Source organism: Echiichthys vipera (genome assembly GCF_963691815.1).
Source record: "Echiichthys vipera genome assembly, chromosome: 9".
In the NCBI taxonomy this organism is placed as follows: domain Eukaryota; kingdom Metazoa; phylum Chordata; class Actinopteri; order Perciformes; family Trachinidae; genus Echiichthys; species Echiichthys vipera.
Genome location: NC_139834.1, coordinates 6,107,609 through 6,251,064, shown reverse-complemented (window position 1 = coordinate 6,251,064; position 143,456 = coordinate 6,107,609). Strand labels below are relative to the sequence as shown.

Genomic DNA, 143,456 nt, shown 5'->3' with positions numbered 1-143,456 from the left:
GATGAGGCAAACATGGATGGCAACACTTTTGGCTTTTATTCCTCTCAAATGTCTTTTTAAGAAGTCAACCCAGAGACATTTGGACACATGATTATACGCAATCTTTGTGCATGACAACCACAATCTTTTATGAACATATATAGTGAATTCTAGAACCTTCAGGTGAGATGTCTCTGTATTTATTATTGGTTTGAAGTCTATTCAACCAGAGAGTCTAACAAATCAATAGAGTATGACATCACCAGAGTATTGAGTGAGATATTGACACTGTGGATCCACAGCTTGACTCTGCCTCTGAAGACTCTGACCAAGGCACTTTACGGACTGTAAAGACATTTCAGTCACTGTCAAGACCTTCTTCTGAAATATTAGTGGAAAAACTCATTAGGTTCTTTGGAGTGTTTTTTAACTCAACCACATTTGTACCTCATCTGCATTGGAAGTGGGATGGTGATTAGATGTCTGTGGGAAACAAATAGAGGGTAAAGATGGCTCCAACTGAACGGTAGCACGACACCCTTTAGCGCTGTTAATGCAGTGCTGTCAGTAAGAGTTAAAGTGGAAATACAGCTGATGGAGACAGTTGGCTTCCAAGGGATCTGACCATAACATGCATAGCTAAACAACAAAACATCCATAAAACTTGAGTTAAAAGAATAGCTAAACATTTGTGGAAAATACACTTCTCTTTGTTGCTAAGAATCAGACGAGATGATTTAACTCTCTGCAAGAAAGTGAATAAGCTTATTTGACGTAATAAAAAGAAATTAACTACTAGCCTTTTCCTGGTCCGAGGTTATGTAACGTCCGCCCTGACCTCCCTGAGGGCCCTGCAGACTACAGATGCTTTAAAAAAAAGGACTTTAACCTTCCTGTTCACCAAAGCATTATTCTAAATGTCTTTCAGATGTTGTTTTTTTTTAACTTATTACTTATTTTTCATTTTACCTTCTATTTTTTATCTTGTTTCTATTCTGCTCCGTACCACTTTGAGATTGTTGAATGTAAAGTGCAATACAAATAAAATGTATTATTATTATTACTATTATTATTATTATTATTTACAAGATTTAAAAATACAAACAGCTGACTTGTCTAGGAATATATGAATACTACGTAGATACATTTTATCATACTGCATCAAGAAAACATCAGTGACCCAATACTTGAGCCCTGTGGCCCCCCATTATATTCGGGTCCATGTAATACCCCGGTTTTTCAAACGCCATGTTAAGTTCTCCTACACCTGTTAACAGACTAAGATAACTTGTTTAGTAGCTGGGGTACTCATGCATGTAAACATCTTAACCTGGATAAGAGAGATAGATCAGGAAGCAACAGCGCCAAAACAACAGCAAGAACACCATCTTTACATTTAAACCGACTCTGCCGTAGCTAGTAATGTTACTACCAAGAAAACCCATTTCTGGACGGACGAGGATGTACAGCGCTGAAAAGTCATCCATGTTTTTCACACTTTTCAAGTTGTTCTGATTTTTGACATCGGCCAGCTTAAGAAAAAGCCCATGAGTTCGTCCACTTGTATTTTGGCAAAGCGTCACCTACTGTGTCGGAGGTAGAATGGACTCCCGTCACTCTTCCCCCCTCTTGTATACCAGGAGAACTGGGGTAATCCAGTTAACCAGGGAAAGACCCTACCCCGGTTACTGCTGTGCATGTAAATGCACTAAGTGAGGCAAAAATAAGATTTGGCATGTTTGTTTTGTTAAGATTCAGATCGAGTTCAAAACGTTTCAATAGAAACCCTTGAAAATGGTATTGGATTTTTAAGCTAATTCAATTCTCCACAAGCCAGATGATCACAGGGGTAGGCTGAACATTTGGCCTCTTTAAACAGTAAGAAGCCGTGGAAAGAAACAATTCACCACTGAGAAATCTGTCAAAGAAAATTATCAGAGAGAGCATCAATCCTTAGAACCAAATGTGTTAAAATTATCAGCAATTAGCAATCAACAGTCAGCAGGTGAACACCTGTGCAGTGCAATCACTGCGGGTGCTGTCTATTTCTGGATGATGTTCTATTCCAGGTACTGTTCAATGTACTGTGTTTAATCGGTATGAAATGCAAATACAGCAACATTGGATTTGTTTCTGATGTGATTTTCTGAATATATTTAGACTCCCTGTATGTGCCATGCAATCTAACTGAAGCTCAGTTAACACACATAAACCGGCCCACTCAAGTGTCAAGCCACAATTAGCATATTATTCAGACTTAGTCATGAACAACAAGTCATCTTTAATCTAAAATTAAAAATGCACAATTTCACCACCAATTGTACCATGGTGAAGAAGGGGAGGGGAACAGCCATGCGCCGAATGTCAGGCTTTATAGTGTACATCCTGTGAGCCAGACTAGATGTCTACAGACTGAAATATCTCAACCACTTAATAATAGATTGATGGTACTTTGTACAGACATTCAGGATGAACCCTTTTGTTTTTGATGACAGAACTGTGAAAAAATGAAGTGGGGCAGAAAAAGGGGACGGTTGTGTTATGTATTTTCCTCAAAGGAAGAACGAGGAGGGGAGGTTGTTTCAGCAATCCCAATTTTGATGATGTCTTAATTTTTCATCTAGAATTTTAATTTGTCCAATACTGTTAGAGGGCTGCAGGGATGATTTCTTTTGGTAGGCTGACCCGGAAGTAAGCATTGTCCTGGTTCCCTCAACAAAAAGTAAATTTTTTTCCTCTGTGGCGAACAAAAGTTTATGATACATTCGTGTTTTGTTCTGCAAGATAATCCTCACAAATGAACATCACTTATATGATATTGAAAGCGTAAATGCAATCGGCAGAAGTTAAAAGCTAATGTTAAGCTATGAACAAACTACACCACCCACTGGCTTCTAACTGATTTCGTTTTGTAATCTAATTTAGCAACTTCTTAGCAATGGTCCAGTTTTAAGATGCGGAAGTTGAACTTTTTTGGCTTCATGCTCCACTGAGCAGCTTTCATTCTATTTTGGGCCCTATCCTGTTTTACTGTCCTTGCTGCCCCTGGGATCCATCTTAGCAAAAACACAACATTTCTTTCCACTGTTTTGCTGACAATGTTCAAATCTATATCCCTTATTTATATATATATATATATATATATATATATATATAAATATATATCCCTAATGAAAACAAAACTGAGATTATTATGTTTAGGCAAAATGTTCATGATTTTTCTGCTGGTTCTCTGGGCTCACTTTCTCCTAACTCCCGCACTCATGTCCAGAACCTTGGAGTAACACTAGATAGTGCTTTTAAATTTAACAGGCAGGTTAGTTCTGTCGTCAAAACAAGTTTCTTCCAGCTTCGACTCTTAGCAAAGATTAAGGCCTATCTTCCTCCCAAAGACCCAGAGAGAGTGATCCATGCCTTTATTTCTTCACGGCTGGATTAGTGTAACTCTCTGTATGTTGGTGTCGACCAATTGTTGTTTCCCCGCCTGCAGCTCATGCAAAACGCGACCACCCGTCTCCTGACTGGTAAAAGAAAGCGCCACCACACTACACCAGTCTTTGCCTCGCTACACTGGCTCCCTGTCCGCTGCAGCATTGATTTTAAACTTTTGTTATTTGTTTTTAAAGCTCTAAATGGACTGGCACCACTGTACTTATCTGAACTTTTACACTGTCAAACTCCAGCCAAAGTGCTGAGGTCAGCAGATCAAATGCTGCTGGAAGTCTCCAGGACCAGACTGAAAACCAGAGGGGACCGAGCCTTTGCGGCGGCTGCCCCTCGGCTCTGGAATTGCTTGCCGTGTCATATTAGATCAGCTCAGACCCTGGAGGGTTTTAAGTCCTTATTGAAGACCCCCCTATTCTCCGTGGCTTTTAATTCAGTGAGCATGAGCATGACACCTGTCTACTGTATTTTATGTGTATTTGTATTTTCATTCTATTGTATTGTACTGTTAACCAAACTGTACAGCACTTTGGTCGACCGTTGGTCGTTTAAAATGTGCTCTATAAATAAAGTCTGAGTTGAGTTGAGTTGAGATAAATGTAGTGTAGAGTAAAAAGTGAAATATTTCTCAATGAATTGTAGGGGAGTAAATGTACAAAGTAGCATGAAAAGAAAAAAACTCAAGTAAAGTACAAGAGCCTCAAAGTTGTACTACAGTAATTGAGTGAATTTAGTTAGTTACATTTCACCTCTGGTTTACAGGTTTGCTAGTTAAATAAGGATTGTTTTTTATAAAAGGTTGTTGCACTTTGAGTAGGCATTTTACTACTTTCTACACTGATGCACTCTCATGAGGTTGTAGTGTTTAACCGTATATGTAGCTATTAATGTGATGCTCATATTTTTCAAGCCATATTTTTCCGGCCCCTCAATTTGGATCATTTTCATCAACCGGCCCTCATTCCAAACTAGTTGAATGGCCCTGTTATATACCTAATAAACTACTGGCATTCTCACAATTGTGTATTTAGGGCTAATTAGCAAATGTCAGCATGCTTACTGTAAACTAAGAAGGTGAACATGATACATTACACCTGCTAAACATTGGCATGTTAGCATTATCATTGTGGGCATGTTAGCATTTAGCTCAAAGTACACTGTAGAATCCCAGCCCTTCCATTTGTTGTTATTGACCTTTGCATTACTTTTGTTGCAATTATGAAGGATGTCTGGGATAAAGTGGTGCTTGTTAGTCTTGATATCATGGGACATTATCATGTATCACACAGTACTATGGCTTGTCAGGCTATGGGCTGTGTAAGCTCAGTCATAAACAAATCGACATGCAGCCTGGTGGATGCATCAGTGCATGTAGATGATATCATGATCATTTAACTTTGTTTGTTTTGACAAAGGCGACGTCTCTCATCGCTCAATATCAAATCAATCTTTAAACTCCAGTGCAGCAAGGTCATTATAAGGAATTATTACCGCAGAGATTTCCTTTTCTCTTTCTCTCCTTCTGCCAATGAAATGTTGCAATTGTTTTATTGTTAGTCTGTTGATCGCCCATCTGGAAAACAGCTCCGCTCTGGAGACATGATAGCTCACATGAATTACATACTTCTCTTCTGTTACAATATATGGCTTTATAAAACACATACTCGTGGCTTGGCTTGCAAAATCATAGGCTTTTTTAAAATACACACAGCGGTCTGGGGAAGAAAATGGACCTGAAAATAATACGCTGAGCTTGCCTTGTCATGTGTTTGTGTTGGGGGAATTTTGGATATTTGTAATTCATAATCATAGTTTTGTCAGGTCAGACACAGTTCAGTGTCTCCTCTGTCTCACCTTCTTAATGGATAATGCAAATAACTAACTCATGATGGTATAATGGCATATTTGTGCATCTGCACCCTTGTGATGACAGAGGTTCAGAATGACTAAAGACGTCACCCAACCAAGCTTTATCGCGTCCTGTCTCTTCCCCTAAAAGAGTGGGCACGATTTGGCCCGTTATCATTCCTGCTAGACTCTTTGTGAGGATGCAGGGATGAAAGTATTTTTTTTCTGCAGAAGAAAATGCTTTGGCAAAATAAACCACAGAGAAAAAGCTGATCCTGTTTGTTGATCTTTATTGAAGAATCCATTTCCACAACATTTGCTACTGCAGTTTCCATTCAGTTTAAGACAGGTAGATCAATAAAGGAATAGTAGAACATAACATAGTTTTGAGGTAATGCTCAGTGGACAAAATGCAGACGTGCAATGCGTACTAAAATGTGTGTGTGTGTGTGTGTGTGTGTGTGTGTGTGTGTGTGCGTGTGCGTGTGTGTGTGCGTGTGTGTGTGCGCGCACGCGTCTAGTTTATAGCTGTTCTCATTCACTTTGTACATATAACAATGAAATGTAGTGCACTGTTCACAGAATTTGTGTGTAACCCACATATTAGTAAGGGTTCAGTGTTTTGCTCAGGACACTTCAACATGTAAACAGAGGATTGAAGCTCCAACCTTGTGGTTTTAAGCACAATCATTCTACCTCTTGCACCACAGTTGCCCCTATATACAAAACTGTTTCATGGCGTTAAGAGAACGTCACTTTCCGTAACATTTTATACTAAACTGTTGATGAGAACATGTATGCACACATCAAATGTATTTTTTAATATTTTCTCTTTTACTCATTGGGGGAAAATGATGAGAAGCATAAGAAAAACATAAGGTCAGCCTTGGCTCTGGTTGTGATAAACAGTATGAGCCATTCCTTCTTCCTTATCATCAAACCTTATGATAGCATTTCCCACCACTTGTCTAAAATTGGACACCCTGGTTAGTGTGAGCCAGCCTACAGCGGCCCTCCTCCCTCCCTCAGCTGGGTAACCCAACGGACGAATATAAACCTCAGCGTGAATATTTATCAAAGGAGGTGGATTATTCTCATTTAAAGGTGGAAGGGAAGCAAGGCTCTCGAGATGGTGGTTGCCATGGATTTCTCTCAAAAGCTTTTGGTATAACGGCACACCCACTTCTGATGTCAGCGCTCTGGGAAGGGGGGAGGAAGGAGTTGGAGAGGGAGGGAGTGAGAGGGAGAGGGAGAGGGGAGGGGAGGCAGCCTGTTGCTCATGATCATCAAATAATCTCCTACTCCACAAACCCAGCGCCTGTGCATGGATGGAGCAGAGTTAGACGATGCAGCAGCAGACGCTGAAAACACATTTCATATTTTCCTCCATGTGCATTATTCCCAGCGCCTTCTGAGCTGCTGAGGAACAGATTCTGGAGCACAGTGAGTATTTTTCATTTCTGTTATATATATATATATATATATAGTATTCATGTATTCAAACTCAGTGGACAATAAGTCACACTTTGAGAGTTTATCACATGCAGCACTGCGTTTGTTTTCACAGTACAAAGTTGGAAACGACAGGGCTGACTGACCTTTTTACACAGCTGATTTCCCAAGGGTTGATATCAGGATCATTGTTTGTGTAACATATTTACTTAGGGATGTTACTATAGATCTCAGCACATGTTTTGTTCCCTTAGATCTATGCAAATATGCAGTGCACTCTTTTTAAAAAACACTCAGTTTACTATTGTTTAATGCATCAGTACAGTAAGACTGAGCTGATTAAATGTCCCTCCAGAAGTGTTATTGTTTTTTTGGGGATCTTTTGACCCGTCTACAATACGTCTTCAACAGATGACAGTGATTTGCATACTGGATTAAGTGCACTACGCCATGGTTACAAAGCTGCAGCTACCTTACATCATGTTAAGATCTGTCAACATTCACTGATATCTCATCAGAGACAAGGTTCACTGTCATAGAGACATTTCTTTTCTTGCTCTTCACTATTTTTGCACGAGGCTTTTAAAAATCGAATTTTAAAATGAAAACTGATGCAAGAGAAACTTTTGAATCTGAGAGCCACTTCAAGTCCTCAAACAGTGATTCAAAGCTGACGTTACGTTTCAGCAAACGCATAAGAGATTATTTTAAATACAGTGCATGGTCTCACTCTGAAGATTATGTTGGATTATGAGTCCACAATGCAAATGCCTCTTTGAGACTATGGTGATATATGATACAAATACAATCCTCCTCCTCCTCCAGGTAATTGTGATTTTAATGGTGTGAGCTAATGACTTTTTCCCGCTCTAACAGCTAATAGTCTGATTATCCCCCACAAAGTATTAATGTATAATTAATTATATATATGTATAATTAATTGTAATCTGCCATTCACATGTGGCTTTATATGTAAGGCATCTAAGATACATATCCTGAAGTTTCATTTTAGCAGATCGAAGAGTCGCAGTCCAACCTGCAACACTATTTCCCAGGAGAGCCAGTGGGTACACAAAGATATCTTCAGTCAAGGCTCAGAGTCAACACAAATCGAGTGACGGATGCACGTTGAAAGTGTGAGTAGGACGAAGGTCTTTTCTCTCCTTCCGTAATCACACTTTTTTCCAAAGACAGTGGCCCATGTTGTCATGAAATTGCTTCTATCATATCCTGTCTATTCTGAGCTTTTCAACTGAATTTTTTTTTCACTCGACAGCAAACGTTTTAGAAACTGCCCATCAACACCTTATTTCTTCATGTAGGCTCACTCTCCATCCATCAGCCAGAAAGAAAGCCCTGTGTGGTAGTTTGTCTGGTCCATTTATTCCATCACATCAATTGAGGCACTTCTTCACTCACAGTGTAATAGTGTTAAGAGTTTTCCATCACCTATCTTTGATCAGTCATTGCTTGTACCTTCTGTCCCCTCATCCCGCAGAGACCTGCGCTGAGTCCGGGTGTAGAGATCCTTTCAAACACTCAGTCTTGAGTCAGTGTGAGGTCATGCCTGCCTGCACACATGTTCCGGCCTCAGCACCACTTTTATCTGTGAAAAATAAATTTGTTTACATAGCCCTGAGCAATCATTAGGTGGTCGGAGGATTGCAGCTCAGAAGGAAAAGGGCATCGAAAGATGAGAAGTGAGAATTTAATGCACACAGACAATGCAGAGAAACTAATGTTATGCAATCTTTATATAATAATGTTAGTTGAGCACTTGCATATGGTGAGTGCACAATCATCCACTCAGGCAAGAAAATGGATGAAAAAATCATATTTTCTATAAACAGTGAATATGATAGGTGTAAAGTGAAGGTTATGGTGAGACGTTTTGTGGACTGATTACATTTTGTATGTCACAGTTTGTTAGAGCGGAGAGGATGAAGAGTGCAGAGGCATAATGTAGAGCAGTGATGCAGAAATGTGGGGATTTGGTGGGTCAGCGACCCCGTCTGGGGGATAGAGTGCTCTAAAGAGGAAGGACAGACAGACTGGGGAGTAAACTGTGGACAGAAAATGACAGAGGTGTGATATTTCTCATTTGCTCTTTGTTACGGCGACATTTCCCCCCAAAGACGGAGATAACTTGAATGTCATATCTAAAGGTTGCTTTCTTTTTATCATTTCAAATATGATCATGAAGCTGAATCCAAAAGAGGATAGTTCTGCTGCCCTTTTTAAACACGTGCTGGTTGCAGAACACAATATAAACGATGCTTACAGAGCTCATTATTGAAGGGTATTACTTCTCTGTACCTCAGCACATTGGAGCTATAGCTTCTTCCAGGGTTTTCAGTATGCATTAATGCCGCCCACTTACAACAAAAAGAAGGTATTTATGTTTACAACTATTCCTGCTGGAATTACTGTAAGGCTTCCGGGGTAGAGCTGCTTCTGGCATGCCTGACTGTTTCAGCCTTTAACCAGATTCCAGAGGGAGACAGAGAGACTGAGAGACAAAGAGAGAGCGAAAGTTGGGTCTCAGTGGTTTCAAGTCCATTTCTGTAAAAACCACTCTCTTAAAGTCCATTAGAGAGCAGTGAGCTGTTAAGGGAATAGGAGAAGAATGGGCTGTTGGGGCGAACAACGGGACGTCGATGCGATCTGAATGGTCATTCAGCCTGAGACAAAGAGTGCAGGAGGAGGGCTACCGTTCTTTTATGATCATACATTATTACTATGCCAATAGAAAAATGTGGCTGTTAGGAGAAAATAAGACAGCACTCTGAACAGCTGTCACCGAGAAGCCAACAGCTGTTAAATATGTTTTGCTTTAATTGTAAGTCTCCGAGGTTCAGATTTCCATCAGAAATACTCATCAACCATTTAATTACCATGTGTTTGTATTTCACAGACTCAGTTGAGTTGAAGTGCAAATCCTCAATTCAGAGACAGATTGAAAAAAAATCTGCCCGATTCTGACTCAAATCACGCCGCTCTGCCACCAATATGCAGATAATAAATGAGCTACGGGTGTCTCTTTGTAGGATACACACTCTGCACATGTTCATTTTAATCTTGATCACTCAGAAGCATCCATATTTAACAAGCTTGCACACATTTCTTTGCGGACTAAACTTCAACTTCAACAGAACCGTTTGAAGATTTGCTCTGCTTCGACCTCGCAGTGATCGTTATCATTATTATGCTCGTTAAAATACTCTCAATGAATATTGGCAGTAGTGAAGCTCTCCAGAGACTTGAGGAGGCCACTGTGGGGTAATGCATGCTCAACACAGTCAGGCAACAGAGCCTCACAACCCAGTGAGTCACCAGGCAATCTGGAGAACATGCCCTGTGGCTTAGCTGTGATAACGCTGGCACACAGAGAGGCCAGACCTCAGCCGATCTGGTGGGGAGAACAGCCTTAGTTGTCTTTGCAGTGTTTCATCTCTCCTTCCCAGATAGACTTTGTCCCCCCAGAGGAGACATCTGAGGCACAACAGAGCAGAGAAGAGAAAAACACAAGAGTTTAAAAAAATGCTCCTGTGACTGTAGAGAGGCAAAAGCACAGTCAGTTTAAAAGACAAGCGGAGAAATCGAACAGCCTCAAGGGGTTAAGTAGGATTTAATCCAGTAGGAGAGTGGCCTGTGCACGTCCACACTGGTGATGCATTGTAGGCGTATCGATAACCTCTTCTGCATGCGTGGGGGGTTACAGATTTGTAGCAGCAAAAAGGAGGGAATTTACACTGTTCTGAGAAATTATTTTCATTCTCGTTTTGTTTTTTCTAAACGGCACTATAGTGTTGACCTTTTCACACTAATAATGCCCTAAAATGAAAGTGTAGGTTACTCCAACCGAGCAGAGTGTTTGAGAGCAGAGCTCAGGGTCTTTTACTGTAATTTCATGGGTGGAAGATGATGCTGTCTGTAATCAGCGGCTCACAGAGGCTGACAGTGCAGGTGCCTAATAACCAGTCAGTGACATATTCACATCCCCGTTTTAGAAGCGGGACCCTCCTTCCTGACCCAGCGTTGGTGACGTAGCAAATCCAGCCACTGACATTTTAACTCCTGTCTGGTTAACCTGCCTCCCCCTAAATGACTGTAATTGATTCAATTAGTCTGGACACAGGCCACGAGGTCCTCGATGCACTGGTGTCTCTTTCCTTCTCTCTCCTATTTTTAGATTGTTCTTTCTCATCCTCCGCGTTGATCTTTCCATCTAGTTTTGCTTGAAAAAACAACTCAAATGCCAAGTCTGCGGAAATATAGAGTCGTAACAGACACCTCAGCTAACACCTGACTGAAATCAGTGTGTTTGAAATCCACCCAATAGCTGTTGAGATATGGGACACACACGCGGACAGATTTTTTAAATATAGCTCCTTCAGTAGCTGCACAAAGCAGTTACATCAGTGAATTATCTAACAACAGCCAGTATAACATCAGGCCATTAGTGATAATTCCCAGGCTGCAGTGGGGTAACAGATGTTCATGTGCACAGTTGGGAGTCAAATTGTTATCCCTCGTTGCCTGATGTATCTGGATCAGTGATCATGTTTAATGATGCCTAGCTGACACATTCATACAATAATGGCACAGACATGTTTTTGTAATGCAATTTGTAGATAAAGGTTGTAGCTTAATTTACTTCACGTCGGAGCTCTCATGAGGGTGATATGTTTACATAACAGATAATAGTGATCTCTTAATCACAAGAAACACGTTTTCTATTGCATTTCCTTTGCCTTTAATTAGCAGTCTTAACTCATGTCAGTCTGCATGTGGTCCTCTTGGTCAGGTTTGTCCGAGAGTCAACAAGTAGTTCCACATTTTGGGAAATACCCTTAATTGATTTCCTACCACAAGTGAAATGAGAAGATCGATACCTCTCTCATGTCCATATGCTAATTATGGCGCTATGCTGGAGTTCATTAGCTTAGCTTAGCATAAAGACTGAAAGTAGAGGGAGACGGCAAGCCTGGTTCTCCCATGTGATCTCATGGAAAGGGGTATATATAGTACACCACTTTTAAGGACACTTTGCATGTCATGTGAATGCATTTTAAGCTATTGGCGCATCACATTAGTGTCAGAAATTTGGCTTGATCCATGCTTATCCATTGCAAAGTCAACCTCATAAAGAACTGTAATTAAACAAGCTTACTAAAGAACTGTACACCCGTTTAAATCAAGTTATCATAATGCTTCAGTACTCATATTAATATGAGCAAACAACAATATAAAATGTTCTTGTGATGGAATATTTCAAGCATGTTTCATGTTTTCATGACATTACGTGTGGGTTGCTCTGTAGGCAGGAATTGTTTACCCGTGCTTTGCCTTATAATAACCATGGCCATTATAATTAAAATGCCAGTAGTCTAAGTGCCTCCTGCTGCAATAGTGCTGCTGCATTGTGGTATCCTCCTTGGGCGGGGGGTAACTACTGTAGATGTTTTTGGTTTAATGTAACTCACAGTTTAAGTAGGCTTAATGCAAGCTCCTATTATAAACCAAAGTCATAAAACGTAAATTTGTAAAATGCAACATGACAAATCTGATTCATTCCACTAAATTATAATGAATAAATGTTTTTTTCTATAAATAAAACCCTTTATGTCGGATGTGTAAAATCTGTTCTCTTCTGAAGGTGACAGTGTGATGGTGGCTGATTGAGCCCAGGGATGTGAGTGGACCAGTAAAGATGACCCTGTTGGCGGGTGATGGCTCTGACTATGACTACAGTGCTCTGAGCTGTGCCTCTGATTCCTCCTTCAACCCGCCTCCACTACACGAGGAGGAGGCTCAAAAGGGGGCCTTCTACAAGAGGGCGCAGCGTGCCCCTGAGCTCAGCTCCATCCATGAAAACACCTTACTGTCCAGCGCCCGTAAACTCCACGCCATCATCAATGTGGGTGGCCTGCGTTACCAGCTGCCCTGGACCACCTTAGAGGACTTCCCCCTGTCTCGTCTGGGCCAGCTGCACCTCTGCAGCAGCTTTGACGAGATTATGCGCATCTGTGATGACTACGACGTCGTGCACAATGAGTTCTTCTTCGACCGCAGCCCCTGTGCCTTCCGCACCATCCTGACCTTCCTGCGGGCTGGGAAGCTGCGGTCCCTCAGGGAGATGTGCGCCCTCTCCTTCAGGGAGGAGCTGCTCTACTGGGGGGTCCCAGAGGAGAGCCTGGAGTGGTGCTGTCGCCGGCGTCTGCTGCAGCGCGTGGAGGAGTTTGAGGCGATGGAGAGAGCGGAGGAGGAGGAGGACCTCCTGGAGGATCTGTTGGACTCAGACAGTGGACACAAGGAGCACGCAGCAGAGTCCAGACTCAATCGGTGCATGGGCAAGCTCAGAGACATGGTAGAGAGGCCTCACTCAGGCCTGCCGGGGAAGATCTTTGCTTGCTTGTCGGTGCTGTTTGTCACCATCACTGCCGTCAACCTGTCCATCAGCACCATGCCCGCCATGAGGGAGGAGGAGGAGGCGGTGAGTAGATGTTTAGCAGAAAAGTTACTGTGTACAACATCATGCTGATGTCAGTGCACAAGTGTTTTCATGTCAGTGAGGATAAAGCAAAATTGAAGACTTTACCCAACACAACTCCACTGTCTGTTGGGAGTTTGTCACATCACATAAAGAGACACTGGCACTGACAATGAACATTTGAACCCAACACTGCTTTGTCTGAGGTAAAATTATAATTATTATTCTTTTGAAAAGCAGTCATTAGAAAACTCTAATGATGGCATGTCTCACTCGTCATGTCATTTAAAACCCCCTTGGAGTGAGAAAAACAGGAGAGTGCTGAGAGAACAGATTAGAAAAAAAGAAATATTTGAAGACGTCTCAGTCTGCTCTCATTATCATGTCTGACTTCAGTCACAACCATAATTAGCACACTGACCTTTTTAGTCAAATCAAAGGAAAATGCAATATTTAAGCCACACACATTATTATTATTATTATTATTTTATTATTAGTAAAGTGCAAACTGGTTTTTAATCAATGTATCCAGTTAGATACTTCTGTAGAAATGGATGTGAAGTGAAGAGTAATAGTTACCACTTTACTTTCCATTTAAAAAAAAGGTTTTAGTAGTTTTCAAATGTTCTGCTTTCACATTTTATACTCATCAGCTACACGTACTGTATGTGTGGTACTGTCAGTGGGTGGAAGGCAAGGCCAAAATCTCAACGTTTTGTTTTTTTATATGAGAGTAACTGCAGACCACATTTCATGCTGCTGACTCAACTCTCAGATCCAGTAGGCTTACTTTAATCTCGTACTGTTACTCTGTATGCGTCGTTTATCATGTGATTTTTATTTTGCTTCCTTAAAATGTCTTCTTTCAGACTAATGGAAAGAAATCATCCAAAATACACATTGAGGTGTTTCTTTGACTACACTTTGTCTGTTTGTTTTGTAGATTTCTCTGAAATTCACCAAGTTAACATTAGATAATACCTCTTTTGCATATTTAAACTTAAAATTTCAGAAAACTCATAATACAAAAAATAGTTGTCTTAATGTTAATAATTAACTGGGGAAGTTTCATGATGATATCTATTAGTTAAAATGTTAACCCCATTCACATTAAGTGTCTCCCCTTCATCGATTAAACATGGGATGAGTTAAACAATCACGACTGGTGTTCTGGGAAAATATAAAAGTTATATTGAAAACAAAAAGAAAGAAAATAGATGATGGCACTTGATCTGATGAAGTTACAGCATTATATTTGAGCTGGCACTCTCACTTTTGTATTCACACTTCAGTATTCTCAGTATGTTTCAATTAAAAGTGCCAGTAATCACATCCTAACAGCTCTGCAGCCAGATAACAAAGTGTTGCATTAAAAGTGTGTAAATGTTCCTCTCTCTGAGTCAGAGCAGCTTCACTGGAGGTTTCAGGTGCTTGTATGAGTCTACTCAAACATCTCCTCCTCTGTGGGAGTGTGTTTCATAAGGATAGTTTGCTTTAATATGGACTGCATTTTAAACCTGCGCTCCATTTGTGCTTTGAAAGGTTTTGTTTTCAGCTACAGATTGAATTGGCATCTTTAATGTTTCTAAGATAAAAAACGGGATTCCAAAAAAGCGTAAAACATGCATGCATATTTCGCTAAATACATTCAATCAAGACTTAGATTTCTGTCCAAATCATTCCTGAAGGCACATGTTGCATGTGAGCTTGACCTATGATTAGCAGATATGTGTCATTTCCTTATGTCTTTGGTGAGAGAAACATTTTGCACGTTGTGTTTAGTGGTGCAGCATCTCTCGGTGCTCAGCTCCTGGATTTCACATAGAAGGGGTTCCCTCTAGTGACTGTAGCCTCCACTCACACATGCTGATGATGACCGTGCTCACTCAAAGTGTCTTTCTTCACCAGGGCACATGTTCGCAGATGTGCTACAACATCTTCATAGTGGAGACGGTGTGTGTGGCCTGGTTCTCCCTGGAGTTCACGCTGCGCTTCATTCAAGACCGCAGCAAGCTGGCCTTCCTCAGGCAGCCCCTGAACATGATAGATGTGGTGGCCATCCTGCCGTACTACATCACCCTGGTGGTGGACAGCACCTCCAAAGGGGAGAAGCGTCCGGGCTCCGGCAGCAGCTACTTGGACAAAGTTGGCTTGGTGCTGCGCGTCCTGAGAGCCCTGCGTATCCTCTACGTGATGCGACTGGCTCGCCACTCCCTGGGCCTGCAGACTCTGGGCCTGACGGCGCGCCGCTGCACACGGGAGTTTGGACTGCTCCTCCTCTTCCTGTGTGTGGCCATCGCACTGTATTCCCCCTTGCTGTACTTGATTGAGAATGAAATGGCCGCCACGCAGGAGTTCACCAGCATCCCTGCCACCTACTGGTGGGCTGTCATCACCATGACGACAGTAGGCTACGGGGACATGGTGCCGAGAAGCATCCCGGGCCAGGTGGTGGCTCTGAGCAGCATCCTGAGCGGGATCCTCCTCATGGCCTTCCCCGTCACCTCCATCTTCCACACCTTCTCGCGGTCCTACGTGGAGCTGAAGCAGGAGCAGCAGAGACTGCTGCAGAGGAGGACACACTTTCTGCTGCGGAGCCGCATGGCCGGCCTGGGCAGCGACCTCTCATTGGACAGTGATATGCTCTTCCCTATAGGAGCGTCTGACCCCAGAGACATGGACGACTGAGATGGATGCACTGGGAAGGACATAAAGGACTTCAATTCTGTGAGAAAGGCCGAAAGAGGAGAAGAGGGAGGCTACAAAAGAGACTGAAGGTGTGATGAGGAGAAGGAGAGAGGGTGCTTTTCATCATGCTAATGTGTTCTCACTCCCCGAGGACAGTGGAGCCCAAGCTACCAAATGAGAAATCCTTGGTTCCATAGCGTCAGTTAATCATGACGTGTTGCACAGCTGTATCTGTCATGTTGAGGTGTGACGTGTATACATGACGTAGGATACACCTGTGTGTCCTCCTCTCTCCTTGCGTCCATTTGATGGATGGAAAATGATCCATGATGGCAGAGAGGACACGAGGAAGCATAATAGCTTAAGGAAAAGCACCCAGAGAGCCTGAGAAATAAAGGGCAGGAAGGAATACAGATAGAAGGGTGGAGAGAAAAGCCTCTATAAACGTGATACAGAGGAGAAAAAAAAGTTTCTTTCTTCACAGAAATGCAGCCGTGCTGTGTAGCAGTGTACTTTTGGATAAACATGAAGAATACAGAGATGATGGGAGGATTAGTAAAAGTATTAAATACAATTTCCAATAACTTATGAATTATCTTTGGATAATAGAATAAAAGTCCAATTTAAAGAAGAAAACACAATAAAGCATTCAAGCAATGGTCTATAACAGTCTTATTCTGAAATATGTTGTATTTCAGACATGTGAAATATGTATTTGACAGAAGAATTATCCTCCAACAACACAGTGAGGTTTTCTCTGACATTTGAAGGGATCTGTTGATGTAACCAGTGTCACTTAATGGAGGGTGCTCTCTGCTTTTGTTAAGTCCCAAAGGTTAAATGTTAAAACGTGACCCTCAGTCCACTCAATATTCTCTGAATGACTCTTTCTGGCACCGCCCACATCCACACATATTAATTATGATGTATTTATTGTTCTTCTTCAACTCCTTGAGGTTCCATTATGCAATTTTTGAATACTTTTGGACACTGAAGATGGCATTATCGTGCTTGTAATTACTGCAGTTGCTGTCCATAGCTGTTTATAATTATCATTTCTCTCCTTAAAGTGGATTAAATGGAAATCTGTCTGTTTCATTGTTGCTTCTCTGTTGAACTTTTAAACTTTAAAGCCCCATAGGCGAAGTTGTTTTGCAGTGTTAGGACTAAATTGAATACATTTACAACAGCCATATTCAAGACATAGTCCACATTAGGAAGACACCCATTACCAGTGACAGAAAGTAACTACAATTGTGAGGTATTTTTACTTTTTTAACCAAACCACCCAGCAGTATATGAAAGATAATCAAATCAAATTAAATGAAAGACATTAAAGAAAAGAAAACTCAGGCGTTAAGTGCATTTTGTTCCTAACACTTTTACTTAAGTACATTCAGAATAGGTAAAGCTCTTTACAAAACGGATGTTACAAAGTGTTTCACAGGACAATAGAAGTAGATAAATGAAGCAAAAGTAAGACATTATTAAAACAGAACATCTCAGAACACATCAATAAAATAGTAAGACAGTAAAAATACTGGGGTGCACGCTCTACCTCTGAGCCACTGAGCGCCCCCACAAACAGAGACATACAGAGGCTACCTCACCGCAGCAGCCCTGGTTCAAGTGGATACAGATGATTATCATTCCTCTACAGCAGAGGTGTCAAACTCAGGCCGGTGGGCCAGATTTGGTGTAATTATATTTGGCCTGCAAGATCATATCAAGGTTCTATGAGAGCTGGCCCGCGTGTATAAAGCACATACACGTCTACTTTTCTGTTGACAAACATGAGCATCCATGCTACCAGTCTCTGCAGACAAACTTAATCCACTCCTCCCCAAAAACGTCCAAAAGAAAGATGGAAAACAGGAGCTTTCAGCCTCGGTGGGAGGCAGATTATCTGTTTATAAATGTAAAGAGCTGTTTGTCTCGTCTGCAGAGCCACCGTGGCTGTAACCAAAGAATAAAACATAAGAAACACCACAACAAGTACAAGGACCTGCACTGAAAAGGTTCAACATTACATATCTGGAGAGAAGGGAAAACATGCACATTTGCAGTCTTTTCTTTTCTTTTTTTTTTTTTCAGTAAATATTGAGTTTGGCCCGCAACTTTGTCCCAGTTTTTAAATTTGTCCCACTGTGAATTGGAGTTTGACAATCTCTGGAAGGGCATTCCAGAGATTGGGAGCCTTGACAGCAAAAACCTGATCCCCTCTAGTCAAGAAACCGAACCTGCAAATTTAATAATACAATATTGTTTGACTCGGATGATCTCACACCATGTTCAGTTGATAAAGCGACTGACTTTATACTCTGGGGCCAGTCCATGTTGTGCTGTAAAAGAGAGTCATTTTGATTCTTAACTGTTGTGTAATGATATCGGGAGAAGTAAAAGATATTCTACAACCAACCTGTAGTGCTGATAAGAAACAAATGTGTGCGTGATTGCAAAAAAAGCAACACTGCAGAGAACAGTCACAATACCTTCTGTTGATATGATGGCTTTATATGAAAAAAAAACAATGTTGGCAAATGTTTGTTGGTCCCTTAAACCTGAAGCAGGTCACTTTTATAGACATGAGACAGTCTTTGAAAACATCATGTTCCTCTACCTCCACTTGGTGCTCCTAGTGGCATCTGCAAGATTCCACCGCGTCCAGCCTAAAACGACCAATCAGAGCCGACCGGTTTCAGTGTGGTGTCAGTGAACTGGGATCAGACTGTGCAACCAGGTAGACGCTGTTTTAAACACATGGTATCGTTGTGAATGCAAACAAAAACTATTTATGTTACCGGGCTGCTAAAATATGTTTCAGTAACACTGTCAGCAAAAAAAAGTATACACAACACGCCCAAAGATGACCACAGAATGACAAAAAAATGACTATAGGGATGCAAAATGACACGAAGAAATGCTTAATGACTGAAAACTTTAGAACATAGACATAAAACTAACACATACAGACAAAAACGATAACAAAGACACGCAGAAAAATTTAGAAATAGATGTGAAATTACCACAGGGAGAAAAAAAAACGACAAGATAGAAACTTAAATTCTCTAAAAATAGATGTAAAAAAAAAACACAAGCCCCATGTAAAGAGGCTGAAGGTCCTCGAGGCAGCGGCCGTGGGTTCGACTCAGTTGCATTCACACACAGTCGCATTGAATCTGACATTTTCCCATCAGAACCAGGCCACGTTTAAAGGTACTGCTGAATCGAATCTGACCAGCGCTGCACTGTTTTGTAAATGAATGACCAATAAAGTTGATTGAAAAAAAGTGTGCCACAGGCTATACAGGAACAGAATCAAAACAAACATAGAGGACAGCAGTGAAGCAGAAGAAGAAGAAGAAGAAGAAGAAGAGGAAGAAGAAGAAGAAGAAGAAGAATTCCTTTTATTTATTCTGCAAGAGAAATCACATTTTTTCACTCTGTTATTATTATTATACAGGTTACACACACACAGGCCCGAAATACACACACATATATATATACATGCAATTAATGGAGAGATGTCAGAGCGAGGGGGCTGCCAATGGCTCAGCCCCCTGAGCAGTTGGGGGTTTGGTACCTTGCTCAACAGCACCTCGGCAGTGCCCAGGAGATGAACTGGCACCTCTCCAGCCACCTGTCCATGGTCCATTCATGGTCCACACAGGGACTCGGACCGGCGACCCTCCGCCTCCCAGCTGAGTCACCTATGGACTGAGCTACTGCCGCCCAAGCAGGCGGTCAGTGGAGGGAGAGTGAAGTGAAGTTAAAAGTGAAGTCGCCACACACTGTCTTTAGCTTTAAGTCCTACAATTCCGGTTTCCGTTGCCATGTTCACTTCCGTTAACACGGTTGTGGCGTGATTTCATCAACAATCAACTGTACATGCGGGTCACTTCAGGAGTGTGAGCTGTTCACACAGCAACTGTAGACAGGCCACATTTAAAGACGTAGTGTGAACAGACAAACAAAAAAAATCGGATTGAGCAATAAATCGGACTTGTGCATTGAGACCTGCAGTGTGAACGCAGTGAAAAGGACTACAAAACTGCTAAAAGTAGACTCTTTGAATTGGGGTGTCTTGTTCCTACGTAGACAGAGTGGGGGGCCTCTGACATGTCTGTGCCCAGGGGCCCGTTGTCTCATTATCCGTCCATGCAAGAACCCAGGAGGAGGATGAAGCAGCAAACCATCAGGGCGTACCCCCCACCCTGAGCCGTGTCATCCCTGCCATGACCCAGTTGGCCCCCCGTTCTTTATCCCTCCCCTCGACCCTTATCATCCCATCTAACTCGACCCTCACCCCTTCTTTCCTTCATCCCCTGGTTATTCAAAGTTAGACGTCTCTTATACCGTACAATGGTGCGGTCTCGTTGGTGAAACATGACAAAAAGGGATTTTTTTTATAAAAGTTACTTTCTTCAGCTTTAATCCTGCAATTTGTGCTTGTGTTATTGAAATTCTACCTCGTTTGAACAGTAGGTGGCAGCATCGTGTCACAAAGCTTATCATATGTGACTTGTGATTTCACCACAAAATAATAAGAATAATAAAAAACATGTTTATTTCATGCAGTCTTTGTCTTAATTAGCTTACACCCCGGCTACAGTCACAGTAGCTCGCTTGAAGTCAACACTTCTTATGCAGGAATCAAAGAGTAAGCTTCGCCTTTCACTTCAAAAACATGATGCAGACCTTAGTTTAGTTTAGTTCAGTATTTCAAACATGTGAAAGAAATAACAACATTAATAGAAATAGAAACAAACACTAATAATAATAATAATAACATTTTCTGTTGTGTTTTTTCCAGTAATAACTCTCTATTTTGAGATACGGAGTCATTATTTTGAGAGTTTTCTTTACTTAAGAAAGTTTTAGTTCATTTTTTTAGTTCAGTATTTTATTTTGAACATGTAAAAGGAAGAACAAGATAAATAAAAAATAATGTAAAGAAAAGGAAAAAACAAACACTAATAATAACAAACTCAAGCTCAACTTTTGTTCCTCGTTTTTTTGTTTTTTGCCAGTAATAAAACACAAAATAACCAACAAAATATTGAAACAGTTTAACGTGTAGTAAGAGGAATGACTTCTTTAATACTTGATCAAATATTGTAATCCTTTTTGAATCTAATTCATAATATACAGTTTAGACATTTTGCCTAGTGCATCTTTATACTCTGTGATTATGGCTTCCTCCTTCCTCTCTGTACTTTATGAAAATCCCTTCTTTATTCATCTTTTTAAACTGAGTCACACTTGCCTCAACTCCACGCACATACTGTGCCACAGTATCACCCCCAGGATTGAAATACAGAAACTTGTCATGTGGTACGCACAATAACAGTTTTCAGATCTATCTGTCATGTTGAGGTGTGATGTGTATACATGACGTAGGATACACCGGTGTGTCCTCCTCTCTCCTTGCGTCCATTTGATGGATGGAAAATGATCCATGATGGCAGAGAGGACACGAGGAAGCATAATAGCTTAAGGAAAAGCACCCAGAGAGCCTGAGAAATAAAGGGCAGGGGTGAGGAGGAAGGAATACAGATAGAAGGGTGGAGAGAAAAGCCTCTATAAACGTGATACAGAGGAGAAAAAAAAGTTTCTTTCTTCACAGAAATGCAGCCGTGCTGTGTAGCAGTGTACTTTTGGATAAACATGAAGAATACAGAGATGATGGGAGGATTAGTAAAAGTATTAAATACAATTTCCAATAACTTATGAATTATCTTTGGATAATAGAATAAAAGTCCAATTTAAAGAAGAAAACACAATAAAGCATCCAAGCAATGGTCTATAACTGAATTCAATGGTGTATTCTGAAATACGTATTTCAGACATGTGAAATATGTACCCCCCCTCAGGTTATAACACCTTTCTCTATTGAAGGATACTCTCTGTAAATGACCAGGTATGTGGATGCATGTGGCGGAGCTGAACTTAAATAGTAGGCCTGAGCAAAATCAGAGCCTGCATTAAAAAAAAAGAACTCCACCCTGGTTTGAACCTGCACCCTCAGGTGAGCAGGGACTCCCATGAAACCTCATTCACCTAACTCAGGGGGGCTGAAAACCATCCCACCAATCAGAGCTTTACGATCCGCTGGAGCGCCCGCCCCCTCCCCGCCTCCCGTATCCTCCCAGTGTTTTGGTCATGATCTGGTGTTCCCGCACGCAGGCTGTCTGTCGGGGGAGTCTCGGCCGATCGGGCGCTGCGCTCTTTGTGCTTTACCCAAACGCGTTCACATGTGAATGAAAGATGTTTTGTTATTCTCGGAGTCGTCCCCCCGTCATGACCTCGCCGCCGGGCCGTGCCTCCACTTGACTGGGATTCCTCATCGCCTCCCTGTCGCTAGTTTTCTGGGCACCGAGTGTCTCTGCTGCCGCTGTTCCAAAGATTTTTTAAGGATCTGGGAGCTTCTTGTTTTGTTTTTTTCACCATTCAGTTCATTGACGGTTTGATGCGACAGCCGCGTGTCTGATCGGCAGAAGAGCGACGACGCCAGATCTCCGGTGTCCTGCGCGTCACGGTGAGTAGTCCGGTCCCTGAACTTGTTATTTTAGTGCCGGGGCACTTCAGCGATGACAGGCGGCACAGACAGGACAGACAGGGGCTGATTGAACGAGGGCTGCAGATAACATTGACCATACTTTGCCCTCTTTTTTAGTCCTCAGTGACCCGAGTGATCACTGATGGATTTCTCTGTGTGGAAGAGATTTGCACGTTTTGTTTCTCTAATATGATCGGTGAATGGAGGTCATTGTCATTTTCCCAATTCCCATAAATCAGGTTCGTTCCATCAACTACAGCAGTCTGAGAGTTACAGTGACTCATCACAGCTTCTTTTTTTTTAAAGATACAAGCTGCACCCTTTGATTTAGGCCACAAACTGTAACCGCACACTGTACTCCTGTATGGAAGCCCATTTCTGCCAAAATGATTCAAATAAAGGTGAAAGTCATTATATGAAGAGAATCTTTCTCAAAACTATGATTTATAATTTCAAAATAGCAAGCAACTTTCTCCATATGACTAGTACTTTAACGTCATTTTTGACATGAGTCATTATTTTCATATACAAAGTATTTATTCGGAGAAAGTGTATCATTATTTTGAGATACAGTTACTTTTTTTGAGGGGGGGGGGGGTCTTTATTTTGATACTGACTCACTATTTTAAGATACTATGTCTTTATTTTTGGGAGTTTTTCTTTTTTTTGAGACACTACCTCATTATTTTGAGAAAGTGAGTCATTATTTTGAGAGTTTTCTTTATTTCAGAAAGTTTTAGTTCATTATTTAGTTTAGTTTTTTATTTTGAACATGTAAAAGGAAGAACAACATCAATAGAAATAATGTAAAGAAAAGGAAAAAACAAACACTAATAATAACAAACTCAAACTCAACTTTTGCTGTTTGTTTTTTGTGAGTAATAAAACACAAAACAACCAACAAAGTATTTAAACAGTTTAACATAACACAACAACACAACAACCAAAAAGAAGTAGTAATTAGAATGACTTACTGTATTTAATACTGCCCCTTCTCCATTTTCAAACTCTATCGCATATTGAAATCCTTTGTCATTATAAGGACTTGCATGATCTTTTCATCATATTGGCATACATGGGCTTCCTTACTCTGCTCTGCAGCACTGTGGGGGGAACATATAGAGCTCGAACACACAGCACTCTACACTGTGCATATCCTCAGTTTTAAGAGGAAAAAGAAATGGCTCCCTGGGGTGCGAGCCTGCACAAGACAATCTGAAACTTGGCAGCTGCAGTCACTCTGAAGGGAGAGTTTTTATGGGCTACCTGCTGTACTTGTTGCAGTTTTATTGTGTGAGTGCGAAGATCAGAGGGGATGAAAAAGTTGTACCTTTTGAACAGGGCTTGCTTTAAATAATATGCTTCTGCTTGCTCCTTCAGAATGCCACGCATCTTTTTTCCCCACAGGCTTAAAAAACATGGCTGTCGTCGTAAGCTTAGGAGTAGTCTCTCCCACTCACCATGACTCAAAGGACCAAGCATTGACTCTAATGTGGTGGCGACTAATAAAGGAAAATAAGCTTAGAACTCAAAGTAATCGTAGTCTGTCATTGATGTCCTTGAACTAACTTATAGATATCCTACCATGTTGTTTTTGACATTGGGTTGTGTATATACTGTACACATGAGTCCTGACGGCTGATCCAGGATCGCCACACAGATCAGCCAACTTAGTCTGTTGTCTTCAATCTAGAAAATGAAACCTGGTTTAGCGTCTAGACCAGATTTACTCTGAGACGTCTGTCCGAGACATCACCGTGACCCGTTTGCCATCGTGACTGTTGAGATGCAACACTTTTCACAGCTCTTGACACACACACACACACACACACACACACACACACACACACACACACACACACACACACATGAACCTGCTGTGCCTCTATCGCAGTGTGTTGTCGCAGCTTTATGATCTGCCTAAAACCCAAATATTGTGTCTAAAACCCGCAGTGGATTCCAGCTTGTTTGTACTGTCTCTGTAATCCTTTCTGATATCTGCAACATGTCACCAGAGACACATTTCAGAGAGGCACCAATATATATATATATATATTTTTTTTTTATATATATAAAAACAAAATTGTCATAGCATTTTATTATCAGTTGTGCATTAGGTTAATCCTCCACAGATTTTGCTTGTATTTTCCTGAAGGAATTAGGATGTTTGGCAGCAGGAAGGCAAAAACATATTATCCCCATGGATTCGATATCCTTAAATTGTATATCAGGCCAATGACGTGCAAAGTGATGCTGAAGCCCTCTTTGCGTGTAAACACCCCTGGGCTTGCGTGAGGCATGTTTTTGTCGCACATTCTGCTAAATGCACAATTCTAACATGCCCACAAAGGACTACTTCCACCTACTGTAAAGCCAAGACAAAGTGTTGCCAGTCAGCATTCATCCTGCACTGGGTAACGCAGCCAACCGGTGAGTGAGAGGTGTTTTCTCAAAGTGGTACGAGATGGTCCATTGTATTCTCTGACTGCCAGATTTCAGGCTCCACAGAGGGGGACCTAATGCTCCTTGGAATCCCATGAATGCTCTCCAGTGAAAGCTGTAGATGTTTATGTCAGCTCCAGTGCGATTGGTGGAAAGTGGCTCTTGAGGGCGAAATTCCTGCTAATTGGCAACGTGGCTGTGGACTGGCCCCTTTGTATTCCCCCTTATACTGGAGTGGTCTGTCTGTCAGGGTGATACACTGGGCCTGGCATCAATGAAGCGCTTGTTTCCGCAGCGTTCCGGCTTCCCGGGAGGATCGGCGGCTTTAAGACAAGTCGCTTCCACTTTCAAAATTGCCTTTGTGTACCTTTCAGAAAGATGGAAGGGAAGCATTTAAGGGCGGCCTATAGAGAGAGAGACTGTTTCTCAAACGTCCCCATCCAAGCATTTTGGTAGTGATGTGTGTATTTGCCTCTGCGCTGAAGTGAACTGAGCAGTCGCATTAAACAGACTCCACTCTAGCTGGCAGTTTGCTAAGTTCATCATTTGATCTAGTGAGTGGCCCTCTTTCCTGTAGGTCAGATGAGGATTAATTGGCACTGAGCCCTGAGAACATTTTGTAATTGTTTGTGATACTATGAGGGAGGAAGATAAAAATAACAAGGGCTCTCAATTTGCAGGACAGTACATGAGTTGGGACTGTAATAGCAGTCGTAGTGGAGTGCCTCTTCTTTGTTGAAACAACACATTATTCCCCTTTGGCTTTGGAGTACTTAACAAACAAAACACTTGTTTAATGCCAGTGACAACCCCTCTTCAGTTTGCCAACGAGATGTGCGATAGACTCCGAGGGAAGGAAAGAGAGGGAGAGGGGATTGTTTACACGAAAAGGGGGGCATGAGATTTGTGATGGCTTCCTGCTGACAAAGCCTTTGCATTTTTCATGCGGCAGATACTAAACTTCTGTCGCTCTGGCCCAGATTTGGTGCTAATTAGTGCCCAGCCACATTCAAGGGCATATGATTGAGCATGGGAATGCCAGTGCCACCTGTTCTCTCACTCCTTCTCTCCCGTCCTGTCAGGCTTTATCTGCCTGTCTCTCTCCCTTTAAGCTCTATGTTTCAGTGGCCTACTTTTGTGTCAGTCGTTGTTGTCTTCTTTACAGCGTACACTTTGTCGGCCGTTAAGCTGAATGTTTCACGTTGTACTAGGGTAGGGCAATATGGAGAAAATCAAATCTCAATCCTATCAATTGACAGACAGAGCTTTTATTGTGAAAGGTAAGAAGGAAGGAAGTGGAGCTGTCTGCGTTGCTGGTGTGGAGTTCGAACCCAGGGCGCCACAGTGAGGACTTGATGGGACGCACTCACCTGGTTATCACAATATTTTACCTTAAACCACGATATGGATATTGTGATTGTTGGGTTGACTTTAACAAAATATGTACTCCAATTAATCATCATTAATGTCAGCCCATGCTCATTCCCAGGGCCGCTGTTTTGTCGCGGGCCTAAGTTGGCACCATTGAACATGGGACTGAAACGCGAGAGATCTTGCTCAGAGCGATAGTGCCATAATGTCCGTGTAGAGAGGAGGATAGGGTGGTGGACGGGTCAAACAAACGCATGACTTTCACCCTGGCGATCTTTTCCCAACCAAGTGGTTTTGCTGCCTGAACCTCACCATGTAGTTTCATAGTTTCATATTACCATATCTAAAATCTAAGACGATATCTAGTGTCATATCACGATATTGATGCATTAAATGAATGGATGATGTGGTTATGCATATCGAAAGAACAATACCATGACAATGTTTATGAATATGCAACAGACAAAAGCATTATCATAAATGTTGTTATGTCCATTTTACACAATATAATCGACACAATCTATAACCAAAAAGGAACGGGTTGACCGATACTTTTTTTTTGCCAAAACTATACAATCCATAAAAATATCAGCAATATGAAAAAGACACAAAACAAAATAAGAAAGAAGACAAAAAAACAAAACAAATACTTTTGTTGAGTAATATCGATGTATTGCCCTACTTTTTACCTGTAGCACACGCTGTATTGTATTACTGCTTGAATTAGTGACGTTAGTAGAGGAGTAGATGTGTGCGCTGTTCAAACATGAAGCCACAAAGCCGCTCCACTGCGGCCAGTAAAGGCGGTTGAATAATGAGGATGCAGAACTGAAGCGCTCTGACATATCCCTCGGAGCTCTCTGTCAGAGGTGCCTGTGCTTGCTGTGCCATTTGAATGAAGGATCTGATAGTGGTTTGATACAGACAAACAGAGGAGGGCTTGTTTCCTCCCAGGATCCCTCGCCACTTCCTGTCCCTCTGCTCTGGGAACGGGCCAGGGTGACACAGGCCACGCATCTTTCACTCAATCCACCCACTGTTGCCTGTTGTGGAAAAAGCGATCACTCTCACACCCTCATTCCCATCGCTCCGTGCACGTTTCTTGTGACAGGAAAAGAGTCTTTGGCATTTAGAAAGATGCCTCTGTGTGGCTTTGTGTCGGTGCAGCTGTGCGAGCCTGGTTCAGGATGATGAGACGCTGGGAAGAGCACATGCTGCCCCCCTGCCCTTAAATGAGAGTCTCTCTCCGTCCTCTGAGAATCACTGCAGTATATGTTGACATGGGAGTCTTTATTCAGACCATGTACTTGCAGAGATGATTGACCCATCCTCTGTCCCGGTCTTATAATCTGTCCCAAACCGGATGGCAGGAACACGTGTCACGTAAAATCAAATACGTGAAAGTTTCTTCAATTTTTGCAATAATAATAAACTATTTTTTCAAGCACAATTGCAAAACACTACCTACAGCTTCATAGTTGCAAAGATTTCTTCCTTTTTCTTTGTCTTACATGAGAGTAAACTGAATATCTTTGGGTTTGGGACTGACAAAACAAGCAATGTGAAAAGACTATAGACATTATTTCTGATAGTCGAGAAAATAATTGGTAGAACAATGCATGTAATAATGGAACTAATCATGAACATGCTTGGTGATTGCAAGCAGTTGGAATTCATGGTGTTGAATCAATATTAAAGTTACAAAAAGTAGTATTTTGACTCTCTCATATCAGACATTGACCATATTATAATTGTAGGAATAATTATAAATGACTGAATAATTCGCCAAACTGTTTTCTGGTTTTCAAATTTAGCTTTACAGCTGATGGCCTGTTTAGTTTGCTGCACTCATTGGTGTTTTAAAATATGCAGGGGTGGATATCTGGAATCTTATTGGCCACTCCTGAAGGAGACTCCATCTATTTTGGCCGACATCATGATTCTGTAGCTCTGCCGAGTGAAGATATTGGCATCATTCATGCCATGAACGCAACATTTTGGCAAGGGAAAAGCTGACGTGGTCCCTTGACCTCTGACCTCCAGATATCTGACTGAAGTTTATGGGCAGCACAAGTCTTCCCTTTCGCAGACATGTCCACTTTATCATAATCTCAGACAGATAATCTCTGCTGCAGTAAGAATGTGTTATTTTGGCATACTCTAAAATGGTGGGTTTGAATATTTCTATAGACTGGGGTCCCTTGGGGTCTTGACTGGAAAGCTGAGACCCTTGTGGATTCAATGAGCCCACTTGTATTCATGTGTGATTAGGCCTGTCACAATAACACATTTTGCTGGGGGATAAATTGTCCCAGAAATTATTGCGAGAAGCGACAATTTTGCCGTTTTGAGACCATTTTCCACTGATATAATGATAATGGCATAATAATGCAAGTAGACCCCTCTTAAAGACCCATAAATGTTTATTTTCTAAATAATATTTAACACTAGAACTAGAAGACATTTACATATCCAAAGAATCAAAACAACCAAAACAATAAATAAAAGGGATTCTCTTTAACCTGTAACACATTGGTGTGAAGTTGCTACTGTTTTAAACAAATGCGACACAGCGGCTCAGGTGGAGTGGTTCACCACGGTCATTCGGCAGCTGTAGTGTTCAGCTTTGAAACCAACTCCATCTTTGTTTTTATACCTCCAGATCCCCACTATCCTGTCCTCTAACTTACTCCTCTCAGGGCTCTCCTGCTGCACTCTGGGTAACTTTTTCACACTCAGGGGTCCGCCCCGCCCCCACACACAGAGGCAGTGTGGCTGAAAAGTGACTGACACGACATGAGACGAGGGTTAACTCCTCATTACGCTTAGGAAGAGAGAGGCTCAGTGGAAACAGATGCACCGCAGTGAAAACTCTTGTCCTCCAGTCTCAGGAAAAGAGGAAAATGGAAATGACAGCGGCCTGCAAAGTTATCGAGCTCATTAAAAGTTATCATGCAATTAATTAAATGTATTGCTTATTGCGACAGGCCTATGTGTGATCATGTTAGTCCCCATAATAGTCATGTCAGTGTAGTTAGAGCATTTTTTTAAGCTTGAGCTCACTGTAAAAAATGAGCAGTTGTGACCTCTAGGATAATCACAGTCTCATGAAACTTTACAACCACAAACTACAGAACTTGAGCATTCAGAGGACGGCTAGCACATGGCTAGCCATCCTCTGAATGCCCAAGTTCTGTAGTTCGTCATCAAAAAATGCAGTTCTTACAGAAATGTCCAAATGTCAAAAGTTTTTGATCCCAAATCACAGCATGGCTTTTTCTATGGTGTTCCTCAAGGTCTGGGTGTATAATGTGGTATTTTGGAGGGGTTTTGACCATTTTTTTTACAAAGTACTTTTGCACCCTCTCAAAGATACAATTTGGTCTACCGTGGGTGTGTAAGGGTTAAAAGTAAACATGGGGAGTATTACTGAGCGGTGTTATTACTCCAGTCTTTTTCATTATCACCTCCTCCCTGCACCTTTGTATATTGGAACCTAGCTGTATTAAATGTGACAAGAACAGGACCTGTTTCCTCTCAGCCCTGACCCCTGACGTGAGTCTGGATCAGATACAGAGCAGGAGCGTCTTCCTCCTTCTCAGCGGGGCTGGTTTAGTGAACCCTTCTGTATCTTATAGTAAGCTCCAACCACACCACCTACTCCCTGCTCGCTACTGATTGCCTCGCAGTCAGCGTCTCGTTCGCCGCTTTGCCGCCCTGCTGAGTTGCATTTGAATATTGAAATCAGCGCCTTCTGAACAAAGGGGTGGTTTAAAAGAGATGGAGGAAATCACTTCAGTGTTGGGGGGAGGGGGAGGGTGGGGTCTCGCCCTCCAATCTGTTATGGAAATGTCATGGCTGGGAGCAGTTATGTTTTGATGATGAAGCGTGACACGGGCACATTTTAAAATTTTATTGCCAAGCCCTGGTGGGTGTTTCAGATTGTTTCTGCTGCTCTTATTTGTCTATCTCCAAGGAAGCAGGGCTTGGATCCTTGTGTCTTGGTTTCAGTTTGAATTTAGCCAAAGCAGCTATAGAAATGTTCATACAGCATGCTTTATTTATACTTCTGCATCTGCACATAAGCACAGAGGTTGTGCTGCTCTTAAAATGTTTTGCGGGGTTTGCACTTACTCTTTTTTTTCTCCACGCTTAAGTATTATGTTTTGTCAGTGAAATGTTATTTGTTTAAGAATATATACATTTTAAAAAAAAGATGCTCTTGGAGACACAGAAATGCTCGACATAGCGTATCACACCCTCGGCATGCATTTAATTTCGTGTTGACGCTAAGAACAATCTGGTCCAGAGCTTTTTTTCTTTCATAACAGCATGAACAACCGGTGTGTTTTGCGACCTTGACTCTCGTTCTTGTTCTTATGTGGCTGCTGGATGCTGCGTTCCCTGACAGACGGTAAAGGGAATGTGTTGGGGTGGGTGGCATGTGTGGCTCGGGGGCGGCCCGGGCATCTGCCGGTGTCTCTACCTGCTCCCCTGAAACATTCCTGCTTTGGGCTGTGCGAACAGGAGAGGAGTTACGACTCGCCTTTTTCCTCCACTCTGCATTCCTCAACCATGACTGGGCTCAGTCGCACTGCTACAACAAACTTGGGAATGTCACAATGCACGCTCACACGCACACCTGGCTCACTTTCTCATATTTGAACATGTTTGGATGGTTATGTTACTGTTTGTGCTGCAGCGGTGCGACCGATCAGCTAACACAGTATTTTTCTGGCGGTTTTGCAGTATATCACAGTAGTTTTATTTGACTGGACCTTACTATAGGTTTAGAGGTGCTTATTCTACTGTCAGGAGAATATAAAACAATGTTGTTCTGCGGTGTAATTTTGAAAATATACAGTTATTACTGTTACAAATTGTTGTGTGCCATGTGGCTTTGTTATAGTTATAATCCGTAAGATTTTCATGTAGTTAATTGTCTGTTAAGTTACTACATGTCTATCTATTTTTACGCATTATTAACAGTTAACTATGCATTTTGTGGCTTAATAAATACTTTAAAGTATAAGATAAATATCTCATAATCCAACAATGAACTGGTTTAGGATGCCCTTGTATAGTGTTGTTAATGCATAATAAGACAGCAGCAGGTTTGGAGCAGGTCGTCCTCCGTTCAGAAGATTTGCGGCTCGATCCCTGGCTCCTACGGTCTGCATGTTGAAGCCCAGATTGCTTGGGTGTGAGAATGTGTTTTGGATGATAAGATGATGAGACTAAAAGGTAATTAAGGCTTGTTACAAGGACTTTTAATATAAAGTGTTACTGTTATAACCATTAGTGGAGACTCACAGCTTGCCTTGATCGTAGCGTTCTTTGTGGCAAACAATATTATATATTTTGCTGCCTGTTGAAGAGTCAAGGGCCTGTCGGGCACAGCATGGTTTGAGCTGCACTCGTGCTGGGTTCAGACACATCTACGGCATGCTACGTGAGCTCACGTGCCACTGCGTCCACGCTTTGTTTGAAGCAGCAAAATACATATGTGTAGGGAATAAAAGCCTGCCTCTTCTGTTTTATTTGATAAGCAGAACTGCTCTTCTTTAAATATACATACATACATTTTCTTCTGGGTTGGGCCTTAGATATCTGCAGGGATTTCTGGTAACCGCCTGGCTGTGTAGATGAGAAGTTAAACGGTGAAAGCCCTAGGTCGCTGAAGCACGAGGCACTTGGGATTCTCCGTGGATTCGGGCAGATCAAATGCTGCTGCCTCTTTGAAATGTGATGGGGGGGGGGGGGGGGGTTTAAGGGGTTTGCTATCACAGAGCTCGAGTTCACTGTGGGCGACATATCTGAAGCTTTAAGCCCACATGATATTGCGGACAGTCTACAGTGCATTTTCCGATGCTGCGTCTCTCTATTATCTTTGTCAAGCAGCATTACCACCTGAGGACTTCCTGAAAGCTTCCCCACCTCTTTGAGTTGACTATCACTTCACGAATATTTGGGGATGTTCTCCACATGTGACTTATGGCTGACACATCAGAGGAATGGAAATACTTTATTTCCACCTTTTTCCTTGTGGAAATCTCCTGAAAGGATTGGATAAATTATGTGGGGAAAGAGTGCTAGAGAGGGGGGGTGGTTAGGGTGAGGGAGGGGTAGCCGTAGCCCTTGAGGATTATCTTTTTCTTCTCTTTCATCCCCCCCCCCCCCTTTCTTCGCTGCTTCTTGTTTGAACACATGACCACAGCTCATCAGTCTCAGTTCACTTAATGACCATATTTAGATGAGAGCAGAGTGAGGGGTGCAGAGAGTGAAAGGGATGTGAAGCATCACACACGACCTGGGTGTTTGTTCACCAATACAGCACAGTAGTAATGTATTCTGTCTTTTATTGGGGTTTTAATGTGCCACGGCGGAACAATGCGCAGCTTTTTACTCTATCAACACAATACAGTGAACACCCGCGGGTCCCTGCACGGCAGTCACGGTACCGTGCATACCACAGATGCCTTTGGATCTCCTAGTTTCCCAGGAGGAGAGATAGCTGTCGCTGGATGTGTGTATGTGTTCATCACAAGTGATAAGGGAACAGCTGAGAGACCTTAGGCTGTAAAACAAGGCTTGTGTTGGTTAATGTTCCACTTGACATTATGCGTTCTTATAGACGTGAAACTATAAAATGTGAAATTGTGCAACTGTTGGTTCACGTGCTGGAATGTGTTTGCTGTTTTGAAACAAACCTGATGAGCTAAGCGGAGGAAATTACAGTAATGTCCTCCGTCTGTCTCATCTAAGCCGTTCCTGTCACACCCAGTCTAGGAGGGTTACATCTACTTTTTGTAAGAAGGCAGTTTTTCTATTCTAGGTCCACACCAGAAGGGCAACATCAGTCCATCACAGCTGACAGTAGTGTAAAGTCACATAAGGTGTAACTAGACTCTTCTTCTGTACTGTGTGACTTGGTGTGCGTCATGAGACTGGACCGGTCTGGTCATCTCTGAGGCGGGAGAAAATGATATATGACATGTCTAGATGTGTCCCTCAATGTGACGTGGCTTCTTCTTCCATATTTAATCACAGTGCTGCCTGTGGAACTGGGAAGTGTTGGGCTCGAGTGTCAGTGTGAGAGATTTGGCGTAATGTTGAGGGACGGAGAGTGGGTGGAGCCGAATCCAGATGAGCTCTGAGGGACAGGACGGAAGATGGAATGAGAAGAGGAAATTACTGGAGATGAATTATAATCAGAGGGAAAAGGTCTCGCTCGAGTCCACGTCTCTTCCTGTTCTGCTAAAGAAGCATTTTTGGAAAGTAAATGCATGTGAACACAGAATTTAGGAGGGAACCTAGTTTTTCAAAATAAAAACTCCAGAAGGTAACTGCATCTTAAAGTGAAATTCTGGGGTCTTCTTCGTCAAATACACTCATCAAATAAGACATTGAGACATATTGGGTTTTTTTCCAAAATAAAAGCCCCAGTAAGCTCAGCATGTGTGTATATTTACAATGAACTCAAGACATGGTTTTTTCTTTTGTTTTTTCAAAATCAGGAAGCTCCGGATGAGGCTTGTTTTCCAAGAAGAAGATAAAGCCCAGAATAGTCACTGTATGTTAAGAGAAAACTGGGAATGAGCTTAGTTTTTCAAAATAAAAGGGCTTATAGTTCAACTCTTGTCAGGCCTTAGACCTTGGCTGATGTTTTATCTTTATTCCAACAAAGTCAAAGGACGCCACAACTCATTTTCTGTATACTCAAGCTCATTTAAGCATCATTCATCTTTTGTCCTCTGCTTGTAGGACATGTCCAACAGCAGCTTTAAGGTAGCTCAGCACAGGTTTTATTAATGATATTAACAATGCCTTGTTGTGAGGACCGCCTTTGTTCAACCTTTGTACTTTCTCTCTTACACGCTCATGTGAACGTCAATGATGCATATTAATACGTACTTCTCATAACAGCATTGGGAGTCACACCTGGTATCAGCGTGGATGTATTTTAAGATCAGGATATTTTATTTATCATTTTAATTCTCTTGTTTAATAAGAACATTGATACTACTCTCATATCTGTCCATTTACAGCTAACCTGACCAAAACTGCACCTCTAAAGCTCACTAATTAACTTTCATTTAGTCCCTATTTTGTCATTCATATTTGTTTAATCCGTACAGAAACCGAAGTATAGAAATCCGACAAATAGTCCAGCTCACAAGCCGCCTCGCCTTCAGACAGACCCCTTGTTTCCAGTCTTTATGCTACGCTAAGATAGCAATGTACCTTGCGCCAAGAGAGCAAATGATGATATTTCTAAGAGTATTTCTTTAACAGACGGGTTTCTGTCGGTCACTCCCCTCATTGCTGAAAGCGGGAAGACATCACCTCATCTAAACTGGCCCAGATATTTTCTTACTGAGCCTCAATCCCAAAATAATTTCATGTATGTCATACTCAGATTAGGAACGGGGGGATAACAGAAAATCCATGAACCTACAGTTGGTGCCAGCAGTGTTTGTTGTTTGGAAGTGGACAAAAAAATTCCTCTGTAAGCACAGGGTTTAAGATAGAGCGGCCAGCTGCTCAGCTGTACGAGCCCAGAGATGTCATATGATTTTAGAGGTCGGGGTTAGCTGTGGCGTTTGGCAAACAAAAGGTGATCAGAACACACTGGAGGTCACTTTTTTAGCACAAATACCAGTGGTGAGAAATGCACACACACACATAGGCACACAGTGAAAGGGATAAGGGCTCTCAGCCTCTGATCCTATTATAGAAGCCAAAGCACTGCAGGCTCCTGAGAGGCTGGGGAAATGGGTAAACATGATGTTTTCATGGGAATCTTCTTTATGAAAAGAAATATCATGATGCAAAGAATTTCTTTAGGTGATCTCACCTTCTCTCTCTGTCTCGCTCTGTTTCTCTCCCAAATGCGTTCGGAAAGTGACAAATAATTTAAGGAGACGGAGCTTGGCTAATCTTTCCTTTTTCTTCATCAGATAGGCATGCAGGAGTGTTCTGGCCCAGAAAGTCTGTATGCAACTACCCTACATCTGTGCACTTCGTTGGTTTGTGGAATGCTTGGAATCACCTCCATGGCAACCGTGTGTGTGTGTGTGTGTGTGTGTGTGTGTGTGTGTGTGTGTATGTGTGTGTGTATGTGTGTATGTGTGTGTGTGTGTGTGTGTGTGTGTGTGTGTGTGTGTGTGTGTGTGTGTGTGTGTGTGTGTGTGTGTGTGTGTGTGTGTGTGTGTGTGTGTGTGTGTGTGTGTGTGTGTGTGTGTGTGTGTGTGTGTGTGTGTGTGTGTGCGCGTCAGCGTGTGCATGTGCAGTGGTAAATATTGACTTCACCACCTCCCCATCCCTGTGTCTGTCCGTGACAGGAGCACAGAGGGGGGATCAGTACACACACTTTACCCAGGATTCAGCAAAGTCCTGCCATCGGGGGCGTGTGTTTACCTTCGGACCTCCAAACACGGAGGAGTTTTCTGGCGCCGAGTGGTTTGATTCAGTGTGTGCTCAACGTTGCAAAAGAAGGAGCTGCAGCGTCTTTATGACTCTGCGGTGTTACCTCATCTTAGCTCTTTGTAATGATCGACCTAATGGGGAAGAAAATGGGAAGTGGGGACAGATACTGGTCAGTCTCTGAAACCTGTGCGGGGGTGGCACCGGTGCGCAAACACACCCGAGCAGCCATTTCCTCTATTCTTGTTTGTTGAAGGAGAAGAGAAACAAGATGACATTTGACTGTAGCCAATGTTTGTTCTGAACCAGGAACCAGCCCACCTGTTGTGTTACAGGAATAAGTGTTGGGGTTATTTTTTGAAACTGTAAACTGTTGTAGGTGGAGATTTGCTGTTTTCCCACAGCAGATGGATTTGTTGAGACAGGATAAGAGAAGTGCTCTGAGGCCCAGCAGCAGCAGCACTGCTAGTGGTTTGACCGGTCTGTCCTGTCTTGTCGTTGCAGCGCCCGTGTTGTTTGCAGGCCCCAGATGGAATGTCATCACAGAGCTTGGCTGAATACGATTAGGGAATAGATGTTGATAATCTGGAGAGAACAAGCAGGCCTGGATTATGTTACGATTGGTGGCTGGTGACGCAGGAGCCAAAGCCTCCCCACTTTCCCCCCCTGTAGTAATTACATAGAGAGCATTGAGATGAAAGAATACATCCGCCAGGCTGACATCAGGATCAGCCGCTCACACAGGCACACACTTCCTATATGCTGAACTACATCGGCTGTTGGCTCATCACTTCAATTAGACGAATGCTTAAAGGTTATATTTTATTGTAAAAAAGTGAGATTTCAATGTTTTTTTTTTTATCATAAAGCAGGTCAAGGTGCTATAAATGCTGTATCAAAGTATCAAAACGCTCAATCCAAAGAAAAATGTACACAACCCATATTCAGAAATGGTGCCTTTAAACCAGTGGTGATTGCTCTAAAACTGCAAGGGAAGCTCAAAAAAAAAAAGTGGGGAAATATGTACTGCTGTGTGTACATTTCATTGACTAAATACGTGCTAGAAAGCCTTCATCTTCCACAGCTCTTTACACAGTCGGACGCTCAGCTTCTACTGACTTCAGTGGGGAAGCGTAGAGCGGGTTGTTCCACTGCAGCCAAACTAGTCGCTCATTGGATAAATGCTGGGCTTTGTCCCGCCCATCGGACGCTCAGTGTCTCTGGGGGTCTTTGGGGCAGTGGGCTGGCCTGGACGCTCGGCTTCTGCATGATGATTGGATGAGCTGTCTGAGGCGGAATCCTTTTTTGATTGACAGCTAAATGAGCGAATCTTGAAGAATAAACATCCAGCGGAGCATTTTCCAAGTTTTTCATTCCGTTGTTCTGAACTGATCCGGAGACTTTACCGATCCCCAGAGACTTTGTCTTTGTTAAAAACGACTAGCGTTGTGTTTGGTGACTCTGTTCTGTCACTCTGCGGTTTATTTCCCCAACGAACAGCAGCAGCTGTGGAGCTTCTCCCCTCGTCACGATCACTCACACTCACAGGCGGTCACACTTCACACGGCCAAGGCCGTTTAAGCATCCTAGCTCTGCTGCCATTGAGAGGACACTGGTCAAGTCCCTGGAAAAGACGCCTAGTTGGTACAACAAGGTCACAGATAATTTTCTTGAAAAGGAACGAAGGGTAGAATTTACATATAAATAAACAAACACATTTATGATGTGGCCCGGAAAAATTAGCTTCCCCTCATGAAAGACCAGCAGCCGCCACTGGTTTAAATTACGGCTGCCCCCAACCAAGGGTTTTCTTGGTCGACCAGTGGTCGTCATTTAGGGCGATTAGTCAACTAATTAGCAACTGAGTAACATAATTCAACATAATTAATAACCATTATTTTACAAGTGCGCACAGCCGTCGCTATAAGTCTGCCGCCTGTTAATGACACCGGCAAATTATTTCAGATTCTAATCCTGAATGTGTCAGAAAATCAGCAAGGAGACTGTTGGACTGTGGAACCATAGGTCGGAACATGGGCAGGTAGCTAGACTAACGTTACTTACATGTTTTTAGGTGGGAGGTCATGTTCGACTAACGTTACTTACATGTTTTAAGGTGGGAGGTCCTGTTCGACTAACGTTACTTACATGTTTTTAGGTGGGAGGTCCTGTTCGACTAACGTTACTTACATGTTTTAAGGTGGGAGGTCATGTTCGTCGTGGACGAGTGATTGCTGAAGTTTTTCTCGCAGAGTTTGCATGTGACCTTCTTGGGGTCACCCTTGTTCTTTTCAAAGTGATCCCATATTTTAGACGTCTTTCCCGACATGACTGGTTATTAATTATTAACTGTCTAACCCCGATCTACAGCCAAGGGACCTGCAGTGTTATAAAAAAAAAACACTGACAGTGAGTGAGTGTCACCGCTTCCTGTATCTGGCCCTTCAAATTAAAAGCCCTCCAGTCTTTTAGGCCAGCCGCCAGTCACATAGATTTTCACTTAATTTTGACAAGACACAGCTCCAAATGTTTGTTTTTTTCCCCTGGCTACCAACAAACTATACAGAACCTAAAGGTAGAAAGTAGCGTTAAGCTGTGTCGGTTACACTCCGATATTAACTTCTGTGTCCTTCTGTGTACCGGTCACAGAGACTCACAAACTGTTCCATCACACCTTATTGAGGTCCAGTCAGTCCGGCATTCCAGTATGTGCGTTTCCCGGTCTATTCCAGACAGCGGCGGTGGGTGCTGTGGTCTTTGTATTCCTTATAGATCACTCTGCTGAACTCTATAAAGTTCTGCCTTTACTGTCCCCATCCCATTGTAGCATTTTCCTTCTTTTTCATAGTCTTCTCCTTCTACTTGGCAAACCAGCTACAGGTGAATACCACTGCATCCAACTGGACCGTGAATGATGACAGAACGTGTTCTAGTAGAAACCCAAAATTCAAGTATGACCCTGAAAATGAGCCAAATATGGAAAGACTGTAATTCTTTTTTTCCTACTGTACCACAGTCAGATGGAAAACCTGTTTGGAATTGAATAAACTTTATTTCCAATATTTAAATGAATAAATAAATAAAATATATTAAAAAAAACAATAAAATAGCCTATAACAATGAATAATAAGCAACATAAATTAATATATCACATTCGAAAAGGAGCATGAAGAAGCACTATGCTCATCTGGTCCCTGCGTCCCTGCGTCCCTGCGTCCCTGCGTCCCTGCGTCCCTGTGTTGTTTTTACTAATCTGATTTTGCAGAAGTACAGACTGTCCATCTATGTTCATGTTCACACACACACACACACACACACACACACACACACACACACACACACACACACACACACACACACACACACACACACACACACACACACACACACCATTTTAAACGTTTGATGTCTGCTTATGCAAATGCAATAAAAACAGGATATCTCCCTGCAGTCTGGCACCTGTTGTTCACTCAGCTCAGTTCAGAGGACTCGCAGAGGAGGCCTTTGGAGCCTACTTGTTCATCTGTCCCTCTTACACTGTGCTGCAAAATGGCCACATTCAGGACGTATCATCTATGTTTTCTGATTAAGCTTGAGTCATCACTGTCAGTGTCTGAGCCTGGACTGTAATCGCCAACATCATCACTGTTCGTCTGCTGAAGCTCACAACTTGTAAACAGACACAAACCCAGCTAGGCACATGGTTGAGTAATGGCATCAGATCAGGAAAACCAGTAGTGTAGTGCAATTATTTTAAACTACTGGAGCACACCAATGACAGGCACGCATGTGTGAACGTGCATTGTTAAAATGCTACACCTTTCGAAGGTTGTGTAATCATTGCTCATACTGTGTTCACATTGGCCTAATATTAGTCAGCTGTATAACACAGGATGAAATGCCCTATGAATATGAGTTGTTAAATCGTGTTGAGTCCGTTTTGACATCAGGATCTGATGATAGGCCAATAAATATGAAAACATAATCGGTGAATGAATGCTAGCTAACGTTAGCATAGAAGCATTGGCGGGGACATGGTGCCACCAAGTCAGTTTTACACATCATCGTAAACTTTGACCTTTTTAGCTGTTCCACAAAAGAAAGGACATTTTGCTGCTTTTTCCCCTTTTTAACGTAGTCGAGTTAAAAATTGAGAAAATCTATCTCTATATCTATCATTCAGTCTTTACCGCTTTTTGACAGTAACCGGAAATTTTGAGGTGGACTGTTTTCTTACTGAGTGCGTGAGTTGACGTGAATCAATCAAGCCACCTTAAAGTTGTACTCCGTAAGATTTTCAATCTATCAAAAAGTGAGTTAAAACAGTGGTGATTGATCATACGACCCACTAATTAAAGCGCTTGTTGCCTTTTTGCCCAGTATTCCAACATACGTTTCTGTGGTGACATTCCCGGGCTAGATGTAAATAAGCTGCCATGTTAGTGACGCTGCTGACAGAGGTAGGTCTGTCGGCCCATCGTCACCAATTGTTATGCTGCTTCCACCGGTAATCGAGAACCTCATCTTCTGAATCAGGCTTATAATAAGGACAGAAGTGTAATAGGAACACTACAGTGTGTGTGCGTGCATGCGTGCGTGCGTGCGTGCGTGCGTGCGCGTGTGTTTAAGAGGGCAACATACTGTATAGGGGACGAACTGAAAGTTGAGAGAGATTAATGTGTGTCAAGAATGTTTACAAAAGAACAAAAAAATGCATATAAATAAATAGTCAACAAACATAGTGACCATGAACTTGACAAGATGGAGGCTCCGAAAGAACAGGCTCACCTGCAGTTACATCTTACCGCCAAAGAGGCCGCTAGAAACAAGGTATCTAAAATCTTATGGAGTACAACTTTAAATGTCACAATGATAACCTCTATTTGTTTTCATCATCTTTCTTGAATGACATACACTTTAATAATGATTGGATCTATAAGTGCCAAATATGTGAATGAATGTCAACCACATTATTCAAACTACTCCTATTCTGTTTTTGTCACTTGGAGAAAGAAGTTCCATTCCGGTGCGCTCCGGCAAGACTCCACCGTATCAGAAAAACAAGCCAGCGGGAATCTCTATCTATTTTTAATGTATCTCAATTCCAGCATGTTGAAATGTAGGTCTTCATTGCTGTCATCTCTAAACCTTACAGAGCTGAGTTTCAGGCTGACTTGGATATGTCTTTTTTCAAATTTCAGGGCCTTTAAAGCATAAACAATATAAAGTTATAACTATAATTCTAAGGACGAGGGTTATTAAACAAGACAGGCAGATTCATCTTACTCAGGTGGTGTCAGAGAAAAAATGCAGAGAGCTTCAGACTAATCCCATATTGCCTGCCCTCAGTGATCCATCATCATATGTCAACTGGGACAAATGAAAGAACTGTCATTAAGCAGGGACACGTGTTATTCCCAAAAGTGTTAAAACAACAGGTTCATTGTTGTAATTAAAGTGTTACAGAAGGTTTATTTGTGAAGATTATTTGTGACCTTTAACCTGCGGCCTTAGGCTTTAAAGTCTGGTCTATCTAGTGAAGGTAATAGAGTCGGCACATGCCCAGTGTACTAGCACAGTGAGGGGAAAGTGAAGGGTCTACTGTAGCTGTCAATGCAACACACAAGTCTTGACTCGTCACTTCACATAGCAGCGTTTCACTACCTCCCTCAGTATTACTTTGGATTTGCTTCAGCTTTGTAGCTCTCATTAAGCCTGCACACACAACATCTGAGGTTCATTTTTGATGTTCAGGACCATTTGATCATTCCCAAAAGATGAAATGTTTTTTTAAACGTGTCGTTGCACAGTAGGCTAACTTCATTTCAAAGCATGTGTTACGATCCCGCCCCGACAAAGACTCAGTCAGTGAAGCCTGTTAATGGTTCAATGGCACCGTCTCTTTCTAATTTCTTTCAATAAGAGGATACCGTTCATACGGTGTAATTGTTTTCTTTTCATATCAAATGAAAAAGCAGGCACAACAGTGATATCCAACATCCTGTAGGGGGGAAAGAAACCCAGCAGCAATATGAAAAGACTATTCCCATTTACCAAGAGCCCAGGAGACTTGAAGGATTTGAAATTCATTGTAAGATCTTATGCATAATTAAGCAAATCCCCCACCCACCCAGCCTCACCCCTCTGCTTGCCACAGGGATTTTCATGCAGCCCTGCCTCCCCTTCCAGACAGTGGGTTCTTCTTACAGTACCTCGACCCTATTACACCAGAATCAGGCTCTTGCTACTACTAGCTACTGATGACATACATTCAAACATGATTCGTGCAAAACATGACATTGTTTGGATTCATGACTTCCTTCATTTCCATATTTCCTGCCGGCTGTTAGAGTTAAAACACGCTAAGATCTGGCAGCCCACAAGCCACAGGCCACTTCTATGTCTTGTTTTGTGCCGCCCGCTGTGAGCTGACAAAAGATGACTTTGTTGCAAACTGAGTGTGAGGAAAAGCCAGAGACTCTCTTAATGCTCTGTTTGGTCTTTACTTGGGTCGGTCTTCCTTTTCCAGGAGTTCTCTGTGTATTTGTCTGGGTACACAGTCTGGGTCAGGGTATTAATACACTGTTGATGAAAGGAACCACATTTTTATTCAGCCTTGAAATCCGTGAGTGGCTAAAATGGGTCTTTTTCATTTGTTCACCACATCAGATGCTGTGTTACATGCACAGCTGCTGTCCTACAAGCATATTCAGCCTGTCAGCACAAGTCACCGTTGTTTAGCAATTATCCGCCCAAATAATTTGTCATTTAAAAACCATTTCAGTTATCTCATTAAAGGTCACATATCTTTTTACATCATTTTCAGGTTCATATTTGTATTTTGGGTTTCTACTAGAACATGTTTACACACTTTAATGTTCAAAAAACACATTATTTTCCTCATACTGTCTGTCTGAATAAACATGTATTCACCCTTTGTCTGAAATGCTCCGTTAAAGCACCTGTCTCTTTAAGAACCCCCTTCGAAAAAACCCAGTCTGCTCTGATTGGTTTCCAGTTCTTCTGCATCTGCACTTTCTGCACTGACATTGCAGCCGGGGAAGGACTGTAATGGCACTGTGGCAGCACTTTCTACCTATATGCTGTATAGTTGTGACATCACAAACTTACAAGAAGTCTAACACGCTATTTCTCTGTGGATTGGCTACTTTCATACTATTTATATAGCACTTTGACCTGCTTCATTACGGGACCCTTTTAAGGTGAAATGCTGACGTAAAATCAGCCGATGGTCTTTTTCGACACTTGCACATATCAGATAAGCCATCGAGACAGTTTTTTCGTGTATAAACTATTAATGGTAATATCCTTACCATTCCTGGAGAGTGGACGTGGCTAACACTGATTAGCTCGGGGCAGTGCGGTGATGGCAATAAAAACGTCTTTTTTAACTACTAATACTGCTCAAAATAACACCAAACCTCTGCAGTAGCATGAGAAGAGTCCTTACACATTAACCGAAGCACCAAAAAAAATGTGGTTAGTGAACCCAGAGTTTATTAAAAGAGTGTTTTAAAGACTTACCTACTGGCCCCTGTACCAGCTCCTCTCATAGTAAAGACCATTCAAGTGGATTACCAAAGTCAATCCCAAAGGAAGGAGCCCATTGGTGCTTTGTTTTCTTTGTAGGGCTCTTCTCATGCTACTACAGAGGTTTGGTGTTATTTTGAGCAGTATTAGTGGTTAAAAAAGACGTTTAAATGCCTTAACAGTACTGCCCTGAGCTAATCAGTGTTAGCCACATCCGACTGTTAGCGACTCTACCGGATTTCTCCATTAATACACAAAAAAACTGTCTTGATGGCTTATTTCATGCGTGCAAGTGTCGAAAAAGACCCTGGATTTTGGATGATTTTACACCAGAATTTCACTTTAAGGCGACATCCCTTTAAATGAAAGTGTCGTCTGTGCAGAATGCGAAAGGCTTTTACACGGCCAACAACTGGAGATGAAAGAGGTGGCGTCTCCGCTGTGCTCTGCCTCCGATGGCTTATTAACTATTCAACCAGTCTGCTAGGGGAGAACAGGGATCCCACAAAGAGCAGCTCCCTGAGCCACCCGTCATCTTTGTGTCTGCACTGTGTGTGTGCGTGTGTGCGTGTGTGCATGTGTGCGTGCCTGCATGCATGCAGACGGACCTGCACGCTATGTTACACTTGCTGGGCTGCAACCCCCTTTATGTAGACATGCCCTGGAGGAGGAGAGGGGATATCGACTCTCCGGCTTCATTGACCCTTCTCTTCACTTCCTCTTCCTCCTCCCCCACCTCGCCCATTCGTGATGCCAACCCGAAATGAACCCCCTGTGCTTTGTTACCCTCCCCATCCTCTCATCCTTTGGATCTCTCTTACTGCTGTTTCTTTCTGTTTATGAAACTATTTGTACTCATAGGGATCTCCAGATTGACTTGTCTCTGCTTCCCCTCTCCTAGCAGATTGCCAGTCTCATATAAAGGAAAGGCCATGAGGAAGCATCCAAAATGACAGACAGGAACCAGTGACAGCTTTGCGAGTATCCCTTGCGTGATTAGATAACTGTGCTCTTCTTTGTGCTGCACATTTTCCACCATATGTCACTGCATCGCTCTGACTGCGAGCATGCCTCCCAGCCTGTGTATCGTGGCTTGTCTCTTGTTTAGGATTAGACCGTGAATGACAGTGAGCTCATGCATTAGCTGACTCCAATGTCAGATCCAAAAGATGCATGGCCTCCTGGATAGCAACAGTCAGGCAGAGGGGAGGTCAGCAGAAGGCTGAGCAGCCTGACACTACCCATGTGCACTCTGACCCTTCTCTGCTGATCAGATAGGGCTCCCAAGCCATCCAACCTTAGTGTTTTCTGTAAATTAGCATTTCCTAGTGGACCCCCGGGGCTATATCTCTCCATGATAACACAGGCTTGAGTCTCTAAATTATCCTTGGCTTAGTGTAATGATTTCCCCTTCACTAAGCTGTTATTAGAGCCGCTTCATCAGCCTATCAGAGTAGGCGGAGAAGCTTCAGTAATGAAGAGATACAGAGTCCAAATCCAATCCAAAACTGCCCTCCTGACCTCTGGTCTGTTCACATTAGGGTCTTGAATGTCAAAAATGTATCTATTACTGAAATCTCACTGATGATCAACACTTGTCATCTGATGACTCACTGGTGCTCACACTGATTCACTTTAACTGGAACTCCTTCACTGGTACAGTTGAACATGTTTTTTGCAACATGAAAAAAATGAAAGTTATGTTGAAGCTTCTAATGGGATCCACATAGAGCACTAAATGGATCTGTTGCTGCACAGTAGAGTTGCAACATAGGATTTATTATCAGTTAGTGTGAAGGTTATTTTTTCACCATTAAACCTGTACGGATTCATGATTTGAAATTACCAAAGGATCAGAGCTTTGTGTAATGGGATTGGGGTCACTTGTGACAAAACCATAGAGTTAACACCTAAATTACAGAGCACCTTAGCACAGGAACATTTGACCTATGGGATAAACATTGCTGAGAACATAAAACCCTTAGAAACGTCTCATTAATGAGTCATATTAAGAGGATATTGAGCTGAGGAATGTAGGACCCTGGGAACTCTTATTAGTTACCCTCAGTGACGTGGATGTGAATGGGGTGTGGTGGGAGCTTTACTAAATAAATAAATAAACTGACTCATCTTTAAATGATCGGTTTGAATAATGGACTATGACCCTGCAAAATGCTGATGTCTTTGTTTGTGCATCTGTGTCTGACATGCAGGCATGCCCTACATGCCTGCTGTATGTGCTCAGCTGGTGTCGCTGGGGTGAACTGGATCTTGTGTGTGTGTGTGTGTGTGTGTGTGTGTGTGTGTGTGTGTGTGTGTGTGTGTGTGTGTGTGTGTGTGTGTGTGTGTGTGTGTGTGTGTGTGTGTGTGTGTGTGTGTGTGTGTGTGTGTGTGTGTGTGTGTGTGTGTGTGTGTGTGTGTGTGTGTGTGTGTGTGTGTGTGTGTGTGTGTGTGTGTGTGTGTGTGTGTGTGTGTGTGTGTGTGTGTGTTGAGACCGAGGAGTGGCAGCTGCTCCATGCAGTGGCCGTTGGGAAGTTGTGGTTCATGTGGTCTACATGACACTGTGTCTCGGTGGGCTTAGAGCCGTGGTCTCCATTCCATCTCTGGTTTCTGCATCTGGTCTTGTTGCGAGTCAGAGGAATTTTTCCAAAGAATGTAATCTGAGAAAATGACGTTAGAAAAGCAAGTAAAAGCAAAGTATTGTGTAATTTATCTTTTTACAGTGCCTTGAACTGCAATTAAATAACAAATCTATCTCTGTCATTGAATGCACCACAGGCCTTGGCCATGGGGGGATCCAAGAGTAAGCCCAAGGATGCTGGCCAACGAACCCACAGCCACGATGGCAACCTCAGCTCTGGAGGAGGGGCAGGTGGCCACCACCACAGCTCCAATCAACAGTCCTTAACGCCCAATCGTAGTCCCACTATGGATGGTCTGGGAGGCAATCCGTCTATGACCAATACCCCAGAGCTGACCTTGTTTGGAGGCGTGGACAATAATAGTGTCACCTCTCCCCACAGACTCACACTAGCAGGTGAGAACATCAGCTTTTAGATTTAGTAGTTTGTTGTGTAGAGAATATTATCCCGATAATCATCAAAATAGCATAAAAAGAGGAAGACAACTATTAAGAGCATTAAACATGCATAAATGAATAGGTAGCAAACAAGAAGAACTGTGTTCATGGCACTTAATAATACATTAAAAAAAAAAACAATAATATAGTTAAAAAGAAAGGAACTAAAGTGACGAATAACAAGTAGTGGAAGTAGCTAAATTATTGAGTAAATCATATAATTAAATGAGAAAATAAAATCCAAAAACTAGCACTAGCAGATGGCAGGAGGCCTCTGGGAAGACCCAGGACCAGGTGGAGAGATTATATCGCCACACTGGCCTGGGAACCCCTCAGGATCCCCCAGTTAGAGCTGGTTAATGTGGCCCGGGAAAGGGAAGTTTGGGGTCCCCTGCTAAAGCTGCTGCCACCGCAACCCGACCCCGGATAAGAGGCTGAAGATGAGATGAGATAGCTGCACCGTCCAACTGTTCATAACTCTAGACTTGCTTTAATGAAGACGCTACTAAAACAACAGGGTACATGAAAGAAGAACAGCAGAAATGTCAGATAGGTCTGACAGCAGTGTTTAACTTTATATCTTTAAACGTTACGGTTACAGCTGAAAATGACAGAAATGTCAGACAAAGTTTGCATATTTTAAATTTCTCTGCAATGTAAATCAACAGCCAGTAGTCTACCCGGGAGCGATTTGTTGCCAGTGGTGCTTTTTTGCATGATTTTTTGCGGAGGAACTCAGTTTTACAGATCTGAAAGTAAATGAAGTAATCAATTAGTGGACAAAATCATGTGAGTGTTAGTGAGAAGAAGCCCTATTCCCATCCCCATGCGTGGGCTGTTTTAACTGTGTGCACAGCCTGTCTATGGTCATAACCAAACTTTCTCTCCTCACAGGAGGTGTGACGACCTTCGTGGCATTATATGACTATGAGTCCCGAACGGCCTCGGACCTATCTTTCAGGAAGGGTGAACGCCTCCAGATAGTCAACAACACGTAAGGACAAGCCAGAGAAATCACATGCCCTTTTCATTTTATCGATGTCTGCCACACGTACACACAAGAACCCTCGCAAATTGTCCAAGAACTCTTGTTTTCGTACACATACACTGTGCGAACGATGAGGGATAACGCATAAACACGTCCACAGATTGTCTCTCTGAGTTACTGCTCCGTTGTCTGACTGGCTGCTCTGCACCCTGAAAAGCATGTCACTTGCCGTCTCTCTGAAACCCACTGTAACCATAGGAACGGGCTTTCCCTCAGTCGAGCTTTTGCTTTTTTGGTGTCAACTGGCCCAATTTTTTTGCTTCATTCACAAAAGACTTACATCTCGCTGCTCAGCCCACCTCAATAAAGACGTGGCTGTTTGTTACTCCTCCCTGAGAAGGAGACGCAGTGTTAGACCCAGTTACCAAACACACACCACACATCGAACCTGTTTAAGGGGAGTAATGCTTGTTTTTTAAAATAGGGGCTTTCTGTATGAATCAATAGAGGTGCAGTGAACCATATACTGTAACGCTCGAACACTAACAAACTGCTGACCTAGAAGACAGCAGCTGAGGACAATGGTGGATTATCGCTGCATCTGGCCCCTTAAGCCAAAGTCCTGGACCATTATTGGGTCAAGTGCACCCAGAATCCATTAACCATCCCTAAGATTAGTTTACAGGTTATCACAGTCAAATTAGGTGCCAGTCAGGTTCTTCTTAGCTTTCCGATTGGTCCAGTTAAATGATAAAGCCATGTACAGTAAACTGAGAGTCTTTTATTATGATGACATTGTGTCTCCCTCATCTGAAATTTATGTATTGGTTTAAATATTTTAGATTTATAGCTTTATGCACTAAAGTACGGAAGCCCTAAAGGGTCATATATACATACATTATATTTCCTCCTTTTACCCGAGATAACAAGATAATTAATTTGATAGATAATTAATAAAACGATGAGATTTGCATCACACCTGACATGTCATGCCTCCTAAAGACTTCTTATATCTCGAAGAACACTATAGACAACACTGGGAGATGATTTCAGTTGGTTATTTACTTATTAAACTGTAATCTGTATATGTGCACATTGTAAAACTCGTACTCGCTGTACTGGTATTTATGTTGTTGTAATATGATATAGACAATAAAGTTTGTTAAAAAACAATAAAAACCCTATGTAGTTAATGAGGACATCAGACTCACTCACCTCTGATAAAGCTGAAGCCTTGCTAACCGTCTTCTCACTGTGTGTTCACACCAGTCGCAATAGACTCAAATACAGCAGCTTAAGACGCTTGTCGATCATCGCTGATAACACCACCACTGCTGCACTGTACCTGCTGTACAAGTCCCAGAAACACCAGAAAACCACCCGCCCTCCTGTCTGGGTTCATGAAGTTGCACAGAGCAGGGGGAATTTCATCACTGACCTTCACCCACGCCTCCTCTTTTTTTAATTTTGTCCCTGTAGAAGACGGCAGTGGTGTCGTAGAGCACCGGGTACCTACACTCAGCTACAATTAGCTTCTCGTCCATGTTGGTCTGAATGTACGTGAGGGAAGTGACGTCGTCGGCTTGAACTTTGAGGCGTGGTGTCAAAAGTTCAATATTTCCAACTTTATTCGCGTCCCTTCAGACGTGCCGCTTCAGACGTGCCGCCCCAGACACTTCAGAGGCTCCGTTTGCGCCGCCTCCATCTGAATCGTGTCTCATCGCGCCATTTTCATTGATTTTCAATGTAGAGTTGCCGCTCAATTCGTGAAGAGATATGTGATGGTGATCCATATTCTCCTGCTCCTCTGAGGCTGATACACTGAATGATGTTTCCTGCAATGATTTGATAGACTACATTATCATTTTGTTTTCTCCAGATCTGAAATGAATCGTCCCGTTATCACAGGAAAACGGATCAAAATTATCTCGTTATCATGAGAAAACAGAGGAAAATTATCTCGTTATCAAGGGAAAACCGATGAAATCAAATGTATGTATGCATGAACCTTTAGGGCATCTGTACTAAAGAGTGCTGCAGGGATGATGTATTTTTGTAGGCCGGCCCGGAAGTTAGCATCACTAACATCGCTAACATCCTATGGGATTTTCTTTCGTTGGCTTTTGGACTATTGCAGACAATAAAATCTGTGGCAAACGAGCGTAAATACAAGAGGTAAAAATAGGCTATGAATGAATTGTACACAGCACAGTTGCATGACCACAACATCACCACCACAAGCTTCCAACTGATTTTGCATGTTCTTCTTGGATGTTTGACAACGTATGTAGTTTTATTTAGCCGCTTGTTAGCAACCACCTCTATTAAAACATGAAAAAGTGGAAATTTACTTTTATGTCATAACAAAATGTAAACATCTCTTAAACTTGTGTTAACTACAGACCTTATTTCAGACCTTTAACCAAAAAAACATTCAAAGAAAAAAAACGACTTCAAGATGAGGAAACAGGAAGTGCAAAAATGCTAACTCGCTTCCAGGTTTTAGGACTCATTCCTGCAGCATTCTTTCATATTATGAGTCTGTTCTGTGTACGCTGCTGTTCTTCCACTGCTCATAACGTGCTCTCTGTATTTCTTAAACCCCTTTCTTTTCCACCATTTCCCTTTCATCTCTCCTTTCCACAAACCATCACATTTTGTTTTTACAGGAGGAAAGTGAACTGCAGGTTTGTGGAGCTTCTATGGAATTGTTTTTGAATGTGCTGTTCGTCTGCCTGTGTGTCTGTGTGTGTGTGTGTATAACCTGAAGCTTGTACTATATAGTATGTTTGCACTTTAATACCACTTCACTGGAAAGGCACAAACCACATAACGCCCCATGAACCCTCAGTACAGTAGTCAGGGGAAGTTGGTGTGAAGCCTTGCAGCACTATCAAATCAGGTCAACTGAACCCAATTAATGTAATCCAAGTGTAATTGTTCTTTGGATTATCTAAGTACTGCAAAGCTACTCACTCCCTAATTAAGTGTAGCGTACAAGCACCACCCCTCCCGTTGTCATACCCACATGAATGCATGTTTATAATTGCATAAACTCCAAAAATGTTTTTTAGAAGAATAGTCACCTGGGCCTGCATTTATCAAGCTTCTCCGGGAGCCAAGAGCTCTATTTCTGTGGGAACTAAAACCTGTACGAGTGGCTTCAGAGAATGCAAAAATGATCCCGATCAATGTATTTATATTCTGAGACACTTGATGAACAGCAGCCCTTAAAGTCACAAAGACTGTTCACGTGTGCTTTTGGATGTGTGATGAGCCTCGGTGAAGTTGTGTGTTGTATCGTTTCATCTGTGCAGAGAAGGCGACTGGTGGCTGGCGCGCTCCCTGACCACTGGAGAGAGCGGTTATATCCCCAGCAATTATGTGGCTCCATCTGACTCCATCCAGGCAGAAGAGTAAACCTTTATCTTTTCTTTTTTTCTTGCTCGGTCTCTTGTATCCGGCTTTTCATCAAGCATGTGAAATATATAACGCTCAAGTGTTTGAATCTTAAGAATTTGCTTGCTTTTTATAGAACTAAAGGAATGTTTTGAGACATTTGGTTTTCCATTGCTGCCTTCAAATGAAACACCAAGCTTGTTGTTATGTTCCCCGGGTCCTATGTTCCCCCGGGTCCTATGTTCCCCGGGTCCTATGTTCCCTGCTTTGTTTGTGACCGCTGAACAGCAGACCTTTTTTTTAAAAAAAAAAACGGGTCAGATGTTGCCTGCTTTTCACGGAAAGGGTTATTTTTTTTCCACAACCAGTGCCGAATCCTAACTGTAACCCCTGACCCTAACAAAATGCTGAATCAAATCTGCGAAGGCAGAGATTTATGCGAGCAGGAAACATCAGACCGTTTTCCGGAGAAAGGGCCCTATGTTCCCCGAGCAGGGAACATTTTTTTCTGGGGAACATAGGACCCGGGGAACATAGGTAAGACCCCGTACATGATATCCTTTGCGTTTAAGTAGAGAACACCGCCGCCAGGCAACCACAACTTTAACATTACTGTCAGCGTCTAGAAGCAACCGCGGCTAACAAATTAGCAAGCTAGCAAGGGGGTATTGTCAAGCAGGAATTGCAAAAACATGCACAGAGGGAAACAGATGAGGCTGTTCAAATTTCAACATTTTTCCTCAGACATTTTATAAAATTACAAAGAAAAACTCTATACGACTAAAATTCTAATGTATTAATTTATCATCTACTGAAAAATTTTAGCAACGTTGACAACATCAACAACTCAACTTTCAGAAAATTTCCTTTTTGCGAGCTTGTGAATGCCACAAGCTGGAGGCGTTCATCCGAACACGGTAAACACAACCTCATTTTAAGGCAGCATAAGAGTTTGATGGGAAGACCACTCTGTAATTATTAATCTATAGCCAGTTAGCTTAGCTTAGCTTAGCATAGAGACTGGAAACGTTGAAACAGCTAGCCTGGCCACTGTCCAATGTAATGAAACCCCAAAAAAACAGAAGCAAAGTAAAGTTTGGTTTGTGGGATTATTTCTTGTATGAGCACAGCAGCTTCCTGCAGTCTGAGTTTACAATAGTCGTGAAAGTAGCTGCACACAGCCGAGAAATAGTCCCGCTCATATCCATCTGGATTTTTTTTTTTTTTGTATATAGCCAACTTTTTCCATCTGTTTCCAGTCTTAATGCTAAGCTAAGCTAAATTCTAGCTGTAGCACAATATTTACCGTACAGACATGAGAGCAGTATCCATCTTCACATCTAAGTCTCGGCAAGAAAGCAAATCTATTTCCAAAAATGTGGAGGTCTTCTTATAAATGACTGTGGTGTGATAAAGGTTTTTCTACTCTTTGTGGACATGCACTGCTGCTCTTTACATGCTAACCTACTTGCTTATACAAAGCCACACAAACTGCTTTTATACTTTAATAACACCTCAATTTCTCACTTTTCCTCCCGCCCCTCCAGTCATCTCAGACTGACTCTAGAGTCCAGGTAAGCAGCTGTTGCACTGTAGGCATTAGTATGCACTGCATCTGGAATGCACAGACCAGAGTTTCACTGCACTTTCTGAAACCACGAGCAACAACTCACCCTCGCTTCCTCATTCCATCTCTTCCACCCACGTACATCTTCATCCCCCTCACCAACCCGCTCCCTGTGTGTCCCATGTGTCTTTTTTTATCTCGACCTTACCAGGTGGTACTTTGGCAAAATCACTCGCCGCGACTCCGAGAGGCTGCTGCTAAGTTTAGAGAACAGGAGAGGGACTTTCCTGGTGCGAGAGAGTGAGACCACCAAAGGTAAGTGTGTGGAGCCTCAACTCAACAATAATTCTACAATTCTGAATCTAGCCCGTAGGGCTGGGTATTAAACCTCCACACGTCTCGAGTCTCGGCCAAAAAGTGGACTTGGCATCAAGTGCTTTTAGAAAAACATGTTAAAGGGGAAGTTCCGATTTTTTGAACTGGGGCTGTTTGAAGTGCTTATCCATAGTCAGTGTATTTTTACAGTAGATTGCAGCTGGCACGCCCCTACAGTTACGGAAGTAAAGCAGCGTAGTTCTGCTAAAAAAGGCTCGCCTAAAAATAATATCAGTTTTAAGTGTACGCTATATTTAGAACATTTTTATACCTCTGCCTCGATCTGATAGTTTGTTTGTGTTTTTGAGTCACATTGGTGTTTTATAGGGCTTCACAGGTCGTTAACAAAACTAACACACAAAATAACCGATCGAGGCAGCGGCACACCTGTGGCTTCGACAAGAGCACAGATAGCGACTTTGGTTCCCCCCCTGCATAAACTTAGAGGGCTTTCTGACAGGAAGGTAAAGCTGCTTCTGCTTCTCCGATCTGGGGACAGGCCGACCGCCATCTACTGTAGGTAATACACCATTAACTATGGATACGTACTTCATACGACCCCACTTGAAAAGATCTGAACAGTCCCTTTTAATAATCCTCAAATTAAGACAAATATCCATTCCGTCCACAAAGGACAATGGATTCTTCTGATTTCCAAAAGTATCATATCACTGAAACTCAGATATTGTATTGCACCTGTAAAAAGTGATAACCAGCCCTATTAAACAGTAGAACTCTCCCAAAGGGGCTCCAAGGACTTGTATAACTATTGGCATCCTGTAATAACAGCCCAAGGGTTTAACAGAGAATGGGAATGTAAGTCTGCAAAGGTGAGAACTCTCAGGTAGACGTAATTATTATGGTACACAATCCTACCCAGAGAACATTTTGTCCTGGAAACCTGTGAAACTTGCTGCAACTTACACTGTTGATTGATTGGTCATAAAACATTCAGATCAGGACATGTTTTATACCAAAATGCAGCAAGGAGAAATAAATAAGAGCTTGTTCTGTCTAGCATTAAGACGACATCCTGCTGTCACTGTGCGCCCCTCTGCGTCAAGTCAGTCGTGTGGAGATGTGGGTGCAGAGGAGAGACGAGTCAGGCAGATGGGAAAAGGTTGGATGTGATGCCTGTGGGATCAGAGATAGTGATGATAGGCAGCTGCTCTGCCGCAGCAACACAGCCTCCCACGGGGTTCAGCCCGCTCTGCGTGTACGCGTGTGCATTACAGGATTCCTGTAGTTTCCTATTATCGGATATGTCTATGTAAGCTCTGCATAAGGGACAAGGTGAGGAGGGACGAGAGGAAGCGAGTCGATGAGTGAGGAACTGGGTGGGTGGGTGAGCCCGACAGAATTAGGTCAGTGTGGAGCTGAGGACTGTACAACCACGGGCCATATCACCCAGTTCAAACATTCAGAGGAGGAGGAGGCATGTCTTGAGTCGCTCTGTGATTTGATTTCTTTATCACCTGACTGACACTGCCCTCTGGTGGCAGGACGAACACATCGCCGCTACAAATCTAAAGCCTAATTATTTTCCTTTTTCTATAAACAATTGTATCACCCCATTTATTTCGCTTTTTATGGTAAAGATTTTTGTCTATTTTGTTATTTATTGAATTATTTTGTCCAAACATGTCCTTTGTTGTTGAAACTCATTTCTTCATGCAATACTAATACAACACAACATTAGTGTCGTGTATAAATCCAATTTATATTTTTTAGTAACAGAAAGTAATAATAAAAATAATAAAAATAATAATAATAATAATAAAAATAATAATAATAATAATAATAAAGAAAAAACGAAAATAATTGTAATAAATATATTATCAATAAAAATTAACAAACATAATAAAATATATATATAACCAATTGTAATTTGTTAACGCAAAATTCATTCATTCATTCATTCATCTTCAACCGCTTATCCCGGGGTCCGGGTCGCGGGGGTGCTGGAGCCGATCCCAGCTGACTGTCGGGCGTGAGGCGGGGTACACCCTGGACAGGACGCCAGTCTATCAAAATATTAAATAATTTTATAATAAAAAATAATTACTATCAAATAAAAAGCTAGATGGAAGCTGGTTGCAAACAGTAATAGAAAATACAGACTATAGAGTATGTCTTTAAAAAAGTTCCCCCTACTCCACTTAATAATAAAACATACTTCCCCAAAGCCAAAAAAAAGTAAAGTAAAGTAAAAGAAAAGCCAGACCTGGTCAATACATGGGTCTAAATAAATAATAATAATAATTCATATGCTTACAATGTTCACTTCATTGTCTCCGTCTATTATCGGCTTTGTGTCTTTATTCATTTTTCAGTTTAATCAAAGACAAAATACATTTGTCCAGATTATTAGAATAATGTATTCTTGCAGATAAAGGTTTTATAATAAATGTATCAAAATCTTATATATAAAGGTTTAATCATAAAATATAGTATATTTCCCCACACATAAGTTAATTTTTATAGCACATTTCAACAACCATGTAATTCAAAGTGCTTCACATAAAATATTACAAGCATTAGAAAGAAACACTCACTGTATAAAATGACATTTAAATCGACAAGAAAATAATAAAAACAAAAGAATATCAAGGCAGGTTTTCCAAGTCGGGTCATTTGGAAGGAAGTTACAGTGCAGCCGAAGCATTCATTCACTGAAAGGCAGCAGCAAAGAGAAGAGACACGACATGCAGGATCACATCCGCTCCTCTCTGCAGGTGCCTACTGTCTGTCTGTGCTGGACTATGACAACACCAAAGGGCTAAATGTGAAGCACTACAAGATCAGGAAGCTGGACAGCGGAGGCTTCTACATCACATCACGCACACAGTTCAGCAACCTGCAGCAGCTTGTCAACCACTATCGCAGTGAGTTCATATCGTCATGTTTGTTCATTGAGTCCCACTCTCCTTCTGTTTCTTGCACTCTCGGGAGGCGATTCTGTGATTAGGGAAGGCAGCTGGACTTATTGTTCCCATCTTGTGTCCCCCCAGAGCATGCTGACGGGCTGTGTCACAGTCTGTCAGACATTTGTCCCGTACTGAAGCCTCAGACTCAGGGCTTATCCAAGGACGCCTGGGAGATCCCCAGAGAGTCCCTGCGTCTCGACCTCAAGCTCGGACAGGGCTGCTTCGGAGAGGTCTGGATGGGTAAGTCGAGCTCGGATTTATTTCCTGAATAAAATCCTGTATCTCCAAAAGATTCTGCTGGTTTTCCTCGGAAGACATTATTGTTTCACGTCCAGTAAAATATTTGAATAAACTGCGTGAAGACCTAATGTACATATCAAAGTTACATTCCTCCATAAGCCCAAAATGTGCATTGCACCTTACAAGCATCAATGATAGTTCTACCTCAGCAGATGTAAAGCTGGCAGTTTTCTTTTGTCATATATGATTTGATTGATGAATGCCACTGTAAGCAGGATGAGGACAAGGCCTGTGATTGGACGGACATTACAGACATTGTATAGACCATGGGTCACCAACTTTTCTGTTGGATGTACCTCCACAGCCTTATCAGCTTAATATCATCAACACCACTCATCATGCTCCAATTGATCATTAGAATATAATAAACTGGATATTATTGAAATATTAAGGATATAAACGTGAGTATTTTTACATTATCTTATCAAACAATGGGACTGTCGGGGTGGTCGGTGGAACAGTGGTTAGAGCAGCTGCCTCATGTAAAGAGGCTGAAGGTCCTCGAGGTAGCGGCTGTGGGTTCGACTCCGACCTGTGGCCCCTGTGCTGCATGTCTCCCCCTCTCTCTCTCACCCCATTTCCTGTCTGTCCTTTATAATAAAGGCTTGGAAAACTGCCAAAACAGCCCTCTCCAAAAAACGTCAGGTCGTTTGTACATCTACCGCTTTTGATGATATGAGATAGATATTTTAATTATTTACTTTTCTAACCCATTATACATACCCATTATATTATATATTATATTATATTATACAGCTATTTCAATTATTTAGCTGTCACATTATTACAGGCTGAGCGAATAGTCAAATTTTATTTTCAATTACTATCAAGAGAAAAACAGTTTTTGTCCTGCATTCTGCTTCACAATGATGCTCACGTTTGGTCCTTTGTTATAAACCCGGCTTCCTAAACAGCAGAGCGCTTTCGCCTGACTTCACTGCGTTACTGACTGGAATATATTGGATTTGCTGTTTCTTAATATATAGGAGTTTTCAGTTGGTTGTGGACATGAACATGATTTATTTCTTTTTTCTTATATATAATGTATTAAAAGGCATACATTTATTTATATATAAATATTTACATGTATACATTTACATGTATACATTGCCATATATATATAACAAATACTAATAAATGAATTCATTATGTTTCCAAAATCAGTATTGACCAAAAATAATCATAATTATGATTTTTGCTATAATCCAGTGGCCCTACTTTAGGCAAACTGTAACAACCTCTCTTCTCACTTCTCAATAGTCTAAATGTGTTTTCACATGACTCTATGCTGGAAGAGGATATTGAATTGCATTGAAAGAATCAGTACTGATGTGAGACCCTCATCGCTTTCAATAAAATATCTTTGATCAGGAACATGGAACGGTACAACACGGGTGGCAATTAAGACTCTGAAGCCGGGCACCATGTCCCCTGAGGCCTTCCTCCAGGAAGCTCAGGTCATGAAGAAACTGAGACATGAAAAGCTGGTTCAGCTTTATGCCGTGGTGTCCGAGGAGCCGATCTACATCGTCACAGAGTACATGGGACAAGGTCAGCATGGACTCATCACTCACTTTTACAGTACACCTCAGGAAACAAATGATCTTCCTCATTATGTATTTTCACATAGTTGTATCCCAGTTTAAAAAAAAGGAATTTTGAGTAAATGTATCTACTGAAAACCTGTAAGAATTAGTTTATAATGGGAGCCAATCAAAACCAAGTCATGCTATGATGAAATATTTTTCAAAAGTTCTATTTTCTCAAAAATGAAACTTCATTTTAAGTACACTTCATTATGTATGTACAAAAATGAATGCGTTACACTAAATAATAGCTGGAATGTCTCCACCAGTGTTCACTAACCTGCAGTATGTGTCCCTGCTAACAGGTAGCTTACTGGATTTCCTGAAAGGTGACATGGGTAAGATGCTCCGCCTCCCCCAGCTGGTGGACATGGCCTCACAGGTCAGCACAGTCATTTACTGCTGCAACACTTCAATCAGTTCAAAATCAATAGCATCGGTTGTGTTTTCCCTCAGTGTAGACCATCACAGAGCTGTGTCTCTTTCTCAGATTGCTTCAGGGATGGCTTATGTGGAGAGGATGAACTACGTGCACAGAGACCTGAGAGCTGCTAACATCCTGGTGGGAGATAACCTGGTTTGCAAAGTGGCTGATTTTGGTCTGGCTCGCCTCATTGAGGATAATGAATATACTGCCAGGCAAGGTAAGACCGTGGGAGGGCAGCATGTGTTTTTTGTCTTTTCTTTTGTACACTGTTTCTTTACGTAGCCGTCTGTTTAACTTGAAATCTCTTAAAATCGGGGCTGGGAGGATTACTTTAAAAATGTATTCTGACACAATTACCTGTTCAAGTGACCTAATCAGTCAGTAATCTAATCCAAGTATCATAATATTAAGGTAACATAACATGATTACTTTCCATTACTTTTGGATTATCTCAATACCAAATATGCAAATCAAAGTCAAAGAAACATCAATAAGATGACTTTTATTGTGTATTCTGAGCGATGTAACTTTAGAAAAGAAAACGTGGAAACCAAGATTTTTAGCATCAAAAATGTGTCCTCAGTGTCTCTTTGTTAAAGAAAAACAATGTCATGAATCAAATTCAGAAAATATAGCCTATAGACCCACAATGAAAGTGCACACCACACGACCACATTGGTTTCACTGTGGACCAGTTGCTTCTGAGCAAAGTGCTTTTATTGTGAAAGTGAAGAAGGGAAGTAGTGAAGCTGTAATGCGCTGTTGTTTAAATTATCGGCGCAACTGATAGCTCTCGACTACAGGACGAGTTACCATTTTTACTAAATGTATCAGTGATCATGACAGACCTCATTTGTTTGCCCAAGTTGAAAACTGCTGAAGTGGTTCTAAGGTACTTAAGGAAACTTTCTGATTGCAGCAGGTGTGATGTGCTTTTGTGTCAGCCTGTGCTTCAGTGATCTCATTCAAGCTGATAAACCTGTCTCCTCTTGCAGGCGCCAAGTTTCCCATCAAGTGGACGGCTCCTGAGGCTGCTCTGTATGGCCGCTTCACCATTAAATCTGACGTCTGGTCATTCGGGGTCCTGTTGACCGAGCTGGCCACCAAAGGCCGAGTGCCCTATCCAGGCAAGGATCATTTTCTTTAGGGAAATTCTTCAGTCTGAAAGATCAGCCTCTCAAGTGCCTTTATCACCACGAGTCACATACTGTCGTCAGGCTCCACTAGTCCAACGGCATAAGGATTTATGACGGGGAGTCTTTTGGTCATAAAGATATGATTCATGATTACGTGGGACTAACATCGTGCCTTTTCTCCCTCAGGTATGGTGAACCGCGAGGTGTTAGACCAGGTGGAGCGTGGATACAGGATGCCGATCCCAGCAGAGTGCCCTGAATCCCTGCATGAGCTGATGCTGACCTGCTGGAGAAAAGAGCCCGAGGAGAGGCCCACCTTCGAGTACCTGCAGGGCTTCCTGGAGGATTACTTCACGTCCACGGAGCCTCAGTACCAGCCAGGAGAGAACCTGTAAACTGGGCTGAGCGTGAAAACGTGCATGCGTCGTTTGCATGTGCAAAACTGAGCATGTGCATCTACTTCAGAGTGCATGGACAAGTATGTGTGTGAGGGTATGTGTGTACAGTATAATGGGGCAGAAAGCCAACTGCATTCTGGGTACAATCAGTAACTCTGATATCGGTGGGACATCAAACCAATCAGCAACATTCAAAGTAAAAGACTAAACTGTGTTGTTATTTTGAGTTCCTCATACTCCACTGTGTTATTTAGTTTGTTCTTCACACCCAAGCAGGTTCTTCCACCGTCCTTGTGTTTGTAAGGCGTCCTAATAATATACATTCTCCATGCACTCTTCCTGTGTTGGCTGATTTTGTGGTTTGATACCTTCAACACTGCAAGTGACGTCAGACTATGACATTAAATGATGGGTCAAACATGGGAGTGCAGAGATTGAATGTTGGATATAAGTGTTGCTCTGCTGAAAGCACCACTTCAGGATTGTTACTACATTTTCTGTGGGAGGCCATTTTTAATCATGCTCAGAAACCGTCTTCCATTTTGCCCCTTGAGAAGCGACGATGTGGGACGCTCAGTGCGATCATTTCCCCAGGATATTGTGGGTTTTATTTTTTGTTATTAGACCTGGATCAACTGGAATATATTCAGGTGAACGATATTATTTCACAACAATGCTTCTTACCTTGTCCTGTGCAACATTTCGGCCAGTTTCCCCAACTACTGTGAGAGTTCGTACGAGACTTTAACATCCTTTATTCTCACAAGAGTGTGTAGTCTCACTCGCCAATTGGACCGATTGGTTTTATCGCTGTGACCAGCATACAGCTCGACTCAAAGAAGAATAGAGGCAGAGTCTATCTCTCTATTTTCTAATTGTGACTTTTCTGTTACAAACAAAATGGCTACTGATCACTAACGGTCATCTCAGGATGGAGAAGACTAGAATTGTGCTGTGAGGATATTTGTGCCAATGAAAATCACTTTTGTACTCTCTTCTACTGCGTAAAAGTGTATTTTAGTACTCAACTTTTCTTACAGAGCAGTTGTGTAAGCAGTTCTTCCTACTTAGAAGGATAATCCACTGTTTTGAGACCCTGCACCTGTGCGCCGGCTCACCAGCGTGGTTTCAAGCTGCTGATTTGTTTTTAAGCATTTAGATTAAAATCAGGTGAATCTTTTTGTCTCCTTTCAGTTTTGACCTGCATTAAATTGAAATTCCGGGGTAAAATCATCCCAGGGTCTTTTTTGGCAAATACGCTCATCAAATAAACCATTGAGATTTTTCATGTAACAACTATTAACGGAGAAATCCGGTAGAGTCGCCAACAGCTGAATGCGGCTAACATTGATTAGCTCAGGTCCCTACACATTAACCGAAACACCGACAATGTAGTTAGTGAACCCAGAGTTTATTAAAAGAGTGTTTTAAAGACTTACCTACTGGCCCCTGTACCAGCTTCTCTCATAGTAAAGTCCATTCAAGTGGATTACCAAAGTCAATCCAAAAGGAAGGAGCCCATTGGTGCTTTTTTTTCTGTGTAGGGACTCTTCTCATGCTGCTGCAGAGGTTTGGTGTTATTTTCAGTAGTATTACTGGTTAAAAAAGACGTTTTAATGCCTTCATTGTGCTGCCCTGAGCTAATCAGTGTTAGCTCAATGATATCAGCTGTTAGACACTGTCCGGGATTTCTCCGTTAATAGTTGTTACACATAAACAATTGGACACTGGGATGATTTTATACCGTAAGTTCACTGGAGATTTTGATCTTTATTCAGCGTCAGTATTTCCCTAATTAGTGCATCTTTATGCACGATCTTACACTGGAGATGATGTTTCTGTGATAATGGAGCAGCAGAGACACTGTGCTGACTGTGGCTATGCCTTCCTCCAGCCTGTAGGGGGCAGAGCAGGAAGCTTTCCCATATAAGCAGCACATATATAGTATAGTAAATAAATTGGCATCTTGAAACTCAATTGTAAATATCCTTAATGCTAATATTTTTTTGTATATATCATCTTTATAATTTATTCCTTTAAAACAAAATAACCAATTTGTTTATTTTACGCATCATTGTTAAAACTTTATGGTACTTTTATGGGTTGAATAACATCTGACAATAACGATATAAATATATATTATAGAAACACTTTTGCATTACATTAAGTATGTTTTGTTTGTGTGCACGTATTTGTGAAACGTATCTTGGTTGTACATTTTTAATATAACTTGAATGGGTGAGGAGAACTGTGCCGTACCCCCTGACATATACTGATCATCTACCAGCATTACTCCTTCACATCTAATAATAATAATAATAATAATAATACAATACAATCAAAACCACAAATGTTTACATCTAATTCTCTTCCAATCATTTTGGTGCTGCTTCAGAGGCTGGTAAATGAGCAGGTAATCAAATGTCATTCTTGTTAGACATTTTTCTGGGTACACTGTGCGCTGCCAACCTCTGCTCGACGGTTTGATCGGCGTCTCAAAGCACTGCTCATTCTGATTAAAAAACTGCATACAGAAGATGACGTGACCGCCATGAATGGAGGAGAGCGTAGCGTCTACTGTGTCCTGTGGACATGGGTTATGCCACAATGGATGCAGTCACGTTGTCTGGCATCGTCCCCTTCTTTTCCTGACCGGTCTGTGCAAGAAAAAGACCATACTGTTTGATAACTGCTTTGTAATGTTGAAGGAAAGTCCCTTCAGGTCCATTTCTGTGGCTGGTTTGGATGAGTTTTATTCACTGTGCAGGGGAGACAGTTTCTGGACAGGGTTATACAGAAGTACAGGAAAACAACAGGCTAAAGTCTCAAAGAAGAGACCCCACACACAGGCTCAAGTGTGTTTCACAAAGCAAAGGGTGATTTGATTAGTTAAGTCTAAGACTAAAACAGTTCCTCCTACACTTACAAGCCAAGGGCATTTCACTGTTGGGGTCTGTGGGTCTTCCTTCTGGCTATGCAGATATTTTTTTAAATCTGTGATATTCCTATATATATATACTCTTTTCTACTGTATCAATTGGGATTTTCAGATAAATAGCTCTTTGTTAAATCCTTCTGAATATTGTTCAAATTTGAATAAAATTTGTATATTGCCAACTGTATCCTATCGTGTTTATCAACTGAATGCATTTGGTGTATTTGTATTTGAAGTGAGTCAAAGGCCATAAAGGCCAACCATAGCCGCTTGTCCCTATTGGGGTTGCAGGGGGGCTGGAGCCAATCCCAGCTGACATTGAGCGTGAGGCAGGGTACACCCTGGACTGGTAGCAAGTCTACCGCAGGGCACATAGAGGCAAACAGAGACAGACAACCATTCACACTCACATTCACACCTACGGGCAATTTAGAGCCTAACATCTGCATGTCTTAGGACTGTGGAAGCCACACAGAAGGACCCCAGCCGGGATTCAAACCAGGAACCCTCTCTCTGTGAGGCGACAGTGCTAACACCACAGCACCATGCCGCCTAGGTTCATGACCAATAACAGCAATAATGGCATTTATATTTATTTATCAGCTGTATATTGAGACACTCTACCCCATGGAGGGTATTTGAATGTGTCCACAGCTCAAGAACATCTGTATCTTAAATTACTCTTTTAATTCTACACAAAACACTTGTAACATGGTATTATTATTATTATTATTATTATTATTGTGTTTGCAAATCATGAGGCAGTATATATCCAGTATATTGTGGTGGAAGAAATATAAAAATATTTTACAAAAGTAGTAGTATTTTCAGTACATTAAAAGTATTAATTTTGCAGGTCCCTTTCAGTGTTATATTATTTATTATTACTGATACTTTAACATGTGTTATAACTGGTTGAGGTGGAGCTAATTTGAACTACTTTGTATACTTTTGGCTAGTTTAATCTGTAGGGTATTTAAAAAAAAAATCTGATTACATCTTTTGTACGTAAAATCTCAATCTGAATAGTAATCAATAGGCATAGCTGATCAATAAATGTAGTGCAGTTAAATGTATATTTGTTTATTTACCTCTGAAAAGTAGTATAGTAAAAAGTAGCTCAAAAACAAACTGTTCCACTGTTTTATCACCTTTTTACCTCATGACTTTTCCCAATTTTGTTAAACTTGCTTATTATTATTAAACTTGCTGCTGTTTATTATTATTATTATTATTATTATCTTTTACACTTACAGCATCTCAACAAAATTTTGATTTGATTCATCTCAAACAGAAAAACCACAAAGATAAAACACAAACAGACGAATCATTTCTGATGGATTCCATCAAACAAAAACAAAAACAAAAAAAAGTATGCATTTGAGAAGGAGCATGCAGAAGCACAGTGCTTATTCTCCGGCGCCCACTTTACAATGTCATATAGTTACAGAAGCAAAAGAAGATGTGTATACTGCATAAGATAATGCAGGTCATACAACAATACGATACAACATGCAACATCCTACTGTACAACAATAAACTGACTTAAATGCAACATATAGTCATGTCTCCTCCTTTTTATATTGGTCAATTGTTGTCTTTCTAGATCTGTTATTGAACTGTATAATAGTATGTCTCTGTTTCATTTCATTCTTTAGTCCATTTCACAACACACAAGGACGTTATAAAGTACCTGAGAAAATGTACTGAATTACCTTCCACTATTTGTATTAAAAGAAAAAGAAAAGTATTGCCATTAATATTATAAAGATTAGTATGTATATGTATTTATTTTTTATTTGATCTTTTACACAAACAGCAGTGGGGTCGTCTTTGTGGACCCCAAACAATGAAGACACAAAACACAAGGGTGTTACAAAGCACTTGAGAAAATTTACTAAATCACTTTCCACTCTTCGTAGAAAAAGAAAAAGCAATTTATTGGCATTACTATTATAAATATGTATTTATATTTATTATTTGATCTTTTACACATACAGCAGTGGGGTCGTCGTTGTGGATGGGGTGTTATTAAGCACAATGTTTGAGCAAATACTAAATAAATATATTTTTTTAATGTTAATTATGAATGGTTGTTCAGATGCTATTTGAAGCAGAGGTATCATGCACGTGTATCACTGATTCATACACGGTGATGCCCTCGGGATAAACATATCACCTTAAACACGTAATCCACCTAGTCGTCACGTGCGCCGCCGCTCGCGCTGTGACTGTGCAGCTTCACCAGAAAGTCCCGGAAGAGAGGCTCCACTCGCGCGGCAGCTCCGGGGCGCGAGGCGCAGGTGAGACCGCGCGCACTCTCTGTACCTGTAAACAAAGAGCGGACTTGGAAACCGCCGCCGGGACTCGGTCTCACGGACACCCGGCTCCAGCACCGCGGTAAAGCTGCTCACGGACGCGTCTCATGATTCCACACGGCTCATAGTTGACTTGTAAGGACGCGTATGATTTGTTTTCACTGTTAATTCGTAAGTTATCTCGTATTGAAGTTTAAAAGTGAGCCTGCGTGTTTGGTAAGTGTGCTGGTGCTTTCTGGTGACATTCAGTGTATCTTTTGTGGTTCACTTGCACTTTAAAATACTCGAATGAATGAGTTCGCTGACCATGTAGATCTATTTAACTCCTATATCTACTACATACGTCTGTGAGCTCTCACAGCATTCTCCTAAACCTGGCTGCCAGCACTTGGTGCCGTGTTGTGACTCTAACCTGCTTACAGCACATTCAGTGTCACACCTTCCTGTTTCATTTAGCAGCTTCCTGAGGTCTTAACATTGAAAAGGGTTTGTCTTAATGTTTCTGTGGATGTCTGTTGGGGCCAGATAAACGCAGGAAATTACACATTTTCCCCTCTTTACCTCTCATTTCTGTTTTGGTTCTCTGTGTGCGCCTCTCTCCAAAAACCTGCCAGGCTGCAGAAGATCAGTGTTTGATCCAACATCCAGACTCACACAGCGTTGCCAGATGCACTTGTGCAGAGAGCTTACACACACACACACACCCACACACACACACACCCATGTAATAAGGTGGGTCAATCCTATCAATTGAAATCCAGTGGCTCCGGAGAAAATTAGGTCAATTTAATCTTTTAAATCCCGGTTCTGTCTCATCTTGTCCATTGGCATTCCTGCTAAAACTCGCCTCTTCCCTAGAATTGCTTAACTCAAGTCAGATGATGATGACTGTGTGTGTGTGTGTGTGTGTGTGTGTGTTAGTCTACCTTTTCCACAGATGACACCTCATTCAGCATGACCATCTGCAAACTATATTTAACGGAGCCACAAAAAGGTCATTTATAACCACAGGAAACTAGTTTATGCGTTTCTTTGTTTAGCAGCAACAGAGCAGAGTATAAATACAGCAGCCTCCTTGAGAATAAGATAAAAGATGCTCGTCTGAGTTATTTTTAGTTTTGACAGGTTGTCTTGTCGTCACAGGCTGTTTGTTTTGGGCTAAATTCTTTTTTTTTTATCTCTGGCAGAACACTGGCTATATTTGCAGCCCGTTAGCAGGCTTTGCACCTTGTTGCAATCTTGATTCATCTTTTCAGACCAAACTGTACGTGTGCGGAAGCGTGTTTACTTTCTCTTATAGTGACCACTTTGAAATTTTATTGGGAGGGATAAAGGAGATAGGACGTTTAAAACAATAGTTCTGATTTTTCTTTTGGTTTTTATGAGGTTCATATCTATAGCCAGGCTATAATGTGTATTAAAATACTTTTAGCAGCAGCTAAATGTATTTTAAAGAGAGAGAAAAATCTATTAAAGTGTACGCTATATTTAGAATATTTTCACAGTTTTGCATTACCGTCGGACAGCCCTATTTAAGCTTACGTCGGGGAACTGAAACCGTCTTTGCTCTCGTCAAAGTCACCAGACTCCATTTAAAAAAAAAAAAACAACAATTTTGACCTCACAGAACACAGGAGTTACTGCTCTATCACTGCCTCCATCTGTTAGTTTGTTAGTTTTCTTAGTTCCTTACCCTTTAAGATACCAAAGCCACACAATAAAACAAACTAACTGACCATGGCAGCAATAGACCAGCAACTACCCGTGTTCTGTGAGGTAAAATTACTGTTTTTGTCAATGGAGTCTGGTGACTTTGAGGAGAGCATAGAGCAGCTTCAGTTCCCCCTGTGTATACTTAAACAGGGCTGTGACAGCAAGGTGAAGCTGTGAAAATATTCTAAATATAGCATACACTTAATCTAAAATAGATTTCTTTTGTCTAGGCCCCTGTCCACAGCAACACCTTGGTTAGCTTCTGTGCCTGTCCTCCCTTTTTCTCCAAACTGGGGGTGTGCTGACCTCCATCTAGTGTGGCTAATACACTGACTATAGATGAAGTACCTTATACGACCAACCACGTCTGAATAAATCCAAACTATCCCTTTAAATGCTTCTGGATGCTCATGAGAAATACTGGTTGCAGATTGTGTTCCCCTGAGCTATGCTGTCATGTCAAAGCCTTTTGTGTTAGGTCTATATAATTTGGAGGAGCTGGAGTCTCCATGGAGCCTCCAGCATTGTTTGTCTTTGTATTTATTGTAGGTAGTAACTTGTTTGACAGAATTGGAACCATATGCAACAGAGTAAAAGGCAGTAATGCAAAAAACAGGAGAAGACAGAGAAGACTTTTACCTTCTTGTCATGTTTGCTCTAAAGCTGTGTCACCGTGATGTTGCTTTTTCAGTGCATATCTACAGACATTTAGTAGTTTAAAGAAGTGTGAGATGTGGAATGTTGGTCATAAATGCAGCTTCCATCAGGTTCACACACACAAACACACAGGCACAGTCACGCACACACACGTTGCAGTGGTCTGTAATTATAGACTCTGTCTCAGGTGGAGGGCACAGGCTGTACATTTAGCAGCAGAGGGGAGTTGTTGTGAGGTTAATGTTATCATCAGGAAGTGATGCATGAGCCTTACTTACAGGAAATGTCAACCACAGCAACTGTACTTCACTTCAGACACACTGCACTGTATGCATGTGTCTGTGTTACGTGTTGCTGCTAGAAAAAGCATTAAGATAGATGTCTACTGTAGGAAGGGTGCTTTCGTTTATTCAGTATGATATTTACCGAACAGATTACCATGCCGCCCTCAGTGTCTCGTGTCTGAAAATAGTCCACCTTCAGTAAATGTTGACAACGATTATGAGTTGTGAGCTCATATTGTATGCCAAATGTCTAATGTAATTGGTTGAGAACATAATCATGCTTTATTTGTTTCTAAAGTTTTAAACATTGTGTAGAAAGCTACTGTGCTACGAACTTTACCACTTTAATAATTCCAGGCAAATTGAAATTAAAACACTAACTGAATGAGTTTTCATTCTATACCAGTTCTTTTTTTTTAGTTCTTTTTTTAAATTTGTAATACAAAAAACGAATTACAGTCGTCTTTCATCAGACCGAACTGCATTAACTTGTTGGACTGCATCTTGTTTGGTTGACATTATTCCAGTCCAGGCATATGGAAAAAGTTTATTCTCTCTACAGCACTGTATGTGTTCTTAGTCACATGTTTCCATTAAACTGTGTGTACTCTTTCATGCTGAAACTAATGACAGGCACACACCTCCTGAGGCAGTGTGTGAGGATGACACATCAGCTGTGGGCGGGCCGTTCAGTGCAGAGCAGTCTTTACAAAAGTATAAGATACCGTGAGCCACCGAAACGATGAGGAAGTTTGTTATGACTCAGTGTGGACTAGGTGACAAGGAAGTCCTGCTCATTTAAACATGTGGAGTATAGTTAGGAGACCATGAGGAGGAGACTTCCCATAGCACACAAGTCAGAAGACTGGGCCACCGCTATAAATGTTAACAAGGGCAACTTTGGAGCCCTTTGATCATTTACAGTAAACCTATCCCCACAGCTCAGTTATCTCCAGGTAGGAAGTCCTAAAACCATCATATAACCTCCTCTTTCACAGTTGACCAACAAACCCAGTGAGCAAAGGACCGGGACAGCCATCATCCTCTCACTATGGCGAGCCAGGATCCTGTCAACCCTTCACACGCTACATTTGACCTCTTCGTCCAAGCCCAGACCTGTAAGGATGTGAAGCACCACTTTGCTGCACTCTGCAGGCAACTGGACATCAATCCTAAGGATTTCAGGAGCTTCTACTCCAAGTTAAAGGAAAGACTGAACTACTGGAAGGCCAAAGCCATTTGGACGAAGCTGGACAAAAGGGCATCTCACACAGATTACAAGCAAGGAAAGGCCTGCACCAAAAACAAGGTACTGGCAGTGACTCTTCTCTTTTCTGTTTTTAAAAGGATGTTGAAGGCAGTCTTTGCTGGCTTTTTTGATAAAACAATATTTGATGTTTAATTATTTTAATTTCCATGATGACTAGATGGACTACGCTGGCTTTGAATAAGTTTCAGTTTCCTTTCCTACTTATTGTTTTGTTTAATTGTTAACTTGTGTAATTTAAAGTCAGCAGAGTCAGCAGTTCTAATGCAACACACCTTTTGTCAAATTGAGCAAACATGAAAAGTGCTGATTCCAAGGCTGAATTCTGGATAAATCACTGAAAGCCCCTAATAATAGATAATAACCTGATTGAAATATTGAACTTAAATATAAATATGAGTACAAAATGCCAGTGTTGCGGTTTTAGCTGAATATTTGTTGCGGTTTTAGCTGAATCAAACATTGATCGAAATGAGCCTTCAATTTCTAGCATCGAAATCAACGACACACAGACTAGTGTGCAGCTAAAGACACTGCAAAACGTTAGCATATCAGTAGCCTGCAGCTGCACTTCTAAAATAACAAAATTGAATTGAACCATGACCCTTAAAAGCGAAAGTGAAATCAAGTCGTGGACATCACAACTTTATTGCATATTACTATAATCATTATACAATAATAATTGGGGCTTTTGGATCATTCCTTCTCCGTCCATCAGTTTTCCATGCTGATTTTGTGGGATTTGCTGCTGATTAGGTGTAGCCCAACCTTGTAAATGTTCCAAAAATCCTACTGACTGGCACAGTGTTTGGGCTTGAGGTTTTTAAAAAAAAGGAAACCTGATCATCACATTTTTAAATTTGCATTGATTGGCAGGACTATTACCTGATTTCCTCATTCTTTGATTATTATCATATCACATCACCCACTCACTCTCTCTTAGTGTCTTGTGTTGGGTGCTGGGCCATGTGGGCTGAGAACAGCCATCGAACTGTCCCTGCTGGGGGCTCAGGTGGTGGTGTTGGAGAAGAGAGAGTCTTTCTCCCGGAACAACGTTCTCCACCTGTGGCCCTATACCATTTATGACCTCCGCGGGCTCGGAGCCAAGAAGTTCCATGGCAAATTCTGCACAGGATCTCTGGATCACATCAGTGGGTGACTTCATGTACTATCCTGTACTGTGAACCTGATCTGTGGTTATTCTGTGATCAACAGAAAATTAATCTACACCATTTGTTTCATTTCAGCGTGTTAGTGTCTGGTAAGGGGGCAGAGTGTTGGTCAATTATCAGAGGATGACATAATGTTAAGAGTTTGAGAGAGACCTTATTGCATCAAGTTCCCACACATTTTATATCCATGAGTTTTATGGCAGAGTCTCAGGTTTCAAACACCTAATTGTGATCCACTTAACGGGGCGTTGTATAAAACCTGTGGTGGCTCCAGAGGGAGCTGCATGAAGTGCTGTCGTTTGGAGTTAGAAAGAACTGAGCTTACCAGACCTCTGGCCCACAGATCATTAGCCTGAGGCTACATTAGCCGCTAACATACCTGCCTCTCCAACTGAATTGTCGTTGGTTGAGTTGCGCTGTGGGTAATGTAAGCATTGGTTTATAACAACGTAGAAAAATGTAGAATTAAAAAATATGATATTTCTGGTACTGCTGCATCGATTTTCTAATAATTAACAGAGGAGACATTATTTTACCCTTGATCAATGCTTTAAGTTGATCATCAACCAAAATGGTTGATTCGACTGACTTTGCATATAGTATCTACAATATCTTGCAATTCCAATTAATTCTACATGTTCTTTCAGGCATCCGTCAGCTGCAGTTGATTTTATTGAAAGTTTCACTTCTCCTTGGGGTGGAGGTGCACACCGGAGTGGAGTTTCAGGGCTTGGTTGAGCCCTCAGGAGATAACGGTACATACATTTACCAACCAGCAATCACTCTCCCTGCTAGTTTTACTCCATCAGCTGTTGTATATTTTATAAAGCAGCATGTAAAGATATTCTCAAAATTTGATGCGTTTCGGCCAGGTTGGATGGCCAAGCTGCAGCCTGGGTCTCATCCTGCTTCAACCTTCCAGTTTGACGTCTTTATCTCTGCTGGAGGAGGCAGGTTTGTCCCTGATGGTGAGACAAACGCACTGAACCACTTCTGTTCCCATTGTTGGGGGCAGAAAACAGTTAAAATGTTGCAAGGCCTGGCAGTTACACATCAGGACAAGCTTCCTGTGACAGCCCTATTCAAAAAGTGAGCTTTCATCAACCCGGTTTCCTCTTTTTATTCTTTCCCAAACTACCAGGTTTTAAACATAAGGAGCTGCGAGGCAAGCTGGCTATCGGCATCACAACCAACTTCATCAACAGACACACAGCTGAAGAGGCCCATGTGGCAGAGATCAGCGGTGTGGCCCGCATCTACAACCAGAAGTTCTTCCAAGAGTTGCTCACTGAGACAGGTAGGAAGCCATACGATATCTACAGTTCGGTAATGTTCAACCTCATTTCTTTGTTTCTTTGTCATGCACACAAAGTATCCAGCCCTCAAGGGTTTACAAGACACCAAAGTATTGTTCAAAGGGTTTAAAGCTTTGCAAATAAAATCCGGTTCCCTTCCTGAAGTACAACTCAGTCATCTAGCCAAAAGAAATCATTGTAATTGGAGGTCATTTTACTAAAAAAGTGCTTTCCTGATGTTCTTTTGAAACAGGACAGTAAAACAAAAAATGAACCTCATTCTGAGTTTCACCTAGAGGGTGTGCTCCATTTCAATTTCATTTCAACTTGCTATAAATTGAAGCAAGAAAAGAGGAACTCAGAGACGCTTCAGATAAACTCATTTTATACCACGACTTGCACTAAGCAAGAACAAGAATCACGAAGTACAGTCACTGAACCGTAACATTTCTAATAAGAATATCAGCGCTTTTTATTTTCATTTGATTGTTCTCTCCTGTGGCTCGCAGCCTGAATGCATTATGAAATAATGTTCACACTGTCAGGTTGGGTTCAGTGTGAAGTGTGAAAAGGGTAGCGAAGCTGTTAATCTATGTGCCAATCTTCAGTTCATTTCCTGTGACAATGTAAATCTTGATGAAATCCGCCCTTACAGGAATTATGTGTGTCACCTTTTATAACCTTGATTGCACCGAGTTGTGTGACTGTCCAGAAAAATGAGCAGAAAAACGAAAAAAAGAAAATGGCACTCTCAAATAACAAATGTTCTTGAAGTCAGACCTCCTGGTTCTCCCACTCTGCTATGCTGGTTTCTCTCCCACCATTTCTCTCTCTCTCCATTTTCCATTCCAGGTATTGATCTGGAGAATATTGTCTACTACAAAGACGACACCCACTACTTTGTCATGACTGCCAAGAAGAAGAGCTTGCTGAAGAAAGGGGTCATTAAACAGGTGAGAACAACACATCCATTACCAAGAAATAGTGTGGTTCTTATTGGCACTGGCTGTATCTCTGGCCTGTAAAGGAAAAAAGGAACAAACCAGATGGATGAAACAGCCATGCAGCTGCTCCAGTGTGAATAGATAAACTGCCAGTCAGCTCCTCTTTCTCTGCAGCCCTGACACATTAGCCAAAGATGCAAACCAAGTATAAAACATGTCACTGAGAATCAGGAAAGTGACTCATCAGATGGCACCTGCTCTCTCTCTTTCGGTCTCTGCAGGACTACAGCGATGCAGAGGAGCTGCTGGCTCCTGCAAACGTGGATCACAAGGCTTTGTGCGCGTATGCCCATGATGCTGCATACTTCTCCACAGGTGGCCAACTGCCTGACCTGCAGTTTGCCCAGAACCCTGCCGGCCAGCCAGACGTGGCCATGTTCGACTTCACCTGCATGCACCGTGCTGAGAATGCCTCTCTGGTCAGGGAGAGGAAGGGGAAGAAGTTGTTGATGGCTCTTGTTGGAGATTGCCTGGTGGAGGTAGGGGAGCGGCATTTTTAGGGATCTGGTGCAAAACTCACAGTTTTAACCACACTAGCGGTGCTGCTCTAGAGATGGGCTGAAATATTTCAACACCCATGAATGGAAAAATGCATGTTTTCATGATCCCCAGAGGATGAATCCTTGAGTTTTCATGAAGCAGGTCAAATGTTCCACTTGTCCTGTGAAACATCTCACTACAAGATGCATTGGCAGAAAATGTTAAACAAACGTTCATGGTTGAGAGACGATGTAATAAATTCAGTGAACCACCAAGTTTTCTTGCACCACCACGAGGTTCACATTTGTGGTTTTGAGTGAAAGATCTTGTCAGTTTTTTTTTTATGGATTCTCGCCATCAAATTTGGTGCAGACATTCATGTCCTCCTGAGGATACATTGTAATAACTTTGAAGTATTTATCATTGTTCCATAGCCTACTTATTTGACTACTTACTCCATAGCACACTTTATGACCAAATACATGCAAAGCTATAGCCTAGAGTCCAAAAACCCAGGAGTCAGTTTACATTTTTCTACTTCCGGGTTACCTCATCTCGAATTCAGAAAAGTTTTTTGAATGGGTGTTTGTTTTTACGACCCAAAACACGTCAGTTTATACCCCACTTGTGACGTTTGACGCTTTTATGTGTCTTGCAAAAAGCGGTTGCTAACAGGTCGCTAAATGAGACTACAAAGGTCTGGGACATTAAATGTCATCACACCGCTCACTAGTCCGCCTTTAATGGTGATGACGTTGAAGTAACCACGGTGTAGTTTGTTTATTCATTTCATTCATTTATGCTTCCAAAATCATAAAAGAAGTGTTCACTTGTGAAGATTATCTTGCTGAACAAAAGTATCATACACTTTTGTTTGCTACAGAATCTATTTTCTGCAATAATTCAAAAGCCGATGAAAAAAGCTTTTTGTTGAGGGAGCCAGGGAGATGCTAGCTTCTGGGTTGGCCTATAAAAACACATTCATCCCTGCAGCACTCTATTGACAATTCTATTAGCAACATTATATTTGCTAAACATCAGCATTGTCGGAGTGGACTTGTTTTTATGCCGATGTTAGCATTTAGCCTAAAGCACCACTGTGTCTAAAAACAGCCACACATAGCCACTCATGTGACGGTGAACTCTTAGTTTACATAAAATGACATCATGACAGTTTTCAAGTTTGATAAGCTCTTCTGTAGAGTTTGCATGAAAGTTCAGAAAGCTGTTTATTTTTCTGTGCCGTAAGTTTTAATAAGTGTCACGTCGTCAGTTGTATCTTAGTGTGCTATAATGAGTTCTTTATGCTCTCTTCTCTGCAGCCTTTCTGGCCTCTGGGCACAGGTATTGCCCGTGGGTTTCTTGCTTCTTTTGACACAGCGTGGATGGTGAGGAGCTGGGGCATGGGGGTCCCACATCTCAAGGTCCTGGCTGAGCGGTGAGTTTTCTTCATGAAATACTAAGCAGCACACAATACAGATAATCCCATTTCATCTTTACATCTTGAGCAATGATGCAGCTACCTCTTGATTCTTCACTACTTGCCATATTTGTTTGCTTATTTGGTGTAGCGTTCTTTCTGTTTCTGTTGGGAAACACCATTAGTTATGCTATTATATTATTATGGTATTTGGCTTTAGAAAAACTGAAATACGCTTTTAAACATTTGGAAAAATGAATGACGCCGAAAGTATTGAAAACAAAGTAGTGCCAACTTCATAAGTAAGCCTGTGGATCTCCTCACCAGCAACACTTCCCATCCTGAGATAATGAGTGTGGTGGATGGTTGTTCTGATTGCACAGGCACAAATAAATATTTCAGCATGATTGCTTGAGGTGACAAGAATAAAAACAATGAGGCCTCCTGTGTTTGAAAGAAGTCATGTTTGCCCATTAAGTGTGCCAATTTTGATACTTTTAAGACAGAATCTTCCTATGAAATATGTTGTGGTGAGGAGAATACAGAATAAAGGGGTCAGAGAATAATTAAGAATAATTAAATATTAGACTATTCAAAACATTTATTTTTGATATGTTCAGTTCTGTTTCTGATAATCTAACATCAAGTCAAAAATGTGTACAGTTGAGTGATGTCTAAACCCAGCCACTTGCATCACCACCACTGCCGTTATTAGTGTTAGTTTCCTTTTCCGGTAATGTATCATCAACGCATCTCTGTGTTTCCATCTGTTGGTTGGTTTGGGGGCTGCACTCTATGGGCTCGGAATGACTTCTGTTGTCCGTTTCTTCACAAATGTACAGCGAGAGTATCTACCAGGTCCTGTCACAGACCACACCAGAAAACACCAGCAAAAACTACGCTGGTTACAGCATCGACCCCAAAACGCGCTACACAAGAATCAACGTCTCCTCCATCCAGGCCAACCAGGTCAGGACGGTAATCCTTTATTTACTCAACAGATATTTGGTTCGCAGGCACCTTAATCATCATGGAGGTCATTCAAGGTCGCAGATTACAGTTAAAAACACACAGGTTTGATATTGTTATAGTAAATATATTAAAAAATGTTATCGATTGCATTAAAGAGTATCTTAATTTGCTGCTGTGTTCCTGTTTGATGAACCGGTGAAAGGTTACTTTAGTCTAAGATCTCTAAGTGTATTGACTAATCTACCTGTCACTTTCTCTAGGTGCAGCACCTTTATGATGTGGATAAATCCAATCCTTCGAGCAAGAAACAGAAGAACAGGCTTTCTCACATGCATCAAGGTCAGCCGCTCTTTATTATGCAGCCACTCAAGGCCTTTATGATTCAGCTGGGTTGTAGCAAAGGAGGGAACACTTTGTGGTCAACATCAACACCTCCATGAAAACAAAAATCACTCACACCATATTAACACATCACAGAGGGACGTTTTTATGACTGAAACCACATCGCTGTGGTTGCAGAGCACTGTCTCATGAATTGTCTCCGTTTGTCCCCTCAGATTCAGCCAGGGGCTTTGAGGAGTTGTTGAAATGGTGTCAGAAACACACCGCAGGTTATGAGAACGTGAAGGTGGAAGACTTTACCCAATCCTGGAGGTCTGGGCTGGCTCTGTGTGCTCTGATCCACCACTTCAAACCTCATGTCATGTGAGTCCCACCCCAGGCATTAACTTGGTTTTTATGTGTTTGTAAGACGTTGTATTTTATGTGTTGCTTTTTACTTGTGCTCATTTGAAACGTTTTGATCGGGTATTTCCATTTAACACATATGTGATGGCCATCTTTGCTGTGAAAAGGAAGTAAACTTTATTTTAGAGTTCCTAAGTGCTTCACAGTTTTAAAGTTATAGTAATAAAATGATTAATACTGCATAGCATGAAAACTCGTGTGCAGGTTATAAAATGGGAACAGGTACTCAATGATTAAAGCAATATGATGAAAAAAACAGAATTATCAGATGACTAAAACCAATTACAAACGGCAGCTGTTAAAAATGTTGCACAGACTCATACTTTTAAGTTTGAGAATGAAGAAGGACCTGTCCCTTTTGTAATTTATACTGTGGAGCAGTGTTTCTCAGAGTTTTGATGAGTGACTGCCAGTTTAGGGAACAACTTTCATATAAACCGCAGGGTTGTCCACGAACAATGCTAACTTAAGCTAACAGCACTAGCATTGATGACACAACATAATTCCTGTGACACTCAAAGTGCCACTAGTTGCCATGCAACCAGTAGCTTTCTCCAAGTTACCGTTCCTAACCTGACAGAGGCTTTTTAGGGCGGTAAACCCAAACCAATCAGTTACTGTTCATGAATTATTTATGGGATGGACGGGTCAGTAGTATTTCCATTCAGTGTTGTTTTTCCCATCCATCCAAAGATGCACTTCTGTTTGTCAGCATTGACAAAATATCTTGTAAATAAGGCACTGTAATAGTGTTTATTTCAAATTTTGTAAAAATGAAACACCAAAGTGGGGTTTGCATTTTGTACAACCTTGTCATTTGCAAGTGTCTCCGTCATTCAAGCGTTAATTGTACAAAGAAATGTTGTTATTCACCACTGTGTCTGTTTGACAGTGCAGTGAAAGTATTAAAATGAACCGCAGAGGATTCAAATTATAATGCATCATTTCCTGTGGCTGCACAAATTGTTTCTGAAGGTCGCCCTTTGAGCAACTAGAGTGATATCAGCTTTCTGATTCCTCCTCAGTGACATGTCCTCCCTGGATGAGACTAGTGCTGTTCACAACAACCAACTGGCCTTTAGCATTTTGGAGAAGGAGCTGGGCATCCCACCCGTCATGTGTGCCAGGGACTTGGCCAAGAGTGGTCAGATAGACAAGCTGTCCATGGTCCTCTACCTCTCCCGGGTCCAAAATGCTTTCACTGCGCCTGCAAAAGGTAAAAGGTTCAATGCTCTTTTTATTTATTTATTTTTTTTACAATATATATAAAAATCTAACTAAAAAATATAAATATTAAAGTGGTCAAAACAAATGGTGAAAGTTAATATATAGGCTCAATGGTGTACAAATAAAATATAAATGAAGTAATATAATTTGTACAGTACTTGAGCGTGTATTATTTGCTAATAATTTAAAAAAAAAACTTTTTACCACAGTAAATGTTTTCACCAACTATGTCGTTTTTAAATGCTATTGTTGTTCTGATATGGTTCTGTAGATAGCTGTTGGCGACAGCAGCATTAATCTTATGTAACTCTGTTGCTTAGACACTGCACAGGCATTAGCATCATCTTAAAAGGGTCAGGTGCCTTCCCACTGAAATGTGTTTGGTGTTAAGAAACATCACACTGCTGCTGCCTCTTTAAGAGCCTGCTACCCAGAATGCATTTGGCTTAAGTGGCTAGGGCTGTGCTCAGAGCCGAGCCAGCCTCTACTGGTTGTGCTGCTCTCCTGCCACTAAGCCAGCCCAGTAGCAGCAGCAGTAGCAGACAGAGCAAACAGACACCGTGTGGACCTGGCTTATCAAGGGTCTGAGGGGACTAGGGTCTCAGAGAGATCTTCTATTCTTGCGCTGACAGAGGATTTTCTCCCTGCAGAGGTATTTCTGACAGTCTTTGTAGAATGAGGAGTTTGTGTAAATGCGAGCCCAGCGTTTTTGAGGCACTGGATGAGCTGAAGTAGGTGTGATGAACGCTGTGTGTGTTTGTGTGCTACCCTGCTTGGGATCCGCCGACTGATGTGCAGGCAGCAGGGAGCTGTCATTCTCCGGTAACCTTATCTGAATGATGAAAGGATGGGAGTGGTAGTGAGAGCAGAAGCTGAAGAGTTTTTTATATGGATTGACAAGTTAAATTCTGCTGCTGTGGCGCTAAAGAAAACACAAGTAAGATATTTATATTTCTGACAGCATAAAAGGGTGCACCTTGAAGATATTTAAAAAAAAAAAAGGCACTATCAGAGTATTTGAAGCATCTGTATGCTGAGCTGCAAGTAGGCCAACAGTAAGGTGTTTAGGGTTTTTCAGCCAAGAGTTATAGTAAGAATTGGTGTGTGTGGCCCTTTCTGACATTTTCTCTGCCTTCAGACTCTGCAGCCTTCCTGCCGTCGTCCAAAACTCTGACTCTCTCCCAGACCCAGTCGGCTGTCTTTTTCCTGAACAAGCTGAAGCACAACTCTCTGCAAAGACGCAAGGTACGCCCACTGTGACTGTGAGTTCACTGTTTATGCAGCACAGATAAAAATGTTTGATAAAGATATTGTCAAACACTCCTGGCATCGTTTGCTGGAGTTCACGTCTGGGCCTTTTGTCTGGGTTCTTGTGCTGTCTGTGACTCACATCTGTTACTTCTCTTTCTTGGAAAAGTGTTAGATGTTATTTCAAAGGGAAGCAGTTTTCTAGTTGGTCATTAAAATGTTGTGGATGTCGTCCACATAGTGAACATAATCAGGTCATGTCATATTTATTAGCTCTGTTCTCTGCAGGAAAAGCTGGCAACTGAGAAAAGAGAAAGAGAGACGAGGATGGGAGATGAGGACAGTGTGAGTTGTGTTAAACTCTCTGTACTAATGATTCTCTACTGTTTTTTTTTTCTGCCAATGTTGCTTTACTGGATTTAACTCTGTCTCCTCCCCCCTTCAGACGGTGGTGCCTCCTGTGTCCCCTGAGCTCAGTCCTTCACCTGATCCCGATCTTGAACCCGAGGCTGAACCTGGCACCGGTGCGTCCATGACAAACAGCGAGGAGTGTTACTTCTGTGGTCGTAGGGTCTATGTGCTGGAGCGCATCAGTGCTGAGGGAAAGTTCTTCCATCGGAGCTGCTTCACCTGCCATCGATGCGGCATCACACTCAGACTGGGAGGATACACATTTGACCAGACTACAGGTGAGTAAAGGAGAGGTGTCCCATTACTTCCCGGCACAAACCCTCAAAATATTTTTTATTTAATATTTAATTCCTAAGTGTCTGTGCTTGTTTGGTGTAATATCTGGTCTACTGTTATCCTTTTTTAGCCGCCTCTTGTTTGCTTAATCCTCAATTTAAGGACTTAAAGGGATAGGTTGGCTTATCTATAGTCAGTGTGTTACCTCCAGTAGATGAGTGTTAGCACAACGCCAATATGGAGAAGCAGACACGAGTACCGACACAGGCCTTTTATTAAGGTGTAGTATGTTTTGGTGCAGCTGCTGTCCCTGTCGACAGCAGCTTCTGTGTCAGTACTGCTGTTTGCTGACCATTGTCTACTGTACATTGATTATAGATGCAACCCCACTTCAAAACAGCCGAGCTATCGCTGTAATGCTCTGTCGTTGAGTATAAGGCATTTGTATTTCTGCGATCACACCTGTAGTATAATGTGTTCTCAAAGCGGTTTTGCTCCAATAAGTGAAGCACCACTTATTAATTTATCAGTGTAATTAATAATTTGCACTGAGACCCTTTTAAAGGGGTTTCCATTTAGACTGAAAGGACATTAATAATTTATCAAAACAGCAGGGTTTTTTCTTCTTCTTTAGCACATCAACATACACTTGTCTCTGACTTTTCAACTCCGTTTATTGTTTTTGTCTGTGATGTCCCCTCAGGGAGATTTTACTGTGAGCTGCACTCTGAAGAACTGGAGCTGGAAAACGGGGCAGAAACTTCTTGTAAGGTGGGTCACTGAACATGCAGATGTAAATCCTTCTGTTGCTCGTTGCTCCAGACTCCATGTAGAATCCACGTGTTCGTTTTGCCCGTGTTACACAATCTTGTGTGGCATGATATATTATCCCTCTGGTGCCTGGTCCGATGTCGTCAGCCTGCAGGGAAGCAGTTGTACATGACTAATGAGAATGTTTGTGTCAAACCAGATGTAGTCTGAGGACCAAAACATATTAAACCAGGATTTGTGCTCTTTCTTTGCCTTTTTTTTTCACTGCCCTTTCTGCATTCAGGAAACTGAAGGGAATCACAAAGGGACAAATGAAGAGAACAGGCTTTCCAGTGATGATTATACACCATCTCCATCAGATGAGGAGTATGAGCACACTCTGGACTGTGGTCCCTCTGGTGGACCGGACCACCATATACGTGAATCCAAGGAAGACCCCCAAGAACCACATCCATCAAAAACTCCCACAGAATCTCCATCTAAAACTGAGGAAGCAGCACCCACTGAGGAGGAGACCGTGCCCTATCCTGTCCCCAAGCCCCGCCTCTCTTGGCAGACCACACCCAGCCCTCAGCCCTCTCCTCCAATAGCAAAACCTCGCAAAATCCACCTTTTTAACCCCTCGACTCCAGAAAAACATTCATCTCCAACCCCTACGAAGGAGAACTCCAAGGCAGCACCAGACTCCCGTCCGAAACAGTCGCTCCGAAAGCTTCAGCTGACCGATGAGGAGAAAAGCCAGCTTGTAAATCTTAAGAGCCTCAGCGTGGACTCCGACTCGGAGACCCCTGGTGGATCATCCTCCTGCTCCTCTTCGTCTGCAACTGCAGGAGGTCCAAGCCCTCCTAAACCGGAGGCTCTGGACGGGCAAGAAGAGGAGGGCTACTGGAGCGGGAGCACGGCTGGTCACATGCGGGAGAAGAGGAATCGGCGGTGCTTCAGGAGAAAAGAGATGCCGAGCGGGCAGACAAGGGTGCGTTCAAAGTTTTCCCCCTGGAATCTGTCTTCCCCGAGGATCAGCAGAGACACCCGGCTCAGTGTCCTCATCAACCATCCAGGGAGAGTCGGTACGTCTCCTCTTTGATCTTTGGTGGAGAACAATTCTTTGCTGTGAAACACTTGTTACAACATCTTTCTTACATCTTTTTACCCCAGAAACAACCTTCAGACATGCTCACAGCACCTCAGAGGAGGGTGCCGATGAAGATGACGACGACGATGACGACGACGATGAGATGTTTGAACGAGATGATGTTGACTTATATGATGAAAAAGTAAGTAAAGTAATGGAGCTCATGTTTTTATTCATGCTCTATTTTTATATTTAGAATACTGACACCTTGCCTTTAGTTTCAGACTGTGCCATCTGACCCTGTTGAGGCTGAGAAGATGGAGTTGATGAAGATGAGGACACTGGAGCGGCGAGCCAAGATGAGTGAATTACAGCGATTGCGTAAAGCCCAGGTCAGTGTCCTCTCAGTGTTACAATACGCAAAAGCTCCTGTTTTATTGGTCAGTGGCTTCTCCAACCTCACTCAGTGACTGTTTACATGCACAGTAATGCTCATTATTATATTATTATCATACCGTTTTTTCCAAAATGACAGCATACGTTTTCCGATTAAGACACGTGGACTATGCCGGTCATTTTCAGTTTTTTTTAAATGTAAACCATAAACACAGGGGCTAATGTAAATGAGAGAAAAGTCAAAACAGTACAGTGGTTTCGCATCTCTATCTGTGAAATCTTTGTACTAACGTTGGGCCTCGTTCACCAACATCATTCCTAAGAAGATTCTGACATTCACCAGTGTTTTCTTATTTGGGAAACAATTAGTTACAAAATCTACACACACTCAAGAGCAGCATGTGACATGTTTGTGCGAAACAGATGGTTATTGCACTTTCTTCGATATTGCAGCTGTATAATATTTAATGATTTCAATTACAACAATATTTGTAGCTTTCAGAATATTTTTCAATATTTATTGTCATTATTTTACAAAGCAGTATTTTTTTTAAATTAAATAGACACTAGCCAAAGCAGGTTTGTTTTTTGTTTTGTTTTTTGAAGATATATTTTGGGCTTTTTTAAGCCTTTATTAAATAGTACAACTGAAGAGAGACATGGATAGAGGAAAAGACACAGCAAAGAGCTGGACAGAACAGATACAGAAGACATTTGTGTACCTTTTTTAATCTATCTCCACTAAACATGGCAGCTCTTTTGGTGTTGCTGCAGAAATACCTTCTTTTAAAACCTGTAGGATTTATGTTTCCTCCACTCTCTTTATGCTTTTGTTTGGACATTCCCTTGACTTGATTAGTGAAACTTTTCTTTTCCATTTCTGTTTGTGGCTGTTTGCACACGGCCCGGCAGTCTCACGCCCTTTTATGGGGCATTTACCTGCTAATTAGGATCATCTAGCATGCACTTTCAACTTACGAGGAAATGCCATTCATCAATATAAGAACAGTACAAACAGTTTAGGGACACACTCGTGAATCTTTTCTTAAGATCAAATTTAAGAAAAAACGTATTATGCCCAGTGAAACACACTGTATAGATACATTATTATGGAACGTAACTATACTGAATGTGTATTGCAGAGAAATGGCAGCCATAAACAGCATCATAAACAGAATTGTAAAAATGTCCTGAAGCAAAATCTTGTTTCTGTGGTTCAGTCCATCCAGAGGAGACTGGAGGAGATTGAAGTGACCTTCAAGGAGTTGGAGGAAAAGGGGGTCCAGCTGGAGCGATCTCTGCGAGGAGAGGCTGGTAAGACCCAAATGCTAACAGCAGACCTGTGGTTTGTCAATCCTGATATACCAAAGGCTCCTTGTTATACTTTTTCAGAGAATTTAATTTATTATTTTTCTAAACTTATATTTTTTAAGGGCTGAATGGTTTTAACTCATTTCACATGCAACCCAAAGTTGTTTCATGCATGAAGCAGATGTAGCCTTTTGTAGATTGCAGTAAATTGAGTCCTCTATCTTCTAGTAGTAGAATGAAGGAGAGAAAACACAATGAGACAAATGAGAAGCTGTTGATTTAAAACAAAGCACTAAACTAGAGAAGAGCTGCTCTGCAAATGGTAAATATACTTGATTAAATTATAAATAAAGACCTGGGGGCAGATTCATAAAACTCTGTGTAGATTGACAGTGTACGCACAAAGACAGAAATATATTGTCAGACTTATAAAGCATGTGCACAAGACTCATTTCCACATCCACAGTGAGCTATAAATGGACGATTGTGGCTATTTGTACCATCCATACTGCTGTTTTATCACGATTGTGCCAAACATCTCGATCATAATTATTATTAAACATCAGAAGGAAACTCAATGATTCATTCATAGCGCTCATGTTGAAACTAGCTCTACAAATTACGATCATTAACAGGGAGATGACGCTCAATTGTCTTAACTCATTTAAAATGAAGTTTATAAATGCGCTTTTGATTGACATATTACAGAGTAAACTTTTATAGAACAAAGTTACCCGTCTCTCATATTTAATCTCTTCCTCATCACCTTATTATTATTATTATTATTATTGACCACAAAAAAAGTGTGACCGCCTGGTCTAAAGTGTGCTTGAGGTGTACACAATCTCACCGCACATTTTTCCTTTTATAAATACTACTTCATGTGGAAAAAGGTGTATGCATGTTTTTTGTGTATATGCATCGTTTTTTTGGTCCCTGGTGTTTACATAAAACCAGAATATAATGAGCCCTGGACATAGTGTTCTTAAAATACTAAATTAATGTATTAATATTGATGGATTCAAATGTTCCACTTTGAATTTTACAAGTCAGCTGAATTCACGTGGAACTGCCTCCAGAAACCAAGAGACGCGTGTTGCCTGAGGGGCTCCTTGTTTCTCTATAGACACGCTCTCTTCTATGACTCTTATAGGGATGTTGTGTCGCACAAAGCGCACCACTTTGTCTAGAATTTTCTATACAAACCTGTTTTTTTTCCCCCAACTTGACAAACCTCACACACCGATACCCAAACACTGTATATTTCCACCCCCAGGCAGCAGCGGCTCTCCTGAAATGATCGAGCATTGGATCCAACTCGTCCACGAGAAGAACGCTGTGTTGTCGGAGGAGTCTGACCTCATGGTGGCGTGAGTGTGCACCTTGTGAATTCAAACAGCAATGCACAGTAATTCTGCCAAATCATGACAGGTTTTGTGAGGAAACGTGACCGAGTAGTAACAGCCGACGTCCACATCGAAACACTGTGGTTACTGTTTATTCTCACCTTAGCAACCAATCTTCTCTACAGCCAGACTTTTTGCCGTGTGGCCTCACGATGACCTGCAGCCACAGCAGGATGTTGACGTGACTCACTTTGCTTTTTCTCTCAGGTCTCGACAGCTCGAACTGGAAGACAAGCAGAGCATGCTGGAGTTGGAGCTCAGGAAATACATGGAGCTAAGTGGTGTGTACTTTGGTGTGCACATAAGAGCACATTTGTTGCTGAAGCCTCTTGAATAGTCCTATTGATTTTGAAGCAGTTAGAAAAGTGAGCAAGCCAACTTAGAAACAAGCAGCAGTTGTGTTTCCGCCCCTGCCGCTGAGATAATCATTCCATGTTTCCTCTTCTAATGAGAACATCAGGGCTTTGGACAGTGTGGCCGTGTTTACACAGCCCTGTAAACAAACAGTGCACTTTGTGATATAAGTCTATATAGTCCTTTATGTATGGAGGATTAGATCTACACATTTCTCTGAAATAACTCAGCAGCCAGAAAAAACATGTTGGCATTGTTGATATGAAACCTTTTTAATGCGCCTCAAACTCCACTGAGAGAGGAGATCAGGGTTGGATGGTCGGGTCAAACAAACACCGGACTTTGACCCTGGAGACTGCGGTTCATGTGATGTCCTGTGTGAAATTGAAACTTAAATACTTATTTTGACTCAAACCACGATCTTTTCCTAAACCTAACCATGTAGTTTTGCTGCATAAACATAACGTAAATAGTTTTTGTTGAAATTTACAACGTTAACCACGTGTTTAAAACTATTTACCGCTAAATCAAAATTGTTGGTATGTGACGAGTATGGAGAATGGGTTGCAGCAGTTCAGAAACGTTGCAATTCATCGTATCTGTGGTTTGCAAAAACATACAATGCCAATGTTTTTTCTGGCACCTTGGTTGCTATGAGAGCCAAACGATGAGCTGAAACAAGAAATGCAGATTCAGGTGATAATTCTCTACATAGGATCATCACTACAAGCGGCCCCTCTTTTATAGTGTTTTCCCAGTCAGTGATAAATTATCATAAAAATATTGATAACAGCTGCTTTTAAAGTGTGCACTTGTGTTTGTCTCGCAGACAAGACCCCAGAGCAGCAGTCGGAAGAAGAGCGGGTCCTTCAACAGATGATCGACGTAGTGGACATGAGGGACTCCTTGGTGTCCTTTCTGGAGGAGAAGAGGCTGAAGGAGATGAGCGAGGAGCAAGAAGCCTTCTCCATCATGGAAGCCAAACGACACTCAAAGGCAGGAGCTCAGGTCCACTGGGCGTAACGCGCACACATTACCGGCATGAACCTCCATGAACCATGCAGTAGACGCCCACACATCTACACGCGTGTTGCTGCTTTCTGACTTGAGACTTAACTTTCGCAAAGCCAAAGACGAAACAAAGTGGTTGCGGAGGGTAGCCTGCCACAAGCCGTCTCTTTTCTTTTTTTACACGACTAGGATAAACAGTGGAGGTTTACGGGCCAGAGGATGAGTGAATATCTGCTGCAATCCGCCCCCTAGAGGGAGACATAAGCCTGGGGATCTGAGGCTTTGAATTGACACGTCCAATAGCTTTCCATAAGCCCTGTCTGCTGTGATAGTGGGGTCACAGCAACAGAACACATATGAAAAAGGACCCCCCCGATGTCTGCAACTGCTACATGGCAAATTCTCATTACCCAGCCTGGGACTCAGCCTGGCTTTGGTGTCACAAACATGTCAAAGCGGTGGGTAACCTGCAGTATCTGGGTCTGGAGCTTTAGAGACAGCTCTGGTGTTTTTGAAAATACATCATGAACAAGTGCTACTGTACACAGTGACATAATTTACATATAACTCTATGTTTAGTATTTGTACACTGAATAAATTCTAGAAATATATGATGGTGGAGAGAAGAAAAAAAGGTAGTGAAAATATTAGAATTTATAAATTCCATTAATAGTATTCATGATTTTAATTTTCTTATCCACTTCACTTTTCGTTTCTGGATTTTGTAGCACTTCCTGCTGTTCACCATGTCCTTTTTTCCAGATGGGTTGGGTTGTTAATCTCAGGGGTTGATCGTTCAGTCCTCTTGGATCACAATTTGGCTTTGTTTTTTTTTCACCGATGGCCTTCGACAGTCGGCTGCTCTTTAACCGGTGGTGTATTTTATGAACCCAGGGATTTGAGTGTGAATGAAACAGACTAAACCGACGGGTTCATCTGTTTATAAATGCTATCTTTTATCATTTTGCAGGTGTTCCTATTCATGTGCTGGCAGAATAGCCAAAATGGAAACAAACACCAGTTTGTTAGTGAAAAAGGAGCCTTATACATTCATTGTTCTGCTGCAATTGTGTGCCGCCTGGGCACTTCACAGTATATCAAATAAAGTTCATGCACTTTGATGTTTTTAGTTTTCATGCTTTTATGCTGAAGATAGCTGACCGTCTGTCCGTCCCATTGGCCCGTTTATGGCCTTTACTCACAAAGTCTTACGCTAATTTAGACCAAATTTCATAAAAATGTCTTAACAGGATAAAATGAGAAAGTAATGACATTTTATTTCTGTACAGCTGTCTTTGTGTCAAGGTTTCCCAACACTAAGGATATTTTTGCCAGTCCTCACTTTTTTCAAAAGCCTATTTTGGGGTTAAGACTTGGTTTTAAGGTTCAGGTGTGACTAAGGGTTAGAGTAAAGGTCAGGGTTAGGCATTTAGTTGTGATGCTTAAGGCAAGGGTAAAGGGGCTAGGGAACGTATTATGTCAATGAGTGGCCTCACCAAGATAGATGTACCAGAGTATGTGTTCAGTTTAGTTTCTTTGCATTCAAACAAATTTGTTCCCCAGGTCCAGAAGCGTACAAAATAAATAACATTTACAGTGTCCTAGGTAAAAATAGACTCTCTAAATAAATAAATAAATTGTAACCTAAAACCGATAATAACTAGGACACAGTTAAAAACCAGGCAAAAGAACAACAACATGCAGTAAAAAGAGGAAAGGGAGTTCCTAAGCCTCACAGCCTCTGGGAAGAAGCTGCACTTTAGCCTCGTTGTGTGTCTGAAGCATCCATGTTCCACCAAAAAATATGTCATAGTAATAATAGTGAATTCCTTCAAAGTCTTCACTACTTATGTGAATCTGGAAAGACATGGACATACACTGCAACTTGTCTGACTGGTGGAGGCATCCGTGGTAATTGGAGATGAAAAAAATGTTCAATGGTTTAACTAATGTACGTCCGAACCTCTGTGTCTTGTTTGTGCCACAACCTTTACTCTTTTATATGACTGCAGCACTTGATACTCTACGTCAGGGCTGCCCAACCCTGCTCCTGGAGGGCCACTGTCCTGCATGTTTTAGGTTTCTCTCTGCTCCAACACACCTCAATCTAATGATGTGCTCGTTATCAAGCAGCTGAAGCTGGTCACAGGTTTGAAAATGGTTAGAAACAAGTGTGTTGAGCAGGGAGAAACTTAAAAAAGGAGTTCTATCAAGTATGTGCCCGTCTCTGCTGTTCTAACTTCCGTCCTCTAGGGTGCACACTCATCCCTCTCGATTCTGAGACTGCGACACTTGAGAGAGAAACTCTGCAGTTTATCTGGGAAGATAGAAGAGGTTTTCAGATCCTTTACTTAATTTTAAAGTAGCAACACTGCAGTGTAAAAACACTCCAGTACAAAATTATTGTCAGCAAAATGTCCTTTAAGTATCAAAAGTAAAACTACTCAGACTGGCTTTGTTCAGTGTTGTATTATTTTTACTGATGCATCAATGTTCAAGCAGCATTTTTAATCTGGTGGTTTCATATATAAAACATACAGAAATATAACCAAAAGGTCATTAAATTAGATGTTTTTTATGTGAAATCTGAAATCTGTGTGCCCTGTGATAGACTGGCGTCCTGTCCAGGGTGTACCCCGCCTCACGCTGATGTCAGCTGAATGAATGAATGAATGATGAATTTGGTGCTATTTGGCCAGTAGGTGGCACTGTAGCAGCAGCATCTAATTATAAAAGAAGGAGTCTGTCTGTGTGAATGCATGTATGGCTGTTCTTCACATATCTCAGGACACTTTCATCCAATCGCCTCCACACTCAGCGGGTGTGTTGCTGAGGATTTAAAGAAGTGCAATGTCGAGTGTGAAGTTGATCCGATGTTGGATGATAAACTTGAGTGAATTTCTTAAAGGAGAAAGAAAGGAAAAAGTTGTGTGTGTGAAAGCACTATCAAAGCAGCCAAATTGAAAAGGGTTCAACTTCAGAAATAGCCTCATTTCTACAAAACATGTATTGCAAATGTTTAAATATTTATCGGTCCTTATGATCTTAGAGACGAAGTCTGTGTGGAGGATGAGCACTATTTCTGGAAATGAAGCATGAAGAATAATTAGAGTAGATGACCAGAGCAATCCCACATGATTACAGATATGAATGTGTAACACACTTTTCACAAAGAAAAGAAAAAAAAGTCTTTGTTTTGAACCAGTGATCACTTTATATAACCTTAGGTGTGTGCGGATATCGCCCATGGGTCACTAGTTTCATGCGAGCACTAACTTCACTTTAATCTCAGGTTATGTGAGCAGTGAACGGTCTTAGCGCAAATTCGATTAACTTATGTAACACTTTATAACTCCCTCGCAATAACTATGTTGTGTTTAGTGGCTTTAAATCCTGATTCCTTTTGTTGAAAGATTTGTTTTGCTGGTCTGGTAGATGTGATGAGTTTAACTATCTGCTATGACTCTTCATGTGAGAGCTGCTTCACTTTGACTCTTAACACTTCTCTTCAGCAGAGCGGGTTATATAAGGCATTGAACATTTACCTGATCCCATTAGTGTAATCCCATTGACTGTTGATCTAGTTGCAATGGATCTTCAGAGCCTGAGGCGGTGTTAATTGTTCTAGGTAGCTTTGTTTTTACATCACTTTAATGACATAAGAGGAAGACAATGCCCCCCCCCCCCCCCCAGCAGTTTAGGGTTAGGTGCCTCAGGACTGAGCTGGTGCCTCCCAGCTGGAGTCGTGGCTTATCTCGCCATTTAGGGGTTAAAATGTTCAAACTGATCCTGTTGTTTTTGTTGTAAGCTTGTCGGTGACGTAAGTACGTAAATCAGACCCTGTGTTGGTGTTTTCATCTGTACAGTATAGACTCAACACTGAAGAAGTACTCAGATGCTTCACTAAAAGCATCACAGTGTAAAAAATACACCACTAGGGGAGACTGGGGTTGGTTGGCACATTTGTTTTTTACTCTCTACCGTATTTCTCTGGCATAATCTATGTGAGAATATTCTAACCAGCGACAAAAAAGGTTAAGGTGTCAGCTATAAATAAATGTTTTAATGCACACAACTGTTTTCTAAAATGAGGTGATTTGTGATTTAAGTCATGTTGTGCAGTGATGCCAACTAACCCGATCACAGGGTCGGTTAGCACAATGTTAAAAATGCTACAAAAACAATTGCAACAATGAATTCAAACAAGAACCAGAAAACGTGAGCATTTATTAGAAGATTATTTTTAACATTTAAAAAAAAAAAATTCCAATGCCCATTTGAAATAATAATTAACTAGGAGAGACATATTTATACAAATTGTTTATCACACCTGATGAGCAGGTGGCACCGTGCATGTTTTCTGTTTCTCCCAAGTTACCAGCTAAAATTAGTGCTACATAGCTAACATTAGCATTGTAAGCAAAATGAACTGTGATGAAGAAAAAAAACACAGTGAGAGGCTGAAACTCCTGAGAATTGGAACATGACTATTTCAATATACACAGTGCCATGTACTGTATATGGCTAAACTCTACCCTGTCACTAGCACGGTGACTGTCTATCACAAGGTAGCCATGCCCAAAGGAATACCCTGCTTTATGGTCTATTTTTTTACTTATTTACAAAATGATCATCATGCTGTATTGAAGAAGACTTGAAACTTTAGAGATTAAGACCATAAACTCATTCGGAAATTATTTACTTAGTTAATACATCAAGTGAGAAGTAGGGTAATTTTCTCATTGACTTCTATACAAACAAACTTCTTTTTGCAACCAGTGGAGTCGCCCCCTCCTACACATTTGAGATGCAGGTTAAAGGCACTTAACCATTGGCTTCACTTTTCAAAACCTGGAAGCTACGTCCATCTTTATTCTACAGTCTATGGTCCTAACAACCATATTTTCTACGTTTATCTTATATCAACCCATTATCAACTTTCGAAAATACTGGTGGGAATGTCCTTATATGAGTGTTCATGATATCACTCAATTGTCCAGTTATAATATTTTATGTATTTTATCTCAGGGGTATACTGATATAGAGTTGTATATATTTTGGTGTGGTGGTTAACACTGTCACCTCACAGCAAGAGGGTTGCTGGTTTGAATCCGAGCTGGGGGCCCTCTGTGTGAGGTTTGCATGTTCTCCCCGTGTCTGCATGCGTTTTCTTCCTCCCACAGTCCAAAGACATGCAGGTTTTAGGTTCATTGATGACTCCAAATTGCCCGTAGGTGTGAATGGTTGTCTGTCTCTGTTCGTCTCTATGTGCCCTGTGATAGACTGGCGTCCTGTCCAGGGTGGACCCCGCAACACGCCTGATGTCAGCTGGGATCGGCTGCAGCCCCCCGTGACCCTGATAGGGACAAGCTGTTGAAGATGGATGGATGGATGGATGCTTTCTTGCAAACTAAGTGCAATTCTCTGAGCAGTTCTGTCCTGGCCTTCCTAACTGTCCGTTGGTGCTGCTTGAGCACTCTCTCATTGCAGCCTGTAATTACTGTGACCCGGCCACTGTTCTGCTTCTGTGCAGATTAACATTCATCAAAGCTCACCGTCTTATTATAGAAGCTACTGTTTCCCTCTGAAGATTCTGTCCTGATCAGAAAACCCTGTAACTCCTTCTGGTTCTAAAATCAACACCTGAAATGGAGGATGACCAGGACAACCTCTTGGCCCAGTATCCATGACAACATGATGAGCCCGTCTAACTATTGATATTCTGTCTCTCTATGTACAGTGCGTTCCTAAAAGTCAGGTAGGCTGCATTTGGAGCAGTTCTGTCCTGGCCTTCCTAACATGGATGATGTAGTGTTGTCCTCCAGCACCACAGTAAGGAATCTGGGTGTTATTTTAGATCAGGATATGTCCTTCGATTCTCACATTAAATTTACGACAAGGAATGCATATTTTCACCTGCTTAATATTACGAAAATTAGGAACATTGTGTCTCAGAAAGATGCAGAGAAACTAGTCCATGCATTTGTTACTTCTAGGCTGGACTACTGCAATTCCTTATTATCAGGCTGCTCCAATAAGTCTGTAAAGAGTCTCCAGTTGGTACAAAATGCTGCAGCTCGTGTACTAACTAAAACAAATCAAAGAGAACTTATTTCCCCTGTATTAGCTTCTCTGCACTGGCTACCTGTAAAATCTAGAATATAATTTAAAATCCTTCTCCTTACCTACAAAGCTCTTATGGTCAGGCTCCGTCGTATCTTAAAGAGCTCATAGTACCGCATCACACAACTAGATCTCTGCGCTCTGAGAACGCAGGGCTACTCGTCGTTCCCAGAGTCTCCAAAAGTAGAATGGGAGGCAGAGCTTTCAGCTACCAAGCTCCTCTCTTGCGGAACCAACTCCCAAGTGTTATTCAGGAGGCAGACACTGTCCCCTTATTTAAGAGTAAACTTGAAACTTTCCATTTTGATAAGGCTTACAGCTAGGGCTTACGAGCCCTTAGCAATGTTGTTATTTTTAAGCTGATTTTGTTCTGCTTAATGATGCTGCTATAGGCCTAGTCTGCCGGGGATAATACTTTTCCAGATACTCTGAGCTTCTCTCCTCTCTGTCTGTATCATTCATGTCTCATCAATGCATGTCACTAATTCACTTCTTCCCCGGAGTTGTTTGTGCTTTGTCGTCTTGCAGGTCTCTGCTGATCGTGGTGGTGCCTGCTGCCGTGGTCCTGCATGACGCTTCCTGCTACTATTATAATTTATAACCTTAGCTGTGCTTGTTTCTACTATTCTGCTGTATTAACTGCCATAACATATAAGTCATATTCACATTACTATAGATATTATTATAGTTACTGGAAGTGTGTCTGTCTCTGTCTTTGTGTCTGTCTTTGTCTCTCTCTGTCCATCTGTCCGTCTTTTCTCTCTTTCTCTCTCCTTTTCTTCCCCCCCAACCGGTGCAGACAAATGGCCGTCCTCCACAGAGCTGGGTCTGTCTGACGTTCCTGCCTGTTATAGGGAAGGTTTTCAACGCCACCGTATTCTACGGGGGAATTGTCATAGAGTGTGGTCTTTACCTATTTTGTCCCGAGATAACTTTTGTTATGATTTGGCACTATAAATTGAATTTAATTTAGTTTAATTTGAAGTACAACCTGACTGATATGGGATTTCTTTTTAGACTGAGACAATACGGATTACCGATATAGGGAATTTTTTAGCTGGAAAGAAAAATGTACTTTTTCTACATTTGATTTTCACTGCAAAGATGCTCAGAAGACTACTTTTTTAAACAAATAATTTTTTTAAAGAATACTTAATATTATTATACATACAATGCACTTCATTTTCAGCTCATTCTAGAAATGGACACTGAGAAAATAAAGTATAAATAAAAATAGAATGAATAGCTACATAAACATCATCTTCAGTATAGATTGCTGACCATTTAAATAGAGAATAAATATAAGTAAACATCATGTTCAGTATTAATCAGTTGCTGACCATTTGAAAAAAGAACTACATTATGATGCAATTTCTAAATCCCCCAAAGCATCGTTCTCTTCATTATAGGTTCTGTTTATATATATATATATATATATATATTGGCACATATCGGACAACATGTACGGCGATACTGATAGATATCGATGTCTCTTTATATGACACAACTGATAAATCAGCTCCATTTGAAGTTATACTCAATTCTATCAGTTTATTTGTCACGTGAAATCGTATAAAATACAGTTTCAGTGAAATTTAAAGCCGTCAGTTCCTTTAATTTGTGCATTAAAACAATGTGATAATAGTAGATGTATTGTAACAGTTAGTTAGTCAGCTAGCTGAGTCTGAAAGTTAGTTAGTTTGTTAGTTAGTTAGTCAGTCAGTCAGTCAGTGAGTTGGTTATTTAGATAGTCTGTTGTTAGTTAGTTAGTTAGTTAGTTAGTTAGTTAGTTAGTCTATAATTTAGTCAGTTAGTTAGTTAGTTAGTTAGTTAGTTAGTTAGTTAGTTAGTCTATAATTTAGTCAGTCAGTTAGTTAGTTAGTCTATAATTTAGTCAGTTAGTTAGTTAGTTAGTTAGTAAGTTAGTTAGTTAGTTAGTTAGTTAGTCAGTCTATAATTTAGTCAGTCAGTTAGTTAGTTAGTCTATAATTTAGTCAGTTAGTTAGTCAGTCAGTTAGTTAGTTAGTTAGTTAGTTAGTTAGTTAGTTAGTTAGTTAGTTAGTTAGTCTATAATTTAGTCAGTTAGTTAGTTAGTTAGTTAGTTAGTTAGTTAGTCAGTCAGTCAGTCAGTGAGTTGGTTATTTAGATAGTCTGTTGTTAGTTAGTTAGTTAGTTAGTTAGTCTATAATTTAGTCAGTTAGTTAGTTAGTTAGTTAGTTAGTTAGTTAGTCTATAATTTAGTCAGTCAGTTAGTTAGTTAGTCTATAATTTAGTCAGTTAGTAAGTTAGTTAGTTAGTTAGTTAGTCAGTCTATAATTTAGTCAGTTAGTTAGTTAGTTAGTTAATTAGTTAGTTAGTTAGTTAGTTAGTTAGTTAGTTAGTTAGTTAGTTAGTCAGTCAGTCAGTTACCTGAGGTAGAAGCTCTCCCTGAGCCTCTGGGCTAGTTAGTTAGTTAGTTAGTTAGTTAGTTAGTTAGTTAGTTAGTTAGTTAGTTAGTTAGTTAGTTAGTTAGTTAGTTAGTTAGTTAGTTAGTTAGTCAGTCAGTCAGTCAGTCAGTTACCTGAGGTAGAAGCTCTCCCTGAGCCTCTGGGCTAGTTAGTTAGTTAGTTAGTTAGTTAGTTAGTTAGTTAGTTAGTTAGTTAGTTAGTTAGTTAGTTAGTTAGTTAGTCAGTCAGTCAGTTACCTGAGGTAGAAGCTCTCCCTGAGCCTCTGGGCTGGCGTCAGCAGAGAGAAAAGGCTGGTATCCGGGTGGCTGAGATCTTTAATAATTCTCTGAGCCTTGCTCTTGCAGCGCCTGGTGTAAATATTATTTTGGCAGATAATCACATGGGATCAACACTGCAGCCTTTGATGGCAGAAAAAACTCCTAGCAGCAGCACATTTTTATTTGTCTTACACAGGACATGCCTGCATCTCTGGGGCTCTTCCTTTTGATTAGAAATATTTATATTTCTTTCTTTGTGGCACAGACAGACTTGTTTTGCATCCTAGTCTTTTGTGAGCAGTAAACACGCGAGCAGACAGGTCCAACTGTATCATCACCCGTCTGCTGTCACACAGCTCCATGTGCAGCAGGTAAAATGGCACCTGATGCAGATTAATATATAAGCCTGTTAAAGGTTGCCTCTGAAGAACTCATTGTATACAGCAACATGCTTAGAGCCTAATGCTGCACTCATCCAGTCTGTGACCCAGGTGTCAAACTTCTACTGACATGGGGAAACAATTCCCTAAGACCGCTTTCTGTTCCACTTTCTAATCAGTCAGGCTTTATCGTGCTTCATAAGTCATTTACCAGTGCTTTATGGAGCATTAATAAGCCTTTAATAGGAACATATTTTAGGATGCCAGATTCTCTAGACACCAAAACAGCTGCCTAGTATATTGACAACTGTAGATTAATGAGTGAGAATGCTTTATTTATGACTTATTTACATTTGAAACCTTATTTGTAACTTACATATTGGATGTTTATTAATGCTTTTGAACAACATTTAAACTGTATTATCACGCCATTAAAAGCGTATTATACAAACTGATTATTGATTGATCTATGAATCATTAGTTCATTATTTATTATTTATGAATTAAACTGGAAGGTTTTTATTTTACAACACTGAATCAAAAAAGATTAAAAGATACTTTTTTTTACACTTTTTCACCAGAAAAAAAGATCTTTAATGTAAAAGTGAACACGTGTATCGAATTTTAATATAAACTATAAAATAATTGTCTGCAGAGGTATTTAGCCTCTTTCATTGGACACACAAATACAAGTCTTTTGTTTCTAAAGTTTTTAAAGTCTTAAAATTTTTCTGTTGATCAGTGTGCCCATATTATTCTACATGGATTCAATGGTGTTAAAACAATAAAACTTCAGATTTATTTCAAAACTTATAAGTTTAAAGGCGCTGTTATAAATAATTAAAATATAACTTATAGATCAACCAATAATATGATTGTGAAAATCCCTTTGGATGATGTTTGCCATCAGTTATCATCTATATACTCTTCATAGAGGGGGACCTTATTACAAAGTGGTATGGTGGGCTACCACTTTGTAATAACCTGTTTGTAGATACCTGCTGTGAAATAATAACCCCTTCTGACTAGGGAATGGTATACTTTTCTCACTATTTGATACTATCACGATACTTGGGTGGCAATTCAATATGTATTACGATTCAAGTATTGTAGTTCAATACTCTGATTTATTGCAATTTTTTTTGTTTGCTTTTAACACTAGACCATGGGTAAAAGTTGAATCACACACTTCTGACTTTTACTTTTTACTAAATTAAGATCTGTAAATTGATTCATGCAGTCCAATGTGTTTTATTGCACCACAAGTGTTCAGAAATTAAGGTATTTCAAGGTACCAACGTGGGACTTTTACTTTGGAAAATCTCTAAATTGATGCATTAAAAATGTTTTATTTTCACTATGTATGTACATATATGTTTGTTTTCCATTCAAAAAGAATCGCGATACTTAAATGAACCACTTTCCCCCCAGCCCTACTCCTGTCCATGAGTTTTAAATTGGTCACTTCCATCCTTGCTGCGTGCCAAACTGATGTGCGTGTGCGCGTACCTGCACAGGCGCGTGCACGTGTCGCTGTTTTGAACACGAATCGTGCGGTTTTTGGAAAAGCTGCCCATTTCTGCGCAATGTCTGTGTAAACCTGTAGCTGCGTGGAAACACGCCTGCAGCAGCCTGAGGTGAAGTGAGCACCTGTGACACCGCCAGCCGCCCCTCCCCTCGGCTCTCTCCATGGATGTAATCTCTCACTTGACAACAGGTACTTGTAAGGTCCCGGACAAAGTAAGCTGCCCAGATCTCGGCGAGCATTTGGCAGGAGAGTCAGAGCAGAGCCCCGTCAGCGCACAGTCTCTCGGTAAGTCTCCTCATCAAGCGGATCTGTTTGGTTGATTCTTACAGCTGCAGCTCTCAGCCCAGGATCAGGTAGAGGGCCACTTTGCCTCATTTGTATTCTGTGCGTAATTTGTGTTGAGTTCTGAGTGTTCTGCAATAATCATGAGTCCAAACCTGTTTATAGTGATTTGCGTTATTGCTCAGCTGCGCGCAAAGCTTCAACTCAATGTCTTCATTCGCCTTTTTTGCCGCAGAATGAGCTTTTTCGCGAATGCCGCAGCCAACTTGGTGTTGCTGGCCAGCGTAAGAGTAGAGGAGAGGGGAGGAGAGGAGAGGGGGCTGCGGACGCAACATCCGCCGTCAGTGTGTGCGCTCTCTGTGTTATTGCCCCTTCATTGACGGGTGTTTTTGCGCCAAAGGTCCAAACGCGCGGCTCGACCGTAAACCCGAGAGGAAACGAGACTCTGGAGAATAAAGAGAGCGTGGAAGGATTTCTGCACCATTCAAAACAACAACCGCACAGTAACCGCATCGAAACGCGGAGCACTACTGCGAGGTTTGACTGCAAATGAGTGTGTGTGTGTGTGTGTGTGTGTGTGTGTGTGTGTGTGTGTGTGTGTGTGTGTGTCAGATTCTATGTTAACCAATACAATGCGGTGAAAGAAAGGGTGTCCGAGGGGAAGCCGGTGTAAACAACAGGGGAATAAAAGTCCTTTTCTGTCGTGACCCCCGGAGCTGATCAGTGTGTGGGTCAATGTGAGGATGCGCTGTCAGGTGTAACGTCTGCTGGAGATTACATCTGCATGGACTGGACAACATGAGGACCCCAAACACTCTCTCTGTCTATAATGCCTAATAAACACATTCATATGGCGTTATAATGCATTCATAAGGCTTTTTAAAACTCTATACGTGTTTATAATTATGCATGACTACTTAGAACAAGGCTGGTAAAGTAGGTGGTGGACATACTGTATTAAAAGTTCAGCACTCATTTTGCTTTATACCCCCAAGCCAAAGTACAGCATGTACAAGGTTATTAGCAATTTTAATTTTATTTACCCAGAGAAGGTTGTCACTGTATGAAGCTCAGAAAGGCATGCATATTATTATTAATATTTTAATGCATCTCTGATATTACATTAGAGCAGTTTTTACATGTCTTTGTAAGTGACTAAAGTTGGCCCAGTTATAATGTGCTGTGGTATAAAGCACTTATATACTGATAAGCATTGTTTAAAGTTGTCATGCATGATTATACACCATATGAGAGTTTTATAAAGCCTTATAAATGTACTATAGTATCTTATGAATTTGCTTAAAATCCATTATAGACATGACCTTCATAGAAAATGTTACAGAAAAAAATGAAAGTGGTTCATTTAAATGCTTATATACTATTATTAGTATATTTGTTTTACATATTTATACTGTATAACATGAACCTGTTTTCTGTTAAGACATTTGCTCTGCACTTAAAATTAGTTTGAAGCTGTACTTTGGTATTTTTACCTTTGTGACAAGGCCAGGTCTCCAGGAGTTACAGTACTAATCCCTTATATAAGAGGAAAGAGGGCAAGGAAGCAAACTGGGTAACCTGCTCAGTCAAAGTGCTCCTAATCCCCCTCAGAACATTCAGTTTTATTAGATAAGTCATTCTTCCTAATCCTGAGTAATGTTCGTCTTTTAAGCAAGGACAGATACTTTGCTCAACGTAAGAACTGAATACATCTCCGTGTGATGATCAGAGTTGTGCAGGGAGCTTTTCTGTTTAATGATTGGTCAACGACAGCTTTTATTAATTATGTTATCCTCAAGTGCACGTTTTGTGACAGCGAAGACAACAGATTATTTTGTGCATGTACTGTAAGACCTTCACAGATCTGTGGGCTTGCTGCGGCCTCATCAAAAATTCATTTTCAGGCTTCATTTTGAGAATTGATGCTGCTATGAAAGAAAACGCTGCCTTCTGTGTAGAACACAGACTTAGACTTGGACTTCTCCTTATTGATCCTTTGGGATGAACTCCCTCAAGGAAACTGAGGTTCCTGCAGCTTACAAAAACACAAGGGAGGTATAAAAAATACAGTATAAGATTACCAATAAACTCCTAGCTAAATAGATACAGTAAATATATATTTTGTAAAAACAGGAAAAAATAAGCTCATATATTTGAAGTAGATGTAAGAATACAGGTTAGATAAAATGTACAGAAAATGAAATCCGATAAGTTAAATTAGAATGTACAAGATAAAACATGTCTGACTGTATGTGACAGAAATGAGCAGGAAGATTACATTACTGCACTTAAGTGGTGGATAAAGTTATTGCACAAAGAAAAAAACATACTGAAGGTTGATTTTTGAGGCTTTCATATGAAAGAAGAAAACCAAGCTACGTACTTTTCTCCTCGTGTTTCATCTCTGACAGATTATTTATTCATACTCTGCAGTATCACACAGCATCATTTGGCTCTGGTCCAGTATGGGCCAGGCCTTCCTGTGTGCCACTTCCAGCCCAGATTAGTTGTTCTAACCTTTAGTCAGCCAGACAAAGACACATGTCACCTGCAGACAGTCTGAGTCTCAGACAGTCGGCAGCAGCAGACGCTCCAACCTTCACATCTGCTTTCTCATAATGACTCTAATAATCCCAGAGGACTTTGTTGTTATGATTATGATCATGAGGTAGTCTGGACTGTAAACCGGGATTATCGCAGTAGTAACTCACCGTGAGGAAACAGGAGCGCTTACGAGGAACCTCAGTGTTGATGTCTATTCCCTCTCTTTCTCCTCGACTCTGAAAGAAATCCCTGTTGAAGCGTCTGCAGCGATGGGTCGTCAAGAGGCCGACCACGTGTGGAAGAAAGTCACTGAAAACATCCAGGAGGTTTTTGAAATCATGGAGGAGTTGGGATCGTAAGTACATTTTACTCAACGTGAGATAGCACCGTGTTTCCTCCCATACAATGTACTGTTATGTTCAAGAAATCTCTATCAAGCTAATTTCCTGTTACGTTTTGTATTGCATAGTTTTGCATAGTACAGTAGAATTCCTCCCTGTATTTCTTAGCAGCCTACTTCTGGGAATATTTCTGAATGTTTTATTAATATTGAGGGCAACTACACAGTAAAAGCTTGAGTGTTGACTTGCATACGACCTGATTACAGACCATGGGCACGCTGTTTAAGTTGGAGGACAGATTACTGGTTTGATTGGATTGACACATGAGGACCTACTTTACTGAGGTCTCAGACAACAAGACGCTTTGGCCGTTAGAGCGGGTTAGTCAGTCTGGCGCTCCCGATGGTGCCTGGCTGTGAGTCAGCTCGGCAGTTCATTCACAAAGAAGCGCATCATGTGTTATTCACTCTGAATTATTTTCTCTAAAGTGTCCTTAAATTGTAACTGGCCACAAACAAAGAGGAAATATCGAAAATACAGGTGAAAAAAATCACCTTTTGATAACTCAATAATCATTTTGGTCAAAAGGCCAAATCTTCTCTGTACGGTTTTGCTGCTTCTCTTCGTCTGCTGTGATAATAACCTGAACCTATTTGGTCGCACAAAACAAGGCATTTGATAACATCTTCTTTGGCTTTAGGAAACTGTGATGGACATTTGTCAATATTTTCTGATATTCCATAAACAAAACAGTTCATCGTTGAATCAAAAAAAGAATGAACTTCAATTATAGGGATAGCCCAGTTTTCTCTAAAGTAGGACTGTATGAGGTACTTGTGTTGTTCTCCAGCCGCTCGCCACATACATCAAGACCTGCTGATTATCATTGTTGACCTCCCAGAAATTAGGTCAGCACTGTGTTAGCTGTTAGCTGAGTGTGTGCACAGTATAGAGGAACAGGAGCAGCAGCTAAATATATTAGTTTAACTTTACCTTGTAGGTGGGGACTCAAGCCGTTTTATGCTCTTGTCAAAGCCACCAGACTCCATTGAAAAAGAAATCAGTAATTTTACCTCACAGAACATGGAAGTTGATGGACTACTACTGAATCAGTTAGTTGGTTGGTATTGTCAGTTCGTAACCTTTTAAAAGACCAAAGTTGAACAATGATCATATTTTTTTGTTTTGTTTTGTAATGGAGTCTGGTGAGAGCATATTACAGCTTCAACACCCCACCCCCCGCATAAACATAAACACGACAAGGTGAAGCAGTAAAAACATTCTAAATAAAGTGTACATTTAAACTGATATTGATGTTTGTATGTGTCTAAAACACATTTAGCTGCTGCTCCCATCCGCAGCAGTACATTTCTTAGCTTGGGACTCGTGCCTGCTTCTCCAAACTGTAGGTAATACACTGACTATATACCTCGCACGATCCCACTGTATACTGTGCACACACTCAGCTAACAGTCTGAACGCTGACCTAATTTCTGTGAGATCCACACAGGTAATCAGCAGGTCCTGAGAACAACACATCAGAGGCGAACAGTAAATAAAGGAGCGAGCGAGCGCTGCCACAGTGACGTCAGTGTGTTTCGTGAAAACAGACCGGATCTGTTTCTGAGGGCAGAGGAGGCTGCTGATGAGCGGTGATTGGACTGGGAAGGAGGCGAGGCCCTCCTGAGGAACACTATATGAAATAATATGTGGCCCCAATTAGTTTGCAGCAATCATTTTTATTTCCCCAAACATAAACAGCTCTGGGAGTTTTGTGGAAATGTGGGCGTAGACGCACAGACAACATGGTGACTTATAGTTTGCGATAAGATTTTTTTTAAAAATAGAGAGACACAAAAGTATTGTTGAAGCGTAACTGTTACTGTCCGAGCCGCTGAATGACTCAACTGGACTGCTTTCATCTCTGTTGAAGGTGTCAACAGTGTAAACGCTCCGAGCTGTTTTGCCCATTCTCAGTAATACTTTTTTTTTTTGTCCTCCATCACAATAAAAGGAAGAGAATCCAGAAGGGATAGAAGATTGCGTAGAACACCAAATGCAGCCTTTCCCATTGGACCTCATCTACACTAAAAGTGTAAACAACATCCTAACGGTTTCCTGGCAATCAGGACGCGGTCTCTTTGGGTTGTGAGTGCAACTCTCAAAAAGCTCTGAGCAATTTCAATCTCATCAACATTTTGTTGAATTTTAATCTTCCAAATTTGCACACTCGAGTTAGTGCACCAGTGATTGACCTTTTGTCTTTGTAAAGCCAAAAAAAAAGAAGAAAGATATTGTTTGGCATTCATTTTCGGGGCTTGATTGATGATTTCTCTTGAGAGTCACAATAAGCTTTGAGGAGATCCGAGGAAAGGAAATGAGCAGCGGTAACCAGGAGAGAAATCAACTGAGCTACAGGATGCGAAGTGCTGTGATGATGCTGTGGGAGGGCCGCTTGTTCCTGTCTGCCTCCCTGAGCTATTGCTGTAGTTAGAAAACATGCAAAATGGGTAACGCAAAGAGTTATCATTCACATTTTGCTGTTGCGTTAATTTGTGTGTAGTGGTTAGCACTGTCGCCTCACAGCGAGAAGGTTCCTGGTTCGAATCCCGGCTGGGGCCCTTCTGTGTGGAGTTTGCATGTTCTCCCCGTGTCTGCGTGGGATTTCTCAGGGTTCTCCGGCTTCCTCCCACAGTCCAAAGACATGCAGGTGTTCGGTTCATTGATGACTCTGAAATTGCCCGTAGGTGTGAATGGTTGTCTGTCTCTGTTCGTCTCTATGTGTCCTGCGATCCGACAGGGACAAGCAGTTGAAGATGAATGAATGAATGAGTGTGTGTGTGTGTGTGTGTGTGGTTCCTCATAAGAGTCATTGGTTCATCCTTCAGGGTCAGTGTCATGGCAGAGGGCAGGGCTGGGGTGGTGACACCCGTCTGCCCACAGCCCTTGACATGTGTCTGTGACCTGACCCGGCCTGTTACTGTACTGTAGGATCTTGATGTTCCCAACGATCCCTGCTGCACATGCTCAGTTTCTGACTCTGCGCCTAGAGCTCTTGGCCCGCCACGGTTTCCATTACGTCAGGGATAAAGCGCCTAATCCACCCGGTAGAACAACTATTCCCAGACATCGCTGAAGATAGCAGGGGACACTAGAGCAGCACAGAGCAGGATAATAAGCCTCTGACATGTGAAGAGTTAAGCCACAGAGATCGTCAGTACAGGCCTTAATTGAATCCCTTGATATGTGTTTATTAAAATAAACTATCTGATGCGCTCCAAGAAAATGAGTTTCCATCTCAGTGTGAAACACGAAGGCAAAGAGAAATAACCTGATGAAACTTTAAAATCCATAGAAAAAAACAGGAGACATTTCATGAGTGGATTAAATGTTTCTTGGTTTTGTCCGAAGGGAACAAAATCGATCTACGGGCACCTCTAAAGCTCATCGTTTGTGTTTTTTACGGGGAAACAGTCCTGCACTGTTCTGCTTTTTACACTTTCAGTTTTTGTGCAGATCCACGCTAGCTGTTTCCAGTCTTTATGCTAAGCTAAACTAATCTCCCTGCATCAGCTTCATACTGAATGGAAAGATGTGAGAGTGGTATCGAAATTTTCACATCCAACAAAATCAGGCCTGACCCGTCATGACCCCCATGTCATTTGTGTCCAAGCCCGATAGGAGCTTGAAGCACCAGCCTGACTAAGAAACCTGAATCAAGTTGAATAGATTTCCTGGAAATGTGTGCAAACCCGACCCGGCTGAATTTTTAGAATCAAAAGCTTTAAATATATTTATAAATACCCTGCCACTTTTAAGGACATTTCACGTGTCATCTTTACACATTTTAAGCTTTTTGCATGTCATTTAACGGCACCTGTTCTCATTTTTAACTCGTCACATTGGCGACACACTGGGAAGCCCTACACGTCAAACTATGGAGCTCCAGTACGGTGGCAGTTTAGAATATGTTATTGTGAATGCAAACACGTCAACTAATTGGTTAGGTTTGAGAAACGGTCATGGTTTTGGGTTAAAATAAGTATGTTTGTTTTTCTTAAATTACATTACATATGTATCTAATAGTCTCGCATTGGGACACTAAGCAGCCGTTTTCTGTTTTGCTCATCCATCCACGTCACAATGTAAATCAGTAATGGCAGGAATTGACCCGTGAGTCAAGCAAAAACTGTGCAGTGATTAGTGTTGTTGTGTTATGTGATACAAGGCCGAACTGTCAGCAAGAAGTGTATTTCCTAAAATGTCAGATTATTAGTTTTATATTTACCAATCGCCTAGAGATGAATGGCACTCACACTACTGCACTCTTAAATGTATTTGAAGCCCTGCAAATGCGTTATCTCTACTGAGAAACAATAATTTAACGTATGAATAAAATGGAAAAATGGAAGCACTTCAAAACTATCCCTGATTGGCTGATAAACACAGAAAGTAGACCCACCAAGAGGCCAAAACTCGACTGTGCTGTTCAGGATATTTTCCTAACAAGACTCTGATGAAAGGGAAGACTCATTTCCTCCTGCTGTTATCTCTTTCTGTGGAGTTTCAAAGGAACTCATTTTCAATGTGTTTGTGTGTTAATGAACAGGGGAGCATTCTCAGAGGTGTACATGGTGAAGGAGAAGAAGACGGGGAAGCTGTATGCCATGAAGTGTGTGAAGAAGAAACAGAAAAGAGACCTCAATCTGGAGAACGAGATCGCAGTGTTGAGGAGGTAATTAACACTTCAACTTTCATCTCAGATTCTCACAGTAGTTTCTCTTTTGAATGTTGCAATTATGTCAAAGCCTTAATGTTGTTTTCCTTGAACAGAATCCAACATGACAATGTGGTGGGGATGGAGGACTTCTATGAGAGTCACACCCATTACTATCTCGTCATGCAGCTGTGAGTTGCTTTTATACATTTTCATATTATTATTTAAATGAGCAGAGGAGCTAGTTCAACTGGGATTTCAGATGACATTTTGATGATGGCTGTGGTGTTTTCTTACCAGTGTTGCAGGCGGTGAGCTCTTTGACCGCATACTGGACCGGGGAGTGTACTCAGAGAAGGACGCCAGCAGCGTGATCCAGCAGGTGCTGCAGGCCGTTAGCTATCTGCACGAAAAGGGCATCGTGCATCGTGACCTAAAGGTATGAATCAGATGATTGGAGAAAATCATACTTTCAAATGTCAATCAAGTGTTTTTTACTCAAGTACACCTTTGGGGTAAAACCATATTACAGGATCTCATGTTAAAGGTCTATGTCACATTGTATTATTTATCTAAAGGCTTACGTTCCTGCTCTCTTAGAATAATATCTTAACAATATACCATTTGCCGCAGTGGCACTTCGACAGGAGGTGAATACTTCAGACTTTGTTCCAGCACAGGAGAAGACACGCCTTGAGGAGTTCTTTCATCGAGGACATCAGTGTGTGAACACTTCTGTGTGTTTTGTCCCTGTGCAGCCAGAGAACATCCTGTACTACAGCCAGGACGAGGACTCCAAGATCATGATAAGTGATTTTGGGCTCTCCAAGATGGTAGACAACGACATCATGTCCACAGCCTGTGGCACCCCGGGATACGTAGGTAAGGAGACACGTCCGTGATCAACGCTGTATGAACGTTTAGTGAGCTGGGGGGCTTAAAGTTGTAAGATTTCCATCTATTTAATTGTCTTTTAAGTTCCTATCTATCAAAGAGTGAGTTAAAACAATGATGACTCATCATATGACCCACTAATGAAAGCTATTCTACTTGCCTTTTTGTCGAGTATTCCAACATATGTGTCTGTGGTGACATTCCCGGGCTAGATGTAAATAATCCGCCATGTTAGTGATGCTGCTGACAGAGGTTGGTCTGCCAGCCCAGATCGTCACTAACAGTTATGCTGCGTTCACTTGTAATCGGAAATCGGAAATCGGAAATCGGAAAACCTCAACTTCTGAGTCAGGCTTGTAGTAAGGACAGCAGAATTTTCTATTAAATCGTTGCGTCAGTACGTGTGTGACAGAAGCGGGTGCGTCCAGCATCATGTAAACAAACGGAGCTGTAAAATCATTTTCAGTCTGTTCATGATACAAACCATTTTAAATTGTTGAAATGTCAATGGTGTTAACGTGTGGTTTTGTTAAGAAAGGTTGTGTGTCCTGATTGCCAGCTGTAATAGCACACGGCTAATTTATTTCACGAGCGAGTCACAGCAGTAAGCTTGTGAGTAACGGTTGTTCGTAACAGTTGTTCGTAACAGTTGTTCGTAACGGTTCATAACTGCAGTTAGCTCCCTGGCTACCGTTAGCACCTCGTCTGCTTCTTCTTCTCCTCCGGTAAAACACGACCGCATTGCATTTTGGTATGCGGGAGTACAATGTAGTGCACATAACATACATCTCACCGCCAAAGAGGCCACTAGAAACAAAGTATCTCCATTTTTATGGAGTACAACTTTAAATAGGTCAAACACACAAGGATGTGACACTAAGATAGCACAGACAATATGTGTACCTGTGTTTTCTCTGCGTACAGAACTAATTAGAGCCATCACCGCATAGATTTGACTTTTCTTTCCTTCATTTTCAGCTCCGGAAGTTTTGGCACAGAAGCCCTACAGCAAGGCAGTGGACTGCTGGTCCATTGGAGTTATCACCTACATCTTGTGAGTATAAAGAATGATATGGTAGACTGAGACAGAGAGAGGAATGCAAAAAATAGACCCCTTAGATTGTAAATCCAAGTATTCCTTCCTTAAGTGGTAGGATTTTCAGATTAAAAGCCACTGCTCGTCATGCATGTTAAGCATGACACGGTTACCTAAATGCAGAGTAACGCAGCCGTAGCACCACCTACTGATTATCTGCTGTACATTTCTGCACACATGAGTGCACAGACATTTCTTTTTCCAACTGTAACGATGAATGCTCCTGTTTCAGACTCTGTGGATATCCCCCTTTCTATGAAGAAAGTGAGACGAGACTGTTCTCCAAGATCATGAAGGCGCAGTACGAGTTCGACTCGCCCTTCTGGGACGACATTTCTGAATCTGGTGATTACGCCGAGCATTAGCACAGACACAATGTACAGTCTGCTGCAGCTGCTGTATGCCTCCATACTGCCCCAGTCCCTAACGTTTGTTTGTTTGTCTGTGTGTGTGTGTGTGTGTGTGTCACCTTTTGATCTGCAGCGAAAGATTTCATCCGTAATATGATGCAGAAGAATCCCAGCATGCGCTACACCACTGACCTTGCGCTCAGACATCCTTGGTGAGTGTCAATCATTGATTCAAATACTAGTTATGATGCATTAATTAAACTCTTAGAGCGTTAAATTGTCTCATCTTTTTAACCTTATGATAGGAGTAAATATTAACATGAAATATAGTTCTCAAGCAGAGTTGTTCTCTTCACAGTAAAATATCTATAAGCTACTGTACCATAGTTAAAAAAAAAAACACTGTACTGTGCAGCTCTAATCCTAAACTAAATAAACAGGCCTTACGTGATGTATGTGCAGTCAAGATTAACGTCTACCTTGAAATATATTGAAATGTTCTGTTACATCATCTGTTTCTCCAGGATTATCGGAAAGACGGCCAGGAGTCAGGACATCTACTATTCCGTCAGCGTTCAGATCCAAAAGAACTTCGCCAAGTCCAAGTGGAAGGTTAGTCTGAGCTGATTTCTTGGCTTTGATGCGTTAAGCTCATTGAGGAGCTGCAGTTTATTGTAGATTAATCAGGTGCCCTCCCTAAATCCTTCCTGATTAAGGACAGTTTAATAAGATATTGTTCCGTCTTCAAGGCCACTGATGGCTGATGTAGGGCTTTTACTGTCAGGGGAACCCAAGTGCACTTGACTCTCGTGCACCGGTTACAAACCTGGAGGTCCCAATCCCTCCGAGTGGTCGCCAAAGCAGAGGGGGTCGTTAGGCTTTCTTGATTTTAACAGGCGTAAGACGACTTTATAAAAGATGTATGCATTTGGCCTGTAAAGCCCCTTTCCCACTGGACAAAAAACCTACAAACATCTGTCACGGGTATTTCTCATCAGCAGTGATAGAAACATGACACCCGGGTGAACATGCTAATTTTCACCGGCACAAGGCTAGGACAGCCGTCGCCTCCGTCTGTAACTTGTGACATGTTTGTGATATTGAACGTGACACACCAGAAAACAAAAACAGAAATACATAACTGGTCTGGTAATGAGAAAGGAGTCTATTACCTATTTTTAGTGGTGTTTAATGTATTTAAAAAACCTGCATATACACGCTAATTATGATGGGAAAAGGGTATAACTCACAATTTCACTCATTTCTGTGTAGGAAACTAAATGAAATTGTTATTTTTAAAGCGTGGATTATTATTGGACATACTGTATAAACTCACAGGAAAAGGGCATGGTGAAGTGTTCTACAGTTTATTCACAGGGTATGCAGTTAAAACAACCAAAGAGCTCATAGAATATTGGCCAAATGTCAAGGAGACAGAGAAAAAAGCCTATTACATATGTGTGATTGTTAAAAATAAAGATAATACAAACATAATACAGACTGAATTGTGTTCAAAGTTTCTAAAAATAACAAAATCATTTATTCACAGGAAATGATCTGCTCAAAAACGAACTTAACTTAAGGAACAACAAATGAAATCACTGATGTAGCATTTGCTCAGACTTGGTGCAGCAGAAGTCTTAAACTTCCATTCATCATTATAAGCCGTTAAAGTGAAGCCCTGTGTAACGTGTAGATCTTTGTCCGCTCCACAGCAAGCGTATAACGCTGCAGTAGCCATCAACCACATGAAGAAGCTGCAGCTGGCCCACTCGGAGCAGGTCCTGAAGCAGACTAGCATCCCAGACATCAAGGTGATCGACATGTCCTCCCTAGACAAAAACCACAAACGTCCTGATCCCGTCAAATTAGAGCCCAAGTCAACAGAGATCAACGGGAAAGTGAACGGGGCGATTCACATGTCTCTGCCCACGAGCCCCATCGAATCAAAGAGCCATTATCACACGCTGAAGGCCACCCAGAGTCAGGCCTGTCCGCATCACGCACCCACTATGGCCGAACAGGGCAAGAACGTCTACCACTCAGAGCCCGCCAACCTCAACGGGTTTGTGACAGTTTCATCCGATGATGTGAGTTTTTCATTTCTGATATCACAGCAGGACTGATGCCTGATGAAGCTTTTTCTCCTCTGCTTTTTCAGGTACGGTACAAATCGTAACAGCAAGCCTGTTCAGACTGGAGTCTGCTCAGTCATGTGAAGGCTGCATGAAGTTTACACTTTACTTGGTGAGTTCAAGTTACACATTTGCATGTCACACAGACAAATTGAATTACATCGTTATTAAAAGTGTCATCATCGACATTTGAAGATTTGATAGATATATAAATAAGTGGCACCACTTCAAATCCCCCTATTTAGCATTTATAATCACTGTTTAAACATTCAATAAATGTTTTATAACATATATAATAAAAGTGTTTATTAATGTATTAGTCAACAACTATAACTCGTCCTGTGGGCACCCAGAAGTGGAGGCTGCTGTTTAAGCAAATAATAAATGATAATCTAGAAAAATACATTTGAAATAAAAAAAAATACGTCGTCAAAGAAGAAGATACTGTACATTTAAAACACTTACAGTTGTGTAAAACTCCATTACAGTGTGTTATAAACTATTTGATAAATGTTTGTATGCTTCTTCTAAAGTGTAGTTGCAAAGTATCGTGGAACACAAAATCATTTATATTATAGGGTACATTAATAAAACCGATTTTCCCACATTGTACAAATGCATTTCCACATCCAGTATAATATTTTGCAGATATATAGTTAAAATTAATTCACAGTTATTATATTACATCTTTATGAATTTGACCTGTACGGAAGCCCTGAAAGGCAAGTGAGAGAATTTTTTTACAATTCTAATTCAAATCTCAAGTATTTTCTCTCCTGTGTTCATGACAAAAGAATAGGTGGGTTTGTTTTTTGAAACAGGTGGAAATAGTTAAAGTTATTTTTCAAGTGCTTTCAAATTGTCCCCCACTGTCAAATACAGTGTTTTTGTTGTTGCTGTTGTTATAATGCTCATTTCGGCCACAAGAGGCTGAACTGCACCTCCTGTTAAGAGTGCCTGAAGAAATGAAAACTCACCTGGAAGAAGACATGAATGCTCTCATTTAGAGCAGAACCCGGGGCAGTGGTGCACCTGCCTGAGGTCACTCGTTAAAGAAAAGAAAGGAACCTTTTTTCCACTTGTTCTTAAAGAGAAATGATTTATTTATTTAAAGTCTTTATTTAAAGTGAAATAAAGTAAAATCATCCCAGGGTCTTTTTTCGGGAAATACACTCATCCAATAAGCCATGGAGACAATTTTTTTCATGTGGCAACTGTTAACGGAAATGTCCCAGAACAGTCGCTAACAGTCACTAACCGCTGATTGCGGCCTAAACACTGATTAGCTCGGGGCAGCACGGCGAAGGCATTAAAACGTCTTTTTTAACCACTAATTCTGCTCATGATAACAGCAAACCTCTGCAGCAGCATGAGAAGAGTCCCTACACAGAAAACAAAGCACCAACAACATAGTTAGTGAACCCAGAGTTTATTAAAAGAGTGTTTTAAAGACTTACCAACTGGCCCCTGTACCAGCTCCTCTCATAGTAAAGTCCATTCAAGTGGATTACCAAAGTCAATCCGAAAGGAAGGAGCCCATTGGTGCTTCGTTTTCTGTGTAAGGACTCTTCTCATGCTGCTGCAGAGGTTTGCTGTTATTTTCAGCAGTATTAGTGGTTAAAAAAGACGTTTGAATGCCTTCACTGTACTGCTCCAATCTCCATTACCAGTTGTAACATGAAAAAAATGGTCTCAATGGTTTATTTGATGAGTGTATTTGCCGAAATAGACCCTGGGATGATTTTACGCAGGAATTTCTCTTGAAGAACAAGTGGAAAAAAAGGTTTGCCAGAATAAGCTTTCTAAGTTCCTTTATTTTCTTTACAGGAGGTGCAGTTCAGCCTCTTGTGGCCGAAATGAGTATTACAAAAACAACAGCCACAACAAAAACATTGAAAGCACTTGAAAAATAACTTTAACTAGTTCCACCTGTTTCACGGATGAAAACAAAGTAACTTTTAATAAACACAGGAGAGAAAATTATTCAGATTTGAAAAGGAATCACCAGATCTGTTTTCTCACTCTCCTCTCAGAGCGTCCGTATATTTATCATCGAAGGAGAAGCCCAGGTGTTTCTCATAATAGTGTGACGTGTTTATTAGGCTGTATGTCATTATGTCATTTGTGTAATTTTCAGCTGATAACAGGTGAATGTATGTGTGTTTCTGCCCTCTGCAGGTCAGTGTTGCTTTGTTGACTCAGCATGCAGCTGTTTTGTGTCAGCGGGTCCCCAGTACTGTGAATGAGAAGTGGTTGATCCTCCGACGGACCCGAGCGGTCTGCGAGATCCACACAGTCCGTGGGACATTTTTATCTTTTTTGTTTTTGAAAGAGTGCCTATGAAGCTTCCTGACAACCACACACACACACACACACACACACACACACACACACACACACACACACACACACACACACACACACACACACACACACACAACCACACACAGATGCACAATATTCACTTTAACTCAGATACACAGGGTAAATTCCAGTTGAAAAGGGGCAGTTCAGACCTTATTGAAGGGAGAGTGTCCAGCTCATTCATGGTGATGCGGTCGCTGACCTTAGTGTCCAGGTTAACATGTTGTTAAAAGAAAATACACACGTTGCAATAAGGCCATTTATTGTAGTTCATGTGTAAAATATTATTCTTAAGCAAACCTACATTTGAGCCCGGTCTCCTAAAAATACAATTTAACTACATTCTCTTCTTACGTTTGAAGAAGAAAAGTATTTCAACAGTTTTTGCGTGAATTCACAACATTAAAGAAAAAAACATTTCCTCTGTTATGTAACTGAGAGAGCGGTTTAAATGTATATCTTGTATGTGAATACAAGATAGGAGACAGAGTCCCACAGCTGTTAGCGTAATAGAATATATGGAAAAACTGCATGCTTGCTGCTTCTAATAAGCCATACTGATGTAATCTATTCCGGTAAAGTTGTTTCTTATTTCTCTGTGTTAATTGTTTGTTGTTCCGTTTTATTTTTTCTAAAGTCATTTCTTCCTTTTTATATATAAAAAACAAAAAACAGAAAAAAATAATGAAAAAAAGAGTTAAACAGACAAAAGAAAAGCATAATATATGTTGAAACTGACAAATCATTAACAGTGTACATGCCACAAGTATATTCATAACTTGCCAACTCCATAGCTCTCTCATGCCATCAACCTGCTAGGATATAGAGTGTCATTTATATTCACTGTGATATAGAGGTTTCTCCACTAACTGTAAGTGGGTCATTCTGTCTCTCCAGCTCTATGTGGCTTGGTGTTGATGCATTCGATCTAGTCCATTATATATACATATATATTATTATTATTATTATTATTATTATGAGAGTCCTGTGTACTCATGAATAAAGCCTGTACAGAAACTACACTTATTTTGCTGCCATTTCATTTGTCTTGATTCTTTTTCTTTCTCCTGACCTTATCAGACACCAGAAAAACACATACACAGACACTAATATGTGTGTGATGTAATCAACAACCTTTGCTAAGACAGAAACAATAGAAAGAGTCTAATTTGATATTTCAAAAAACAGTTTCTACGGTGTCAGATTCAGAAAATCATTGTCTGTCATTCCATTAGATTTACACTTCTCTTTCTTTAAGCATTAAATAAAAACAGCGTACTTACCCTACCCCCCCCCCCCCCCCACACACACACACACACACACACACACACACACAGACACACAGACTGAACTTAGTCCAGTGTAGAGACAGACTGTCCATTCAAGCAGAAGTAGTCAGAAATATGGGGCAAAGGTCTCCAAACAGTCTGAACCATTTCCCAGCAGTGGCAAACATAAATGCCCAGAATCCAAACTGAGTTGCTCAAAGAAGGAACTTTATTGACAGTGTAATTATAGAGAGATTACCAGCAACGTTTGTGGAAAGTGTGCGCTCCAAAAAGGATTAGTGGGGGAAAGGTTGTTCTGGAATCACCGCTGAGCAAAAGTTCAAATGAGTCGATCAATAAACCACCAAAACAGTGACTGCAGTGTTTTGTTTTCTTTTTCTTTTCTGTGTTTATTGTTTAGGGTATATTTTGCAATTAGTAATTATGTATCCATCCATCCATCTTCAACCTCTTGTCCCTATCGGGGTCGCTGGGGGGCTGGAGCCAATCCCAGCTGACACCGGGCGTGAGGCGAGGTACACCCTAGACAGGACGCCAGTCTATCACATGGAAGATAGAGACAAACAGAGACAGACAACCATTCACACCTACGGGCATCTTAGAGTCATCAATGAACCTAACACCTGCACGTCTGATAGATCGATAGATAAATAACTAATTTTGTGGGAGGAGAACCCGGAAAACCCACGCAAACACGGGGAGACCATGCAAACTCCACACAGAAGGGCCCCAGCCAGGATTTGAATCAGGAACCTTCTTGCTGTGAGGTAACAGTGCTCACCACCACACCACCAAAAGAGCAGCCTGCAACAATCGATATTTTGCAAAAAACATGTTAATTAACGATGGACATTATCACTTTTGTTCATGTTTTTGAACCCTTGTGGTGAAATGTTTCAAAATGAAGCTACTAGACTTTTAACTGGAACAAAGAAAAGACAACACATCACTCCTGTTCGGGCTCACCTGCATTCAGTCAGCGGGAGGCATCTGTACCAACTGTACGTACCAAAAGGAAATCCATCCGACAGTTGTTGAGGTTTTTTCAGTCTGGACCAAAGTAACCAACCAGACAGGCAGCACCAATCCTACAATCCCAGCACTGGCATGGCTTAATATCTAACTAGATTATATGTTATGGTGCAATGTGTCCCACACACTTCTGGTGTGCAGATGTTGACAACATTCAGATGTCTTGCAATGTTGGCCAGTTGTCATTATCACAGAAAGCTGAGGTTCAAGGTTTCTTTATTAGTACCCAAGGGTACACTTGTTGTGCAGGCAGGAGATGCAGCGTCCCAGGGTTAAAACAAGACCTCACAGCAATTATACAAAGGATATTAAAACATCAAAAAATCAAAAAGTAGTCTCACGTATACAACTCCAAAGAAAGTCGTGACAAAAAAAATGTTTATACACACTCAGCAACACACTCACACACATTTGGTGAAGTACATCACCTCACACTAACTTTGTTCAGCTGCAGGTTCAAAAGTATTCTGTATCGTTTTGTTCTCTACCTTTGGGAAATGACTATATAAGGGATAAGAACAGTCCTGAATAAAAGAGCTTGCCCTATGTGGCAGCTGTGAGGAGTAATGAACTGATAGGTTGAGTTGAGGCTCGCCTACTAGCCCACTTGGCAGTTTGGTCAAGACTGTCAATTCAAATCAGATTGCTGATGACACATGTCTCTCTGTGGCAAAGATCAGACACATTTCACAACTCGCCCGTCTGACTTCACTCCCTCCTCTCCTGGGGACGAGGTAAAAGGGCAGAAAGTTTCAGACGGAGACACATCTAAACGCACGTTCACCCCTGCAGTCTCTCGCTGCTTCATGGTCTCTCAGTGATCATGAGCAAGAGCAGCCCAGGACAATGTGATAAGGGGTGGATTCTATTGAACCTTTTCATGTAATGAACCTTATCTATCAGTGTTCAATACGGGGTTTTCCATATGTAACCATACAGTTGTCAAGCAAAGCCCTCCAGCCAATAAATGGGAGTGTCTTAAAGCAGTTTCACACTGTGATTGGACACTATTCAAGCTCTCCTGATGAGGATCAGTGTTTATGGTAACAAGCCATGCAACACGAACCAACCACACTCACGTTGTTCAATATTCAGTAACACGGGAAGTATTTGAGTGTTTACATGATTTAACCTCATTCGGTAACAGGATTGCTGCATGGTTGGAGGTCTGTTTGAGATAGTGGGTAAATCTGCTGCAACACATACAGACCTCATGTCACAGTGTCACAATGTCACATGCAGAGTTTCACCAATAGGGAATATTTGCTTCACTTCTTGCCCTAGAAACCCATGTCCTTTTACCCAAACAACCCCTTACCTCAAAGAAGCAAATGCAGCGGCCTCATGAATATGCATTCTGTCGCCACAGTGGGAGTTGACCTAGCTCCACTTAAATTGGAGAACCTGCCCTTGTCTCTCTGCCTACCAATTCCTGACTGGGCCGAACACTGAGAAAAGTGTTTAAAGAGTTTAGGGTGTGCTTCAAAGTGAGTATCTGCCTGTCAGTGTCAGCGTTTTATGTGTATCTTAGAGAGATAGATTTCTCATGTACTTTGATTACAATGCTAAATCACAAGAGTTCTCTGACAATATTCAATACATTTTTTCCTTCAACAGACTAATCAAACACACGCTATGGAAACCATTGGCGAGATCATCCCGTTCGCTAGGGAGATGCTAAACCAGCGGCCAAGCCGGGGCATGCTGAAGATCTACATGCTCGGTTCCACTCTGGCGGTGCTCGGAGTCGTTGGCGGACTGGTGGAAACTGTTCTCCTGCCATTTGTGGAGCAGGAGACTGCTGAGGACGCACCAGCAGAGCTGATCGTGGAGAAGAAGAAGGAGAAGAGGCAGGCGTTGAAGTCACACACTACGCTGGTTTTCCCTGAAGTTGAGGACGTGATGGAGACAATAGTGATCGAGACCAAGGCCAAACATCTGGTGACTGCTAGGCAGAGAAGCTCCAACCGCTTACATGCCTCTTAAAAAGACCCTCCCCTCCTGGTGTACATGGACACAACACTTATAGTGTTGATGGTAATGGTGGCAAATTAAATCACCAAATTGAACTGGTCACTTTGTACTTGTTCTTTTTTTCAGATTTGGTTAAACATGCAATTGCCTTTGTTGACTGGAAAACAATAAGTAGATACACTGAAGACTGCAGGGTACAGTATTGTCTGGCTGCTGCGCAGCAGATGCTTCTGGATGTCACTTGATGAATGTGTTGGAGAAAATGAAATGTGTGTGATTTCATTCATTTTGCACACTAATAAAGCTATTGTTCAGTGAGCAACTGATTCAGGTCTTATTTTAAAGTAAAATGATTTGTGTATTGCAGCTTTGAAGTTTTAGGTTTGTGTTGTTTTGCACAATTCAGGAGAATAGATAAAGACAACTATTTCCGATGTTCACTCTGTATTTTATAGTTTGCAAGAACATTCTTCCTCTGTCCAAAGGTTTGATAACACTTTTCTTTGAAAAGCACAAGTGTTACTCCCTTTTTAAACCTGACTTAAAAGAGGACAGTGCGTTCTCAAGTATTACATTTTTGACTCATACCATTGAGATCAGGGCCGCCCACTCCTGCTTTTGGAGAGCTACTGTCCTGCATGATTTAGATTTCTCTCTGCTTCTCTCTGCACTTTATGGAAATAGATTTGGTTACATTAGTTATATTATTATTTTTTAACTACTTTATATTGGGTAGTTTACAGCAATGTAAATGTAATCTGAAAAGTAACTTGTAACAAAAGCTGTCAGACAAATGTTTGAGTAAAAAGTGTCTGTTACAATATTTGCCTCTAGGATGTAGTGGAGTAGAAGTAAAGCTGCACAAAATGGATGTACTTGGTAAAGTAGGCTTTAATTTACCTCCAATTTAAAAGAACAGTACTTGAGTAAAAATGAGGAAAATCAATTAATGTAACAATAATAATACTACTAATAATAATAACCTTAATTATACAGAACCTTAACAAACAGAAGTTCACACAGTGCTTTGACAGACATGGCAAAGGCAGAAGCACATAGAAATCCGTACACATTGTACTGTAAATATTTAAATATCAACAAGGCAAGATAAACGATAGGACTACTTTAACTAACTTAACAACAACAAATAATTAATACAAATTAAATTTACAGGTGATAAGGTAAAAAGACGCTTAAAGAGAAAATACAAAAATAAAAAATACAATACATACAATCAGCCACAAGATGGCGATAGAATAATATAGTGAGGGTTAATTCCACTTCCGCCCGTGTGACGGAAACGGAAACGACGACATAAATTCCCACCGTGTTTACTAACGGCGGCTAAAACGGCCGTCGGGCAAATGCAGTTTTTGTCAGTATAGAGTTGCATTAGTTGACCATAGTACATATAATTACACATGGCGGACCCCGCGGTGGCATCGGAGCGTTCACTGAATGCAGCAGGGGCGGTAAGAGACGCTTTTATACTCGCTGGTATAAGAGGACGCTAGCGTAGCTAACAGTTACAGGCTAACGTTGTTTAGCTAGCTGTTATTAGTCAGAGCGGTCTGTCGGAGGAGACTCGTCTCTGCTGAACGTGTCACGACGAGGATTAATAACTTAAAACAACTCCTCTTGAATTCACAATGAGCCTGCTCTACTTCATCACAGACGACAAGGTTGGCTACGTCGTCGTGTATATACCGTTAAATTGTCTGTAAATGCTATTGAATGAAAATTTCGCTGTCTGGAAAAATGTCAGTGTTAGCAGCTAACAGTTACATTTGCACGCATTTTTGTACAATGTCTGTAACCGCCTTAACCCGCTAACAATGTGATACAGTAGCTTGCATTGTAACGTTATACGTTTGTAAGTCTCGGTTTCATTTAATCTGTATGTGTTATCCTGACGTTGCACCTGCTAATGTGTAGCTACATTTGCCCCTGTGAGTCAAACCAGTCGGTAGCAGTGGTGGGAAGTTCATTTACTTAAGTACAATTTTGACAGGCTTGAAATAGACACTACATTTCAGAGGCAGTATTGTGCTTTTTACTTCACCAACGTTAAGTTTATTTAACACGTATAGTTATTCTAGCCCATATACGTGTATGACGCAGTAACAGTACTATACTATTAATCGACACAATTAGGGATGCAGGATATTGGATTTTTTGCAGATAACGGAAATCCCGATATTTTAAAACTAATTTGGCAAATATCGATTTATATAAAAATATACTCTTTTTTTCTACACCTAATTGCAGGAATCACAAATTTAAGTCAATATCGGCGGATATTGATTGCTTGCAGATAGTATCCTGCATCCCTTTACACAATCGTGAGTGTATAAAGTTGGCTCTGTGGATTAACTATAATATTGCATATTTTTTGTCAAACAGAATACTACAATATTCTTAAATGTTATTTTGAATCTGGGCTGTTTCTTGTAGTGAGGTATTTTTTTTACTATGGTTTTTCTGCTTTTGCTGAAGTAAAAGAAGGTTCTGAGTACTGTCCATCGCTGTCAACTAGTAAAGTCTGACATGAGGCACATTAACTGCTGGATTTGACCGATTGTGAGAAGGACTAACTAATTGTAGCACTAAAATACTTGGGGCAAAAACTTAGGAGTCCTGAGGGTATGAATGACACACCCCTTATTTTTTCACTTTATTGTAACTCAGCCAAGTAGGAGGTAGACGCCTTATACATGAAATAGTGATAATGTTTTTATGCTCTCAGTTTATTTGGTCGCTGTAAGACTTTTGTACCTTCATACTCAATGTTGTGTTTTTCTTTTTATTTCATGCTGTGATGAACCGGTTTTCTTCATTGGGATCCTTATGTTTCTGATGGATTTTTTCTCACCAACTGTATGTTTTATATTTCATGTATGTTTTTCAGCGTGGGAGTGGTGGTAAAGCAGCTACCAGCCCTGCAGAGAACTACCAGCTGGCCCGACGTCGCACCCTGCAGGTTGTTGTCAGTGCCCTCCTGACAGAGTCTGGCTTTGAGAGTGCTGAGAAGGCAGCAGTGGAGACACTCACTGAGATGATGCAGAGTTGTATGTATCAGTTCTTAAGTTGATGGGACCATGCTTGTTTTCCCCAGAACTGCATATTTTAATAATTGCGTGTTGCCATTAAAACACACCACACAACTCAAGAAATAATGCCTTGACTGTTTTAGACAGACTCTATGACTGCTTTAAGCATTTTTTGGAGAGTCATGGTATAATTTTTTTAATAAAGTCAAAATCTATGTCCAAAAAATGCTCAACATAGTCATAGGAGAGCCTGTCTAAAGCAGTCATGGCATAATTTCTTTAACCCCGTACAATACCCACACTGCCATGAAACAGACCTGGATTAAAATAGGTAAAGTTACCCTTTAGTTTATCCAGAAAAAAAAACAAGTAAAAAGTTGCATAAAAGGAAAAGTACAAATTGGACTAGTATTAAGCGAGAGTGTTGCAGCTGGCAAACTGGGCTTTAATGGAATGGGTGGAAACTGTGAGTGGGGGTTGTAGATAAGTACAGAGAACAGGAAAATGTAGTTTGTTAGCTAAAAGATTTTCAATAAAAACAACAGTTTCATGTTCATGATATTTGTAATTGTGCCAACCAAATGTCCAACTACACTTTCATGGACTGACGTTACCTTTGGATGCATGCTTTATTCACCAAATGTTTTCAGCCTTCATCAGTTTAGTTCAGGGAACTTTATTGTCTATGTTTTTATCTCCAAGAGGCTGTTTGTGTAACAGCCCATAGTACGGGTAGGTAGGCACGGGGAAGTGCCACAAAAAATACATAGAACAAATATAAAACAGCAATAATAACGATGACGACACGCTCTATTAACAGTTCTGTTATCCTGTCATCCTCATCCTATTGTCAGATCCTTCTGGTGGTCATACTTTTTAACTCTTTAAATTTTTGCTGCTATTGAGTTGTAACGACTTGTTGGATCTGCATAGGCTCCCCAATACTGACCGTATTATGCACGTTTGGAATCCTCCGTGTGACCGCTCCACATTCAATACAGCACCTTTTCTTGTGCTCCATTAATTTGCCGCAGCTGTGAGTAAACTTGAGCAAAGTGTTCGGCTGCTGCAGGTACATCAGCACCTGCCTACGTGTCAATCAGTTATTACCTAATGGGAAAGCAGTGGTAGGTCTTTACTGCAAAACTGGTCGTGTGACCAAAAAAATCCAGTATAGTTTTTCTAATAATCAGTCAGTTTGAGATATCAAAATAGTTGTATTACATATTTTACAAAGCTTGATGAAGAGGAGTGGTTCAGAAAATCAGGACTGACGTTACATCTTATCAAGGCTGTATTAGCAGAGTTCAGGTGTATCAGCAGTTTGCACTTCCACTTGTTATATTTTATGTATTCTGAGGATACTAAAAATATGTCCAATATAAACATTTGTTGATAATCAGAATTGATTCTATTGAACTAGGAATTTGACTCTGGATTGCTGTCTACGACTTCCCTATATTGTTCAAAACAAAAAAAGAGATCAACAAAAAATTGTATCTACAAAATGTTTAGTCTTCATAGGCAGAGACTTTTCTAAACTCTTAATATTTTTGTCCCTTTTCCAGATATAACAGAAATAGGCCGGTGTGCTAAAGCTTATTGTGAGCACACGGCCAGAAGCATCCCGACTCTGTCAGATACAGTGATCACACTCATTGAAATGGGTGAGCACTGGAGGACACCGACATGTCAAATATATAACACAAGATAACACAGGGGACGTCATTTAATCTGTTTGTGTTATTGCAGGTTTCAATGCCGACACCCTGCCTGTGTATGCCAAGAGATCACAGAGGATGGTTATAACTGCTCGTAAGTTGGCACTCTGCTTTCCACTAATAATGTCTTATCAAATGAACTACAGTAGTAATAGTGGTCTCCCTTTCCACGTTAATTCTAATACTATAACAAATAAATGGACGCAAGATGTGAACATATGTTTTCTGTTTGGGTTTGATGAATTTCAGCTCCCGTGACGAACCCACCTTTGACTCCCAAAGCTCTGTCAGCCGGACAGAAACGCACACACCCCTCTCACATCCCCGGCCATTTCCCGGAGTTCCCCGACCCTCACACCTACATCAAAACACCCGTGAGTCACAACTTTGTGTTATAGATATCATTAAACAAGCCCTGAAATAATTTGATCTTTGGTAATCTTGTATATAAGGAACAAATATAATCCATTATGTATGATGTTAACTCGCCCTGAAGGACATGGAAACACCCTTCAGTTTCACCACTACATCGATCAATCATGTCGCCCTGTAACAGATTCCCAAAGTGAAATGTGTTGCATTGTCATTTGTGCACTCAGACTTTCAGAGAGCCTGTGTCAGACTACCAAGTGGTAAGAGAGAAGGCAGCAAGTCAGAAGAGAGACGTGGAGCGAGCACTCACACGCTTCATGGCCAAGACCGGAGAGACTCAGTGCCTCTTCAAAGACGACATCACTGCCTTCCCATGTGAGTGTTTCCACCAAGCACACCTGTATTTTCAAATAATCCGTTCTGTCATTTAAACATTCAAGTCTGTGTTGTTCTCTGTATGCCCGCATGTCTGTTGTGTCCCTGAAAACATGTTGTACTTACATGAGTTGTAATCCATGTGTATGTGTTTTCAGTGATCGCAGCACAACCGAGCACCATCCCATATCTCAGCGCCCTCCTGCCCTCGGAGCTGGAATTACAGACCCTGGAGGAGACAGACTCCTCTGAGCAGGACGACCAGACAGACAGCGAGAACACAGCAGGAAACAATATCAATGTCAGTCTTTTACTACTGGAACTTGCGCAGTGTCTGATATAGTCTGTGTTTTCCTACCCTAAGGGTCTCTGTGATTTTAAAATGATCAGTTCCTGGCTAACTTTTTCCACACATTTGTAGATTCTTTAAACTCAGATTGATGTCCTGACAATGGTCGGACCTGATTCTCCTGACATTGTCCTGATATCCTATGTGGAAACAGCTTTAGTGACCTTTAGAAGTGCTGGTAAACAGATTTTTTATTGTTTTTACTTCAGACAGAGGCTAGCTGTTTCCACCTGTCTCCAGTCTTTATGCTAACCTATGCTAAGCCCCCCTGGCTCTAGCTCTATACTTAACTCACAGGCATGAGGGGTATCTTATCCTCCATCCCTTAGCATGAATGTGAATAAGCACATTTCCCAAAATGTCATATCATTCCTTTTAAAATGGGATGTGTGAGTATGGCAGAGTGTTCAACAATGGTTGCATCTTTTTTTCTGTTTCCCTTCACGCAGGACGATCCAGGAGCTGACAAGGAAAACTCCATGCTTCCTCCTGGTAGCGTCGTCCCCTCCACAAAGGCCAGTGAGGACAACGTGATCGACAACCCATACCTTCGGCCGGTCAAGAAACCCAAAGTGAGGAGGAAGAAATGAGTCCAATATGAACAAACAGACTCACATATGCCACAGTGACTCCCTCCACAGAGAGGAGCGGCCCGGTGTTGAAGCCTGCTGCGTGAGCCGGGACCAGCGGCTGCTGTTGGCTTTTTGTACACTGACTTCTATTGAAGTGAGAACTTTTTTGTTGTTTACTCATTTTTTCATCAAGCACTCACTTTGTTTAAAACTTGTCTCACGTCACTTTGTATGCGACATCATGGTGTAATATAAAACCAAACAGGAATTCAGTCATTTTGTGAATAAAGAAAAAAAGTTTTTTTTTTTTTTTTTTAAACTCTCGAGGGATCCACCTTTTCTTAAAAACAGTTTCAGTCCAGTAAATTATCAGAAAAAGTTCAGGTAAATAATTTGACAAAGGCACTGTCAGTGTCTCATTGGGTTTTCATCCATCAGCTTTACAGTTAGTAGTACAAACTCAGGTAGGCCACTCTGCTTCTGTGCTTCAGGAACTCCTTGTCATTGTTTAGCTAAAAGGGAAACAAAAACAAAAGAGCATTAGATGTGTGATGTAACCGTCAAAGAAGTTTTGTTTGTCAGAGTGTTAGGATCCATTTGTAGCACAACTTGCCAAAACTTCCGCCGGACCATGCACAAAGGTAACGTCAGTCCATGAAAGTGTAGTTGGACTTTTGGTTGGCACAATTACAAATATCATGAACACAAACTGTTGTTTTTATTGAAAATCTTTTAGCTAACAAACTACATTTCCTGTTCTCTGACACAAAACTCTCCTCAGCACGTATCTACAACCCCCACTCACTGCTTTCACCTATTCCATTAAAGCCCAGTTTGCCAGCTGCAACACTCTCGCTTAATACTAGTCCAACTTGTACTTTTGAGTGGTTCCCTTTTATGCAACTTTATACTTGTTTTTTGGGGGGATAAACTAAAGCTTTAAAGGGTAACTTTACCTATTTTAATCCAGGTCTGTTTCATGGCAGTGTGGGTATTGTACAGTGTTCAAGAAATTATGCCATGGCTGCTTTAGACAGGCTCTCCTATGACTGATTTAAGCATTTTTTGGACATATATTTTGACTTTATTTAAAAAAAATTATGCCATGTCATAGAGCCTGTCAAAGCAGTCGTGGCAGAATTCCTTGAAAAAGTCATAGTCTAGTGTGTCCAAAAATAAGCCAATGAGTTGGCAACATAATGGCATACTTAGTCAGAATATAACATACTTGTTAAAAGTTGGATGTTAAAACCATTAATTGACATAAGTATCTAACAATTGATATTCAAAAGTCTGGAATCTTGAGATGGAAAATGTGTAGGAACCCTGTTGGTCTGTCTCTGTAGCCGAAGTCCCCAGGCAACGGAGACAGGCCAAACAGTGTTCAAGTGAAGACAAAGCCCACGTTGTTTGGAGTTAAGACCTTACCTTCACCCTGAGTGACTTCTTCTCCATCTGAGGCAGTCTGGACCAGTCTGGGTTTCCAAAGCACATTGGCCAGCTCACTTTCCTGTTTGTAACTGCATCATGGGCGTAAGCACCGGGCCTGTTTGCACAAAATCAATACGTCAGCTCATGTCACCCCTGTAACATTGAATAGAATAGAATAGAACTACTTTATTGATCCCAAGCTGGGAAATTGCAGAGTAACAACGGCATTACACACAGACACATCAAAGCAGTAATATAGAAATACAACATAAGATACCTAAAAATAAAATGTATAAATAAGCGGACTAATTGCAGTGCAAATGTAAACATCTACGGTGCAGTGGGCAGAAAAAACAAAGGTGCTTCTGATTGTATTGTTTGAAAAGTATTGCTGTTTGTGTGTGTCTGTCTCACCCTGGGCTGTCCTCGGCTGTGCATGACATGCTTGTGAACCTCTGTGTGGTTGAGTTGAAAGGGGTTTTCCCAGGAGGGGGAACAATGGATGTGCTTAGATCCTGCTGGTACTGCTGCGGGGAAGGGGTTGCTGCCTGGTTTCAGTGGTAAAAAAAATAATTGTATCAGTAATCGAAACCTGCAAATAATTAGCAACTAATATCAGATGTGTAAAGTCAGTAAAAGTACAATATTGTACAAAAATTGGACATTTCACCCCTGTCCTTGTGACAAATGAACTGTACTGAATGTGTTAAACTGGTGGAGTGCACCAGCTCTCAGTACATGGTTTGTCAGTGAATGTATCTTGAGTACCTTGCTACAGGGCGGAAAGCGTGCAGCAGTCCTTGCAGAGAGGCCGTATCCTTTCTTACTCCCTGGAGTCCTCTGTAAGTCATGGATTATGGTGCCAAACTGCAAAAAGAATTCAAGGATTTTGACTTTTTAAGACAAACTATGCCGTGACTTTTTTTTTTATAACATACTATTCTATGACTTTTGACACACTATAAAGAAAATGTAGTTATTTTTTCAAAATACTATGACATTTTAATGACTCTCATTACTTTTTTGGACATAATATACAGTGAATTTAAAAAAAAAAAATTCAACATACTATAACATTGAGTATGTCAGAAGAAGTCAAAGTATGTTGAAAAAAGTATTTTAAAAAAAAGCAATGGTATTGTATGTCAAAGAAAATACTATGGATCATGGCCTTGTAAGCCTATTTCAAAGAAATCATGATTTAATATGGTGAAAGTTGGGTTAATACGTCATAAAAAAAGTCAGTAGAGTAGGAAAATGTCATTAAAAAATCAAAACTCCCTGTAGAAAAGTAGAAATAAAAATGCCAATATAGCCTAGTATGTTGCAACAAAAGGCATCGATTTACACTTAAGTCATAGTATAGTAGCTTTATCAGAATATAGGTGATCCATGGACTAACATACGGTTTTCATACTTTATTACTACATTTTAAATGGGTTTAAGCAACAGGCGTCACCTGCAACTACACTAGTGCATCATAAAGCAAACAACCTGCACATTGTGGTTAAAAACACATCGGTATCTGTATTAAAAGATAGGACGAGGTCAAACTACTCAGATAAAATAAATATATCCCATTGTTTTATGTATATATACGGATATTTAAGAGACGAACCTCATGGTTGTCATAGCAGCCAGGGCCGATGTGTGGCGCTTCGCCCCGGGGCATTTGGTTCCCCAGCCGGTCCGGTGCATAATGGAGGGGGAAGAGGCTCCTGTGCTGAGAACTGCCGAACACGACTCTCTGAGCACACACCGACGGCATCTTCCGAGCAACTTGAGGGCAAGAAAGTAGCGGAAGCTGGAGGGAGATGAGTAGTTACGCTACAGTAAAGTTGGCTCCGTCTCGACCTGACATGGCGTCGTCTTGTTTTGACTTACTGTAACGATGGCAACAGAGCTGCTACGTAAATTATGCAAAAGAATGGCATGTCCTTGGTTGGCACAAGGAAACTCTAAATGGCTTGGTGACACATTAGTGGCATTTCTCGTGTCTTTGCATTCAAAACAACCCGATTAAATCACAATGTATAGAACTCTTTATTTTCAATGAAAGGCAATGTACATGTCATGGCAACTGCACATGAATAAGTCTGACAAAAGCAGAACTGAGGGACTGTCATGGTATTCAATGATTTGATGAACCTGCTGCATCAGGGTAAACGGTCTTTTTTTCTATATATAATAAATTACATTGAACTTGAGGTCACACACAGCGATGTCCTCTTTACACACAGGCACTTTTTTCATCGAGTAGTCATTAAATTAAGTCAGGAAAAAGTAAGAACTGAGGTCTGACGTGGTCCTACAGCATCCAGCAATCACATTCATGTTGGCACGGAAGACATTCTCTGGTACGAGACAATTATTGCTAATTATTATTTCAGGGGAGAATAGCCACTCTGTCTGGCCAACAGTGGCACAAAAACATCTTTTAGCACATGCACTCCAAACTGTATAAAGGTTGCATCCAATTTGGCAAATGCAGAAAAGTGAATGGGATGTGCCCTGCAAGGTATCGGCATCCCAAAGACAGGTGCAGAAGAGAATATCCATCTGCGGGACAAACATTCTGGAAAGAAGAAGGCCCAAACACGCACAAGCTTTTTGACAAGGAGAGACTCTCCTAGGAGGCACTGAAGGACTGAGGAGTGTGTGTGTGTTCGGGGAGCGCTTCACTCCGACTGAGGCACTGAAATCGACGGACCTTTAGGGTCGTCGAACCGATCCATGGTGTTGAGCTGCATGATCATGTGCAGACCGTACACGAAAATATACAGCATGAGCAGTGTGGTCACTAGCCCCATCCAAATCCCCGGGGTGAAGAAGCCTGCACAGTCACTGGCGTAGGAGAAATCTGTTCTGTTTGCCAAACCGAAGCCCTGAATCTGTATCGGAAAACACATGAAACCCTCAATGAACAGGTTGACCAAAATGACTTCTGATTATTAAAAACACTCTCCATTAAATGTACTTGATGCACTACTACAGGAATATTGAGTAGCAGGATGTAAAATGCAGCTCCAATGGTCGTACCTGGAAGTCAACGAAATTGAGCCTCCACTGCGTGGTGTTCTGGTTTGTGTTGTTTGGCACTAGCAGAGTATCTCGGAAGCTGGTGACTGACATGCAGTGGAAGGAATACTCTGCAGGGGCGTAGATGTTGCGGCTTCCAGTGAACGAGGCACTTAGACCGTTTGACTGCAGCTGGACCGAGTCCAAGGTGAACCAGTTCCGTCCAGACACGGGATAGTACCGCTGAGTCATGGAAAAACTGAAGAGCAACAGAAGAGCATCTCAACACAGTATGTCGGTGTAAAAGTCTAGCATGTGAAGCTAGATCTGTGACAAATGGTGGCTGATATTAATAAATGACACTCCTCTTTAAGTGGTAGTATCAAAAAAAAGACAGAAAAGTTACTCTGGCACACTTATCAAACAAAGATTATATCCTCCTAATTGGTCTGGTCTGGAATGTTCGCAACATATGTTATTTATTTTAGTGATTATGGCAATTTGTGTTCACGTTCACGTCTCCCAATTGAATCAATACAATCAGGACCTGTCACCAATCTCCTGAAGTCGCGGGTCAAAAAACACATGACAAATATACAGGACATTACAATGAGTCTCATGGTCGTGCTTCTAATCCATGCTCTCTGTCTTAGCCGAGTATTAAAAACAGAAACAGGGCAAACAGCCAGCCCGGCTATGTCCAAAGGTAACACAATCCACCTGCCAACACCTCTAAAACTCACTTATTAACACATAGCATCTTGGATAAACCAAGTTTTTACACTTCTGTTGTTGTATGGATTCCCTTCGGACAGATACACATATAGGATAACAGTTTCCACTCCCTAAGCTAAGCAACATATTTAACAGACAGACATAAGAGGGGTATATGATCGTTCCTAAAATGTCTCCTTCTTCCTTTAAATTAGCAATGTATTGTCTTACCTTAGTGTGTAGCCTGATGCATAAGTGAGGACAAGCCTAAAGGGAGAAAAGACGAATATGTTTCAAATGAACACAAAAGTGAAGTTCTGTTGAATAAAGGCAAACATGCCAACATGCTGGCCATCTCACTGTGAGCTGCTGCCGTTGCACAGGGATCCTGTCAAAGACGGCGTTTGTGTGGCGAGGTCGATCCATGCTGAAGTGCTGGAGAGGCTGATGTTGAGATTTTGAGCCCAAAGCATGATGCAAGGGTTACCGGACACATTAAATATGACGGGCGGTTTGACATCAGACACGACTGGAGCCTGGAGCAGCGACCGCCCCGCAGCCTTGTTAGACATAGACGTCTCTGGAATCACCTGCAGGGATAAGACATCAAAATTAATATAATTATTTATGCCTCTGTATGACGCGTGTTTCGCTTTTGTCTGTATATGATGTTGGGCTAGGATAGAAATCATAAATAAAATATATATTGTACAATTCTGGTCGTTAGAACGTCTTACTCGTGATGGCTGGAGTCCTGTGTAAATGGCAGTGTATGGGACATCTTTGTCTTTCATGATACTCAGAACTTTCCCAATGTTTTCATCTGTTGAAAGCAAAATACACTGAGATACACTTCATTTAGCCTACACATTGCACCAGACAGAAATATACTATACAGTGACCAAAATGCTGATTATAATAATGTTCCTCAGTTCAAACTTACCATTATCACGTAGGACTTCCTTACAAGACTTTTCCAAGCTGAAAAAAAAAATCTGTATGGTCATTTTCCCATTGTTAAAAAATAGAAAGCCTTGTCTGTTAGCTGCGGAACATATTTCTTACCCAGTACAATAGGGAAGATTGATGAGCAGTAAGTTGCTGTCAGATGACTTGATGCTGAGATGTGACAGAGTGTCTGCGTCTACAAGCAGAGGCGAGACGCCGAGCTTCTCTTGCAGCAGGGCTGGGATGGCGGAGGCTCCTGACCACTCTAAAGCGGGAAGCGTCACCGAAGAGGATGACGACTGTAGTGCAGCCTGAAGAGGAGCGAGTGGAAAAAAATTACCTGAATCATTCGTCTGACAAAATCTTCCTTATTTGATTAGAGAATTATACATTTAAAAAAAAAAATCTACCTCCAGGTTTTGAAAGGCACTATCCTGCTTGTTTCCAAACACTCCACCAAAGGCTGTGAAGTCATCTTTGCTTAACTGTACACAAATAGTACAATAAAATATCACAATTAAACAACCAAAACAGGAACAAGTCTCATTATCAGTCACAACAATGAAGCTCCACCACAGAGAACAGACCCATATGATGTGTTGGAGAGGAACTGTGAGAGGGGAAGTAATGCAAAAGCTCATTGTCACACCAGAGTGAGAAGACTGTTAGACAGAGTCACATTGGACTGCACTGCAGCTATACATGACTCATAACTACCCTGTTTTTACAACATGTGCAAGGACAGTGAATGCTAAGAAAATCCAAAGAGCCGAGTCCTTCGCCTCAACACTTTTCACCCTTAGCTGCAGTCTGTTTAGTGACATGCTGTCACCGTATTTGCTGCCGAGCAGTTTTTATCGTCTCTGAGGACTGACCTTGTCCTGCAGGAACAACAGCACGGTGTGGGGGCCGGAGCCAAAGGCTGAGGTGAGGTAGGCAGTCAGCTGTTCGTTGGATGTGATGTGACCAGCTGCAGGTGACACCAGTGGTTGTAAACTAAACACGCAGGGAAGATAAAGACAAACTATGACATCATATACAGTTGTTTCTCAATTGAATCTGTCAGAACGTTAAGTCACTTCAAAGCACTTCATTTGTCCTTCAAATAACTTGTGCGTCAAAAATAAATACATTTATTAACCGGTGTTTTTATACTAGTATTGCACTGAAGTTTAAAATTCTGATATTGCGACAACCTTATTGTGATTACCTCTTCCTCTCGGCAATCCACCTCATTATATTGTCATATGTTCTTACGGTATGAGCAACCTTTGGTTCCTGACTAATATCAAGTCAAGTCAAATGTATATAACACATGAGCTGACAAAAGTGCTTTACAAACATAGGCAGAATGGAACAGCAGACAATATATTACTGTTGCCCAGGCAGAGCTCAATATAAAATAATTATCTACTAAACGATTATTTTCAAACAGAAGTGGCAAAAGTAAAGAAGGAAATGTCTGTCTGATCCATGTATTAGGGAACTGTGGTACCCATAAACAAAGTCTACATGTGAATTAGTAACCTTAGCTGCAACTCAATTGTATGAGATAGTAGTAACACTACAAGATGACTAGCATGTAACATTAACATGGCATGAGCAGGCTGTGAAACATGTCTGAGATCACTAGAAAGGCAGTGTAATCCATTTGGATCACAGAAGCTAGGTTAACTGGATCCTTTCAAGCGACACAGAAATGCAGAAAGTTGTGAGAAATGATCTGTGGTGTTTGGTTAACCATAACATTTATTCGAAGACTGTAGCAAATGAGTTGAGACAAACTCTAAGCTGTATGTGTCAAAAAAACGTTAAATACGTTGTTTTGAGACTTACAAACTATAAATGTTAGCTTGCTCGGGTCGAGCAACTAACTCAGTACGTAGAATCACAGTTAGCAACAAGTGTTAGCATTAGCATGACAAACAGCCGTTGAGCGTAAAGAGTGAGTCTTAAAGAGTGATAAAATGAAACATTACCCTTCATTTGACCACATTAAAAGTGGCACTTGGGCAGTGGAGCTCCCCGTGGAGAAAAGGGTGAAGAAAAGGGTGCTAAAAGCCGTTAATGTCGCTAAAGTGGAGCACCTCGAGCCTGCCATTTCTGCTTTTCCTGCTAAGTTTCTGCTCACGTGACGCAAACCAGCTGACAGTCATGTGCGAAGAACCAACCCACTTCCGGCTTCTTCCCCCCTGCTGCACTGACACAAACTACCCTCCTTTTAGACTTTTACATTAGAAATATTCATATTTTACCACTATGGCAAACTTAAAACTCAAACATAATAATAAGATAATAATAGTTAGACTAATGAGGCATTTCAGATTTACTCCCTTAGTTTAGCATACGTTTTTGTTATTCTTTCTTTTTCTATGTTTTACTGTCTTTGTACATTTTGATTTATGTTATTATTATTTTGGTATTGTGTATAACTGGAACATGTAAGAAAAGTAATGTTTATATTGAATCTTTAGTTTTAAAAAAATATAATTTAAAAAAAGAAGGGCAGTTTTTTAAATTATTATTTATTTATTGAAGAGATTCAATATAAACATTACTTTTCCAATATGTACCAAAAATGTATTTCTGAATGTATAAATAATAATAACATCACTTAAAATGTACAAAGATAGTAAAACATAAAAAGGAATGAAGAATAACAAAAAAAAACAACTCACCAGGGTCTGCTAAACTAAGGGAGTAAATCTGAAATGCCTAAATAATCTAATAGTTTTTGCCAAATTATTATGTATGTTTTCCATAGTGGTCAAATATTATTACAATCTGAATCTTTAAAAATATAAAATGAGGAGTTTGTTAAGCCAAATGATTTTATGGATAAAGTTTTTGATAATGAACAAATGAATGATGTATATTTCATCTGTAGAATATTTGGGAATGTTAAAAATAATGAGGACAGGTTGCTCCCTTTGTTCTGATCACAATAAAAACTCTAAAACTTATTTGAATGTCTCTCATCAACAATGGAGGCTAGTTAGCATTAGCTGTTAGGAAGTTTCTATCAGTGCTGCTGCTGCTGTGATACTGGAATAGAAATAGAGTAAAATAGAAAGCCTGTATATTGATTGTACAGAATGCCATATATACGTATAATGTATATTATTATAGTGCACGGAAAGACACAAAAGAGAAGATAAACACCTCAAATATTAAAAAATACAACTTACGAAAAACAAATTTCTACAGCTGACATCACATGTTCATACACAGTAGGTCAAATAAATAAGTCCAATGTAATTTTGCACCAAGATAGTACAATAAAAGAAAATATTTCACTGGTATGAATGAAGTTTTCGCACTAGAATAAATGCAGACTACTGACATACATACTTTCGGTTAAGTAAGGTTTCAAATGCAGGTATATCACAGTGTGGTAGTGTAATACTTTTAATTAGGATCAGGATACAGGAAGAATTCTCCCCCCACCTACTGATGTCTGGTGCTAAAAGAATACATTTACATTAAAAACCGGATGTGCCATAAACAGACATGCAGCTTCACAGATAAGGAGTAGCCTCTGATGCAGATGAACTGCGTTTCATGAATGAATGACAGGTACACCTGGCAGCTGTCCATGGTGCTGATACGCGCTTCAATTTGGGCTTTTCCCTCCTCGTGTCATCATTTCCCGTCATCCACCTACGACGCATTTATGAACACGGTAAAGCAGAAACAAAGAAGTAAACAAACAAACAAAAAAAGTTTTGGACGTTTTTCTTCTGTTGAAAGGGCCTTCGGGCGACCAGTCAGTGAAAGCAACTCCCATCCACAGCTGTGGTGGCGGAGGGATACCCCTGCCTGCATCCGCGCAACGCTGCGCCTACAACTGGAAAGGAAGGATAGAAGAGCAAATAGAGAAGCACAAAATGTATTTAAAACAGCACACAGATGTTCAACTCCGAGTGAAAGTATAACAGGAGAGTAAACGTGTGTATAATCGCTCCAGGGGGCCCGCTCACAGCGAGGGTTTCCTGTTACACTCCGCTTCTCAGTCTGGGTCCATTGTGTGGCGAGATAGGAAGAGAGAAGGAGGATGCGCACTATTTCCCGACGCGCACTGACATTGTTCTAGAGTGCTCCACGATCAGGGCCATCTTTGGTCGTCCTCGCCGGTGACAGTGTCTACAGTTTATTCCATTGGTCATTCATGTCTAACGATTCATACACAATATTCCACTTTGAACGAGCCGTTTGAAGCACTCGGGCAGAGAACTGGGAGCCGAATCCCCGTTGTTTTTGGTGGATTCACTTGTAATTGTTTCCTTCAGTACCCTTCATTTCTCAAGGCAAAAAGAGGGCGAGACGGGAGAGGCGGTGATACAACATGGATGAGGAATATGATGTGATCGTTTTGGGCACCGGACTCACAGTAAGTAGTCGAGCTTCATTTGCCTCTTACAGAAGAACAAAAGAGATTGGGAGATTTTTTTTTTATTATCCTCTTATCCCCCCGAGCCCAGAAGTGAAAGCTCCTCCTGCATCCCTGTGTGCTCGTGACATTACACAAACGTTACAATAATGTGTCTGAATGGACTTTGACCCGCTTGTGCATGACAGGAAGCAAAGCGACGCTTCCAGGAGTTATTTGCCTGTCCTCGCAGCCGGCCCGGTGTTGTGTTACACCCAGCAGCATCTTTTAGGCGTAACCCCACAGTGTCCTCTTTGCACAGACAGGCCTCCATCCTGAGGTTGGCGCAGGCCTGAGCACGGGTTTATTAAATGACTGAGCCCTTCATTTCTGCTACTCTCTGCCACAATTCCCTTCCCTCACCACCCCCAATGCGGCAGAAATATGTCCGAGACGTTTGTTGTGATATTGGCGTGCGTAAAAGTCGACATTTTGGTAGTTGTATAACGGGTATCAGATATCCTTTTGTAAATGCATAGCCATCATAATTAGTTTTTTTAATAATGTGATAATGTCATTCGGATATTGTTCTTAAGATTAAACACTATTGTTATTATTATCATAAGTATTATCATAATTGTTATTATTATTATTACAGTGGATACATGGCTGAAACGACTTAGTCGCGCATGCGCACACGGTTCCTTCTCTCCTCCCTGCAGGCTTCTGTCAAAACCTCTGTAGTGCCGTCCATGTCTTCTATTAAATCTCTCTCTCTACTCTGAATGAATGTTGTGTTATTGACACTGACGTTAAATCTCGTTCTACGCAGGAATGCATTCTGTCCGGGATCATGTCTGTGAACGGGAAAAAGGTTCTGCACATGGACAGGAACCCCTACTACGGTGGCGAGAGCTCCTCCATCACCCCTCTGGAGGAGGTAAAGGGCTCCTGGGATCTATAAAACCAATCAATATATTTTATATCCCTCAGTACATCTCCTTTTACTTCCCGTGCCATTGTGCGTCAGCTGCTGTCTTTATTGTCTTCACTGGCTCGTGCCCCCCTCATCCTCCTTTAGCTTCTGTCAGCTTCGTGGTCTTCATCCTCACAGGATATTGTTTTTGTCTCTCTGTACTGTCGTTCTCCACAGCTGTACAAGCGCTTCAGTCTTCCAGATAGCCCGCCCGAGTCAATGGGCAGAGGAAGGGACTGGAACGTTGACCTCATCCCCAAGTTTCTCATGGCCAATGGTCAGTCACCACATCACTGATTTAATACATAAAGGAATGAATATATCACCATAAAACTCACTTATCATATACTAAGGAGATAGATGGACAATTAGTACAAGATAAGTGTTACTGATAAGGCCCAGAAATGAGGAATTAAAGGTCCCTTATTGTAAAAAGTGAGATTTCCACATCTTTTTAAACATAAAGAAGGCTAAGGTGCCATATAAATGTAAAAAAAAATGAACAAAAGGCTCAATCGACAGAGAAACTCACACAGCCCATATTCAGAAACTGCACCTTTAAACGAGCCGACAGGACTTCTGTACGGTTGTGATGTCACAACTATACTATATTAAGGTAGAAAGTGCTGTTACAGTGGCGTTACAGTCATTCCCCGGCTGCAGTGATGGTGCAGAGATGCCAAAAGCACAGATGTGGAAGCAGTGACCAATCAGAGCAGACACAGTGTTTCAGACAGAGGGTGAATACAGGTATATTCAGACAGACCTAATGGGGAAAATAATGTGTTTTTTGAACATTAAAGCATGGAAACATGTTCTAGTAGAAACCCAAAATACAAGTATGAACCTGAAAATATGGGACCTTTAACTAATCAGACTACTTATAGGTGAAGTGGCAGTCTCTTCAATCTTGAGGCTGTTAAGGCAGAATTGATGTTGAAGGAAATAAGATGTAACATGTGTGTGTCTGTGTGATTGCAGGTCAGCTTGTGAAGATGCTGCTATACACAGAAGTGACACGGTACCTGGACTTTAAAGTAGTGGAGGGAAGCTTTGTGTACAAAGGAGGAAAGATCTACAAGGTGCCGTCCACCGAGACTGAGGCGCTAGCTTCAAGTAAGCCGCTCGAATATGTCTCAGTGTGGAGAATTTAAATCAAGTTTAGGTGACCATAAGCGTCGTCACAAAGCCCTTGTTTGAATTTTCAGATCTGATGGGAATGTTTGAGAAGCGAAGGTTTCGGAAGTTCTTAGTCTTTGTGGCCAACTTCGACGAGAATGACCCCAAAACCTTTGAGGGCGTGGACCCCAAAACCACAACGATGAGGGATGTTTACAAGAAGTTCGACCTCGGCCAGGATGTCATTGACTTCACCGGCCACGCCCTGGCCCTCTACAGGACAGACGAGTAAGAACAACTGCATCACGTCAAACAGAAACTATTATCAAGTCTTTGACAGCTGCATTTATTTTTTTCAGTTGTCATTACTGAAGAACATGTGCTCTAATGAAGGGGGTTAATAAAACTTTGATGTACTTAGCAGTGGTGGAGGGCATATTCAGATTATTAACTTAAGTAAATGTACTTATACCACAGTGTAAAAATACTCTGCTACAAGTTAAAGTCCTACACTGAAAATATTACTAAAATAGTATAAAGTATAATCAGGAAGAAGTATAATGTTTTAAAAGTAAAAGTACTCGATACAGGAACAATGGCCTCCTGCCAATTCAAGTCTGTCCATGGAGTAATCGTTTTAGCTGTACTTGTATATACTGTTTGTAGTTTATGACAAAATATATTGTATATGCTTTTTGTATGTTTTGTATGCAAAAAATATGTGCATTTGTAATGTAGCTTCTGCTGTGAGATAAGTTACGATTTGGGTTAGAAGTATAAAGTGGCATGAAAAGAAAAGATTCAAGTAAAGTACCTTAAATTTGTACTTAAGTACAGTACTTGAGTAAATGTACTTATAAACATAAATGTGCATAGAATTTGCAATTTCCCAGCTTGGGATCAATTAAGTATTTCTATTCTATATCTCGTTATTCTGTGTATTCCACTTCATCATCTTCTTCCGTTGTTTTCTCTTCTCCTTCAGCTACCTTGATGTTCCCTGTTTGGAGACGATCAATCGTATCAAGCTGTACAGTGAATCGCTGGCGCGGTATGGGAAGAGCCCCTACCTCTACCCCCTGTATGGTCTGGGAGAGCTGCCACAGGGATTTGCCAGGTTATTGTCAAGATATTTTCTATCTAGTGCTTTATTACTTCAGAGAATGCAGCTTGTATTTAAAAGTCCCATATTGTAAACATTTTCTTTTTAAATTATAAAGAAGGTGGAGATGCTGTATAAATACTCAAATAATCAAATAATAACCAAAACAATTAGTTGACGGAGAAATGCCCACAGCCCGTATTCAAAAAACGGCCATTAAACGAGCCGTCAGGACTTCCTGTATCGTTGTGATGTCACAACTATACTGTATAAAGGTTGAGAGTTGAGCCACAGTGCTGTTACAGACATTCCCCAGCTGCATTGACGTTGCAGAAAAGCCACAATTACAGATGTGGAAGACCTGGAAATGCTAACCAAACAGAGCAGACTGGGCTTTTTCAGGAGTGAGTCTAAAAGAGACAGGCGCTAAAACAGAGCAAACAGAGGGTGAATACAGGTATATTCAGACAGACAGTATGAGAAAAATAATAATTTGTTTAGCATTAAAGCATTAAAAAATGTTCTAGTAGGAAGCCAAAATACAAGTACGAACCTGCAGAATATGGGACCTTTAATAGTAAATAGTAAATACAGACCCATTCCAGGATTTAAGAGTTCTTATTGTCCTTTTAGATTGAGTGCAATCTACGGAGGGACCTACATGCTGAACAAGCCAGTGGATGAGATAGTGATGGAAGGGGGCCATGTGATCGGAGTGAAGTCTGAGGGCGAGGTATGCTGATTCATTGTCCATGACCATGCAGATTTAACGATCAGTTGTTAAGTTTATTCACGCAGAGAGGCTCAGAGAGTGAAGTCCTTTAAAATGCTGGATGGTGTCCCATTTTCTGCTGCAGGTGGCTCGCTGTAAGCAGCTCATCTGCGACCCCAGCTACATCCCGGACCGCGTGCGTAAGGCGGGTCAGGTGATCCGTTTGATCTGCGTCCTCAGCCACCCCATCAAAAACACCAATGACGCCAACTCCTGCCAGATCATCATTCCTCAGAATCAGGTTAACCGCAACTCAGGTAACAACCACCATCTACAGCCAGATGCTACAGTGTATTGTCAGAAATGAACACAATTCTCATAATATTATAAACCCACCCATTTTAGTGCTTTTTGTGTGGAATTTTGCCCAGTGTAACAGTCTATTAGAATTTGAATGAAAAAATCTATAATTTAATTTGAATTCATAAATATTTATTATATTGTCTATTTTTTGGTTATTTACAATTGATGCACTTGTGTTTTTATTTTAGATATGTAATTTTGTACTCCTCAGACACATACAGATTGTAATACTCTGTATCACCCTGCCTTGTTGTTTGTACATGTTGTAGGTCAACAACAGAGGATTAAAAAAAGAAGTTCCGATAAATTGGAGCAGTAAGATCTATAACAAAGACTGCCTTTCTGTTAAATGTAACTGATTTGATTTTAAGCCCTCGAAAATGAATTCCCCACCATAGCTTATAGCTTTAAAAAACATGTTCAATGTTCACATCTTTATTCATTCTAGTGTGGCCATAAGCAATGTCCTTATGTTAACAATGGGTCACTTGTATGTGAAAGGGATCAGTTATGATAACTCTACAGTTTTTTTCTGACCCAAAAGAAAATCACTGTTCTTGTTCACTTTCACGGCTCTCATCAGTTTGTTTCCTCCCTCATAAAAATCTGCTTCCTGCCCAGCACCACATGACAGACAGAGTTAGTGACTAGATGGTGAACAGAGTGGAGCATTTATAGCATTACAGCTATAAGGATAGCTGTGTCTGGCTCTTTAGCTGATGAATTCATAAATAAGAATGAATATTGGACTTGAATGAATGCTCCCCATCTGAGCTAAAACAAGTTCGGCCCAACAGTTTTTTAAGGGGATAATCCATTAGTGTTAACAGCTTGTGTCCAATGCCCCCAAGTGGTCAAAAAATACTTTCTTTCCCCTCCTCTTAACCCGTCTGTCAATTCTGCAGACATCTACGTGTGCATGATCTCCTATGCTCACAATGTGGCCGCCCAGGGGAAGTACATTGCCATCGTCAGCACCACAGTGGAAACCAGCGAGCCCGAGGCTGAGATAGAGCCAGCCCTGGAGCTGCTGGAGCCCATCGACCAAAAGTCAGTCCTACTTCTACTTCTCTACTTCTGTTTTAACAAACAAGCAGGCCATAAAACAGAACATAATATGATATAAAAATATTTAAGAAGCCTTGTGATTAATAACTGGGTTTAGTTAATGGAGTTGTTGTTTGTTTTTGACAGGTTTGTGGCTATTAGTGACCTTTATGAGCCCACAGATGATGGTACTGAAAGCCAGGTAAGACTATTTTTTTCTCCACAAACAGTTGCAAAATAAATAGCTATTTCCTTAGTAAAGAAATCAATATTATATATATCATATTTATAGCCTACAACTGAAGGCAGACTAAACAGAGACAATTAATATCTGATGCAAAAAATACCCATGATATCGGCATTATATAACGGCTATCGACCACCCTGCTCTCTTAATATCTAACCTGACTCCGCCCGATGTATTGATTGGCATAATTTGCATTTGCTCTGCATATCCATTTGGGAAATATTGCTTCTTGAAAATACTGGTTGCTGATTGGATAAACCATCTGTCTATCACCAACATACGGGCCAAATCAACCAATCAGATCAAGGAAGCATGTGACGTACTAACCGCATCGAGGCACAGCTCAGGAATTAAAACAACATGTTGGTAAAGGATATTTGCCGTTTGTGTAACGCAAATTTACGGATAAAAGGCCCAATTTCAGGAGCCCGGTCCATATTCAACAAAAGGATCACAGAGAAAAAAGCGTTTACACTGAACAATCGCTTCTCAGTGCATCACACTCCGACTCGCCTCAAAACCACCGCTGATTGGTTCGGTCCCCGGTCAAACTTCTCCAAATTTTCTTCTGCGCACGTTACCAGACTGGTCTGAGAGTGAAATACAGTAGAGGGGGGAGGCCGGTGGCTGAGTGGTTAGAGCAGTCGCCCCATGTAAGGAGGCTGAAGATCCTCGAGGCAGCGGTCCCAGGCTCTTTCTCTCACCACATTTCCTGTCTGTCCTACTGAATAAAGGCTTGAAAACTGCCAAAGAACTATCTTTAAAAAAAAAACAATACAATGGCTAGTTAATATCAGCATCGGCCATTGAAAAATCCTCAGTCGACCACTAATGTTCACCTACAGTATAACCCCAACGCTGAAGCCTAGTATATTCACTCTAAACCAGGTGATGGAAACGTGTCTAATTTGCATTTCTTTTTTGCGATATTTCAAAAGTTCCATTAAAAGTTCCATTCATTATCGCGACCAATGAATGGAAACACGGCTACTTTGAGCATGCTGATTTTAGCATTAGCTCAAAGCATTGACATGCCTGAGCCTCTCAGAGCTGCTCACGTGTGTGTGGACTCTCAGTTCTGTGGTTGTATCGTCCCCAGGTCTTCGCCTCAAGGACCTACGATGCCACCACTCACTTCGAGACCACTTGCAACGACATCAAGGACATCTACAAACGCATGACCGGGAGCGACTTTGACTTTGAGAACATGAAGCGCAAACAGAACGATGTGTTTGGGGAGGATGAGCAGTGAGCGGTATAGAGGGGCTTTAGAGAGAGGGCGGGGCTCGGGAGAGGAGGCGGGGGCGAAAAGAGGGGAAAGAGGCGGCAGAGCCTGCAGGTAGAGGGGGGCCGGGGGTGGGAGCATGACGGTGGAGAGAGTGTGTTTCTGGGCTCTGCCCGCCCTCTGCTGTCTGCCTCCTTTTCCTTACGTCCCTCTCTCTCTTGACACGAACACATAAATGCTCACAAACACACACACGCTGTTTAAAACACTCACACTCCTTATCTCTGTCACTGAAAAGCAGGGTTGATATGGTCTTTCATTCCATTGTAGAATTTACAGTATAATCATGTCTTAACTATGATCATTAGGTGAATTTATTACTTGTTGTTGGCTTTGATTTTCAAAGCATTTCACTCTCTCTGTAAGCTTTTCTCATGTCAGAGGTTGGCCCTGTGGATTGGATGATTGAAGAAGTGCCGGCTCTGACATGAGAGACCTGTAATGGCGTAGTGTAGAATCCTCTGGAAGGGTCACCTCCAGTTGACATGCATGCATCTTTTACACACAGTAGTATTGTACATAGACTCAAAACGACACTGCGGTTTGAAGGCTGGACCATCCCACGCATCGCTCCTGTCAACCCTGCTTTCACTTTTCTCTTACTTGGTCTTTTACCTGTGTTTTTCGTCAAAAAGACGCCGCTCCTTTTGGCAAAAATCTGTCGGTCGGGCAAAAAAAATGTGATGAAAAATTACATATAAATGGGCTGTTCTGTCAACTGATAGTGCTCACTTTGCAATGCTGTTGTGTTCCCTGTGCTAGCAGGCAAGTAAACCAGTGGCTATTAACTGTCAACCCCCAACCCCACCCCCCTCAAAAAATGTTCCTTTGTTTATCTCTGTTATGTAATGTCAATTTTGAATTTTAATAGTTTACTTTCTAACATTTTAAATTATTGAAGAGTTTTATTTCTATATATTTGGTGCACATTTCACTGGCTGAAGTTATGAAGTTTACAGATCTGAGGTTGAAACTGTGGTCTTTAAGTTGAACATTTAAAAAAAAAAAAGGGAATGTCAGGAATGAAAGAGGCACGGGGAGGATTTTTCTAGTGTTAGGCGAGAGAGGCTTACGATGGATTTGGAATGAGTGATGAAAAACACATTAGGGTAAATTGAACTTGTTGAGATGCGAGGACGTGTGGCACTTGGGAGAATAACGTATGTGGGAAATGTTTTTGGAATTTGGAAAGTTTCACTTTTTTAGTGAAGAAGGTGAAGACTGAAATTTCAGCTAATAGTGAAAGCACCAGAGTGTGTCTTGGTTGTTTCAACCGCTGTGTGTATGTCATTTAGGTATGTCATTCCTCTGTAGGGACCTAAATTGTAGTTGTTAAATAAGCTGGAAACTCCCGTAACTTTTAAGAAAAAGACTTTGTAGCAAAAGGTGTGAAGCCGCAGCTGCAGGTGAACGCCACACAAGAACGAACCAAGATATCTTTTATTTGGTTGTAGCCTTAATTTGGGGTCTAAGTCCTAATGTTTGGGCCCGTTTCAAAAGTTGACAGCTTTGTTTGAACTAACTGTTTGTTGCAGGTCAGTCTAGTGCCAAAAATGCTGTTGCTGTTATTGGCAAAAGTTGAGGTGGGAGTCGCAAATTCAACATGAGAGTTGCTTGACTAACATTGATAAAAGCCTGGACTCATGTCTTGAGACTTGACACAGATGACTTGAAAGGCATTTTTGTAGGTATGGAGAAGGCTGCAAAGGTAAATAAAACCCAAGTTTTCATGTTCCTTCAACTGATTTAAATGTGGAAACTGGGGTAAGATCATCACAATTTCACACGGGTTGACTTAACTCGCTTGCTTCTCACCACAGTAACCTGAGACTTGAAGGTGAAGACGTGCATGTGTGTGACTTACTCCCACCTCTGGCTGACGATGTTAAAAGTGCAGTCTGCAGTCTGACTGAATGCTGTAGAAGGGATATGGTGTTATAGTTCATCTGAGTGGAGGCAGTTCCTCATATTTCTGCAGCTCACACACTCACACACTCACACACACACTCACAGCCAGATCGACCTGTGGCTCGTCACACATCTACAACAAATCGTTAACACCGAAGCGGTTCCATCTCACTCTTATCCACCACCACAAATCCCTTAACTCTAAACAAAGTTATAGCGTGTTTGGTTTTTTTTGACGTGTCTTATTGTTATGCTATATTTATTTGAATTTCACTGACGTATTGTGGGAAAGGTTTATGTCAAATGCTGAATATGCTATGCTATTAGATTTTTGTTTCCATTGATAAAAATGGATTTTAAAAAGCGATGCACATACCCAAATTCAGTGTTTTTGTTTGTCTTTTGCCGAGTCATGTTGCGTTCAACTTTATGCAGTGATCATTCCAGTGTGTGCATCAGGATTTAATATGATTATTAGCATTCCTAACAAACAGGTTTTGATGGAAGGATAACAGCAACAGTCAGTCGAAATCTCCACAGCTGTGTTCAACACTGTGCATTGTCAACATTGTGTGGTCTTCATGCTGATAAATAAAAACTGGAATACTGTTTACTCTTTGAACATATCTGAAGCCCTCCCTCCCCCTGCCCTTCCTCAGCATCAGATACTCTCCTCTCTTTTTTATTTATTGAAAACAAAAGCCTCGTGTGTGGTTGTACTGTTTTAATTTCCATCCAGTTTGGCTTTTTTTCTTCTTTTTTTTGGAAAACCACTATTTGACAACATCCCTTAAAAATTGACAAAAGAAATAGTTCAGGCTGAGTAGTAGAAAACTTACTGTCCTTGTTTGATCACTAGTATGTGAGCAATGCCTAATGTCTTGTGTAACAAATAAAATGAATTAAACTATGAATGAAATGATAGAAAAATAAAAAGCACATGGCAAACCTGGAAAGAGCCTGACTTTGTTCTGCGTTTCTTTCTTGAAGATGCGATCGCTACATCCATTTTTTATGGAAAGATTATCTATACATACATACATACAATAATATTTTATATACACACACAAAAAATACAACTTACAGAATGATACAGTTTTAATAATTACAAGAATCTGGCTTTGCCTAATAATCATTCCACGACGGAATATACGAATAATCTGATAAACATCTTTACAGGGGAACACCATCTAAATCAAGTATTCCAATATCTTATTCCCATGGCCGAGGAAGGTTCAGTTTATATTTGTGAATGTGAGCTGCTCTCTATCTAAGCCAGAAACAAAAAGAAAGAAAGTTTTCAATTTGATCATCAAGAATAAAGTCTAGCGCTGCTCCGTAGACATCGGCTGCATCGGAAATCAAATACAATGCAAGATGTATTTGATATGTAAACTATCGTTCAGCATACTTCTTTGTGTATAAACAGTAGTATGTACCTTTTCGTGTGCACTGAGCTGAGAGGCTCCCTGCCAGTTGGAGATTATCTGAGTCAAACCAAAATCTATTTCTAAAATTCTTTATCAATTCATAAAATCCAAGCCCCAACAACAGCAACTTCCTGGTTGATCCAATCAGGAAGTGCCAAAAACGTTCTCTGAGTGTCCACTAGGGGCATGTTTCATAACAGAGCAGTTTCTCATTGACCCCCATGTTAAACAGGCCGTTTTCACAGCATATTTAAACCTGTTTAAGGCCTGGTAACAAACATTCTAGTCTGTATGTTTAGGTCATATCTCCATGACAACACTGAGAGGGGCTAGTTTTTATTTTATTAGAGGTAAAAGTTTATTAATAATTAGGGGCGTGGCCTCTTGACTGACAGCTAGCCTCTGGCCCTCACTTCTCATTGGAGGTAAACGTCAGCCAGATGGACGTATCTACCTCCCCCCAACATCACATACATACATTTTTTTGATAAGAGGAAATGAGGCGGAGTCAAAGTCTGACAAGATGGAGACTCCTGTAGGGGAGTATGATTGGATCAAGTTGAGAGAACTGACCCAGGCAGGTACGCTACGTCCATTTTTTTATACAGTCTATAATAAAATCCCAAGATGGATCATCTTAGAGGCTGAAATGGACTCCGTTATAAAAGCTAAGGGCCGCCGGCAATCTGGGATATTATTGTCTTTAAAAGGCTTTAAAAGCTAGAGTGAAGATATTCTCAACAGTGAACGCCCACTTTTTGAACGGCTCTTGTTCCAGAAGTGATTTTCATCACATGATCATATACTCCACTGACTCACTCTCACTCAGAAAATGTCCAGAACCAAGCCAATCAACGATGGCTATGTACATACGGTGAGATCGGACGCTGCTGTTATGCCTAGGATTGTGTGTAGTATAGTACTTCTCCATGACATCACACGCTTTTCTTAAAACTAGGTTCATATAAGAGGTGTCAGAATTCTCCTATTCCACGATTCAATTAGACTTTAGATTTTAAGGTCACAATTCGATAAAATTTTTGATATAAACTTTATTTCCCATCACTGACTGCTATGGCATTGTTAAACTGTCATGTCTTATTTCACAAAGATCAACAGATTGTTGGGTTTTACAGATGGGTGATCATTACTACAGAAGAGCCGTGTGGTCAAATGTAAATAATTCATTTAAAATGGTGGAATTGCCGATACTGCTTTAAAAAGGATAAACCATCATTTCACAATCTCATAGCTCTACCTTTGATGGTTGAAGGGAAACTTTAGCCATTTCAATCCAGGTCTGGTTCATAGTAATGTGGGCATTGTGCTCAGATGATCAATGTTTAACCTGTTTATGGCCTCAGGGTCAAAGGAACGGAGGGGAAGGGAAGTCCCCGAGGAACGGAGCATCGG

The 143,456-nt window shown here is 41.2% G+C and overlaps 9 protein-coding genes across 12 annotated transcripts; 7 read left to right on the top strand and 2 right to left on the bottom strand.

The window, feature by feature from the left end:
- Window positions 1-12,436: 12,436 nt before the first annotated feature.
- Window positions 12,437-15,904, top strand: kcng1 (potassium voltage-gated channel, subfamily G, member 1; the record flags this gene model as incomplete). The annotated part of the gene is made up of 2 exons (XM_083920182.1): window positions 12,437-13,219; window positions 15,125-15,904. 2 exons carry the CDS (start codon window positions 12,437-12,439, stop codon window positions 15,902-15,904), a joined length of 1,563 nt encoding a protein of 520 aa, XP_083776308.1.
- Window positions 15,905-22,077: 6,173 nt separating this feature from the next.
- Window positions 22,078-62,552, top strand: src (v-src avian sarcoma (Schmidt-Ruppin A-2) viral oncogene homolog). Of its 2 annotated transcripts, XM_083919772.1 has the most exons (12): window positions 22,078-22,442; window positions 46,032-46,290; window positions 47,227-47,326; window positions 50,638-50,736; window positions 52,498-52,601; window positions 55,397-55,546; window positions 55,673-55,828; window positions 57,260-57,439; window positions 57,780-57,856; window positions 57,965-58,118; window positions 58,897-59,028; window positions 59,224-62,552. In XM_083919772.1, exons 2-12 carry the CDS (start codon window positions 46,041-46,043, stop codon window positions 59,430-59,432), a joined length of 1,611 nt encoding a protein of 536 aa, XP_083775898.1. In that variant the 5' UTR covers window positions 22,078-22,442; window positions 46,032-46,040; the 3' UTR covers window positions 59,433-62,552. The 2 variants fall into 2 exon arrangements, with proteins under 2 accessions (XP_083775898.1, XP_083775897.1); XM_083919771.1 differs by having other exon boundaries at window positions 57,780-58,118.
- Window positions 62,553-64,690: 2,138 nt separating this feature from the next.
- On the top strand, window positions 64,691-86,303 carry mical1 (microtubule associated monooxygenase, calponin and LIM domain containing 1). 2 transcript variants are annotated; one of them, XM_083919262.1, is made up of 24 exons: window positions 64,691-64,770; window positions 68,341-68,651; window positions 69,553-69,760; window positions 70,429-70,536; window positions 70,654-70,749; window positions 70,923-71,078; window positions 71,929-72,029; window positions 72,302-72,559; window positions 73,883-73,998; window positions 74,823-74,949; window positions 75,213-75,291; window positions 75,510-75,657; window positions 76,725-76,915; window positions 78,065-78,171; window positions 78,463-78,519; window positions 78,620-78,863; window positions 79,565-79,632; window positions 79,916-80,699; window positions 80,788-80,906; window positions 80,983-81,096; window positions 82,321-82,414; window positions 83,688-83,781; window positions 84,025-84,098; window positions 85,001-86,303. In XM_083919262.1, exons 2-24 carry the CDS (start codon window positions 68,394-68,396, stop codon window positions 85,192-85,194), a joined length of 3,795 nt encoding a protein of 1,264 aa, XP_083775388.1. In that variant the 5' UTR covers window positions 64,691-64,770; window positions 68,341-68,393; the 3' UTR covers window positions 85,195-86,303. The 2 variants fall into 2 exon arrangements, with proteins under 2 accessions (XP_083775388.1, XP_083775387.1); XM_083919261.1 differs by having other exon boundaries at window positions 64,745-64,823.
- Window positions 86,304-96,078: 9,775 nt separating this feature from the next.
- Window positions 96,079-111,612, top strand: camk1gb (calcium/calmodulin-dependent protein kinase IGb; the record flags this gene model as incomplete). The annotated part of the gene is made up of 13 exons (XM_083919355.1): window positions 96,079-96,202; window positions 98,987-99,098; window positions 103,694-103,819; window positions 103,918-103,992; window positions 104,102-104,240; window positions 104,560-104,683; window positions 105,674-105,749; window positions 106,024-106,136; window positions 106,275-106,353; window positions 106,666-106,753; window positions 107,857-108,206; window positions 108,303-108,388; window positions 110,455-111,612. The coding sequence occupies 12 exons, from the start codon at window positions 96,079-96,081 to the stop codon at window positions 108,358-108,360; spliced, it is 1,464 nt and encodes a 487-aa protein (XP_083775481.1). The 3' UTR covers window positions 108,361-108,388; window positions 110,455-111,612.
- A 2,773-nt stretch (window positions 111,613-114,385) lies between these two features.
- On the top strand, window positions 114,386-115,257 carry g0s2 (G0/G1 switch 2). Its single transcript, XM_083920638.1, has 2 exons — window positions 114,386-114,448; window positions 114,579-115,257. Exon 2 carries the CDS (start codon window positions 114,597-114,599, stop codon window positions 114,945-114,947), a length of 351 nt encoding a protein of 116 aa, XP_083776764.1. The 5' UTR covers window positions 114,386-114,448; window positions 114,579-114,596; the 3' UTR covers window positions 114,948-115,257.
- A 1,011-nt stretch (window positions 115,258-116,268) lies between these two features.
- Window positions 116,269-121,697, top strand: taf8 (TAF8 RNA polymerase II, TATA box binding protein (TBP)-associated factor). Of its 2 annotated transcripts, none has more exons than XM_083920933.1 (8): window positions 116,269-116,407; window positions 117,844-118,003; window positions 119,554-119,652; window positions 119,738-119,800; window positions 119,956-120,080; window positions 120,306-120,453; window positions 120,612-120,754; window positions 121,252-121,697. In XM_083920933.1, exons 1-8 carry the CDS (start codon window positions 116,357-116,359, stop codon window positions 121,390-121,392), a joined length of 930 nt encoding a protein of 309 aa, XP_083777059.1. In that variant the 5' UTR covers window positions 116,269-116,356; the 3' UTR covers window positions 121,393-121,697. The 2 variants fall into 2 exon arrangements, with proteins under 2 accessions (XP_083777059.1, XP_083777060.1); XM_083920934.1 differs by lacking the exon at window positions 116,269-116,407 and adding an exon at window positions 116,420-116,617.
- A 123-nt stretch (window positions 121,698-121,820) lies between these two features.
- Window positions 121,821-124,573, bottom strand: LOC310951978 (ciliary microtubule-associated protein 3; the record flags this gene model as incomplete). Its single annotated transcript, XM_083920465.1, has 5 exons — window positions 121,821-121,886; window positions 122,803-122,920; window positions 123,220-123,353; window positions 123,574-123,672; window positions 124,424-124,573. The coding sequence occupies 5 exons, from the start codon at window positions 124,571-124,573 to the stop codon at window positions 121,821-121,823; spliced, it is 567 nt and encodes a 188-aa protein (XP_083776591.1).
- A 271-nt stretch (window positions 124,574-124,844) lies between these two features.
- Window positions 124,845-129,604, bottom strand: atp6ap1b (ATPase H+ transporting accessory protein 1b). Its single transcript, XM_083919409.1, has 10 exons — window positions 129,465-129,604; window positions 128,361-128,481; window positions 127,896-127,970; window positions 127,603-127,796; window positions 127,481-127,518; window positions 127,275-127,360; window positions 126,898-127,127; window positions 126,769-126,804; window positions 125,845-126,082; window positions 124,845-125,696 (listed from the first exon to the last, which is right to left on the bottom strand). Exons 1-10 carry the CDS (start codon window positions 129,584-129,586, stop codon window positions 125,484-125,486), a joined length of 1,353 nt encoding a protein of 450 aa, XP_083775535.1. The 5' UTR covers window positions 129,587-129,604; the 3' UTR covers window positions 124,845-125,483.
- Window positions 129,605-131,591: 1,987 nt separating this feature from the next.
- Window positions 131,592-138,681, top strand: gdi1 (GDP dissociation inhibitor 1). Its single transcript, XM_083920580.1, has 11 exons — window positions 131,592-131,875; window positions 132,687-132,794; window positions 133,008-133,107; window positions 133,812-133,946; window positions 134,039-134,237; window positions 134,935-135,066; window positions 135,685-135,784; window positions 135,909-136,080; window positions 137,032-137,176; window positions 137,321-137,375; window positions 138,520-138,681. Exons 1-11 carry the CDS (start codon window positions 131,831-131,833, stop codon window positions 138,670-138,672), a joined length of 1,344 nt encoding a protein of 447 aa, XP_083776706.1. The 5' UTR covers window positions 131,592-131,830; the 3' UTR covers window positions 138,673-138,681.
- Window positions 138,682-143,456: the final 4,775 nt, after the last annotated feature.

Excerpts from the sequence above, each read along its gene's own strand:
- gdi1 (XM_083920580.1), top strand. The coding sequence starts at position 131,831 with ATGGATGAGGAATATGATGTGATCGTTTTGGGCACCGGACTCACA. Across the intron at positions 133,108-133,811 it reads CAAGTTTCTCATGGCCAATG|GTCAGCTTGTGAAGATGCTG; the intron begins GTCAGTCACCAC and ends GTGTGATTGCAG. Across the intron at positions 137,376-138,519 it reads ATGATGGTACTGAAAGCCAG|GTCTTCGCCTCAAGGACCTA; the intron begins GTAAGACTATTT and ends TATCGTCCCCAG.
- mical1 (XM_083919262.1), top strand. The coding sequence starts at position 68,394 with ATGGCGAGCCAGGATCCTGTCAACCCTTCACACGCTACATTTGACCTC. Across the intron at positions 75,658-76,724 it reads CACTTCAAACCTCATGTCAT|TGACATGTCCTCCCTGGATG; the intron begins GTGAGTCCCACC and ends ATTCCTCCTCAG. Across the intron at positions 78,520-78,619 it reads GGATGGGAGATGAGGACAGT|ACGGTGGTGCCTCCTGTGTC; the intron begins GTGAGTTGTGTT and ends TCCCCCCTTCAG.
- g0s2 (XM_083920638.1), top strand. The coding sequence starts at position 114,597 with ATGGAAACCATTGGCGAGATCATCCCGTTCGCTAGGGAGATGCTAAAC.
- taf8 (XM_083920933.1), top strand. The coding sequence starts at position 116,357 with ATGGCGGACCCCGCGGTGGCATCGGAGCGTTCACTGAATGCAGCAGGG. Across the intron at positions 119,653-119,737 it reads GATCACACTCATTGAAATGG|GTTTCAATGCCGACACCCTG; the intron begins GTGAGCACTGGA and ends GTGTTATTGCAG. Across the intron at positions 120,081-120,305 it reads ACACCTACATCAAAACACCC|ACTTTCAGAGAGCCTGTGTC; the intron begins GTGAGTCACAAC and ends TTGTGCACTCAG.
- atp6ap1b (XM_083919409.1), bottom strand. The coding sequence starts at position 129,586 with ATGGCAGGCTCGAGGTGCTCCACTTTAGCGACATTAACGGCTTTTAGC. Across the intron at positions 127,971-128,360 it reads TGTTGTTCCTGCAGGACAAG|TTAAGCAAAGATGACTTCAC; the intron begins GTCAGTCCTCAG and ends ATTTGTGTACAG. Across the intron at positions 126,805-126,897 it reads TGCAACGGCAGCAGCTCACA|GCTTGTCCTCACTTATGCAT; the intron begins GTGAGATGGCCA and ends TTCTCCCTTTAG.
- src (XM_083919771.1), top strand. The coding sequence starts at position 46,041 with ATGGGGGGATCCAAGAGTAAGCCCAAGGATGCTGGCCAACGAACCCAC. Across the intron at positions 46,291-47,226 it reads CCACAGACTCACACTAGCAG|GAGGTGTGACGACCTTCGTG; the intron begins GTGAGAACATCA and ends CTCTCCTCACAG. Across the intron at positions 57,440-57,779 it reads CACAGAGTACATGGGACAAG|GTAGCTTACTGGATTTCCTG; the intron begins GTCAGCATGGAC and ends CCCTGCTAACAG.